The 144,179-nt window shown below is 39.4% G+C and overlaps 3 protein-coding genes and 1 pseudogene across 3 annotated transcripts in view; all 4 read left to right on the top strand.

The window, feature by feature from the left end:
• The first annotated feature begins 33,310 nt into the window (after positions 1–33,310).
• On the top strand, positions 33,311–101,770 carry cntnap5a (contactin associated protein family member 5a). Its single transcript, XM_059500006.1, has 24 exons — positions 33,311–33,554; positions 55,592–55,702; positions 56,891–57,084; positions 65,103–65,250; positions 68,647–68,850; positions 69,074–69,258; positions 73,584–73,727; positions 75,156–75,429; positions 75,770–75,913; positions 76,714–76,885; positions 81,417–81,523; positions 81,921–82,040; positions 83,110–83,310; positions 86,494–86,650; positions 87,469–87,596; positions 92,332–92,502; positions 93,786–94,004; positions 94,138–94,377; positions 96,555–96,779; positions 98,135–98,268; positions 98,491–98,575; positions 99,102–99,305; positions 100,062–100,136; positions 100,739–101,770. Exons 1-24 carry the CDS (start codon positions 33,473–33,475, stop codon positions 100,933–100,935), a joined length of 3,921 nt encoding a protein of 1,306 aa, XP_059355989.1. The 5' UTR covers positions 33,311–33,472; the 3' UTR covers positions 100,936–101,770.
• Positions 101,771–104,903: 3,133 nt separating this feature from the next.
• Positions 104,904–105,625, top strand: LOC132095659 (taste receptor type 2 member 8-like). The gene is given in 2 exon segments (XM_059500791.1): positions 104,904–105,249; positions 105,252–105,625. Coding segments are annotated over 2 exon segments (720 nt in total).
• Positions 105,626–106,047: 422 nt separating this feature from the next.
• LOC132095202 (taste receptor type 2 member 60-like) lies at positions 106,048–107,115 on the top strand (annotated as a pseudogene).
• Positions 107,116–126,401: 19,286 nt separating this feature from the next.
• Positions 126,402–144,179, top strand: part of gypc (glycophorin C (Gerbich blood group)) — a 21,773-nt gene continuing 3,995 nt past the window's right edge. Inside the window, exons 1-2 of the mRNA XM_059500007.1 lie at positions 126,402–126,737; positions 141,208–141,237. Of these exons, the coding sequence (XP_059355990.1) occupies positions 126,668–126,737; positions 141,208–141,237 (100 nt within the window). The 5' untranslated portion in view covers positions 126,402–126,667. The remainder of the gene's footprint in view (positions 126,738–141,207; positions 141,238–144,179) is intronic.

Here is a 144,179-nt window from a genome sequence, read left to right as displayed (position 1 = left end):
TTGTGGTGGTCTTCTGCTCCGCCCTGGGGGGCTTCATGTTGTTTTTTTCCTTTGGTTTTTGTGTTAATGTCTGTCCCTGTTCCTTTCTGTTAGTCTGGCCCTCCGTCCCTCCCCCTGAACCTCCTCCTGTCCTCCTCCCTCCTGGTCTTTCTGTGTTGTGTTTACATTCTAGTGCCTGTTCCCCATGTTTTTCTTTTCTGGCCCTCCGTCCCTCCCCCTGAGCCTCCACCTGTCCGCCTCCCTCCTGGTCTCTGTTTTGTGTCTGTCTTGGAGCGTCTGGGAGCCACTCCGTAGAAGGGGGGTACTGTCACAGTGTCTGGGTTGTGTTCCCTGGGTTCCCACTAGGTGTCCTCAGTTCCCACGGTGTTTATCATATTATCACTTCCTGTCTCCTTATTTGGTCACCTTCCTCCTTGTTTAGTTAATTGATTGTTTCCCCACCTGTCTCCTGTTTCCCCATAATCCTTTTGTGTATTTATACCTGGTCTGTCTGAGTCTTAGTCACGGAGTCCTTGTTTAATGTTGAACATTAATTCATGTCTGTCAGTTCTTGCCCTTGCCTTGTCTTCGTTTGGTTTATGTTTGGATGGATGTTTTTGGTGACGACTCATGCCTGGACTGTGTATTCTCTTTGGATTACCCCTTATTAAAGACGTACTCGCAATTGGTTCTCTCTCCTGTGTTTTCCGTAACACCGATCGTGACACAATCAGGGTGGTGACGAGTCTGCTTACAGACAGGAGGTTAAAGAGCTGACTGTCTGGTGCACTCTCAACAACCTGGAGTTTAACATGCTCAAAACAGTGGAGATGAGAAAGTTTACTACACTTCAGGAGAAACCCCCCTGCTCTCCCCCCACTCACCATCATGAACAGCACTGTGACTGTAGTGGAGTCATTCAGGTTCCTGGGCACCACTATCTCTCAGGACCTGAAGTGGGACATTTACATGACTCCATTGTGAAAAAGGCCCAGCAGAGGTTGTACTTCCTTCGCCAGCTGAGGAAGTTTAACCTACCACAAGAGCTTCTGAAACAGCTCTACTCCACCTTCATTGAATCCGTCCTCTGCACTTCAGTAACTGTCTGGTTCAGCTCAGCTACCAAATCTGACCTCAGAAGACTACAGAGGGTAGTCCAGGCTGCTGAGCGAATCATTGGTACAACCCTCCCTTCTCTTCAAGAACAGTACTTATCCAGAGTGAAAAAAAGGGCTGGCAAAATCACTCTGGACCCTTCACATCCAGCACACTCCCTCTTTGAACTGTTGCCATCTGGTCAATGCTACAGAGCTTTGAGCACCAGAACAACCAGACACAGGAACAGTTTCTTCCCCCTGGCTGTGTTGATAATAACTGTGGAACACACAACACTATTTTTACACACATACACTTATTTATCTATCACACATACTTAGTCTACACTTCAAATTTGCACATAATATAATTGCAATGTACATAAAAAACTGCCTTTTGTAATATACCTGCACATACAATTGTCAATTTGTATATTGTTATTCCTATCCTATACTTATTTGTATTTTTTTATTCTTTTATTATGTGTTTTTGTTCGGTTGCTGTCATTCTGTTGCACTGTGGAAGCTTCTGTCATGAAAACAAATTCCTTGTATGTGTAAACATACCTGGCAATAAAGCTCATTCTGATTCTGATTCAGTGAGTGGTAAAATCAACATTATTCTCAGGGTCAGACCAAAATATAATTTACAGTGTTAGTTAAAGGCTATGCTAACAACAGTGGATGTTAATGGGACACTGTGCCGGATTCACATTCCCTGTCAATAATCCTGCCCTTCTTTTCTTCCCCCAACTGGAAATGGAGCCCAAGGATGAATGGTAATGTTTAAATGGCATTTATGAATATGGTTGCTGGTGGGTCTTGAAGCTAAAGACAAATTATGAAGTATGGATAGGATCTTAGTCAGTTCTTTTCTGGGCAAAATTGCGGCTAATGAGCAATGATTCTGATTAATGTACTGTATAATGATTATTTTGTTAATTGTAAACTGTAATTGCCTTGCATTTTCCATCACAAATCTATTTCACCCAATCAAGTCTGAGTGAAGAGTCATGCAGGATTCAGAGAGATAACACTTATTGGCTCATTTGTTGGCTGGTGTTGAATTCTGAATAACTTTAGAATTTTTCTTTTAGAATGAATATGTTTTTTTATTATTATTATGTATTCACTCTCTGGACTGTCAAGATAATCGTGGTAATTAGATAAGAAATCATTCGCACAAGGCCTGTGAGACCCAGAGGGGGAAGTTCAATCATATTAATCATATTGCAGATCCTGATTAAGAGGCTGGTGAACTGTGGGTTGTGGGAAGCAAGATAATTTTATAATACAACCTCTAGGTCATACAAAACAACAATAAATTCCGCTGCTGCTTCTGCTGCTCTTTTGGATAATGACAATTTTTGTTTATGTGTTTTTCAATTAGACTTAATAGTTTAATAATCTCAAAAACACATGGATACAGTGCATCCTTTTGCAAGCACACATGAAAGTGACTGTCACTCATGACTTCATAGTCATGTCTGACTGTAATTAATACAGAGTGACATCTTGCTGATCTTTCTCAGAGGACAATGAAGTCTGAGAACACTAATGAAACACTAACATCCTGCATGATCCTATGGTTGGCTCTTGCGCTGGTCTCTTCCTCAGTATGCATTTAAAACTGATCTAATAGATTTCTTTTCAGTTTTGCATATAAATAAAGCCATTTGTCACATTGCCGACACTGAGAGCCCTTCACGTTCAAAGGGGAGCCCTCTCTCTGAGGTGTTTAGATTTTCCATCTGGCTCCTCTGGGTGATGGCTGTGTACTGCCGGAACAGCTGGCGGCCCACCTGTCCCCCTGCCCCCAACTCAACTTCTGTGAGAGATGAGAATAGTGAAATGAACAGTACTTTGACTCATAAAAGGTTGTTGTCACACCCCATTGGACTTATGTTCTGTTTTCATCCCTCATGTGCTCTGTGTGACCTAGTTTGCCTCATATTTGATTGTGTCTTTTTGTCCTTTTTGCTCCCTTATTTAATCTATAGTCTGTCCTGTCTTCATTTGTCCAGTATTGTTGATCTTACCCTCTGTGTTAGACCCTCTTTTTTGTGTGGATTACCATTAAAAGGATTTGTTGTTATAATCTTTGCCGTGCCTTTGATTCCCTAACAGGAGTATCGTGATGGATTACTGGATCAACACATAAAGTAACGCAACGTGTTTCCCTTTTATTTGTTTTATTTTATTTTTTGTAAGTGTTTTTTGTTTGGGTTTCTGTATCCATGGATATCGCTGCCCTTTTCACCTCACCTGCCCGTAGTCCTGTGGAGTAGGCTGTTGAGTTCAGCCAGTTCACCACTGTAACAGCTTTTGATATCACGACACTGAACTTACTGTTCTGGATCGGGGCAAATTTCCATCACCCTGTCGACCTCCCAGACACCACCAGACCGTGCTGGAGGAAAGCAATCATCCTGTATCTGGAAAGCATCTACTCTCGATCCAGAACACAGCCAGAACCAGAGCCCAGCCCACCATCACCCCACTGTGAGGAGTAAAAGCCTGAGCCCACCGATGATAGAGAGCCAAAGCCTGCTGCAACCAACGAGCCATCACCAGAGAGAGCGACAGAGTTGAGGATCGCCTTGGAGCCAGAGCCTCAATCTATGTCAGACCGGGTGCGAAGGTCGGCTACACCGTCTACCTGTCCGGATTTATTCTGTCTGCTTTCTCCTCTCATCCCTATCATCTCTGCTGCTTCAGCTCCACCACCATTGCTTCCTGGCAACCCCTCTGCTCATGCTCATTCCACCACCTGTTTGGTGGGATCGCCGTAGGTCTGCCAGTCTCCATCGGCATCGTGGTTGGAGGATCCCTTGTCTCAGCCTCTAGCCTCTGAGTCCTGGACTCCACCTTGGCCCTTCGACCCAGCGGCTCCACCATGGCTCCTAGCTCCCTTCTCTCCACCATGGCCCTTCAGTCCACCAGCTCCGCCTTGTTGCCTCGTCCCTCTGGCTTCGCCTTGGTCTGTTGTCAACCATCTGCCACCTTGGGATTCCACTCATCTGGCATCCCTCTGTCCCTCTGTCTCTGTCATGCTCCTCCTTCCCCCCGGCTCTACCTTGGTCCTCTGTTGCACCGGCTTCACCGCGGCAGTCCTTCCTCCACCATAGCTCCTCCCTTCATCGGCTCCACCATGGGTCTCCATCCTTCTGCCTTGCTTGCATCTTTGTTGTGTCTTAATTTCCCTAACAGTAGTATCGTGACAGAACATCACCTAAAACCTTCCTTTGAGGACATCCTCATTTGTAAAACCTTGTGTTTTGCTATTTGTGAACATACAGCAGAACCAGGGCAGGACTTAGGGGGTACGAGGGCCCCTGGGCTTGAGGTTATGTTTGGGCCCTATACGTACACTAATGCCCTAAAAAAATAGAACATCATTATGGAGTAACACAAAACACACAAACATATGCTTTGAGGTTCATAAATAATACAATTTAGCCTACAACATGTCTAGGCTAAAGTCAGTTTAAATGTAATATTAAATATTAATTATAATATAATAAACAGGATGTTTTCTCAAAGTTGAGAGATCCAAACCCTGAAATAACTTTGAGTAAAAAAAAGGAAAAAAAACCAGAGATGTTGGTTTATTAATATTATGAAAGTTATTTTCATATCTGTGTCCTCTTACAGTATGTCAGGTTCTTATTTAATCAAATTCATTCAAATAAAAAGACATGCTGGCTATTAAAGGCAGGGTAGGTAATAAATTTATAAACAACTTTCTTCCAAATTTGTTTAAACTTTCTATATATATATCAATGCATAATTAAAATGTATGTACTCTGATAAAAAGAGTATAAAAATCGAGTGACTCTAGACCGTTTAATCTGTATTAAACACAGCTCATTATTTCCAATCGGGACGAAACATAGGATTGGCTTAGGCGACTGTCACTCTCTCGCAACCATGGCAACCACCCTTTTGCCACACATGACCTGCCCACTTGCGCGCGCACGTTTGATTTGAGGAATTCAACAGGCACGGATCCTAGGAATACCAAAACAATGGCAGAGAAACAGCAAGCAAAATTCACAGTACCGGCCTATGCAGTTAGTGAAGGCAAACCAGGCAAAAAAAGGAAGACAGTAACAGTACAAGAAAAGGCAATGAACAAAAAGTCTTTGGATAAACAAAGAAATAAAACGTGAGTTAATATCGGCGTGGTTTTCCAGCGATGGCGAGAACTGAGGGAACTCAAGGGGCTGAAAAGTGACTCCTTGATGGCTTTATTTCTGCTGGACAGGTAAATCTTTCTTTTTGTATTTTGATCATACATATTTTTTTGTTTATTTTTTCATGAAGCATGTGTCATTAGCACACGTAGCTGCGTAATATAGCTAACATAACATTACTTAGCGAGCCGTAGTAGAGACGATAAATAATCTATAGGAGCCCAGAAGGGAGGGGATGGAGTGAATGGAAATAATGAGCTGTCTTTAAAACAGTCGTGAGAGGTCTACAGACACTCGATTTTTATACTTTCTTTTTCAGAGTACTTACATTTTAATTATGTATTGATATATAAATAAAGTTTAAACAAATTTGGAAAAAAGTTTTTTATACATTTTTTACCTACCCTGCCTTTAAAGGGGCCATATGATGCGATTTCAAATTTTCCTTTCTCTTTGGAGTGTTACAAGCTCTTGGTGAATAAAGAAGTTCTGTGAAGTTGCAAAGAGTAAAATCTCAAATCCAAAGAGTTATTCTTTGTAAAAGTTAACACTCATCCATGCCTCCCTGAAACGGCTTGTTCTAACACATCCCCACATATCTACGTCAAAATGTGGGAAGATTTGCATAACGTCAACCAGATGTTCATACAAAGAAAGAAGGCATACCTTTTATTCTCGTTGTAGTATTGTTGTTGCTGCCTCTGCCATGTCGTATAGACACAGTTTGTTTCACTGTGAAAGTGAAACTACTCTGTTTGGCCTTCCAAATGACGACGATATAGCTTCGTCATGCCTATATTCTTGTATTTTTTTGTATAAAGAATGAATAAACTATTAAGTTAAAAATACTATGGGCTACTATTTTTTTTCTTTTTTTCAGTCTTTATAGGGTCAAATGCTAACTTTTTATAATAATTGCATATGAACATATATAACAACAAGAGAAATACAGCGCTGCAAATAAACGCCATCAGTACAGAAGATTACAAGTAAAATAAAAATTAGCCAGAGGAATAAAGAAAACATAAAAGAAAAGAAAACATAAAAGAAAATTATGAAGATGGTACAGTTTACTTGTCTATTTCAAATTTTCAGATAATATTAGAAGTCCTGAGACCGTTTTTTGTTTGTTTTACATCTATATACCATATTGCAGTATCAAATGCTCACTTAAGTGAAAATGTTCAGTAATCTTTCTGCAGGTTACATCGTTACGCCATTAGGCGGCGACTGTCGTTTGTTTATTATGAACGAGCTATTGCATTTCATTGCATTCAACCGATTCGTTCAAAAACACTGATTCATTCTAGACCGATCAAACGCCATTGATTGGAGTGTGATCTTTTGCTTTCGATTTTCGTTGGCAGAACAAAAACCTTAAAAGTAAGTGCCAGTATTATGTCTAAAGTGTAAGTGACTCAATGTTAACTTCTTGTTCGAACTGTTAACAGTATGTTAACATTTCCACTGGTTTCTTGTTTGTTGAACTGTTGGTGTTCCGAATATCAGCATAGTGATTACATGGTTACCTTGAGTGTTTGGCTTTCATATGTATTTGGACGGTGGCATTATGTTGAATGCATGTTCTCTTACGAGAGTTCTCTCGTACTGCGTCTTAGCTAAGACGCTACGGGAAAAGTCTCTTTTCACGAAATACTGAGGCAAAAAATTATCCTTAATTTTGAATTTTTGTAAACTGCATTTGCAGCAGTACACAGCCATAGGCGAGACGGCTCGCTCGCTCATTGGCTGCTCTGCGGCAAGTGCACAGCCTATCGAGCGCAGGCTGATGCAATATCAGACCAATAAGGGTGCTTCGCGCCCTTTATGCCACTTCCCGCCGAAACGGGTGTGGCCCAACCCTATAAAAGGAGCTCGAAAAGGCTGACTCACCTGATTTTTCATCTCTTCAGCGAAGCTCACGCATCGCTGGATCACGAAGGAATCAAGCGCCGTCTGATAGGTATCTCAGCGGGACGAGCCACTTCTGAAGCTGCTGGCCTTCGCCGCCTTCCACTGCCGTTCCTGCTGCGCTCTCCGGCGCCTATATCCTTTTTATATCCTTGTGTGTGTTCGCCCTGCGACGCACACTCGTAAAAGAAGGGTCTTTTTAAAGGTGCGGCTCGTGCAGAGCCCCGCTCAGCGAAGGAGACCGTCACGTCAGGCTGCGTCTGCGCTACACACCATGGCCACGCTGCAGATTTTCCAGGGCAATCTCCTCCGCAAGCTGGATGAGATGGGACCTGAAGCGATCAGTCTCGCGGATCTGAGGAGTGCTTCGGATCTCTCCCTCCGCGCTACTAAGTCCGCTGCACAGGCATGGGACGGGTTATGGCTTCCGCTACGGTGGCTGAGAGGCATTTGTGGCTAATGCTTTCGGACATCGCAGAGTCTGAGCGCGCTGCGTTCCTCGACGCACCGCTGACTCCTGCTGGCCTCTTCGGATCGTCTGTCAACGAGTTTGTCGAGAGATTCGTCGAGGATCAGAAAGCGTCACAGGCGTTTAAGCACTTCCTGCCAAAGCGCTCCGGTTCGGCAGCGAGCCGCGCTAGACAGGCCCCACAAAGCTCTCAGTCATGCCCACCGCCTCCAGCTGCTTCATCGCGACAGCGTCAGCAATGCAGCTCGGGACCCCGTTCTCGCTCGTCCAGTCTGGTGTTCCGGCCACGGCCGATGGTGCTATAAATGTAGTGACGATGCCCACTCCTCAGTGCCCATCTCCACATGTAAGCACAGCCCTGCACACAGGGCTCGCGCCCATAACATTGACTCAGGTTGGTCGCGCGCACCACATAGTAAAAGTGCCCACTCCTCAGTGCCAACAAACTCTCCCCGCTTCACCGGCCTCCCCTGCATCGCTTCCCGATGGTCAGCGCCCGCTGTCTGCTGCCGCGTCCTCCGAGGAAGTCGATCTCAGGCCCGCGTCGGAGGAAGAGGACACGTGCTCTCTGCTAGCTTCGGGCAGTGAGGGTTGGGCGAGCTCCGCGGATCTCGTGCCTTCTGCTCAGAGGCCCAGCAGACGAGCTGATATCAACAAGGAGCTGATGCGAGTGCTCAAGCTGGCCGCGGCGAGCCTCGGCCTCGAGTGGTCTGCACCAGCGCCCCCTTCTCGTTCCCGGCTGGATGCCCACTCCTCAGTGCCCATCTCCACATGTAAGCACAGCCCTGCACACATAACATTGACTCAGGTCGGTCGCGCGCACCACATAGTAAACGTGCCCACTCCTCAGTGCCAACAAACACTATGTCACACACGGCGCATGGTTTCTGTAAAAACGAAACCCGTGCACGTACGCTCTGCCCAGGCAGACAGCGAGTCGAAAGCGGTAAATGTGCACACTTGCAGCCCACAGTTACTCGCAGACATCATGAGTCCCACGGGACCCGCTCAGCCCTCCCTCAATCGGTTAAGCGCCGGGACGGGGTCGAGGAGGAGCGATCTGCCCGCTGTGATCAGTGCGCTCCCCGCCTCAAATGCCACAGGCATAACGCCCATGGTGCAGCGCACTCAAGCGCCGCCGTTGCCCAGTCAACAAAGCGCGCTTCGCATCCAACCCTTAGCCATTCATGCAGGTGCATGGTCAGCGCTTCCAGGGGTTTCGGATTGGGTGCTAGGCATTATAAAGAGAGGCTACTCGCTACAGTTTTTTCGACGCCCTCCGTGCTTTGTAGCGCGCGTCGAAACTACGGTCAAAACAGAAGTAGCACACATACTTCGGGCCGAAATATCAAAACTGTTGAGCAAAAGGGCTGTAGAGCCTGTGTCTCGAGCTCAAAGCGAGGGGGGGCTGTACAGCAGATACTTTCTAGTGCCCAAGAAAGACGGGGGTCTCAGGCCCATACTGGATCTAAGACAGCTGAACAAGGCATTGGTGAATCGCAGTTTCAGAATGCTTACGACCAGGAAGCTCCTCGCGCATATTCGCAGAGGAGACTGGTTCATGTCAATAGATCTGAAGGACGCGTATTTTCAAATACAGATAGCGTCAAGTCACAGGCGATATTTGAGATTCGCCTTCGAGGGCCAGGCATGCCAGTATACAGTCCTGCCGTTCGGCTTGTCCGTAGCTCCTCGTACGTTTATGAGGTGCATGGACGCAGCGCTCGCTCCTCTCAGACTCAGAGGCATGCGAGTGCTGAACTATTTGGACGACTGGCTGATTCTGGCTCAATCACGAGCGGAGCTCGTGGAGCACAGGGCCGTTTTACTCGATCACCTCGAGAAACTCGGTCTCGGTGTCAACTGGACGAAGAGTTCGCTGAGCCCCAGTCAGACGATACTGTTTTTGGGTATAGCTCTGGACTCGCATTCCACTGCGGCGCGACCGTTTCGCTCAGAGAATGTCAGAAGATGCTGGGTCTCATGGCCTCAGCATCTCCAGTTCTGCAGTTGGGCCTGCTCCGCATGCGCCCCCTGCAGTTCTGGCTGAAAGCGCGGGTACCGCGCGGACCGTGGGTATCTGGTCGACTGCGTCTCAAGGTCGATCAGGGCTGCGTTACAGCCCTGAAACCCTGGACAGCAAACGACTGGTACCAATCAGGTGTAAGCCTGGGGACTTCCTCGAAAGTGAAGATGGTGTCGACGGACGCCTCCACTTCGGGATGGGGAGCGCTGCTCGAGGGCAGACCCTCCTTTGGCCTGTGGTCAGAACGGGGAAAGCTCCAACATATCAACTGTCTGGAAATGCTGGCAGTGGAGAATGCGCTGACGCGCTTTTGTCCCCGAATCAAGGGCCGCCACGTCTTAGTCCGTTCGCACAACATGTCTGTGGTGTCCTACATAAATCGCCAGGGCGGTCTCGGGTCCCGAAACCTGTACAGGCTGACGGAACGCCTCCTGGTTTGGGCTCAGCGCAACTTGCACTCGCTGAGGGCAGTTCATGTGCCTGGGCTACAGAATCTGTAGCAACATTCCCACGGGCGAATGGTCTCTACACACGCAAACAGTCCGGCTGTTGTGGGAGAGATTTGGCAGGGCGGAGGTGGACCTCTTCGCGTCCCAAAAAAACACTAACTGCCCCGCGTTCTTTTCCAAGAACGAAAGCGCGCTGTCACAGAGATAGCCGTGCTGCCCGCTTTATGCTTTCCCTCCCGTCTCCCTCCTTCCGCAGGTGATAGAACGGGTGAGAGAAACGAGATGTTCAATACTGCTTGTAGCACCTTTTTGGAAGAACCAACCATGGTTCCCAGATTTGATGCAGTTAGCAGACATCGCCCTGTGGCCAGTGCCGTTGAGGAGGGACATCCTCTCGCAGGCCAGGGGCTCGATTTGGCACCCTCAACCGGAGTTGTGGTCCCTCCATGTGTGGGCGCTCAACGGTTACCCGCTGATCTCTCAGTGGGAGTGCTAAATACCATCACTCAGGCTAGAGCTCCGTCGACACGACGGCTCTATGCCTCGAAGTGGTCGGTGTTCTCCTGCTGGTGCACAGCTCGGGGATGTTCACCCCTTAGTTGTGAGGTGACGGAGGTTCTCTCCTTCCTACAGGAGCTGTTGGATAAGGGCAGAGCCCCATAGTTTATGTGGCGGCCATCGCAGCGTTTTCTGAAACAGCGCTCGGTCAGTCAATAGGAAGGAACGATTTGGTCATCCGCTTCCTTAGAGAAGCTAGGAGGCTGAATCCTCCCAGACCTCCGTCAGTCCCTATATGGGACCTCGCGGCGGTTTTGGAGGCCATGAAGGGTCCCCCTTTTAAGCCTATCCAATCGATTAGCCTCCAGCATCTGTCGTTCAAGACAGTATTCTTGTTGGCTCTCGCTTCAGTGAAGCGTGTGGGTGACCTGCACGCGCTCTCGGTGAGCCAGTCGTGCTTGGAGTTTGGGCCTAATGACTCAAGGGTCATACTCAAACCTGGGCACGGTTATGTGCCGAGGTCCCTCAACACGCCGTTTCGGGCTCAGGTTATTGCCCTGTCTGCCCTGTCGGTGTCAGGAGAGGATGGAGACTCGAGTCTTCTTTGCCCTGTTAGGGTTTTAAGAGCTTATGTGTCTCGCTCCGCTGTCTTTCGACAGACAAGGGAATGGCTGTTTCGAGACAGACTCTATCCAGATGGATAGTTTATGCCATAGCGTTAGCTTACGCTTCCAGGGGCCTTCAGTGCCCACTGGGCGTCAGAGCACACTCCACAAGGGGCGTTGCCTCGTCGTGGGCGTGGTCTACTGGGATCTCCTTGCAGGATATATGTATGGCGGCAGGTTGGGCCTCGCCATCTACATTTATCAGGTTCTATAACCTGGAGGTTCCCGCCTTGCAAGCAAGGCTGCTGTCGGTATAGCCGAATCAGGGCTCTGATGGGAATTCTGAGTTCGTGAGCGTTATGCGCTGCCGACTGTTATATGGGCAGTATTGCGTAAGACCCGCATTGCCACATTGGTCAGGCCTTGCCTCGACTGTGTGATGTTATATTGCCGCATCTACGGGTGCTGCTAGATATGGGATGGAGGGCTCCCCCCCTCTCCTGTCCTGGACTCTCTGTGAGTCCCTCGGTTGACTGTGCACTGTAAATCCTTGGCGTTGCTTCAGGTTTATTGGTGTGTGATCCCTGCGCGCACGGCGTTTTACATGGGGTTCCCGTAGCGTCTTAGCTAAGACGCAGTACGAGAGAACTCTCGTAAGAGAACGTACTCGGTTACTAACGTAACCTCGGTTCCCCTTCGAGTGAACATCGAACTGCGTCGAACGACACTTTGGGGAAAGCCCCTCAGCGTAGCGCCTCTGAAGTATGAATGAAACTGAGCCAATCTTGATTGGTGTTGCGTCATGACGTAATGTGTGACGGCATACGCGGAAGCTATAAAAAGGACACCGGCACACAACAGAGATAGCTTTCTGTTCTTCAGCAAGCGCTCTCTGTCTTGTGTGTCTTATTTGGTGTTGTATTGTCCCTAGTCACAAGCATTATTATGGCGAGCAGTTTCACGAGGTGTGTGCATCCCTGCCCACGTTATATGAATGTGTGTGCACTGTTTGGGAGTGCAGCATGCGCCGGCAGCTCTCGAGGGGGCTGCTTGCGAGGATTGTGAGAGATTGCCAATCCGTGTGCTGCGCTCCCGCCTGGCCGTTTTCACTGGGGATGGCCAGACTCGCGAGCCATCTTCATGGGGCTCGCAGATGGATCTGGCAGCGGATCTGGCAGTGGGGGGCAAGAGAACGGTTATGGGATGATGCCTCGGGTGGAACAGCCGCTGGCCACTTATTTAGCTCCCAAGTCTGCATCATCCCTAAAAACCCCGGTGCTGCCCACTAAACCGTGCTGTGATACATCTGCGTTAGTGGGCAGGGCTTATATGGCTGCGGGTCGGGCTGGCGCTAGTCTGCATACAATGGCAGTACTGCAGGCGTACCAGGCCGACCTTCTTAAGGATATTGATGAGGGCGAGGGTCCAACTCCGGAAATTGTTGCAGAGTTGAGGAGGGCCGCAGATTTGTCTCTCCGAGTCACCAAGGAAACAGCCCGTGCTATCGGCCGTTCCATGGCGGCAATGGTGGTCTCCGAGAGACACTTATGGCTAAATTTGTCAGGCATTAAGGAGAAGGACAGGGCTTTCCTCCTTGATGCCCCGATTTCGCCCTCTGGCCTGTTCGGCGACTCAGTTAATATCGTCGTCGAAAGGTTCCAGGAGGCAAAGAAACAGTCTGCAGCCTTTAAACAATACCTCCCTCGCCGCTCGAGATCTAAGAAGCCTGCCCCAGGCGGGCAGCCGCAGCCATCCGCCAGCCCCTCCGCCTATAGACAGGCGCAAAAGGAGAACGTCGCTTCTAGAGCCCCCCCTCAGGCAGCCTGGGGGCATAGACGACGCTCTCAGCCGAAGCCTCAGCCTAAGCCGGGTGACCTGAGGGCCGTCCTACAGGCGAAGAAGGCTTCAACAAAGAGGTCCTAGCCAGCCTAGGCCCTCTGCAGGTGGCCCCACCCGTGGGGGAGTGATCGAGGTAACCTCCTCTGCGGAGCCCGCAGGAAATCGATGTCGACTTCCCGCCGTTAAGTACGCTTCTGGACGCATCGGTCTCCAGCAAACGCGCCCTGCACTGTCCGCCCCACAGGCTTGCGGCCAGGCAGCATTCGCGTCCGCACATCGAGAGTCGTTTTTGGTCGAACCCTGCCAGAGATCCGCTTCGGGGGGCCAAGAACGAATCCCAATTAATGCCCGAGGCCAGCCTTGAGAGGCTGGTCCCCTTAGTAGAGTATTTCGATGCATGGGAAAATCTCACAAATATTTCTCCTTGGGCTCTGCGCACCATTCAAAGAGGGTACAGACTACAGTTCGGTTCCCGCCCACCAAAGTTCAATGGGGTGGTCTGGACTGTAGTCAACCCAGAGCAGAGTCGGGTGTTGGAACAAGAAGTAAACTCTCTGCTGCTAAAGGAGGCTATAGAACGTATTCCTCCTCCAGACAGGGACTCCGGGCTTTACAGCCGCTACTTCTTAGTTCCCAAGAAGGATGGGAGGTTGCGTCCAATAATAGATCTCAGGCACTTGAATCGGTCTCTGAGGAGGTTCAGGTTCAAGATGCTCACTATTCCCATCATCGTGAACCAAATTCAATCCGAGGATTGGTTTGTCACGATAGATCTGAAGGACGCATACTTCCACATTTCCATCCTTCCGTCTCACAGGAAGTTCCTGAGGTTCACCTTCGGGGGCGAGACTTACCAATATCGGGTTCTTCCGTTTGGCCTAGCTCTCTCCCCTCGCACATTTACAAAATGTATGGATGCAGCTCTAGCACCACTGAGGCTTCAGGGTCTCAGGGTTCTCAATTATATCGACGACTGGCTGATTCTAGCCCAGTCACAAGAGCTGGCAGTTCGCCATCGAGATGTTGTCCTTGCCCACATCCAGAGCCTGGGATTGAGACTCAACACGAAAAAGAGCGTGTTGGCACCAGCCCAGAGAACCACGTTCCTGGGAGTGGTGTGGGATTCGGTCTCGATGCGAGCACAATTGTCTCCTGCACGGATCGAATCCATCCTGGCCACGGTGACCAGGATAAAGCTAGGCCAGGCCATCACTGTAAAACATTTCCAGAGAGTGTTAGGTCTCATGGCAGCAGCATCCAATATCATTCCATTCGGTCTCCTGCACATGAGGCCCTTGCAGTGGTGGTTGAAAACCAAGGGGTTCTCCCCGAGGGGAAACCCATTTCGCATGATCAGGGTCACGCGCAGATGCCTTCGTTCCCTATCTATGTGGAAGAAAGCTTGGTTTCTGTCCCAAGGTCCCGTGTTGGGAGCGTCATGTCGCCGGAAAACCGTCTCGACGGACGCCTCCCTCACGGGCTGTGGCGCGGTCATGGACGGCCGCTTTTGAGAGGTCCATGGCAGGACCATCATTCCTCCTGGCATATAAACTGCCTGGAAATGTTGGTGGTGTTCCGAGCTCTGAGGAGCTTCCTGCCGGATCTCAAGGGTCATCACATCCTTGTGAGGATGGACAATATGTCTGTGGTGGCTTACATAAACCATCAAGGGGGTCTGAGATCTCGCCCTCTATGCAGACTGGCGCATCGGATCCTATTGTGGTCCCAGGGGAAATTGTTGTCTCTCAGAGCAACATACATCCCAGGGAATCAGAATCAGGGAGCAGACATCCTGTCGAGACAGGGGCTGAGGCCCGGGGAATGGAGACTCCATCCCGAGGTGGTGGAGTCCATATGTCAGAGGTTCGGCCCAGTGGAAGTGGATTTATTCGCGTCTCAAGAGACGACTCACTGTCCACTGTGGTTCTCTCTCACACATCCAGCCCCACTGGGGTTGGATGCCATGGTACACACATGGCCGAGGCTGCGTCTGTATGCCTTTCCCCCGATCGCTCTGCTCCCGGGAGTTCTAGAGAGGGTTCGTCGCAACGGCATCAGTTTATTATTGGTAGGCCCATTGTGGCCGGCCCGAGTATGGCTCTCAGACATAATATTACTCCTGGACGGCCCTCCGTGGGAGCTTCCCATCAGGAGGGACCTGCTGTCACAGGCAGAGGGCTCAATTCTTCACCCTCGGCCCGAACTATGGAAACTATGGGTCTGGCCCCTGAGGGGGCACAGTACCGAGAAGCCGGCCTGTCAGCAGGAGTAGTGGAGACCATACTCAACTCTAGAGCTCCCTCCACGAGGAAATTGTACGGCCTAAAATGGAATGTTTTCACCGTTTGGTGCAGAGAGCGGGAGGTGGACCCAGTTAACTGCCCGGTGGCTTCAGTGCTGGAGTTCCTCCAAGATCGCTTCTCAGTTGGTCTTACCCCGTCCACTCTCAAGGTGTACGTGGCTGCCATTTCGGCTTTCCACGCTCCTCTGAGTGATGGGCCTCTGGGGAGACAGCAGTTGGTCGTACGTTTCCTCTGTGGGGCTTGGAGGATGAGACCTGCGGCTCGTAACAGGGTTCCCACTTGGGACCTAGCGGTGGTTCTCGGAGGGTTGGTTGAGGCCCCCTTCGAACCGCTGGAGTCGGCTGAGGCCAAGGACCTTTCCCTTAAGGTGGCTTTCTTGTTGGCCATTACTTCTCTGAGGAGGGTAGGAAATCTCCAGGCGCTCCCTATATCTCATGGGTGCCTGGAGTTTGCTCCAGGCGACATCAGGGCCATCCTACTTCCTAGGCCAGGCTATTTGCCCAAGGTGCCGTCTAATGTGGCACGGCCTACGGTTCTGCAGGCTTTTCATCCTCCACCTCACGTGACGGTGGATGAGGAGAGACTTCACTTGCTCTGCCCTGTCAGAGCTTTGAAAATATATATCCAGAGGTCCTCCTCATGGTGGAAGTCAGACCAGTTGTTAGTCTGTTTCGGGTCGCCCAAGAAGGGGCTTCCTGCTTCCAAACAGACCATTAGCAACTGGATTGTCCAAGCTATATCTATGGCCTACCAGGTGCGCAATTTGCCTTCACCTCTGGCCGTGAGGGCTCATTCTACTAGAGGCATGGCGTCCTCTAGAGCCCTCCTCTCAGGGGCCCCCATCCAGGAGGTCTGCAATGCAGCAGGATGGGCCACCCCTCACACTTTTATTAGATTTTACAGCCTGGACATTCCATCGACTCCTGGCACCCTTGTGCTCTCGTCCTAAGTGTGCCTGTGCGCAGCTTCACACTGGGACAGGCAGGGCTCGTTGTGGCATAGTGGGTACTCGTTCCCCCAAAGTGTCGTTCGATGCAGTTCGATGTTCCCTCGAAGGGGAACGTCTCGGGTTACGACTGTAACCCTTGTTCCCTGAGAAGGGGAACGAGAACTGCGTCTCGTCGCCACACCTCCCCCTGCCTGGGAGCGCTTCCTTCATCACATAAGCTATCTCTGTTGTGTGCCGGTGTCCTTTTTATAGCTTCCGCGTATGCCGTCACACATTACGTCATGACGCAACACCAATCAAGATTGGCTCAGTTTCATTCATACTTCAGAGGCGCTACGCTGATGGGCTTCCCCCAAAGTGTCGTTCGACGCAGTTCTCGTTCCCCTTCTCGGGGAACAAGGGTTACAGTCGTAACCCGAGACGTTCTTTCTAGAAGAGGGAACGAGTACTGCGTTCTCTGCCGTGCGTACGATTCACTCTGGTTCGCTTCGGTGATGAAATAAATCAGGTGAGTCAGCCTTTTCGAGCTCCTTTTATAGGGTTGGGCCACACCCGTTTCGGCGGGAAGTGGCATGAAGGGCGCGAAGCTGATATTGCATCAGCCTGCGCTCGATAGGCTGTGCACTTGCCGCAGAGCAGCCAATGAGCGAGCGAGCCGTCTCACCTATGGCTGTGTACTGCTGCAAATGCGCTTTACAAAAATTCAAAATTAAGGATAATTTTTGGCTTCAGTATTTCTTTTCCCGTAGCATCTTAGCTAAGACGCAGTACTCGTTCCCTCTTCTAGAGAGAACCGAGGTTACGTTAGTAACCGAGTACGTTTTAAGAGGGAAAATGTAGGGTGAAATCACTTAGGCCTACCTTTAAACAGTAGACTTGTATGAACTATTCTCTAGGCAGGGATTATTCTCTGTATTCAAGAATTAAAGAATGAAGATCACTAAAACAGTGTTTTAATATAGTTAGCCTACAGTATGTCTGCAGTTATGCCCATTAGCCTACTGTTGTTGTATTTTTTAGAATATATATATATATATTTTTACTCAATCCAGTTTTTCTTTTCTTCTTTTTCCTTTTTTTTTAATTTGAAAAGAAATCATTTTGAGAAACGTTTTTTTCTGTCTTTCACAGCTATCAGTTATTCCTCTCTGACTTGAGGGAGTAGTAAACCCCAAAATTCAGTCATTGTTTGTCCAAAACTCCCTGTAATGAATAAACCTTCCTAAGCATCGGGAAGAAGGAGGCGGGAACCGGCGGACAATCAACTGAAACTTAATAATGACAAAAGACATACAAAACAGATAACACACAAATAAAAAGCAAAACACAAACTAAAATCCAGGCCTGGTCCTCTCTCGTCCATCGCTGTCATCGCTCCGGTTTTATATCCCTCCATCTCCTCCGTGGGACTCGAGACCAGCGAGTGTCGCAGGTGTCACTCATCTCCAATCACTCCACCAGCCTCGCTCCTGTTCCCACGTCCCTCGGCCCCGTCCCACTCGTCACACTCCCATGCTGTTATGTTTCTTTGGAAAACAAGCATATAGCCTTTATTTTAAAATTTGTTATGGAGCTCTTGCCACACAATAACCTTTAAATGGATATATATAAAATCTAGAAAATGTCGGGTCTCGGGGCTAATCACCTGTCTTTTTGGTGTGGGTGTGTGTGTGTGTTGGGATGGTGACAGCTCACCACGTCTGCCTGTTTGTGTTTTCCCCGCCTCCCTTGTTCCCCGTTGTTTACCATAATTGCTCGCCACCTGTTCTCTATGTCCTTCTAATTTTTTCCCCTTTATTATTCCCTGTGTTTCTCTGTCTATTGTCAGACTGTTGTTATTCGTTCCAATAGCTCCGATCATCTAGCAGCTCTTTGTACTCACCCTGTCGTGTCTTGTCCTCAGGCTCCAGTGTGTTTGGCTTATTTCTCTGCTCTAGTTCTTACAAGCCCAGAGCTCCTAGTAGCTTCAGCTGTTCATCCTGTCACTACGAGTGAATCCTGTGAAACGTGACTCATCTGCTGTTCATCCTGTCACTACGAGTGAATCCTGTAAAACGTGACTCATCTGCTGTTCATCCTGTCACTGCGAGTGAAACCTGTGGAGCGTGACTCTTTCTTCTCTGTCTCCGCTTTGTGAATAAAGCCTTGAGTTTACCCGCACCTGAATCCAGCCTGCTTTCTCCTGACAGAACAGTCTGACCATATTATGGATTCAGCGGGATCTGGTCCGCTTCGCGCGGCTCTCGCTCAACAGGGAGTGTTGATCGGGCAGCATGCCACTCAGCTCAACACCACCGCGCTGGATGTGGAAGTTCTCAGTGCCCGAGTCTCCGAACTCCTCACACGGGTGGACGATCTTCAGCAAGAGGCAACGAGCCGGGGTCCCGTTCCTCACACCGGTATGTCACACGAGTCCGAACCCCATGCCAACAATCCGCCGGTCTACGATGGCGATCCTAACGCCTGTCAAGCGTTTCTCTCCCAATGCTCGCTGGTGTTTTCTCTGCAGCCCCGGCGTTACGCTAATGAAGAGACCAAGGTGGCTTACGTCCTTACACTCCTCTCGGGTCGTGCCCGCGAATGGGGTATCGCCGTTTGGAGATCGCGGGCTCCCTGTTGTGCCACTTTCGCGGTTTTCAGTCAAGAGATGGCCAAATTGTTTTATCGCTCTGCTCAGGGTGACGAGGCGGCGGCCCAGTTATCACGACTGTCTCAGGGGAGGAGCTCCGTGACTGACTATGCTATCCAGTTCCAGACTTTAGCTGCGGCATGCGGCTGGAATGAGAGCGCGCTGCGCGCTCGTTTTCTTGAGGGGTTGGATTTCGCCATTTCGGATGAACTCGCGGCCATAGAGCTCCCGCGGGAATTGGATAGGCTCATTAGTCTCGCGCTCCGCATTGAGGGTCGTCTCAGCCGGCGCCGCAAACAACGGCAAACACCCGCCCCGTGGCGCCACCTAGAGTTCTCTTCAGCCAGTTTAGCCAGCCGACAGCCCTCGGAGGAGGAGCCCATGCAGTTGGGTCGTCTACGGCTTACACCACGGCAGAAGCAGGAGCGTCTGTTGTCGGGGGCGTGTCTATACTGCGGCAAGGGAGGCCACTTCGCCCTTCAGTGCCCATTAAAGGGCCAGGGTCCACCAGTGAGGCGGAGCGTCCTGGTGGGCACGGTTCTCAGCTCAAGCTCTCCTGCAACACGCACTCAGCTGCCGTTCCAACTCTCCTTCCAGAGTCATTCACACACTGGACTCGCCCTTGTGGACTCAGGGGCTGAGGGGAACTTCCTTGATGCTGCCTCTGCTCAACGTTGGAAGATCCCGCTTGTTCCTTTGGCTAGCCCCGTTTCAGCATGGTCATTAGCTGGCCGTCCCCTTACCACCATCACCCACGTCACTCCCAAGATAGACCTCCATATTGCTGGCAGTCATCATGAGCGGATTGAACTGTTTATTATTGATTCCCCTAAGGCTCCTTTAGTTCTGGGACACCCATGGTTGCACAAGCACAATCCCCACATTGATTGGGTCTATAATTCTGTTTTAGCCTGGAGTCAGTCTTGTCACGTGTCATGTTTGGGTGCTGCTTTTTGTCCTGTCTCTGTGTCTTGTGTTCCTCAGGAGGATCCCTCTGACCTGACTGGTGTTCCGGCGGAGTACCATGATCTTCGGGCGGTCTTCAGTAGGGCCCGGGCCACCTCGCTACCTCCGCATCGCCCCTATGACTGTGCCATTGATCTCCTCCCGGGCTCTTCTCCGCCTAAGGGTCGTTTATATTCCCTTTCAGGTCCAGAGAGAGAGGCCATGGACAAGTACATACGTGAGTCACTTCAGGCTGGGCTCATCCGCCATTCCTCCTCTCCCGCTGGTGCAGGGTTTTTCTTTGTTCAGAAGAAGGACGGCTCCCTGCGCCCTTGTATTGATTACAGAGGTTTGAATGACATTACTATCAAGAACAGGTACCCCCTACCTTTAATGTCTTCTGCTTTTGAATTATTACAGGGAGCTCGGGTCTTCACCAAGTTAGACCTGCGCAACGCCTACCACTTGGTGCGCATTCGGGAGGGGGATGAGTGGAAGACGGCATTTAACACCCCTTCGGGACACTACGAGTACTTGGTTCTTCCGTTTGGTCTGACCAATGCTCCAGCCATTTTCCAGGGACTCGTCAACAGCGTGTTGGGTGACATGATTAATCAATTTGTCTTTGTGTATTTGGATGATATTTTGATTTTTTCTTCTTCTCTCCAATTACACACCCAGCATGTCAGACGGGTTCTCCAGCGGTTACTAGAGAACCAGTTGTTTGTCAAGGCGGAGAAGTGCGAATTCCACGCTGAGTCTGTTACGTTCCTTGGCCATATTATTTCTACGGAGGGGATCAAGCCTGATCCCGCTAAGATTGAAGCTGTTGCCCAGTGGCCGGTCCCTGACTCCCGGAAGGCTCTGCAGCGTTTCCTGGGTTTTGCCAACTTCTACCGGCGTTACATCCGGAATTTTGGTCAGATCGCTGCACCGCTAACAGCCTTAACCTCCACTAAGGTGTCTTTCAGGTGGAACCGGGAAGCGCAGGTAGCCTTTGACATTTTAAAGTCCTGTTTTGTCTCTGCACCTATTCTGATGGTTCCAGATCCGGAGGCCCAGTTCATTGTCGAGGTTGATGCTTCTGACGTTGGGGTTGGCGCAGTTCTATCTCAGCGTTCCCTCCATGATGGGAAGGTTCATCCTTGTGCATTCTTCTCTCGTCGTCTCAGCCCTGCAGAACGTAACTATGACATCGGCAACAGAGAGCTGCTGGCGGTACGATTGGCCTTGGGTGAGTGGCGTCATTGGTTGGAGGGGTCAGCGCAGCCCTTCTTGGTCTGGACGGATCACAAGAACCTAGAATACATCCGTTCGGCCAAGAGGCTGAGCTCGCGTCAGGCCCGCTGGGCGCTCTTCTTTGCCAGATTCAATTTCACCCTCTCGTACCGGCCGGGATCAAAGAACACCAAGCCTGATGCCCTCTCCCGCCTGTTCGGTGCTCCGGGGGGGGAGTTTGCGGCCGAGGCCATCCTTCCTGAGGGGGTGGTGGTCGCGGCTCTTTCGTGGGGTATCGAGCAGCGTGTTGAGGAGGCCGGTCGAGGGGTGCAGGTGACGGGAGAGTGTCCGGCGGGCAGGTTGCTGGTGCCGGCTGCGCTGCGCTCTGAGGTCCTTGAGTGGGGTCACTCATCCAGGTTAGTCTGCCATCCAGGTATTTGGAGAACGTTGTCTGCCATCCGACAGCGTTTTTGGTGGCCTACTATGGCCGCAGATGTTAGACAGTTTGTGTTGGCCTGCCCCACATGTGCCCAAAGTAAGCCTGTCAATCGCCCTCCTGATGGTCTACTGCATCCTCTCCCTATCCCTTCCCGTCCTTGGTCACACATTGCCCTTGATTTCGTCTCTGGGCTTCCTCCGTCGAAGGGAAACACTGTAATTCTCACGGTGGTGGATCGCTTTTCCAAAGCGGTTCATTTTATTCCCCTGCCCAAGCTACCCTCCGCCCGGGAGACCGCCCAACTGGTGGTGGATCACGTCTTCCGTCTCCACGGGTTACCGGTGGATGTGGTTTCTGATAGGGGTCCCCAGTTCGTCTCCCGGTTCTGGAGGGAATTTTGTAGACAGATTGGGGCCTCTGCTAGTCTGTCATCTGGTTTTCATCCTCAGACCAATGGGCAGTGTGAGCGGGCCAACCAGGATCTAGGAAGAATGCTCCGTTGTCTAGCATCCAACAATCCGAGTTCCTGGTGTCAGCAGCTCTCCTGGGCAGAATACGCCCATAACACCCTTCCTGCGGCCGCGTCAGGTATGTCCCCTTTTGAGTGTGCTGTTGGTTATAATCCACCTCTGTTCCCATTACAGGAACCCGACGCAGCGGTTCCATCCGCCCTGGCTTTCGTCCAGCGCTGCCGTCGCACCTGGGAGAGAGTCAGGAGGATTTTGGTCCAAGCCTCTGACAGAACCAAGGCTGCAGCTGATCGTCGCCGGTCCTCTCCTCCTACCTATGTGTGTGGTCAACGGGTTTGGCTCTCTACCAAGGATCTGCCTCTCCGGGCGCCTTCTCGTAAGCTGGCACCCAGATTCATTGGGCCTTTCCGCATCACCAAGGTGGTTAGTCCGGTGGCGATCAGGCTCAAGCTCCCTCCTACTCTTGGTCGGGTTCACCCGGTGTTTCATGTTTCCAGGGTCAAGCCTGTGTTCTCTTCCCCCCTTAATCCTGCTTGCAGTCGCCCCACCCCCCCACCCCCTCGTCTTGTGGATGGATCTCCTACCTATATGGTTAAGAGATTACTCGATGAGCGGCGCCGCGGCAGGGGGTTTCAGTATCTTGTGGACTGGGAGGGGTATGGTCCAGAGGAGAGGTGTTGGGTGCCGTCCCGGGACATTCTGGACCGCTCGTTGATTGAGGACTTCCGGCGGCATCGAGGTAGGCCCCTTCCTAGAGCACCAGGTGACGCTCCTGGGAGGGGGGGTACTGTCGGGTCTCGGGGCTAATCACCTGTCTTTTTGGTGTGGGTGTGTGTGTGTGTTGGGATGGTGACAGCTCACCACGTCTGCCTGTTTGTGTTTTCCCCGCCTCCCTTGTTCCCCGTTGTTTACCATAATTGCTCGCCACCTGTTCTCTATGTCCTTCTAATTTTTTCCCCTTTATTATTCCCTGTGTTTCTCTGTCTATTGTCAGACTGTTGTTATTCGTTCCAATAGCTCCGATCATCTAGCAGCTCTTTGTACTCACCCTGTCGTGTCTTGTCCTCAGGCTCCAGTGTGTTTGGCTTATTTCTCTGCTCTAGTTCTTACAAGCCCAGAGCTCCTAGTAGCTTCAGCTGTTCATCCTGTCACTACGAGTGAATCCTGTGAAACGTGACTCATCTGCTGTTCATCCTGTCACTACGAGTGAATCCTGTGAAACGTGACTCATCTGCTGTTCATCCTGTCACTGCGAGTGAAACCTGTGGAGCGTGACTCTTTCTTCTCTGTCTCCGCTTTGTGAATAAAGCCTTGAGTTTACCCGCACCTGAATCCAGCCTGCTTTCTCCTGACAGAAAATTCATACAGGTTTGGAACAATATGAGGATGAGTAAAATGACAGTACTGTATTTTCAACACCGTGGAATATGTCATGAAATACATCATTTACTGAACTGTTTCATTTCATCCAGAAATGAAATATGGCTGCAATGTTACTCAAGTAGTGTGATAGTCTAATTTTGATCTACAAATAGTCTCTGTTAACTAAGTAACTGGTTATTTCGTTAAATATTTTGCCTGATTACTGGCCTTACTGTGGCTGTATAACAGTCGTGATGATATTTGAGATAACGACATTCTTTCTCATGTCATATTTGTGCAATTGCTCAATTACCATATCATTTACTTTTCCTGCAGTGTAATGTGGATGTTTAATTTCATCTAAACTTTGTGGTAGATTTGTCATTTAATGGCAACATTAGTCAGCACAAATTACCCAGGGTCATTCTTTTCTACAGATATAATTACATTAGAAAAGCAATAAGACAGTGATGATTGTGGATGCCAGGTTTCCATGGAGTCTTTCTTTTGTTGGGGCAGACAAAGATTTATTATTTTCTTTAATGTGAGGACAGCGGGAGGGAAAGAGACAAATCAAAGACATCTCTTTTGTTAGCTTATTCCAACTAATCACTTATTTCTGCAATGATATTAAATAGCACATGAAACTCTTTAAATAATGATGATGATTATAGATGACAAAAAATAATGACTCATACATGAGAAATAGACTTGTATAGACACTAAATTAGTATTAACTATTTCAAAAGCCAATCTGAATGAATTTTCTTGCTGTGGTTTCATTACCAAAGCATAGCATTGATGATTCCGTGTTTTCTGTCACTTTTAGTTTAATGTTAGTTGTTTATTGTTCAGGAGAGCAAAACATGACATCTAATATTCTGTGGTTAAAGGTGCTTTTGTTTTGGTAAAAATCTAGAAAAAGAAATAAACTGCATGTTTAGAAGTAGTATTAATATAACGCACACTTAAATAAGATAAGAAAAAAGCTGTTTTATTCATGTGGTGGTTGCATATACTGTATGGAAATGACATTTTAATGAGGGAAAATCAGTGTTAAATAAAATGACCACAAAAATGTTCCTGATAATTCACAAATTCAAAGTGAACTTTCCACCAGAGGTATCAGTGAGTATCTCTGAAAAACCCTGAGAATGCAACAATCTCCAGCGTGACCATTTATAATATTTTGTGTCAGTCTGTAACAAATGTGTCTCCACTCTGAAATAGCAAATGTATTTCAGCATTGTTTGAGCATTGCTTCTTTCTCACCGTGACAACGGCCGTCTCGTGTGATGCTATCTGTCAGTAACTGCTATTACAGAAATGATGGGTGTCACCGGAGTTGCTATAAATCAAACTGATGAGTCCTTCCCTGAATTTTGCCAGTTAGAGTTTGATTTCTCTTCTCTTTTTTAACCTAGAGCCACAAGTGAAGAATGAGTGGATTACATTAGTCAACAAACTCATGGTTTCATACCAATGGATTCAGTTTGTTTAGTGTATAGTGTGAATATATGTCCAGTAGTGCAACAAACGCACAGTACCAGATGGACTTCAATCTAGTGCACAAGAGCCTGCAGGTGACTTGTGATGAAGGTAATTACAGGCAAAAGATCTGTTGTTGTTTTTTTATCATTAACATATGGAAATATGGCTGCAATACTACATTAAATTCAACAACAACAACAACAACAGTGATAATAATAATAAAAACTTAAAACATTTAAAAATGGTTTGGCTTAAATGTTTAAATCAGTGTTTTAGTATTATTAAATAGTATTTATTAATATTTAGAATTTGCTTTATTTTCATACTTTAAGCTTTCATTTTATTTCCAAACACATTAACTGGTCAGTGGGGTTCCTCAGGGATCAGTTCTTGGACCCCTCCTCTTCTCTATATACACTACATCATTGTATCCCATCATACAGGTACATGGTTTCTCCTACCATTGCTGTGCCAATGACACACAGCTCTATCTTTCATTTCAACCAGATGATCCAATGGTGGCTGCATGGACTTCAGGCTGCCTGGCAGACATCTCTGCAATGGTGAAAGAACACCACCTACAGCTCAACCTGGCAAAGACTGAGCTTCTTGTCTTCCCTGCCGCTCCAACTCTGCAGTATGATTTCACCATCCAGATAGGCTCTACTACAGTTACCCCGTCAACTTCGGTTAGAAATTTTGGTGTAATCTTTGATGACCAGCAGACCTTCAAAGAGCACATTGCAAAGACTCTTCGATCTTGCATGTTTGCATTGCACAACATCAGAAAGATCAGGTCCTTTCTAACGGAGCATGCTGCACAACTTCTTGTCCAGGCCCTTGTCATTTCTAGGCTGCAATGCTCTTCTGGCTGGACTTCCATCAAGCACAATCAGACTTTACAAATGATTCAGAATGCAGTGACACGACTGGTCTTTAAATGAGCCCAAAAGAGCCCATATTACACCTCTCTTTATCTCCTTGCACTGGCTACCAGTTGCGGCAAAGAGTATAGAAGCCCAAGAGGCGAAACTCTGTTGTGTTATGGGTAACAGTCTGTAGATGGCGCTGCGGAGGCCCGGTCGCCATTATGGACTGAAAGCTGCTGAAATCGTTAGCGCCAGTTTGAGTTTAGAGGTTTTGCTGTTCGTTTTTAGAAATCTATACAAAACTTGAACTGGCTAGTAGCTGGCTAGCAAGTAGCGGGCTAGTATTACACTAGTTTCCGAAAGATGGTCAGAGTTCTTTTTTGTTCATGTGTGCATTTGCTAGATTATACACCTTTTTGACTAATGCTTCCATTCTATGTCAATGCCTCTTCTCTCACAAAAAGAAAAAAAATACAAACAAACTTCTCATACACAAATGCACACATAATAGATGGTGGTGTCTGATTAATTACTGAGATCTTATGGCACCACTTCCATTTTAGTACTGTTTATAGTTCATGTGTGCACTTGCTAGATTGCACATCTTTTTTTTGTACCTTTCCGCCTGTAATAGGACATTCACAGATTGTTTTTGTTCTTGCCATTGAAACGTTCACTGTGTGCACTTTCACTGAAGATGTTGAAAAACAAGTTGTTAATATTTTTGTGATATTCTTGTTAAAGGTGAACTGTCTTTAGAAATGCTCATTTATAATTGTATTTATTTATTTATTTTTCCAAATCATATATATGGTGATAAAATCAACATTTGAATAAATCTTATTACTGTGTGTCTGCCTATATATATTATTTCATGAATTTCTGTTATTCATATAACAAGGAAAATGCATAATAGAACATAAAAATTGATAGATTAAAGGTTTGCAATAATTTTATAATTGTATCTTTGCAAACCGTAAGTGGTAGGCTAATGAAGCCGATTCGGTGGGGGACATACCCTTACAAAAAACTGCTATAGGAATCTTATATTATATAGGAATCAAAATATTATAGTAATCTTATAGGAATACTAGGCCTATAGTAATCTGCGACATACTACAGAAGTACGATAAGACTACTATAGAAATACTATAGCAGCTTTAAAATATTATAGAAGTATTACAGAACATCACAGAAGTATGTTATGTTCTGTAATACCTCTATAATATCCTAGAGCCGCTATAGTATTTCTATAGTAGTCTTATAGTACTTCCATAGTAATATTTTGTCCCAAAATACTATTTTCCTAAGGGTAATTAGGCCATGCATAACCAACACATAGACGTATATTTTCTGCCATTTAACGTCATTTAACGTCGGTCATCCTCATTAATGTATTTTAAATTGTTTTCATATTTAGATATGATGGCCAGAAAAAATTAAGTTCTGTGGAGCGTTCTATTGAGTTTCGCCTCTTGGGCTTCTATACTCTTTGGTTGCGGTTCACATCAAGTTCAAGATATTGATGCTTGCATTTAGAACAGCCACAGCAACCCCTATCCGGAATGATGAATTCCTGACGATTTTCCAGCAACAGCTGAAAACGCTACTTGACTTCATCCTAAAAAAAAACAAAACAAAAAAATCTTTCACTTTATTTATTCCTTCCCTTTCTAGCTTGTACTAGAACATTGCCTGAAGCTTGGTATTACGAGCACTTCCTGTGTCTGTTTTCCTCTTTAAGAAATTTCGCTTTATGTATTCCCCAATTATATATAAGCAGGAGAGGACACTTTTTAAGGTGTGTGGGATGTTTCAGATCGTGGTGCCCAAAATAAATGTATCTAACTTTAGGTCCTCTAATGGTGGAAATATAAAGATACCAATTTTTTTTTTTTTTTTAAGAACAAATTCTTTTACATGTACAACCCGAATTCCGGAAAAGTTGGGACGTTTTTTAAATTTTAATAAAATGAAAACTAAAAGACTTTCAAATCACATGAGCCAATATTTTATTCACAATAGAACATAGATAACATAGCAAATGTTTAAACTGAGAAAGTTTACAACTTTATGCACAAAATGAGCTCATTTCAATTTTGATTTCTGCTACAGGTCTCAAAATAGTTGGGACGCAGGCATGTTTACCATGGTGTAGAATCTCCTTTTCTTTTCAAAACAGTTTGAAGACGTCTGGGCATTGAGGCTATGAGTTGCTGGAGTTTTGCTGTTGGAATTTGGTCCCATTCTTGCCTTATATAGATTTCCAGCTGCTGAAGAGTTCGTGGTCGTCTTTGACGTATTTTTCGTTTAATGATGCGCCAAATGTTCTCTATAGGTGAAAGATCTGGACTGCAGGCAGGCCAGGTTAGCACCCGGACTCTTCTACGACGAAGCCATGCTGTTGTTATAGCTGCAGTATGTGGTTTTGCATTGTCCTGCTGAAATAAACAAGGCCTTCCCTGAAATAGACGTTGTTTGGAGGGAAGCATATGTTGCTCTAAAACCTTTATATACCTTTCAGCATTCACAGAGCCTTCCAAAACATGCAAGCTACCCATACCGTATGCACTTATGCACCCCCATACCATCAGAGATGCTGGCTTTTGAACTGAACGCTGATAACATGCTGGAAGGTCTCCCTCCTCTTTAGCCCGGAGGACACGGCGTCCGTGATTTCCAACAAGAATGTCAAATTTGGACTCGTCTGACCATAAAACACTATTCCACTTTGAAATAGTCCATTTTAAATGAGCCTTGGCCCACAGGACACGACGGCGCTTCTGGACCATGTTCACATATGGCTTCCTTTTTGCATGATAGAGCTTTAGTTGGCATCTGCTGATGGCACGGCGGATTGTGTTTACCGACAGTGGTTTCTGAAAGTATTCCTGGGCCCATTTAGTAATGTCATTGACACAATCATGCCGATGAGTGATGCAGTGTCGTCTGAGAGCCCGAAGACCACGGGCATCCAATAAAGGTCTCCGGCCTTGTCCCTTACGCACAGAGATTTCTCCAGTTTCTCTGAATCTTTTGATGATGTTATGCACTGTAGATGATGAGATTTGCAAAGCCTTTGCAATTTGACGTTGAGGAACATTGTTTTTAAAGTTTTCCACAATTTTTTTACGCAGTCTTTCACAGATTGGAGAGCCTCTGCCCATCTTTACTTCTGAGAGACTCTGCTTCTCTAAGACAAAGCTTTTATAGCTAATCATGTTACAGACCTGATATCAATTAACTAGATGTTCTCCCAGCTGAATCTTTTCAAAACTGCTTGCTTTTTTAGCCATTTGTTGCCCCCGTGCCAACTTTTTTGAGACCTGTAGCAGGCATTAAATTTTAAATGAGCTAATTAAGTGGATAAAAGTGTAAAATTTCTCAGTTTAAACATTTGCTACGTTATCTATGTTCTATTGTGAATAAAATATTGGCTCATGTGATTTGAAATTCCTTTAGTTTTAATTTTATTAAAATTTAAAAAACGTCCCAACTTTTCCGGAATTCGGGTTGTAAATTTCTACATAAAACAGATTCTAAGACCTTAAAGACTCAATTAAAAATGCTCACCCTTTAAAAGCAGATAGACACAGACAGCTGTCTCATGAAGGAAATGTTCTCTTTGGAGTAATGTCTGTAGTTCGGAGGCTCACACATACCTGACGCAGTACTGACAGGGCCAGTGAAGGTGAAGACTCGTCTGGAGAGGCGTGAGTAATGAAGCAGCTCATGTCTGACATTGTGCTGAGAATGAAGGAGACCAGAGCAGACAAAATCCGTCCCTTGCAACGGTTCCCAGAGAGGATTTTTCCATTTCACTACATATCTGTTTACAAGAAGAACTTTGTGGTCTAGTGGTAACTCAACACCTCAGAGTTTGACTTTGACAAATAAAAGAGTATATGATTCAAATGTTGATTTGACAATGTCGCTAAGTGCTCTGAATGATCGGTAAATGTATATATAGTTGACACTGTAGAATTTATTCTGTTTCGTGCAGAAAAAGACGTTTTTTAATGTATAATTCTGAGCCATAGTACACCATTTGAATGACATCTATCAAACCAGAATCTCAACCTCTGCTGAATTTTGTATTTCCACGAATAAAAACCATATGGAAAGTACCCAAGAGCTCAAGATCATTTGACATTGGATAGGATCAGTATACAACCTTAAGCAGTCATATTCTTCATTGTGGTGAGATTGTATCTGTTTCTGAGAGCGATATAAGAGATCTTGAAATATTTAACATCCTGCAACCTTTGAGACTTTACAATAAATAATACATTTTTCATAGTTCTCCATCTTTAGGAAAGGCGATGTTTAACCAGAATCGGATTTGTATGGCTGAAAGAAAGTGTCAAAAATGGCCTTGTAATTTAATAGCGATTCAGTACAGGCTCATAACTTGACATCCGACAAGAAAAGGCTCAGGGTAAGACCTTAAGGGAGAGTCTATTGAGCTGCTAGATAAATGAGAACTGAATGCATTTATGCAGATGGTGGAAATAGTGCCGTCAGTAGAAGGCATGGCACATGAATCATTTATATATATATATATATATATATATATATATATATATATATATATATATATATAATGCACATGAATAAATACCTTGAAGCTCAATAAAACATACTTGCTAAAGTGGTTTTGCACATAGGTTATTTTTATTAAATATTAATTAAATAGTGTATAATGATTCTATAATTGGACAGTCTATCACACAATAACTTCAGCAATGCATTCTCTAAAAACTCTTGTCACATTGAAAAACTATTTCCATCACAAACACTGCAGAAGAAAACAGGAACTAGCATGCACGTTTGAAAAGTCCTCATATGGTGATCAGATATAAAGTGCGTAATTCTAGCATCTTTGTGGTAGTGAGATCGTGAATCTTTTTGCACTAATTAGACCACAAGCATATTTATTGCACACAATTGATGCTTGACAAAGCATTTAGTATTGATCCATGTAACATGAAGTAGTGCAAATATACAAAAACAAAAAAAAAGCGTTACAGCTCATGAATAAGATCAATTCATTGCAAACTGCAAGGGAAAAAAACATTAGTGGTCATGCATTTGCTTAAACCGCTTCATGAGTAATACATTCTATACTCATTATCTGATATCATCAAGCATAGTGTTTGGTTAATGAATAATTGTTAAGGAGATAGTGAAGTGGTGGTGACTTCACTTCTTCCTGAATGCTTTACAGTGCAGATCTTTCATATTTTGACCCATGAGAAAATGGACATCTGAACTGAGAGGGTCAAACTTTAAATATTAATGTCATTGTCACTGCATTCTTTCCCTTGTGAAGCCTGTTTATACTCTCTTATTCGATAACATGCTTATCACTCTTCCCAGTGGGAGATGAGTCCTGACCACAACATTAAGCCATCTGACTGTTGCACAAACACTTATCATCCAACTGTCTACCACCAGCTTTCAACTTCCATTGCAATGCCTTTGTGTTTTCATCAACCTGTCCACATTTTTTTTTCTCATGAGTACTCACTAGAGCCTAGGTATATGAGATGACACTGTATTGAACAAGAGGCTTGCACACCTGTGGTCATTTACTCTCGTTCACTGGGTTAGTTTAATGTTGTTTAACCCACCTGCTGTTGGTCTGGCCAGTGATGCAGTTAGCATGATTTGAGCAGGTGGGACTAAAAATGAAATAAATATTAAAAAGTTGACGTGGAAGTGATTTAATTTAAATGTATGCATTTAGCAGACACCAAACAGGTACTAAACAAAAGCTTCTATGTATTGATTCACTGGATTTGAATGTAATTAATATATTGTTTCACCACTTTCTGTTCATTATTTCCACGTAAATCATTTTGTCCTCACTAAGGGAATTGGAGCAGCAGTTTACTCAGTCAGTGGGCAGGTGTTGTCATCCCATTTCAAGCATATGGGTGTCACCAGCTGTCTAGTAAAGTAAGATGGATGAGACCCAAAAGTGTTTACAACAACCAGCTTAAGTTAAAAATATTAATAAATAAATGGTCCGCCTTCACTAACTGAAGAGATAGGAGCACAGGACAGCAAACAGTGGGTAAAAAATGCAGAACATCCATCTCTATTTAGAGTTATGAGTGGTCAGTGATGCTGATGGCCAACTTCATCTCAGTTTAAGACTGCCCTTCCATTCTGGAAATCAGGGTTTGTGTTTGACAGATTGTTACGATGACCATTCCTATAATTACACAGACAACTGAGAAAGGTCATTAAATATTAACTGTATTTAAAACATTAAAATGTCCAGCACACAGCCTTTAGCAGTCTTTCCGTAATGCCTTATAAACCACCTGGAAAAATGTCAACTGGAAAGTAATGGTACATTAACTAAGCTTAATTAACTAGTTGTTTGGTTTTCTGTTTCAATCAGAATTCATTAAAGGAACACTCCACTTTTTTTGAAACTCCCCTAGAGTTAAACAGTTGAGTTTACTTTTTTCGAAACCATTCATCCGATCTCCATGTCTGGCAGTAGCACTTTTAGCTTAGCTTAGCATAGATCATTGAATCTGATTAGGCCGTTAGCATCTCACTCAAAAATGTTATTACGCAGATAAATGACATTACACAACACCTGAAAATAGGCTTTTTGGAAGTTACCTAGCTGGGACTATTTACAGGTGCTGCATAATATCATTGTCCCTGCTGCACCCATTGAGTGGCATCAGAGTTCCTTGATTATTACACCGGAATGAGAGTATAGTTGCTAGCCATATGGTCCTAGAAAATCCCAACTTTTTTTTCCGTCGGACTTAGTTCACGATGTAACTACAGAAGAGTCAAGTTTTAAATAGGAACAATATAGAAACTCTTTGGTCATTTTTGAGCGAGATGCTAATGGTCTAATTAGATTTAATGATCTATGATGAGCTAAGCTAAAAGTGCTACCACTAGACCCAGAGATCGGCTGAATGGATTCAAAAATGTTTTTGTATTTTCAAAAAAAGTGGAATGTCCCTTTAAGTTGGTAGCATTGTGTTGGAACTTGGAACATTGTTTATAGCTGGTCTAAGATGTTAATTGGATAAAAGCATCTGCTGAATAAATAAGTCCAAATGTGGATGTCTAGCCATGTTGTTAGCTGGTCCTTTGTACAATCTCAACTAGCTGTTTAATATCAGCTTAAGATGTTAAAGCGGGAACATGATTGCTTGTCAGCCAGCTAATGGCACCAACTAATGGCCAGCTTTGACCATCTTAGACCAGCTGGAAACTAGCTACCATGTTCTTAAACATCTTCAACAGGCAGAGTCCTGGTGGAGCTGTCCATGGTGCTGAAAGCATTTCGGCTCACAATCCACTGATGAAATCATTATGCCCTGATGAATATGCCACATACAGTTTTCCACATCGTTCGCCTCTATTCCTCCAAAACAAATGTATATGTCATATGGGACTGGCTTCTGATGCATTTGGAGCCTAACCAGTGTTTGTTTTGGAAAATGAGGGACGCGTGGTAAAGGAGGGAGCGCCGTGTGTAAGTGTATGCGTGTTATGGGCGGACGATGACGGCGTTTGGGGAGCTGTGGGTGTCTTTAAGAGCTTCTTTCTGCTGCTTGCTGGTGTCAGGATAGAGAAGCACGAGCCACTGAAATACTCACGAGAACAGAGAGACGCGCGAATCGTATTGGAAATACATTAATTTTCATTCGCATTTAGGATATACTGACATCGGGAAACCTGGACAACATGCAGTTGCCAAAATCACGGGCTTTTGCTGCCAGTTTGATGCTGCTCTCCGTTCTCAGCTCGGCATTGTGCGCCAGTCACTGTAAGTACCTGCAGTGTCGTTTAACGTTGTATTAAAAGTTGACTTGTGTTTTCTTTAGATGCGCTTTTATTAGATCCGTTGGTTTCAAACTGATTCTAAACACTCTTAATTCAATTTAGTTATTGAAAGAGTGCAGGGGATTTAAAGACGAATGCTAATGTAAACTTAATGTAACTTAGGCATCTGATGAGCCCGTATCAATGTACAATAAATGACTGGTGCATATCGGGTATCACGATGCGACTTCTCACAAGCATTTTCCGAATGTTAGTGGAGCAGGTGTGAGAGATTTAGCATTTCATATTCAATCGCTGTATCATGGAAATTGAGGCGTAATAAGCAGTTATTGAGGCTAATATGCTTTTTCGACTTAATGTGTAGAGGAGACAGGCGATGTTGTAACATACTGTGTGTGTGTGTGTGTGTGTGTGTGTGTGTGTGTATGTGTGTCTTTAAACTTTAATATAATAGTCGCACAAGTATCCAATACAAAATAGTTTATAGATCTAGGCTACTAGACTACTTATCACTTAACTGTCTAAAATAATAGCAGGTACACGAATAGTTGTAAAAAACTATGCACAGGAATGCTGGACTGGTTGTAGCATTATAATGGAAGGAAATTAAGTTACTTGTTCAAAATTATGTCACTCCCCATTATTAGCCTAATTTTATTGTAACCATTTTATAGGAAAAGTTTTAAATCACAAAGCGCAAGTAAAATCGTAAACATATAAGAATGTCTAATTGAGTGTGTTTATCACAAATGCTCATATACTGTCCCATTTTTATTTATTTATTTATTTATTTATTTATTGATGTTTGTGTTTCAGGTAAAAGTTCATCAAAAAGTGTTACAATATTCCCCATTTGCTCAGAAATATTTCTGGTTATTTTATGTATGTGTGTCAATTAAATGTAAAAAAAAAAAAAAAAAAAAAAAGATAGAGAGAGAAAACCTGCTGATTCAAATGACATTGTTCCTGTCATTTTACATTCATATGCAATGACATGATCTTGCATTAAAATACATACCTTCCATGAAATTGTTTTTTCTTACCTTAAAATTGTTTTAAAGAGAGTGGTGCTCTTATGATCTGTAGCACATTTCTAATCAGTTAAAGTGATGGCGTTGGCCTTTCTCTGGTCTCCTCAATGTTATTTTAATGTTGTCTTTATAGTTATGTGTGCCAAAAAGTCTGATTTAAGATTTTAATTTCTGTCGTCATCCCAACACACTTTTCTTTACTGCCATTGATTGTCATTTCTCTGTATGAAGCTTGTGTGTCTAAAACATTCTTAGTTGGTGACTTCTCAGCTATACTTGTGTGAATCAGTGGATCACAGTACATTTTCCCCTGCATTTTCTCTATTATTGAGATGAGAAACACTAAGCAGTGGATAGTATCTGTAAGTTTCATTGGACATCTTTCATTTTTATGTTTTCAGAGTCAGTTTGAATTGTTACATGATAGGAAGCAAAAACTTCCTTAGTCATTGATGGTTGTGCTCTGCATGAGATGTGCTTTGTGGATCGGGACCAGATGAAGTGAATCCTCAATGAGGACATGTAAAAAGATATTCTCATATTTACCACAGGGGTACCAGAATAAAGCTGGAGATCCATCATGCCCTTGTCATCTGTGTCAGGTAACAGAGATAATGGTTGCTGCTGTCTCTCTCAGGAGCCTCTGGCTCTGCTCTCAAAGAGGGATAACAAGGGGATGTCCTTTCAGATCTGGTGTCCCTGGAAGAACAACTACATCCCTTTTACTGTGACCACTGGGACAGTGGAGGGTCCCAACATGACACAAGATGAAAGCCTTGTTTCCACTGGCTAGGGCAAACAGTGAGTCAGGACCCAGGGGCGCAGTGTTTTCTGACATCGTCTGGTAACTTGATTGTAATAAAAATGTTCAGCACACTTTACTCTAAAAATAAAAAAAAATAGAGATGTGGAATGATTGATCCAAGTCATAGCGAATTGTTGATTTACTAGAGAGTGTGTTTCTGAATATGTGAGTGACCTGCATGCATGTTTAAGATATCTCAGCATCTCTAGAATGCACTGTGCTGAATTTCACAGCACCTGGACAGTTAGTGAGAAGAATAGTCAAATATCCCCTTCAAGGACAGCGAAACCAGACATTGACATTGCAGCACTGGCTGCCATGTATTGGCTTTTACGCTCTTAAAAATAAGTGGACGATGAAGAATCTTTGATTGGTGGCTTATAATCTTTTCTTGGTTCTCAAAAGATCCTTTCCAGAAAGGGTCTATAAAAATCTTAATGTGGCAGACCTTTTCCCCTTTTCACTTTAATTCAATAGAAATCTTACATACACTAAAAATATCCCCAGTCAGTTCAGTAAACTGTTCTTAAAGAACATTGTGTGAAGAACACTTTGTAGCCATGGAAAGGTTCCATGGATGTTCTTTGGAGCCATAGATGTCAAGCCTGTATTTTTAAGATTTTTAACTTCTTCATCTAGCTACACTATACACCCTATCAAATAATAAATTCAAGGCATATTCTGGGTTGAAATGTATTAAATCTATAATATTTCATTAAAGTCTCAATGACATAGTGACATATTTATTTTTCTGTATTTTGATTATCAAGTGAAATAGATGATTGAAATAGAAAAATTTAAGCTGGTGACTTGGTTCTATTCATCCGTTGTTGATTGGATGGAGGCCGAAGGGGCGGAGTTTAAAGGCAGTCAGTGACTGGAGAAGTCTGCCATACATCACCATAAAGAAGATCTAGTTATGGCATTTTGATTACAGATTTATGTACACACACACACACACACACACACACACACACAAATATATATATATATATATATATATATATATATATATATATATATATATATATATAAAATTATATGCATAGATCAATTGTTCACAATTAGATTTTAGAAAATTAATGCCGAGATAATGTGTATGCTGATGTTTTTGTAAGAAGGAATGTAGACTGAATCATACTGCTTTGTCAATCAATTCATCTATAATAGCCTGAAGCTGAAAGTTCTTTTCAGATTTCTGTCTTTGAAGTTTAACTTTAAGTTTGAAGTGCAAACCGTGTGCATTGACCCAAACAGGACACCAATATTTATTCAGTTTGAACGCATGTCAGAGTGCTGTTGTGGTACAGGAGGACTGATTTAACATTCTAAATACAACTCTCCTCTCAGTGGGGGAGAGCGGAGCCTTGTCGGGCATTAGCATGATAGAGTCATTTATTTCAACTTTCTTATGAGGTCAAACGCAGGAGGCTTTTTAAGGGAGCTCTCCTGCGGAGCTGACCAGATTTCCTGTGGGCATCGAGGGGGAAGGAGTCTTTAGACATTTTTTTCCCCCTTTTTTGCAGTATAATAGTTTGGCACTAATGATACAGTAGATGACGAGACATGACCAATTCATATTTTCTTTCAGATATTAATGGACAACCAAAATGCTTCTGTTTTAATGTACATGAAAAATTAATAATTGGCACTGAAACACTTTGGAAAGTGATAAAAGGGAAAACGGAGAGAATGCCATTAAGACTATGGTGCATAATATAAATCACCTTGAAAGGCTAGAGGCGCAGAAGAGCATTGACAGTGTTGTCCATATTGTTAACATCTCCATGCTGATTTATGCTGTGTGGGCATCAGAGCATGAAAATATTGATTAATCAAGGCTTTATTCAGCCTAAATCACTGCATCCCCTGCCTCACATCTGCAGAGGGAGATACACGGAACAGAATGAAACAGATTTTGCTGAATTACTGATGGTGACAAACTAGGTCTGACAGATTTTTTGTACTGCAAGTTAGTGGATAGTCAGCAGATTCTGTGGATATTCTGTTTACAGTCTTATGAAGACACGTTTTCATTAACCTGGGTTTGTCCTGAAATGCTGACATTGACACACATGTGCTCTGTCTGCAATTATTCTCTGATCTTAGACAATGACAAAAGCCTTATTTGTTCTCCAACGCCTAAACCGCCTTATTGTTGATCATGCATCTGTTATCTATCACTGATCTGAGATACAGTAAGCTGTATCCGGTGGAGCTATGACCTCTTAGGCGGCTTGTGGCCAGTTATATAAGAGTCGTTGTAAAATGTATGCTGTCTCATTCACTCATTTGTTATGATTAGAAGAGCAACCTTTTTGGATCATGAATCTTTTCAATACGTGTGGCTTTTTTGGTACAAGAATGAATTGCTCTTGCAGATATTACAATTCAGTTGCAGTTACTAGCACACATATGGCTCTACTTTTGTTCTCTGTGTAATAATCCATCATGCTGTTCCTCTACCTCTTCTTCCCTCAGTGTAAACACGCATAAATATATTTGTTTAAAAACGTGTTGTTTTTAAAGTATGGCTCATTATAGAGAAAAACTTTTTTTTCCCCTCAAATGTTTACTGCATTAGTAAGCTAAACAATGTGTTTAAATAAATTTGAATGCATGCCAGGAAAGAAAAAGAAGGTCAGATGTTATTTTATATATTTTTTAATCCATTTAAATTAATTGAGGCCATAGTGCAATCTTACTTAAGGGTAAAGTTTGAAATAACTTTAATATGATATAAACACTTTTAGAGTGATGGTTTGAAAATTGTGTGAATTGTCAATTTGAGATGAGCACAAACAAGGAACTAGAACACCAGTGTGGCCTTTCATTACTTGTTTGCTTTCATCTGATACCTTTTGTTGATAGAATCTGGAAAATGATCAGTCATGAATGAGGCTTTTGTACACATGCTTTAATCGAGCTATTGGCAGGATGACACTGTTGCTGGTCTAGTATCATTTATTTAAAAAAAATAATTTATGAGGAATGCACATTAAATGGTGGATTGCATTGCTTTACATCTTGCATTCTCTATTCTTTCATCCATTATTTGTCTCTAGTGAGCACTCAGTATTAATTATGTATCTCAAAACTTCATGCAGTCTCCGCTCTAGTAAATGTTCTTGGATTATATCAGCCATGATAATGCATGCAATCAACCTTCCTTCATATGCATTCAATATTCCTCTCCAATTAAAATATAATTCATATGCAGATAAAACATGTAGACATGAGTATGTACTATAACTTGTCAGAGTAAAGTTAGATAGTATTTCCTTAGATTTTTTTGTTATAATTATTATTTTATTTATTGTAGTGCCTCTGCAGCACAGGAAGAATATAACAGAAATGTAATACAAGAGTGGGTCCATCTGAATGTTAATCCTGAAGCTTTCCTCTGAATATTTTAAACTCCCAAAAATCCCCAAAATAGGGTTGTTTTTCACCAACCACATACCAGGTTTAATGATGTTCTTTCTTAAAGCTTAAACTGGTGCGCCCATGTTCCTTTCCATTACATTTTAGTCCATCTGAATGCATGTTATACAATTATATTTGTGTGTTTGAATAATTAAAGGTATGCACACCAACATATACATGGAAGCACTACAACAGTACACGTTTTTTATGTCTCTGATGTCTTGATAAATATTTTATATACTACCGTAAATATAATTTCTTTCTGTGATGGCAAAGCTGAATTTTCAGCAGTCATTACTCCAGTCTTACGTACCACATGGTCCTTCAGAAATTAATCATATTGGCTGATTTGGTGATTCAGAAACATTTCCTATGTTTAAAACATGTGTATTGCCTTGTGTGTGTGAAAACCATAATACCTTTTTTTCAGGACTCTATGATATATAGAAAGTTCAAAAGAACAGCATTTAGGTAGAAACCTTTTGAATTTTAATGAATGCCTTTTATTGACACAAAATGTAATACATTGTTGCAGAATATAAGTATTCAGAAAAAATAAAAATAAAAAAACATACCTCAAATTTTTGAACAACAGTTAATGTAATTATATTTATATATTATTATACCGGTATTCACTTTAAGTGATTGTTTTGAAGTGTGATATAAATACATGTGTTGTAACTCCACGTGGGTGTTTGGAGGGAGAGATGCTGTTGTTTTATGCTTATGCAATATCTAAAGTATTTAGCACATGCCGCTTCAGTGGTGCTATCTCTTGATCTTTTTCACTGCACCAAATGCCCAGTGGGATGATTTTCAAAATACTTTTTTTGTTGTTGCAAGTATTACTTCAGGAACCTGTTGAGGGTGTTAAAAAATAACTAAAAGATTGTTTTATCCTAACACCACATCAAAGAACGTTCTCCTTAGTGTTAAGATTACCAAAACATCTTTTGAAACTTTTGAACATTTTTTAAAAAGAAGAGCATCCCGTGTCCCATTCCAAATTATTTAACCTCTCCCTGTTAAAACATCACTCCATCCTGGAATCCACAGTATGTTACTCTGAAGTTCTTCAACTGTGATATGGTAACATTAGCATGTCCCTTGAGGTTTCTCACTGAAACACAGTGATTGAAAGCAAAGCATCAGCAAAATTAAAACATACTTTCTTGCATTTCTTATCCCATCATGAACCAAATGCTGGCCATCCTTGTGACATTTCCATGAGCCAGCTGGGGGGCAAAGCGTGTGCCCCACCATCTGGGCTGATGGGATGGAAGCGGCCCAACTGTCATTGTCCTGTAACAGCAGACATGTTTCCCCTGATGTAATATTAACCAGAAGCTCACAGGACAATAACCTCAGGCATTTCCTCACTCTGTCCAACATAACAGGTTAACGATGTTCTAGCCCTGGGACTGTTGTCAAGACTCACTATTTCAGACTAAAAAATGTAGGAATCAGTGGCAGATGTGGAATTAGGTCACTTAGCCATTGACCAACACTGTCTAAATAACATTCAAATAAAAATATGATAGATAGGTCGATCAACCACTTGTTCAAAAATGGTCGGGTTGGCATTGTATTACATTGAGGACATTTTTACTACAGATATTTAGTGTCATGATCTTTGGTCAGTGGTTCATGTCTCTTCTACATGCTGCTATGTATCTTTTCCTTTTCTTCCTTGCGCTATGATGCTTGATGTTACTGTCTAGCTGTTATTTTCATTGCTAGGTTTTCATGCTCAGTGTTTATTGAAGAAAAAGGCTGATCTTGCCATCAAAAAAGGTTCATGCTTCATATCAGAAGACCATATTGAAATCTGCCCCGTATCCTTGAGCTACTTGATCTTTCTGTGTTGCAAGGCTCCTCGTTCCATTCATTTCTCTTCAGCGCATCTTCATAGCATGTCAGTATCCTCATTTAATCTTATATGCCAACTTCATCAGCTACATTTCAAAAATCCATCTTTTCAGCATACTTTTTCATCATGCTCTGCATTATAACAGAGTTATGATTTCTAATCATCTTTTGTCTTAGATTCCAAACACAGCACACCTGATCTGAGACATCTGATTTTGTTCTGTCACAGGTAGAGGTAAGAAGCAGAAGTCTTTTTGCTGGGAGACAGAAAGCAATTTGTTGGCATTATTGAGTCGGATCTCTTTGTAGAGCAATGTTTGTTTTGGTGAAGTGCAGGCTGCCTAATTAGGGACTGAGTGATGCCAATCTCCCTTACAGCACTGCGCATGCAGAGGCCACAAAATAACAGCTGTTCAAAAGCTGTTAGGAGGAAATGCTGACCAATATTGCTGAAAAAGGATAGCTGGCAGAGTAGCCGACACGAAACATGTCTCACAGCCGTGGAAAGTGGGGAAAATGACAAGAAACATTCATCAAAATCTATTCAAGTTACAAAAAATACCATGTTTTAATCTTTTTAGCAATGTTGGACATTATGTTCATCTACAACAAAAAAAAATAAAAATATGGGCCATCTGGCAAGCAGAGAAAGTCCAATCGAAGACATTTCATTTAGTAATGAATTATCCTGAGATTTTCACAGTAAGGCCAGGCATATTCAGAGGTATCAGGCCTATTCAAACGGATGCACCCCTACAGATTTTTGATCCAAATGGATTTCAAAAGCAACTTCTGGAATAAAAAAAAAAAAATTACAGTGTGTAATTTGATAATTAAGTTCCACAATTATTGTAGGTGCAAAATTAATAGTGACCCAAAGATGCTGCCTTTTGGTGAATTTTGCAGTTTTGAAGCCAAAATTTGTAATTTAGCTTATGTGATTCATGCAGAGGTTGTGTGTGTGGGTAGCTGGGGGAATCTATCCAAAATGTTACAAAACGTAACATAATCTGACAAGATAACTGAATATTTTTAGCATTTAAATATTGAAATATGAATTATTTATCAATTTAAATGTCACACTCTCACTTGGGAATCTGTGCTGCAGGTGAGGTACATTAAAGACTACAGAGAACGCTCTCTAATTTACAAAATGTGTTTCCAAATGTAGAGATAAGGTGCACTGGTGCAGTTTAGCCTTGCAATGTCAAATGCTAAGGGCTTAAAATCATTTGTTTTTATAAGCTATTAAGTATATCAAAGACTGAACTGGTGCAGGACCTTATGCTCTTTATAAACTGATGCATGTTCTTTATATCTGGAATAGAAGCAATCAATTTGGTAATGTATGTTCTTAATTAAGTTTATAATTCAGAAGTATATAATTGGATCTGAAGACGTTGCAGTAAGTATTACGATAAAAGTTTAGGTTACTTAATTTTAAGGCGTCATGTCATTGTTACAGTGTAATTATACATTTAAGTACTGAGTATTATTAATTAGCTACATGTACTCACTAAATGGATAAGGTTAGGATTGCGGTTTGGCTTAGGGTTACTTGAAATTATGCATAATTTATTGTTATAATAATAGTAAGTACATGTAACAAGGACAGAGTAAAATAAAGTGTTACCAGAAGGTAAAATAGTTCTATTCATTTGGGGTTGGGTTTTTCTCATGAATCACAAAAAAAAGTCATCTTGCATCTATGCATTCCTAGATGAAAATGCAGGAAGATCACTAACAGTCAAGTTCAGTTCATTATGAAAATGTATGTTATATCAGGATTTGAATCCAACCCCCATGCACACTTTAGAATTACAGTTCTAGACTGTCATGACTCATAGTCTCAGGCAGAAGTGCCAGATCTGTCACTGGAGCCCCCTCAAAAAACTGTAGGTGCATGATGCCCCTGGGCACATTCCATAGAGTACAATTATTCATTGTCTTATGAAGTTCACTTTATATCCAATTACAGATGAAATATAGCAAAAAAAGATGTTAAAAAGCTTTTATATGATATTTTTGTAATATATTGTAATGTACAGGCGGGTTTGGAGAGCATTCAACCTATCCATGTATGTAAAAAAAATCCTCTCATGTGTAAAATACTGGGTCGGTCTGGCTGCCTTTAATTATGAGCAGTGGTGCACTCAGGGTGTAACATGCTGTTTTACATCCTTTGCTTGAGTCTCATCAACAGCTTGGGTGATGCTAAAAATTAACTTGGCTAGGTTTCCTGGTGGGTGACCTTCTCTCGATCAATTTAGCAGTTGTCTTGGCAATGGGGTCCCTCTAGTTTTCTGGCAAATATGCACAGAATTAGCATGAACCTCTTTTATTTTAAGTGGAGATGTCTGTATGACTGGCTGCCAGGGCTTCTCACATAATATGCAGTGCATTGAGCTCTTTGGGCTGTGCTGTGTCAGTGTCTTGCTGATATGATTTTTTTTTTCTTTTAGCTGTATATTAAAAGGAAGATTAAAGGAAAAAGCTGAAGAGCATAATGGGTAGCAGTTATCATTGACTTTGAAATAAGGGTAAATGTTTCATAGGCCTGGGTACACTTTCTTCTTAAATCATTGGAGAGAATAATGTATCAAGGCATTGAGTGATGTTCCTATTAGGCTTCATGATGCATATCTGTCACAGAAAGAATTCTTTCTCAATCTGCATGAGAAGGTCAAGTTCTCATATGGTTTGTTGAACAGTATTCTCACGCTAAGTGCTGGGCCAGCAAATCCTGCCTGCATGCAGAGCTATTGCTTTAGGACATTACTCACGTTTTCAAAGAGTGACCACACACTGCTAATGACAGTCTCCACACTACTGCTGAAAACAAAAACATCTTAGAGGAGTTTGGGCCTGTTTTAGATGGGCGACACTGTTATCTTTCTGGCACAAGCTTGCACAAGCCGTTACTGGAATAAGACAATGTCTATTACTGGCCCTGTCTGGTTAGGCTGGCTATTGCTGCAGGTAGACCATCTCAAACTGTGTAGCCATGCCAAAACCAGCATGAAAGTGGCCAAAACATAAGGCCCCTTAAGGCCTTTTCACTTCCACAATGACTTGTTATAAAATAGACATCCAATAAAAAAGTAAAAATAAATCAAATAAATCTGACTAACCAATGAGATTTTTTGGTCACATTTCCCAAGCCACTGCCATTGCATAATCCACCTTGTTGGTGACACTAAACTATTTGCTGACACCAGCAGTGGAGTCCTTCCCTGGTCAATTTGGAAAGTCTGCTAATAATATATGCGCATATATATATGTACTGATGTGTGTGTGTGCATATAAAATTGATCCTTATGAAGATATTCCTGCAGTGGTACTCTTTTACTTGTATAATGCGCACACACACTCATACACACAACTGTTTCTCAAAATGCAAACATACTTTTCCCTGCATTTTATGGACAAAATTTCCAAGCTATTACAAAATTCATTTTGAATTATCTTTGCAGTATGCTGATATACCTCCTGTATTGTATGTGATTCTACTTGGTGTTTTTTTTTTTTTCTATATTCATTATTTATGTATATGACTATATAATGGGATCTCAGTTATATTTGACAGTTCATTTCGACTACACTTGAAAAATGTACACCACTGTTCAAAAGTTTAAGATTTTGAAAATAATAGTTCCCTTTCAAGGGAACTTCGAACTGCGTCCTCTGAGGGGACACTATGGGGAACACCTCGTCGTGACCCGTGTCTGAAGCATACTTTGAAAAACGCCAACGTGTTGGCCGGCGACAGCCTCTGACGTCACTACCAGCGCGACTATAAATACACGCCCGTAGGACCCGTCACTATCTTCTTCGTCTTCAGTTGACTGTTTTGTTTGAAGCGTGCATCTGAGAAACGACCAAAACGGTAAGAGCGATCTATTACTGTTTTCATCATGGCTTCCACTAGCAAGGCGTTTAGACAGTGTGTGCATCCGTGTCAGCGTTATCTGACACCCGATGACACACACACTCTTTGCGTCTCTTGTTTGGGCGAAGAGCACGCGCGCGATGTCCTTGAGGGGGCGGTCTGCGTGCACTGCGAGCGTTTCTCTCTGAGAAAGCTCCACTCTCGTTTGTCTCTCTTTTCGAGGAAAGAGGGACAGCCATCTGGATCCCGCGGCTCAGGTCCCGCCGTTGCCGAGGCACGGAGGAGAATGAGCTCGTGGGGATCACAAATGGATCTCGCTGAGGAGTGTAGAGAGGGACATTTCCTTTCACACTCTCCGGCGGCGAACGAGAGCGAACTTCGAGAGGCAGATGTGGTATCATTAACCCATTCTGACACTGAAGTTAGTGCTCTGCTGGGTTCTACCCAGGAAGAGCAGGAGATGTCTGAGAGTGGTGAAGAAGCTGAGGCTGAGCCTTCTCAATCCTCCTGTCCCGCGTATGAGGAGCTGTTAGAGGTTATGGATCGCGCCACGGCAAAATTAGATTTGCCATGGAAGCGTGCCAGTAAGGTGGCGCCACGAGGTCGCCTCGCTGAGCGGTACTTGTCTGACCATAGCCCTCCAGCCCAGGTGAGCCTTCCATTTTTGCCTGACTTACATGCAGAAGTCGAAAAGGAATGGAAGAGGCCGTTTTCCTCTCGCATCCACCGGTTTCAGCATACGAGCTATGCTAATATCGAGGGCTTGCATGAGAACGGCTATGAGAGGATGCCCCCTGTAGAAGAGACGCTGGCTTGCTATCTCTCTGTGGGGCAAACGTCCTCTCTTAAATCTCCCGCTTTGCCATCTAAGCCCCTCCAAGATACATCCCGCTTAAATGGCAGGTCATACGCGGCAGCTGGTCAGGCCGTGGCTTCACTGCACACGATGGCGGTGCTCCAGGCCTACCAGGCTGACCTGCTGAAGGACCTGGATACAGGTGAGGGCCTTTCACCTGACCAGGTAGCCGAGCTGCGCCGCACCACAGACCTCTCTCTCCGAGCTACCAAGCAGGCCGCCTCCGCCATGGGCAGGTCTATGGCGGCCATGGTGGTGACGGAGAGACATCTGTGGGTGAACCTGGCTGACATCGGGAAGGAAGAAAGGGGGTTTCTTCTCGATGCTCCGGTCTCGCCTTCTGAGCTTTTTGGTACCTCCGTCGAGATGGTGGTCGGGAAGTTCAGGGAGGCAAGGGCGCGCTCAGCGGCCTTTAAATCCTTCATTCCACGAAGGTCCAGGTCCAAGCCCGAGCAACTCAGGGGTCCTGGCCCATCTCGATCTGAGGGTCGTAGAGGGGCGCAGAAGGCTAGTGTTGCGGCTCACGCTCCTCCCCCGCTTAAGGGCAGGGGCAAGAGGAACCGCGGGTCATGGAGCGGTAAGCAGGGTCTGAGGGACGTGATTCAGACGAGGCAGCGTCCTCGCCCGGGTCAGAGCGGTAGGATGACCTAGTAGCTCCGGATGTTTTTAACCTCTGTTTTTAACCTCTGTTTTTTGTCCTCCCCTGCCTAATTCCCCTGTAGCCACCAGCTTTCCACCTGATCGAGGTTAGGTGGACGGTCTCTCACATAACAGTCTCCTTCCTGGACCTATGATGTTCTGGTTGGTTCTATGTTCATAGCAACCGCCTTACTGACGGTCCGGACCAGAAGGGGGCGCCCCGCAGTGGGACTCCAGTACAGGAGGGTGGGCGAGTACGTAACCCTTGCTCTACCTGTTTATGGACGTTATGTTGCTGGTGGTTATATGTCTACTAACAATCTCTGTGAGTTTCCTTTACAGTAGCTAGGTGGCCAAAGAATTGGCACAGCACTGCAGGGAATTCCATAGATGTCCGGCCAGGTCACCCTGAGGGGCCGCCTGGCCGCCTGGCGCATCCGGGGAGGTGGTGGTTACGGCAAGAAGCTCTGTATTTACTGCCTCAGGTGATGCTCCCCTCGCCTAGAAAAGAGGGTTGGAGCTCACCGCTCCCGTGCGATCCAGCGCCTCTGCGATGCTTGGGAACCTCTCTGTACACACGCTTGCCTGTGTACTTTCTTAAAACCACATAGTGGTCAGTCTGAAATCCACGTAAAGTGGTAAGTGTGCACGCAAGACTCTGTGCACTTTCTGAAATCCACGTAAAGTGGTAAGTGTGCACGCATGACTTTGCGCACTTTCTAAAATTCTGTATGGTAGGGGTACGCGCTTCGCTTCGTTCCCTTTCTTATGATGATTAGCCCTGGGTTCCATGGGCTTCATTCAAACAGTGTGTATTTGTTATACACCTCAAGCATCGCTTCCCTCAACATGAGGGGCTGGGTGGACTCCCACATATTGTGGTTATCAGGTGGTAGGCTTCATCAGGCCTCCCTGATGGTGAGCTCCCACATACGGTGGTTGCCAGGTAGTAGGCCTCACCAGGCCTCCCTGGAGATTTAGCTCCCACATACTGTGCGTCTCCACTAAATAGCATATTGTGGTCCTTTCAGATAGTAGGCTTCACCAGGTCTCTCTGAAGGTGAGCTCCCACGTTCTGTGGTTGCCAGGTAGTAGGCCTCACCAGGCCTCCCTGGAGATTTAGCTCCCACATACTATGCGTTTCCACGGGGTAGCATATTGTGTTTTTTTCAGATAGTAGGCTTCATCAGGTCTCTCTGAAGATGAGCTCCCACTTACTGTGGTTGCCAGGTAGTAGGCCTCACCAGGCCTCCCTGGAGATTTAGCTCCCACATACTGTGCGTCTCCTCTCTATAGCATATTGTGGTTTTCAGATAGTAGGCTTCACCAGGTCTTTCTGAAGGTGAGCTCCCACGTTCGGTGGTCGCCAGGTAGTAGGCCTCACCATGCCTCCCTGGAGATTTAGCTCCCACATACTATGCGTTTCCACGGAATAGCATATTGTGGTTTTTTCAGATAGTAGGCTTCACCAGGTCTCTCTGGAGACGAGCTCCCACATACTGTGGTTGCCAGGTAGTAGGCCTCACCAGGCCTCCCTGGAGATTTAGCTCCCACATACTATGCGTTTCCACGGAATAACGTATTGTGGTTTTTTCAGATAGTAGGCTTCATCAGGTCTCTCTGAAGGCGAGCTCCCACATACTGTGGTTGCCAGGTAGTAGGCCTCACCAGGCCTCCCTGGAGATTTAGCTCCCACATTTTGTGCGTTCCACTAAATAGTACATTGTGTTTTTCAGATAGTAGGCTTCATCAGGTCTCTCTGAAGACGAGCTCCCACATACTGTGGTCGCCAGGTAGTAGGCCTCACCAGGCCTCCCTGGAGATTTAGCTCCCACATACTGTGCGTTTCCTAAAAAGCGAGCTCCCGCGATTTGTGGTTGTCAGGTAGTAGGCCTCACCAGGCCTCCCTGGAGTCGAGCGCTTTCAGTTTCCACTGAAGTGGTTATCTGGTAACAGATAGTAGGCCTCTCTAGGCCTCTCTGAATGTGAGCTCCCACATACTGTGGTTGTCAGGTAACCTTTCAGTACACAAGCTTGCCTGTGTACTTTCTCAAATCCACATGGTGGTCAGTGTGCACGTTAGCGCTTTGCGCACTGTCTGAAATCCACGTAAAGTGGTAAGTGTGCACGCAAGACTCTGCGCACTTTCTGAAATCCACGTAAAGTGGTAAGTGTGCACGCAAGACTCTGCGCACTTTCTAAAATCCTGTATGGTAAGGGTTACGCGCTCCGCTTCTTTCCCTTTCTTGGGATGATTCACCCCGGTGTTCCTTGGGCTTCATCCAACCGGTGTGTACTTATTGTACACCCCAAGCCCCCTCAACTTGGGGGGGCTGTGTGGGCAATTCTCGGGTAGTTCAGCAGCGCTCCCCTTTTCTGAAGGGGTCACCTATGAGCATGCTGCTCGGAGCTCGGAGTCTTCCTCTCTTGGGAGACTGATTCCCGGTTCTTCAGAGCGCTCCAGTACCACATACTGTTTGAGACGCTCTGTGAGAGCAGGCATCCTGCTGAGGCAGGGGCTGAGGCCTCCAATTGCTCTGCTCCCGGGCCACTCTTCTGCGAGCTGCTCTGACAGAGTTCCACGAGAGCCCCTCCTTAGAACAGTATTTGTAAATCCATGTTATGGTAAGTGTGCACGTGAGTCTTTGCGCACTTTCTGAAATCCACATTGTGGTAAGTTCGCACGCTAGTCTCTGCGTTCTTTCTAAAAACCCTAGATGGTAAGGGCTTCGCGCTGCTGCTTCATGCCCTTTCTTGAGTTGGTTTAAGCCCCGTTCATCTTGGGCACCACTCCACCTAGGTATCCTCGGATACCTATCTAGAACAGGTCGCCGCTACTAGAGTGCTGTGGGGACAGCCCTTTCGGCAAGTTTTGCAAAAGCTAACAGTAGCCCCTGTGTGACAGGCAAGGACTTGGTAGAGGAAAGTGCCAAGCTCTTAGCCGTATCCCTTTAAAGGAATCTCTGTGATTCCAAGCCTTTAGCTCTACCCCGGGCCAGGGCCCTACAGGATAAGTTGGGTATGTAGCTTAGGCCTTTGGCCGTAAGGGATAATGTCATAAGACAGCCGTCAGACCGTCCCAGGGGCGACTCCCGGTGAAGAGAAAAGCGATAGAGTTGGTACTTAGTGTTTGCCATGATTCTGGTCTGCCCTCCCCTCAGCATGGGCGGCGTGGGTATACTGTTCCCCATAGTGTCCCCTCAGAGGACGCAGTTCGAAGTTCCCTTGAGAGGGAACGTCTCAGGTTACGAATGTAACCATGGTTCCCTGAGAGGGAATGAGACACTGCGTCCTCTAAGCTCCCTGCCATGCTTCGGACGCAAGCTTCACGAAGAAGATAGTGACGGGTCCTACGGGCGCGTATTTATAGTCGCGCTGGTAGTGACGTCAGAGGCTGTCGCCGGCCAACACGTTGGCGTTTTTCAAAGTATGCTTCAGACACGGGTCATGACGAGGTGTTCCCCATAGTGTCCCCTCAGAGGACGCAGTGTCTCGTTCCCTCTCAGGGAACCATGGTTACATTCGTAACCTGAGACGTTTTCTATAGAAAAAAATAGTTTTCTATTTTAATATATTTAAAAATGTAATGTATGTCTGTGATGGAAAGCTGAATTTTCAGCAGTAATTACTCCAGTCTTCAGTGTCACATGATCCTTCAGAAATCATTCTAATATGTTGATTTGGTGGAAATTTCTTCTTCTTATTGTTAAAACATTGTGCTGCTTATTTTTGATTACTTTTTCAGGATTCTTTGATGAAAACAAAGTTTAAAAGAACAGTATTTTTTTAAATGAGACATCGTTTGTAACATTATGATTTAACTGTCACGTTTGATCAATTTAATCCATACTTGCTAAAGAAAAATATACATTTCTTAAAAATAAATAAATAAATCTTATTGACCCTAAACCATTGAACTGCAGTAGCTACTAGTAATCAGCAAACTGGTTTGTAAAAGATTTAGCTGATCTGTTCTGTATTTTTCAACAGTCCACTCTTCTAATGTACTTTTCTTTTCTTTTCTTTTCTTTTCTGCTGTTTGATAGTATAGGTAGATTTGGCTCATATAATCTCAGTGATAGCATTGGCTCTGAGACAGTACTGGAGCTGATAGCTTTGTATTGTTCATCCTACATTTCAACCTGCTGAGATTGTAGAAAAAAATACTGAGCTCAGATAGCCTGTCAGTGTAGCTTTCTCTAATCAGCTCACCTGACCGCAGTGTAAGTCTCAGATGTAGGCTACCCTAGAAATATTCAGTATTATCGGGAACCAAATACTGTCTTACATAAGTTTTTAAAGCCTCAACAAACTTGCATTTTTAGCCTTAGCGTTTTGCGCTGACCTCTTATATCCACTAAAGGTCAAAAGACATTTAGATGCAGTCAGACACTTTATGACATGCTGGCAACCACAAGTGTCCTCGTTAATCTGCTGACAATTGTGAAATATAATTAATGCAGCCAGCATCTGTGTGAGTCAGTGATGTAAAAGATGGATGGCTCGCTCTAGACCAATGCTGATAGAATTAGATATTGAGAGCTTTCATTTCCCAGCAAGTGTAGGAGTGAGAAAGCTATTTATGCTTATCATTGAGAGCAGGATAATACAATTACATTGATACCAAACAGATATTTTTATTAATGGCCTGTTTTTGAAAATTAATCTTTTGCTAACCCTACGACACAGACTGCAGAACAAAAACAAAAGCCACTTGATCTAAATGAAATTTGGTTATTCTATGAGAAGAGAAATGAGAGCAAAGTTTAGAAGAGACGCTGAATTACCGGCCAACATGTAAATCTAAGCAAAACTACTAACTGAAAGAGCTTGATTTGAATTACAGTGTGTGCAATTCACTTGTACCATGTTCATGTTTTTTTTTTTTTTTTTCGGTTTTAACATAAACACACAAGCATTCAAGACATCCACACGTGTAAAATGGTAAATTCTTGGAGTAAACTATGATTAGCATACAGATTTTGCCCATATTGCACACAGCGTCTAAACACCTTTGCTGCCGTTCTGGTGGTATATTTAATGTATTCATGTCTGTTTGCATTCAGAAGTCAAAAACAAAAAGAAACCACAAAGAGATCTTTCTAAAAACAATCTACGATAGAGCACTCACCTCACTGGTGAGCTTTTTTCTCTGTCTCTCTCATATGTTAAGTTAGAAAGTCTGAGTCATTCTATTGAACAAGTACATTTGTACGGTTTGAGGAAATAAACAGATACACAAACTGATTCACTGATTTGACCCACTGTACTACCGTTTGGTTTTGGTTATATAAATTAGGGTGTTTTGTTTTCTTTGGAAGCGTGTAAAATTACCTTATTTGAACGCATGCTCAAACAAAGTGTGGTGGTGTAATATGAATTACATTTCTCACAGCTAATGAGACTTTTTAATTATGATGTAGATAGAAATGAGAGGGATAGAGATCATAGTCAGGAAGAATGAATGGGTTAAATCATAAAGGGCTTGAATAGCGCTGTTAGAGCGTGTGACAGTGTGATCATCATAATCCCTGAGGAGCTCTGATGTATTACGGCTGATATGTAATAGACACACCAGGAGAATAAGACACTCAGATGTATGAAAACAGCTTGATCCTCTTCATTTGGCTGTTAAATCGGTATTACAGGCATCTGTTCACATACATGATATGAGTGCAGTCAAGTCAGGTCACGCAGAGGGTTTTTGCAGCAATATGGAATGATATTTTACCTCATCTGCACTCAACCCTTGTTTCTTCATTGAGCTGGAAACATTGTTCAGCTCCTTCCAGCCTGCCGTGGACACCGTTAAAACCGAATGGATTCCCTAAATTCCCTAAATTCTCAACTCACAGATGGCTGGAATGCAGTGATTATTGTAATCGCTTGGTGGCCAGTTTTCACTGTGTCCTCGCTTGCTCTACAGCAGATTAGAGTTTCTTGCTGTGCACTGGCGTGGAGACGTGGAACAATGGGGAGAGAGTCGGAGTCCAAGCAGATCCGCTCCCCAGCCTTACCCGGATCAGTGGCCTGTGAGTGCTGACATGCTCAGATCGCTGTACTCGTAATCTGCCACTCCACGCTGGAGGCACAGTAATCCTAAACGCAGCTCAACGAGCACACAGGGAGAGCCGGCGCTGCCACAGGCTTTTTCTGAAAGATCTTGTAAGTTTGTGCACTTTTGATTATTTTCCTTTCATCAATAGATTCCAGATCGACATGGATCAGCACGAGGGTCTCTGAGTTTTATGTAAATGATTCTGATACTAGCTAGAGTTTTAGAGAGCGCTCTCAACACGTTAATGAATCCCCTTACGTGTCAAGCAAAAAAAGAAGCAACTTTGGCATTACTACGCAGGATTTTTTTTGTCATCAAATCTCTCCATTTTGTTTATGCCATATCGATGTTTACACCCATTTTTGTCTCTGTCGGTCTTCTGGCTTTTAACCTTTGACTTCTTCGGTTGTACAGGTACTGATTCTGGTATTGTCTCCTCTGGTAAAGCATGAGATCAAGTTCCATTGATTCATTTCTTGTTTTTTTTTTGCATCATCAAATGGCACAAACACTACTGTATCTGCAGACCCTATGGAAAAAGAAGTAGGCCTACGATTTAAAGGGATAGTTCACCCAATTTGTTTATTTTCATTAATTACTCAGAGGATCTTTTTATAGTACACTGACCAACAATTTGACTCATGCATGTGTTGCTGTTGACGTAAAACATGTTGAACATGCTGCGCATTGTTTACAAGCAGAAGAATGCATATGCATGCATCATGGTACTCTCATGAATGGTGGTGGATGGGGACGTGAAGGAGAAGAATTTTTGAATAAAATAGTAATTTTTGTTTTCTTTGCACACACAAAAGTATCCTTGTAGGTTCGTAAAATTACTGTTATTCAACTGATGTCACCTGGACAATTTTAACAATGTCCTTACTATATTTTTGGCCCTTGGAACATTTCAGTTGTGTTGCTGTCGAATTTCATTAAAAATATCTTAATTTGTGTTCTGAAAATGAACAACAACACGAGTGTGAGTGATGACAGAATTAATGACAGAATTTTCATTTTGGGTGAACCCTTTAAGCATACTTTTAAAAAGAGTACTGTATAATATACAGTAATATACAGAAATAATATACTTAAGTGGAATTAAGTAAAAACACCTTGAATATAAGTGCTTCCTTAAAGCATAACAAAAGATTACTAATTACATTTAAAGCTATTTAAGTACATTTTAAGTAATTTAAAGTAAAAGTTTTCATTTGGCTTTTAAAAAGTGTATGGGAGTGTTTATTCTTTTCAGGTACACTTAAGTGGCTGTTTATTTCATTAATATATTATTTGCAACCACAGTTTTTAAGTACACTACAATTAAACATTCAAAACAGTTAAGAGCAGAGGTGTGAAGATGTTCTCTGATGTTTAGTCTAACACAACAGCTCACTGCATTTTAACATGGCGAAACACATCGAGGGGGGTGACCTGCACCATACAAAATTAAAACCCTTCTCATAGAAAACTGTTATAAGTCTTTCTCATGTGAGTGTACACCATTCTGATCACTCTTCACAATAGAAAACATTATTTCTTAATGTGTAAAACCTTTTTAAACAGCACCAAATTATAACTGAATGCACCTTTATTGCTTCCTGTGTACAGAGATTATAATAGCTATATTTCTAATAGATGCCAGATTAATTTTTCTCCTGTTAAATGTCAGTGTCGTGCCAGCATCATCTGGCAAATTTACTCAAAAACCCAAATTCCCATAAATGGATGAACATTCATTACTTTCATCTGAGGAATTCATGCAAATTCTGATTTGAAGGGTCTAATTACGAATTTCCTAATTATTAACGTTTCATGGCAGCCTTCATGAAAGTGGTTTTGTTGTCATCTTTTGTTGGTCTCATCACTGCGAATCTTCAAAGGTCAAGAGAGCTTGAATTTAAATTTATGACAAAAGGATTCAGACACTGCAGTGACTTCACATATGTATGAAGGTCAAAAGTGGTTAGCGCTTAGCAGGAGGCTAATAGCTGAACATATGTCAAATAAATTTAAAAGGAGGGGTTATCTGGAGCATGCAGCATTTATCTTATGCTTGCAGTGATGGAAATTTGTCATATCATTCATATACAGAATATATAGATCAGCCCCTATAAACTTACAACAACTGATGACTATAATTTTATGATGTTCATAACTATCAATTTATTTAAGTGCCCTTTTAAGCTTTTGACTCTGACTTGTAACATAGGACGGCAAGCATAAAGTACGCCAGAATTTAAAAAAATGGAAATGTCTTTGTGGAATGCACCACTGGTAGGGAGCTGACCGAGATATCCCATGTATAATTATTGATATTCACTTACCCTTTCATATCTCTTTCTTCCTGCCTCAAGGCCTTTGCTTGCAGTGCAAAGTCATTCACATCATTTGGGGAGCTGTAATGAAAACTGAGCATCTCTAGCAGACAACCAAGAGAAGGTTCAAGAAGATTTTGGCGACATGCTAATTCAATTCATTCAGATTTTAACTCATTGATTTAAAACATGCGGTTGTCTTTAGCTCAGAATGTCCATGTGGTGTTTAATAGTAGGTTTTAAAGTAATTATGCCCTGAAGCTATTGGAGGTCTTATTGAGGACACTTCATGTGGGACAAACAGCGACAAATTTTATTTAAAGTGGATTTGTATGGGTAAGATTTTTTATTAAATGTTTTTTGGAAATTTCTAGATTAATGTGTATTTGTGATGAATTGTGTAAAATAGAATTTGTTTCACAGTATATAAATAGGTGATTTATTGTCTCATCTGTGAACTTTACATAATAATATAGCAAATAACCTTTTCCTTCAAACAGTAAAGTCAAGACCCCTACTGAGTTTTAACCCTAATTATGACACTTTTACCAAAGTACAGCGGTATATTTTGCTGTTACCATAGAGATAACCTTCAGCAGTTGCTTTTTTGACCCAGAAACCTGTTTTTCTCTCCATCTCATTTTTAAGCTTCTGACCATGAAGCCATCTTTTTTTTTCTTTTCTTTTTTTTTGTGTAATTACAAAGATTATACAAGCTCTAAAACATGTCAATGCCAAGCCTTTATGTGCGTATTTGTTTAATTACTTATTTCAGCTTGGATCTGTTGATTTTTTTATTTGTATTTTTTCAGGTTGTCCTTCAAATCTACAGGTAATATAATGTTGCAATTTCTGAATTTATTAAGGAGAAAGTTCACTTAATTATTAAAACTCTCAAAATGTTGCATTGGATATGAACAAAAGGGGTGCATAAAGATGGATTTGGCACACAGTTCCACGATCTCAGGATTATTTGAAAGTATCAGTATTTGTGAAGTGATCCATCTCACCTGTCTGATGGAAGATTATCTGAACGGAAAAGGATTCGTCTGAAGAAAATCTGTAAGTAAAGGGGTTTATTTTCACATGAACTAAAATGTGTCTGTTTTATATTTGTTGTGTTATTCAGACAGCTGTGATGGATCTCTGGCATCTCTTCTGCCTGCAACCTCCTTTCAGAGTTCTTCACATTTCTCAGACAGTTGGGCTGCGTACTTTGCCAAATTAAACAAAAAAGATGGTAAGTTTAAGTTCTCATTTGCATGTTAATTCACTCATATGTGTCAATTAAGAAGACAATGTAAATTACGCTTGGGAAAAGTAAGCCTTCTTAGTGTTTTTTTTATGAACCTTTGAGTACAGCAACCATTCCTTGCCTTGCCTATACTCACTATTTATTAATGTATTTGGGTTAATCATTCTTTGATATAAAAATGCTGGTGAGAATAAAAGACTTATTTAAAAATCATAAAAGAAACATAACTCTTTAACAGTAGCATGCATGTTGATGTTTTACGTTTTTTTTAATTTATTTATATTTATACAACTGTTATACAATATTATATACAATTACACTATGTTTAATGTTATAATATTTTTTTATCCAATATTATCAAGGTAATGTATCAAGATTATTTTCATAATAATGCATAATCATCAATATAAACCCTGTGTCTAAACGTTTGGTTTAAAACCATATAAATAAATCATGGGGCAAAGATAAACTTACAAGATTCAAATCATTAAATATTTACTGCATTCATGTGAATTTAATTCATGACCAAAATGACAAGAAAGAAAACCATAACTCCAGAAAATTGCAGGTTTGAGACATTATTGAACTTTCACTCTTGCCCTATGTGTGCATGAGTTATTTATAGATGTGACCAACCTCTACCGCCTGCATCTGTAACAAACTAAATGATTCCTCTCTCCAGGGGGTCTGTGTAAATGCTGCTTCTTTCAAGTCAGAGGTCCCCCGTTTAAAATTCTGCTCTGATCTGCTCCCGTGGTGTTTGCAGTGCTTGAGTAATGAACCTCTCTGCCTGAATCAGACCAATTTCTCCACACAGTGAGCTTGAGGATTGTTGAGACAGAAACGCATCTTTATATGGAGCACATGTGCTGGCAGCCCTCTCTGATCCAAAGTGAACGCTGTACATGTTAAGTGAGGTCAAGAGGTCAATGCTTCTTGGCTTGTTTTGGAGTGGAAGCTGTCTACTGATTGACAGCAGCTCACCCCCTGAATGCAAAACCAACTGAAAGCCAAATTAAAATGCACTTTTGATAGTTTCGTATAGCAGCGCGAATAAAAGCCAGAGCCAATTTCTTCTCCCATACATCTTGCTTTTCAGCAAGGACATTGTATGGCACTCAGAATCGAATAATATTTTGATAAACGTTGACAGAGGTCTTATGGGTTCTCTAGGAGGAGGTGGCTGGAGCCCAGAGTCGACGGACAGGTCGCCCTGGCTACAAGTTGACCTCCAGGACCGAATGGAGGTGACAGCGGTGGCCACACAAGGCCGTCACGGCAGCAGGGATTGGGTCAGCGCCTACATGCTCCTGTATAGTGACACTGGACGGATGTGGAAGCAGTACATGTTGGAGGACAATGTTGGGGTAGGTGTGCGTATTTTGGTACCATTTCACTCGGCTCATTTTGAAAAAATAATTGTCTGTGCATTATCCCAATTATTACATGGCAGCTTATCTTATAAATAATGAAATGCAAATGAAATATTGGTTTTAGTCTAAGTTATTGTATTATGTGAGAGGAAATAGAGTATTATGAGATACAGCAAACCAGTGAAAGGAAATCGACTGTCTGGGGCAATGGTAAATTATACAGTTTAACGGTCGGTGCACTGGAATGCTCAATTCTGATTGGTTAGTCATGGCATTCTGCCGGTGAATATTTTTTTGTGTAATGATTGTTAAACTGTATATTTCACCATTGTTCCTGACAACCAATTTCCTACAATGTGCTATTTAAATGCTTCTGGTATCACTCTGCAGTCTGTTTCTTCTCACATAATTGGGTCATTTCAGCTCAAATCAGTATTTCATGTCAATTTTATTTATTTATTTGGAAAGTAATAAGTGGGATAAAGTACATTCACCCATCATTAGTTCAAAATAAACCCCTTTAAGGGTGATACAAGAGCCTTTTGCTTTGTGTCGGAGTTCTGATCACCCTGTTTGGATTCAATTTCCAAAGAGCATATGAAAGTACTGTAAGGTAATTATCCTTTTGACAGTCTTCTTTTGTGGCTGAATATTTACTGATTTAATTGATTACGCCTCGACTATTCTGCTGCAGGGGAAAATGATTGTCTTGTTTTCAACATCTTTAGTGCAGCTTATTTCCATGCGCTGAAAAGTTCTGATCCCATTAACCGAACTCTAAATTCAGTTACTAATATACAAATTTCTGCTAGCAGTTCCTGAGATTCCTGAAATAGATCGTTCTAATGATGTTGCACCTGCCACAGCCTCTCAATCATCGCAGGTGTTTGAAGAGAGCTGGATGCTGAGCCACCAACGCATCTATTGTCTTTGTCCTCAGGCTTGGCCTCTACACTTATAATGTGTGTAAATGACAGAATTTTCATCGCCCTATATCGCTGCTTTGTAATTATATTCAAACGACGAGACCGCCGCTTTATTAAAGATATAATGACATTTTCAAAGTGTGTTTAATGAAAGGAGAAGATTACAGTTGAGTAAGATGTAATTAGCTTGTAATGTGGTGGAAATGTAGAATAAAGTTGATCAGAAGTGTAAAGGTAACACGTTCAGCAGTGTGAAGCAATGTGGTAATAATCTCTGCATTTTTCAGGTCTGATTTGCTTGGTTTAGTTGAACTACAGACTCATAGTTTTTCTTTTTTTTTTTTGAACATGAATAATGTCAGGAGTCTCTCAGTTTTATTAATATTCCACCAGCACTTTTATTTGATACACAATAGGCTCATTATAAAGCTCTGAATGTTTGACACGATATACAATAAGAAATGGTTTATATTCACTGTCATTCATGCTGTGCTGCAATGCATAAAGGATTGATTTAGTAATCTGTTTATAAATGCTTCTGAGGTACCAGTCGATTGGATTTATTTATATTCTGTTTACAAGAAAGTGTCTTTTCACCAGGTTTAGAAGATTGATCCTTGCCCTTTTACATAAGTATACATCGATTCATCATAGAAAGGAAATTCCCACAATGTAATATAAATGTCATATATATTCCCATGCGAGGTATTGGAAAATATACAGACATTTTGAACAATTGTAATTAAGATTATGTACATTTAGACATGCTTGTAGTAGTGAGTTGCAACACCAGCATTTATGACATCACAATGATTAGGTTTCAGTCTTATATATTAAGTGAAATCTACATATTTTCATTCCAAATTAAATAAATGCGCTTCTTTTGAACTTTCTTTTCGATAAAAATCTTGAGGGAACATTATCACATATAAAAGTAGGAAATGTTTCTTGAGCAGCTTATTAGCATTATTATGAATTCTGAAGAATCGTGTAAAATGAAGGAATGGAGTAATGGCTGCTGAAAATTCAGCTTTGCTGTTATTTCAAAATGTATAAACAGTACTGTAGTAATACTGTATTTTTGATCAAACGTATGCAACACCGGTGACCATTTTGGAAGAAGAGACTTCTTTTAAAACCATAAAAAAAGACTCTTAACTTTTGAACATGTTTGATATTCCCGCTGCCTCAGCTTCATTTTTTTGACATAAGTGTGATGACATAATATTCCCATAGTTTTTAGCATTATTGTGAAAACCCATTATGCAAAGATGGTACATTAGGCAACATTTAAAGGCAGAGCGAACAAATGTTTTCAGTCATCAGATCCTCTGCACTCCTGTATTAGCATTCTTTAATGCATATTTGAAATGCAATGTAAGCCGCTTTGGATAAAATTTATAAATATAATGTAAACATAAAACTGCATGTCTGAATCCTCTGCTTTTTCTTTCTTTCTCTACTGACTAACTTCTTTTTCAAGCTGTGACAAGCCAACAGTAAAAAATAAAAGAGTATTAGACGGCCTCCCTGCTTCACAAGAGTGTCACGTTCACAGTGTTAAGATGAAAAGGACTGGAAAAGAAGGTGTCTGCTAAATGAAAATAATGGCTTGTCAATAAAAAAGAATAAGACGAAAAACACTCTCAATTTTTTGTCAAGAGGGTGCTTTGTTTTAATGAGTGTTGCATCTGTATCTGCTGAGGAAAGCTGCCAAATGTTTTGGCCAAAGAGGACAGTCCATCCGCAGAGCTTGTTTGCCTCCGCAGTATGTCAGAGAAGGTCTTCCTGTAGGAAGGTGTGAATGGGCTTCCCAAAGTGGCAGATAATTGCTCTCTCTAGTCTGCACTGCTGCTGTTGCTGAGTGTGTTGATGTGTAATGGTGCTGTGAGACAGAGGAAATAGAAAGGAAGAAACAAGCATGTTTTAAAAAAAAAAAAAAACATTTATTATTTTTAATTGACAACCAGCCAGTAACAGTGAATTTTATGCTGCAATTTTTGGTTAAAAGTTTGAGATCCGATCAGCTCATGTCACGTAACGTCTTAATATTGTGGCCCTTGTGAATTGAAGACAGGCTAGCACTTCAAAAGCTGAAATAGCTGTTGACATGTAACTTGCTGGAGTTTCCCTGACACATTTCATTCTTTGTCTTCATCTTGTATTGCGGTCATCTCCTGGATTCGCCTACGTTGACGGAAAATTGCTGACTGCCGAAGCTTTGTGGGGGCCTCACCATGGTCATTTCTTTCGTCTTATAGCCTGTGGGGCTTCGAGCTGTTGAGCTGTGTTCATGCCGTCCTTTGTAATTTTCTTTTCAGATAAAGTCTGTGTGAGAGAAGTGTGCTAGTGTCTCTGGGATGTGAGAAGGGTAGCCAGATAGTTTTTCTAACAGGGAGGATCTGATCTCTAGAAACACAGGAATCAAACCGGAAAATGTTAACAGCATGACAGATGTTAAAACGGACTGTTATGTAGTCATGACATCCAGGTTACCCCTCTATGACTGATCATTTTGCTTTCAAGCAGCTCTGTCTTTTTTTCTTTTTCCTTTTTCTTTCCCTTTCCATTTTTCACAACATTTCTTCTTTTTTTCTTTGTCCCTTTTTCTTTTGTTCTCTTTTTTCCCTTTATTTTCTCCCTTTTTGTCTAACATAAGAAATGTCAAGCTTTCATTCTCACCATGAATGTATAAAGCCTCCTTCACACAGCACACAATGTTTTTATTTTGGTGGTCATATTAACAGGTTACAGTATTCACACTGTGAGCATGAGTGGAGCAATGTGAATACTGTAACATGTTAATATGGAGCCTAGCTGAAGTAGGTGTAAGTTAAGTGTTAGGACTGAACCTATTTTTACCACACATGTATTTTGAACTACTGTATTGTGAAAACAATATGGCTTTCCTCATTGCTTCGAATGAAATTTCACAACAATCAAATGTTATAATCATAGGGCCAGTTTTACTAAACAGGGCAAATTAGTGCGCGAGGGCAATTTCAAAACTGTGCACATGAGTGTGGAAATATCGGTGGTTGATTTACTAACACTTTGCAAATTAAAGAACACATATGCAACATCTCATTTACACATTAACCAACACAATATAGCATACCAAGCGCAGCACAAATTAGTGTAGTCGCAAGTAAAAAAAATACGGAAAAAAAAAGAAATAAAGAAGCCACAGTACACTGAAAAGAACTGGAGGCCAAAAAAATAAAGGGTTGCAGGAAGTTTTAATAGACCTGGTTTTGTGTGACTCCTAGTTGAGAGTTCCAAGTTTATTTCCTGAAGCAAATTAAAAATAGCATGGCAAAATATGTTCATATAACATGTTCTTCTAGCATTCCAAATAAATGTGGAAAAACCTCTCCCTTCTACCTAAGCTCTCTGTTCTATGTGATGCCTTCACTAGCAACAACCATTCCAGCCATATCAAGCGCAAACATTTTTAAGACATGCTTTTTTGGGGCGTTAAATAATGACGCAGACCAGTAATTTGATGTTAGTAAATTAATTTGAATAATCTCCTCCAATAAATTGTGCATCTGAAAGGGAAACTCTTACAAACGCATATTTAATAAGGTCAGGTGCAAAAATAACTGTCCACGCTTTTTCAGAGCCGATTCTTCACTGCGCGTCTTTAGTAAATCCTGACAGTACTATTTTCACGCCAGAAGATGGCTGTTAGTAAAAATGGCGCTTAATGTCCAAGTTCTAGTTATTATTATTAGTTATTTATTTTTATTTATGTGAATTTTTTAACAGAATATGTAGTAAAATAGTCCTTAATAGGGACACACAACCTTTTTTAAACTGATAACACTGATAACACAGTATTTCTTTTTTTTTTTTTTAAGGATGTACTCTGCTCAAGAGGGCAGATTTTGTGAAATCCTGGCAGTACTTTCAAGCAAATCATAGGATCAATACCACAAAGGTTTCACCTTACGACAGCAAAACTGTTGTTGTGCTTGAATAACTAGAAGGTTCAAAAGTGGCAGACTATGAAGTCTTTGAACTCATTAAGCTTTTATTATTGACACAGTTCTGCTTTTGAACTTGTTAGTTCCATTGCACTGAAATATCAAAAGCTGCATAAAACAAACTATTGAGCTATTCTTTTATAAGCTATTCTTATAAGTGAGTGCATTATATTTATAAAAAAAGTCTGAAAAAATTGCTCTTAATCATTCCCCCTTCCATGTGTAAATTCTGTAATACAAACAATATACTGACTTTCAAAGTCGCTTGTAAAATTTGCTCAATGCTTTTGTATGCAGCAATAAAATAATGTCTTATTATCATAATTTCAGACCTTTCTCAGCAAAGATATGCTAATAAAAGTGAAAATTTGTTTAATTAATCAGCATTTTATTTAATTATTTAGATTGTATTTTTAGTTGATTGATTGTCATTTTTGCTTTTCAGTTCATCTTTATTCATATGTCATTGATAATGGGTAGCTAAATCAACTCATTTCTTTCTATGTCCCTATTTCTCTGCCTCCATCTCTCATCCATACCTCTGAGGTCTCACATTACATGGAGGCTTGAGCAGCCCCGTAGGCAATCAATAGGAGGGCCCAAGGTTTCGTTAGATTAGCTCGCTTAAAGCATGAACCTGGCAGCCCATTTGGGTCCCATAAAGTATAATTGATGTTAAAGTCTGCGACTCGTTCAGCCATAGCGGGCCAAAATCAGAATCGCTGAAGAAGTGTGCTAAAAATCAGATTGTGCGTGTGTTCTCACTTGGCTCACAGTACACATGCTAGCGACAGCCCTACAGCTCTCAGACACTGATGAATTTGTAACTTGCCATGCCTTCGGATGCTTTATATACTTTATCCTTTTTCTGCTTCACTGAATGACTGTAAATTAATCATTTATGATGTTTCCTAGTGCAGGCAATGCACATTGGAGACCGAGAGAGAGGGAAGGAAGGAAGAGACTCCTTGTCTATTGTCTGGGGACAGTTTTGCTGTCTTAGCTCTCGTTTAAACATGGTCACAGAGGCCCTGAGGTGCTGTCTATTTCTGACACTCACAGGCCCTTGCTTCTCTGGGGACAGAATGTAATCTTTGCTTAGTGTAGGTCAGTGGAAGCTCTATTCGACACTTGGGCAGCTCAGAAACCGCTTTCAGCTGATAAAAAGTTGTAAAACATTGATTTTAGAATGATAATATATATATATATATATATATATGTATTTTTTTTTTCATCTAAATTGTTTTTGTTTTACATTTTAGTTTCAGTTAACAATACTGTAATAACCCTGGTTTGCTATTTGAATGAACTGTCTCCAGTCTTTTATTAGAGACATAACAAGCACCGACAAGCATTTTCCTGTCAGATAACAAATACAAAACCCACCCCAGTTGAGCTCATCTTGTGTTGGTTCTTCTTTCTGGTGTGAATTCACACTGGTTTCAGGGAAGCGAGGATTGGTGAATCACAGGAGGATGTAAGAGTTGCAGACGTAACAGGGCTGATGAAACGGTCCATGGAGAGTCCATGATAACGCCAGCAGTGCATGGGGGCTTAATGAAGGAGGAGGAGGTCTAGCAGGAGTCGATACAGGAATAGAGTTAATGAAGTGTAGAGAGGAGCTGTTTACGTGGGCAGCCTGTAACCGGGCATCTCCCCGGATCCGATGGGAGCTCCGCTGTGCCCTTAGGCTAAGGTGAGCGGATAGGTAATTGGATGTGTGTTTTGTTGTTTTCTTTTTTTCACTCTCAGAGGTGGAAAAAGAGAGAGGAAGAAGCAGTCAGGGACAGGATGTAGTCGTCACTGAGTGCTCAAAAGAGAGTGTTGGTGATGTAATGACAAATGTGCTCATGTTGATATTGATGTTTAACAATGGAAAAAAACACCTAAACCTCTTTAGAAAAGGATAAAAAATATAATGAAGTATAGAAATGTTTGAAAATAATTATCAGTGGCAAAAAAATATTTAAAATGCATAAATGGGATTAAACAACTTTTTTTGAGTATAAGTCACAATTCATCCCCATAAAATGAACATTTTGATCATTTTTGAAAAGCATTGCATTTTACAAAAATGCATTTTTACAATGGAAGCAAATACAAAATAGATGAAATATTATTCAAAATATATTTGTGTGCACAGAAGAAAGTCATAAAGACAGAAATCTCATCTTTGGCTGGACTGTTCCTTTAAGAATGGAATCTTTAAAGCAGATCTTCCACTAACTCAAATGCACCAAGCTTGCTTATCTACAAATGTGCTATCCTTAATACTTTTGGCTAGCGCAGTATTTCTTCTTCCAAGTGTGTCTGCAAGCAAAACAAAACAGGGCCTTGAAAGTCACTAATGTCATGCTGTTTTTGCTTGCATCATAACAGAGTTTGTGGGCTGCGAGTGGCTCACCAGGGGAGGTGATGATAATGTTGATGTTATTTATCTCAAAGGGACATGGAATAGTCTATCTTTGAAAAAAGTTGACGTTTTCTTTTTGTGATTCATCCATAACCATGTGGTGTTTCGGTCATCGCTTCTCATGTTCCATGCAAGTCTCAACTCTGAAGTGACTCAGACACAAATTACTGTCAAATTATGAGTGCTAGCAGATGAAAAAGAGTTGACATTTACATAAACTGTTGCGACCTTCAAAACAAATACTGTTCTTTGCATTCAACTAGGTTGGCGTATTCATAAATAGCATTTAGTCTGTGGAACATTTTTGATAAACCAGCATGTTATAAAATATTATAAGGCCATTGCCAATAATATGGTATAAAACAGGACTTGAAAATTTTATTTTTGTTGTTTGTTTGTTTTAAACCCCTGGTTTGTGTGATTTTTTTTATTCTAGCAAGAATCAAAATAAAATAAATGGACTGATAATTAAAACTGATATTTTTTTAATTAGTTTTAAAAAGCATTATTTTTATACTAATTAGCACTATTACCTTTATTAATCACATATGACCTGAAATACTAATACACACACACACACACACACACACACAAACATATTTCTGCCTCTAATGCTTCAGAAAACTACTGGGACAACAAATTGTACCATACTGATGAAAATTAAAAACTTTTGTCTGTTGACAGAGGATCGTGGGTAATGTGAATCCAGACAGTGTGGTCCACCACAAACTCAGCCAGTCTATCAGAACCCGGTTCCTCCGCTTCGTTCCTCTGGAGTGGAGCCCCAGTGGTCGGGTGGGCCTCAGGGTGGCTGTGTACGGCTGTGCTTACCGTAAGTCAGAGTATTTAATGTTTTAAGCAATAATACAAATGACTAGCAGGCTTTTTACTTTCTGAGACATAACAGTTACATGTCTTGCATTTATTTTTTGTGATAAGCAGTATTTCTGTGATTTAGCTTTACAGTTGGAGTTCAGATGTACACAAAAAAGGGGGTGTGGATTTTCACTTTGAAATTGCTAGTTAATTTGGTAACACTTTAGTATAGAGACTTATTCTCACTATTTACTAGTTGCTTATTACCATGCGTATTACTAGCATATTGGTTGTGTATTAACACTTATAAAGCACATATGTCACCCTGGACCACAAAACCAGTCAGTCGCTGGGGAATATTTTAAGCAATAGCCAAAAAAACATTGTATGGATCAAAATTATCGATTTTTCTTTCATTCCAAAAATCATTAGGATATTAAGTAAAGATTCAGCTTTCAGATGAATACATTTTTATAATAATTTAAATAAAAAAAAACTGACACTTAAGACGTTTTTTTTGGTCCAGGGTCACATATTGAAACCTTATTCTGCATGACCATATGTTACCTCAACCTACCCAATACCTAAACTCAACAACTACCTTATTAACTGTTAATAAGCAGTAACTAAGAGTTTATTGAGAGAAAAGGTAATAGTTAATAGTGAGACCTTAAAATAAAGTTTGATCATCTGTTTTATTTTTACGTTTGAAAAATCCTTTTTACAGTGCAGATTTCCATATAAGCCAGTTAATATATTATATCATTCCATGAGAGCTGTAAAAAGAAAAGAAAAGACAAGAGTTGCATAAGAAGGATTACTGAAGCATCCTAGATCCGATAGCAGTTCACACAGCACATTTCTTGGTAACGGGACAATAAAACAGGTGTGACACATTCTATAAGGTGATAACATTACTCATAATTCTTGCTGCAGATCTTCGCATGCCCTCTGTCCTTTGTCCTTTTCTAGTCACACAGTATTTTTTCCAGGTGCTGAATTAAGGTGATACTGATAATTCATTGCATGACAGTGGCAGTTGTCACTCCGCTTTCTTTTAAATGAAGGTCGTTATTTCACTTTCTTTGATGATACTTTTCCAAAACTGAACAAAGACGTCCAAATATCAGACACTTATCAGTCTGTTTTAGCTAGATAAATAAAAAAATGTCCCTTTAATGATACCGAGATCCTTAAAATGGATCAATTGTTGAATTACACAGGCATTTATAAAAAGGTCCTACAGTTAACGCCTTCATTATTCTGTGGCATGATCCATGTATTAAACTCAAATTAATGTGTGCTTTGCTGATAAATGCTGCATGAAGAGTCTCAGTTCAGCTGTTTGTGCTAATCAACCATGGACACTTAAAGAATTCACATGCAAATCCCATGACAAATCTGAACCATAGAGGCCAATATACACTAGATCTTGAGTGCTGAGTATAACCTTGAAAGAAGAGCATAAATGATCTTTTAATTATACATGATTTGACGGCTAGTGCTCACTGGTAGTGCAGTGATTGCACCTAACAGCTCAGATTAACATGAGCTGCATATCACATAATAGGCAAAATACTAATGCTAATCAGCCAACTGCTGTGACAGTTGTGAACTCAAGCTGAACCTGAGAATGGTGCAATACTAGATAAGTGTCATTATCACGGCTGCAGGATTGCTATGCCCAGACCACGTCCCTCATAGCTCACAGTATCCTTATTTGACCAAATGGAGCAGTTGCTTATTATTATCAGAAATAGGTCAGTATATTCAATGCTGGAGTATATGCGGGCTCTTCTGCTTTGGTTCACTAATCTGAAAAAGGAGGCATTCATTTTCTATTCATTTTTCTGTAGGCTGTAGGGATTACATCATTGTGAGTGCCATTATACAGTAATGAACTGAAGCACTGATAAAGAGATTTCTGCAAAACATCTGTTCTTACCTGCATGAGATTTTGTGTTTTGATCCTAAGAATATTTAGACTGTTTTCATGGACAAAGAAAAATGATTAAATTAAGCCTTGGGACACTGGTTCACATTGGCTGCATTGCTCAAGTGGGTAATTGGGATAAAGTAGACGCTTTCAGGTCAAATGCCAATTTTTGACCATTTAAAGACAAACTTCATTAACTTTTTGAGTCTTGTAAAAGGAGAAATGTGAATTCTTCTCTTTTACTTTAGGAAGCTGAACCTCCAGAAAAAAGCTGGTGACCTTTAAACTTCGTATGGTAATACTTTAATTTAGGGACATATTCTCGCTATTAGCTAGCTGCTTATTAACATGCATTAACATATACTGTAGGCTGTTTATTAGTACTCATAAAGCACATATTCTGCATGATTATATTCTACATCCTTAATTCTACCCATTACCTAAACTTAACAACCCTACTAACTATTATAAGAAACAAATTAGGAGTTTACTGAGGCAGAAGTTGTAGTTAATGATTTGTTAATAGTGAGAATTGGACCTTAAAAAAAAATTAGACCCTTTATTTTTTTATTTGACTGAATAAGTCATGTGAAAATTAACAACACTTCTGTTTTCCAGTATCTAATACAGAATTGAGTTTTGGGCAGCAGCTGATTTCATGGTGTAATGTCATTCAGACACTAGATTTAAACATTAGTGAAACGCTTGATTCGCTGAGTTCATCATCTGTGCTGCGAGCCGTTGAGCCCCATTAACTTGTTCGATTAAAACCTCAATAGATAAAGGTTCTCCTTTAAGAACTGTACTAATATCTTCAGAGATGATCGTCATTTTATGATAGCCTCACATTATCTAAGTAGCTCAATTAGCACTCCAGTTGAAAGCTGAAATATGCTACACAACTTCTAGATTGATTTTTGCACCAATTTGCAGTCTGGACAAGTCGAGACTAGTCGCTGAGAGTCTGTGTTTTTTTTTAAGTCAGAGTTGACAGATTTCTCAGGAAGGTGTGTGATGGGCACAGATTTTTGCTTTAGACTATGATTTTGTCTATTATATGTATCAAACATGTATGGCATTTTGAGCCAATTTTAGAATAGATATTGTTCTTAAATGTCATGCATCTGCTAGCAACGAGGCGCATGTTTCTGCGTGAGTTTGTTGTATTCAAGTTTGTTGTATTGTATTTTTGTAAGAATCTAATAGTATGGGATCCTAATTCATTTTGTGTATAATGTCCATTTTATCTTTTTAACTTCAAAATCGCCTGATATATGATGACTATTATATATAACCACAGCTTTAGAATTTTAGGCAATCTCATTTTCATCTTGATTTTTGTTACAATAACATTTAATGTGAAATGACATGACTCTCTAATTAATCCATTGTTTGACATACTGTTATGTTATTTAAATTTTGAGTGAAATGTAAATATTTTCAGTGTGTGTCTCATACAAAATCTCATGTCAATAGGATCGTATGTGGCTGATTTTGATGGCAGAAGCTCTTTGCTCTACCGATTCAACCAGAAGTCTATGAGCACGGTGAAAGATGTTATATCGCTGCGATTTAAGAGTCGACAGGCAGAAGGTGTTTTACTGCATGGAGAAGGCCAGCGAGGAGATTATATCACTCTGGAGCTTCATCGTGGCAGGCTGGCCTTGCATCTAAACCTGGGTGAGTTACAGTACTGGGCGAAGCTAGCGACTTCAAAGGGTTGAAGTATTCATGTATTCAATATTTAACCATAGTTACTTTGGAGTAGAGACCATTGACTGACAACAGACTATTGATTGAATGCATAAGAATGCATTAGTAAAGCATATATTCATGAATATTCTAAAGAAAATATACCATGTTAGTAGCACATGACTCATGAGAAACTTTTTTTAATTGGCAGATGACAGCAGGGTGAGATCTAGCAGTGCTCGCATGGTGATCACTCTAGGAAGTCTCCTGGATGATCTGCACTGGCACTCTGTTCTGATCGAACGCTTTAACAAGCAGGTCAACTTCACCTTGGACAGACACACTCAACACTTCAGGACCAAGGGCGATGGAGACTCGCTAGAGGTCGACTATGAGGTCAGTCTGTAATTGCTAACTGCTTTTAAATAGTCTGTAAAATAAAATAAAATATAATAAAGTGTCACATGATCCTTCAGAAATTGTGATATGCTGATTTAATACTCATAAAAAATTTTTTTTTTTCTGCCAGCATTTAAAACAGTCACATACACTATTTATTATTTTTTAATCTTTGATGAATAAAACATTTAAAAGAACAGTATTTATTTGATATTGAATATACATTTATAATGTTTATAATATTTATAATATTTATAAATTTATAATAATTTATAATTTATAATCACTTTCGATAAATGTAATACATCCTTGCTGAATATTAGTATTATTATAATTTTTCAATCTTACTCACCCCGAATATTTGATTTGAAATTGAATATAATTAATTCCCACTGTCCAATTAAAATTAATTATTTGAACAAGTAACTGAATAAGTAATTGAACTAATTTGCTAAGCCTTTTAAAGGGGGCAAAAAGGTAAGATGCTGCAACCAACAGAAAAACAAAAAAATCAGGTGTTTGAAGTATTAATATAACTAGCACAGGAAAAAAGATTTTATGTATTACAGTATTCTTTTCATCACACAGTTTTGGTTTTCAGGGGGCCTAGGAAATGGATTTTTAAATACCCATGAGGCGCTAGATTTCAAAACCACAAGAAAATACATTATTGATCATCAAGGGGAACATTGCGAGTTCATTAATCCACTGTGATGGAGTATCTGCCTCCCCTTTATCACAGATTCTCCAGCTCTCCAGTGGCTGTCCCAGAGCCAGACTTACAATAGAAGTCAAAGGCTAACTGGAGCACAGCTGATGAGGTGCACCTGAAGTTAATAGCACTATAAAGGCAGCAATTCACCTCACCTATGTGAGACACCACTGTTCTAAGTATGAGTAGTACAAAGTGTCCTCCAGATCCAGGAATGGCATGACATAGCTTGGCTGCCACTGAGACGATGACCGCCTCGCCACAGACTGACCTTTATTTCCCACAGCAGCAAGGACACTGCAGTTGCCTTGTCATGCTTCCTAATTACTTGATCGTCTTGTTCTGTTATATATTTATTTTTAAACTGTGACGGGGTGAAGAAGCACACGACACAAGGATCAAGGTAAGTGCCCAGAAGGGTGGATTTTATTAAGGCTGATGTAAGGAAAATAGCCAACGTGAGGGGTTTCCGGTGCTCAGTGCTCAGCCTTCTCTTCCTCCTGTGATGTGCAGTGCGGTGTGGGTCCGTGAGGTCCGTGTACTTAGCGGGCTGGTGGTCACACGCTGCTGTCTGGAGGGGAAACACAGAGAATTGTTAGCTGAGTCTTCTGGAGACATCTCTCACCTCTGTGTTCGACGACGCTGCTTATAAAGCCCGCTTTTGATGGGCTGCAGGTGTGCCCGCTCAGCCCGTAATGAGCAGGTGCAGGTGTGTCTGCTCTGTTTCCAGGGCAACGCTGATGAGAGCTCGGGCCACGTGTCACACTAGGGGCGATTGAAGTCGGGGGCCCTGTGCACGGGCTCGGAGGTGAGGGCGGTCTTCACGCGCTGGAATGCGCTCTCCGTTTCCGGGGTCCACGGGACCTTCTCTGGCTGCCCCTTCCTGGTCAGGTCTGTCAGGGGAGAGGCTAAGGAGGAGAAGTTAGGAATAAAACAGCGGTAGTAACCCGCCAACCCCAAGAAGGCCCGTACCTTCGTTTTGGTGGTGGGCCTCCTGGGGTTGAATGAGGCCGCGGCCCACTTGGTAGCCGAGGTACTTGGCTTCGGTGAGGGCCAGGTGACACTTACGGGGGTTGGCGGTCAGCCCAGCCCGGCGGAGTTCCGACAGCACCTTCTGCAGCTGCTCCAGGTGGTCCTCCCAAGTCTCAGAGTGTATGACCACATCATCTAGGTAGGTGGCCGCGTAGGACTGGTGGGGCCGTAGGAGGATGTCCATAAGCCGCTGGAAGGTGGCAGGAGCCCCATGCAGGCCGAAGGGTAGGACCCGGTATTGCCAGTGGCCACTAGGGGTCGAGAACGCTGTCTTCCGCTTGGCCTGCTCCGTTAGGGGGACCTGCCAGTAGCCCTTGGTGAGGTCAAGAGTCGAGATATACCGGGCCCTCCCTAGGCGATCCAGGAGTTCGTCCACCCGCGGCATTGGGTAACCGTCAAACTCCGAGACTTCATTCAGGCAGCGGAAGTCGTTGCAGAACCGGAAGGTGCCATCGGGCTTTGGGACCATCACAATGGGACTGGACCAAGGGCTGCGTGATGGTTCAATGGTTCCTAACCTCAACATCTCCTGTACCTCCTCCTCAATGGCGTGGCGCCGAGCCTCCGGAACACGATAGGTCCGCCCTTGCTGGGGAGAGAACACATCGGTGAACTGACTGATCAGGTGTTGCAGCTCCGACTTTTGGGCGGCCGAGAGGTGGGGGTCCATGTCCACAGCCACGGGAGGTCACTGAGTAAGGGCTGCAAGCTGGGGTCCGGTCCGGCTGCAATATGGTCTCCAGGCTGAAACTCCCGTGGTTGGGCCGCCCTGTTGTAATGTCGTTGCTGGGCCTGCTGGGCTTTGGCAAGGTGCCCCCGGATGATGGGCACGACCCTGTCAATCCTCTCCCGCATCTCCCGGACGTACTCGATGGTGGAGCAGTGGACGGCTGGCTGCTGTTCCCAGGCTTCTCAGGCGACATCAAGCAGGCCACGGGGCTGTCGGCCGAAAAGGAGCTCGAAAGGGGTGAACCCGGTGGATGCCTGGGGTACCTCCCGGATGCCGAAGAGGACATAGGCCAGCATCTTGTCCCAGTCGCGCTTGTCCTCAGCAGCCACCCGCCGCAGCATTTGCTTTAGGGTCTGGTTGAAGCGTTCGACCAGGCCGTCCGTCTGCGGGTGGTATACAGTGGTGCGGAGCTGTTTTATTTGGAGGAGCTTGCAGAGGTCAGCCATCACCCGGGACATGAAGGGGGTGCCCTGGTCAGTCAGTATATGGGATGGTAGGCCGACCCGACTACTCAATAGGAAAAGCTCCTGGGCGATGGCTTTCGCCGTGGCTTTGCGGAGTGGGATGGCCTCAGGGTAGTGGGTGGCGTAGTCCAGGATGACCAGGATGTGTTCGTGTCCCGGGGCAGACTTTGGCAGCGGCCCCACTAGGTCCATTCCGATCTGCTCGAAGGGCACCTCAATGATGAGCAGCGGAATTAGCGGGCTGGGGGGAGGTGTACGTGGAGACGTCCGCTGGCAGGTGGGTCAGGCCTGACAGAAACGTTTCACCTCGGTCTCCAGGCCCGGCCAATGATAACGATTGCGTATGTGTTGGATGGTGTTTTGGGCCCCCAGGTGGCCGGCCATGGGATGGGCATGTGCCAGCTCCAGCACAGCTCCAGTTTTGGTCCGTGGAACCACCAATAAAGTTTTCTCCTCCCCCTCCGCTGGGCAACACAGTACAGCAGGCCGTTTTTGACCACGAAGTGAGGTGTTGGGTGGGGTGCCGGTTGGAGGTCCTTCCCATCGGCGACCCTCGAGACACATCAGGTGTGTCTGCTCTGTTTCCAGGGCGACACTGATGAGAGCTCGGGCCACGCGTCTCAAAACGTAAGCCCCTATGATCCTACTGGTTTTGAATAGGAACTTACTAGTGCCTTCTGTAAAGGCACATCACTGGAATGGATGTTCCCAGTTTCTTTTTAGAGAGAGTATTGTGGACTGCTATGCTTTGTAGTAAGAAATGGAACAGTTTTGCCAAAGAAAAATAAAAATATAAATAAATAAATGTTCCAACTAAGAAAACCTCATCCTAAACATTCAAAATAGTTCGAAACTGCCCGCAGCTGAGCAGCACAGCAGTGAAACAAATTAAATTCTGAACTGTATCCATAAATTTTTTACAAACATGTCAGATTACCCATACATGAGATGGCGCTTAACAGAAAGAGGCTCAAACAGCATAACAATGATCCTTCACAGAATCTTAAACTGAGTAAGAAGAAATTTCATATTTGGAAAAGCCAAGTCATGCCCTGACCTTAAACCCACTGAAATGTTGTGGCATGACCTGAAGCAAATCATGTAAGACAGCCCAAAATACCAAAGACTTCAGGCATTTTGTTTACCACAGCAGAGTGCTAAACTAGTCTCAAGACAATGATTTATTCTATGGCAGCCTGTGAGAAATATATAACATTTCTCTTTATATATCAAATTTTGTATATACGTACAATATATGTAATGGCGTTAATCCATCTGTTCATTTTAGAATAAAGGTAGAAATGGAAAGCAAGCACATTTGATATTTTATCCATGATTATATGTTTTGAAATTAGATATGTGTTTTATTCATTCTCTAAAACAGCTAAGCTTTGGTGGGATCCCACTGCCAGGTAAACCAGGAACCTTCATTCGACGCAACTTTCATGGTTGCATGGAGAACCTCTACTACAATGGAGTGAACGTCATCGACTTGGCAAAACGGAGAAAACCTCAGATATACAGTGTGGTAAGCCTTTGGTTTATAATGAGACATGGGTTCTAAAATAGTGATGTTGTGATCCTCTTAATAAAAATGTATTGCTTCAGTAATGCTGTATGTATTATGATATGTCTAGAGTCCAGACATTACTTCTGCCATTTCAGTATCAGCAGGAATCTTTAAAGGTTTCACACATTAGCTTATTTCCGGCTTCTTTTCTCAGCAATTTCATAAATCATGATTTTCTGTGACATCTCAGTTCCCTCTTCCCGCTAAAAAGCTGCTTGTTAGAAATGATCACATCACATTCCTGTCTATTTCCCTAAATCAAAATGACAAGACAACCACGACTCCATCACTTCCAAGGAGGGATGACTGGTATTCATCTAGCTGTGTAAAATACAAGCACATGTGCACGTTACACAGCTTAAGGCTGTCAGGTTGGAGAAGGTCTGCTGAGGCCTCAGTTCAGAAGTCTGGTGTCTGAACAGCCCTGTGGCACAGGGATCAATGAGGTGTTCACCTCACACTGCAGTAACCTTTTCACGCCTACGTGAGCTTCTGTCCTGCGGATGTGCTCTCTTTGCTTCTGTTACTCTCCATGGAGCTGCGCTGGTGACATTTATCCAGACCGCCTGCTGCCTTTGTGGGTTTAGCCTGTCTGCCTCTCAACCTCTCCAATTCTCTTGTAACCCTTCAGCTTGTTTTCTCTTTTCCTCTTTTTTCTTTGACATAATCTCTTGTGTTACCAGCTTTCTCAGTTGCATCTTATTTTTCACATTTCAGCAATGACATGGCACTTATTTTAGTAAGTTTTACAAGTGCATATATACAATGACTTAAATGCACCTTAAGTGCATAATTACAAAAATGAAAATATTTAAAAACTTGCTTTTGCTGAATATATGAATAGTAAAACCGCAGTTGAATAAGCAGTGGAAGATAGGGAAATACATATCATGATAAGCATTGATATTTATGAATGAATAATTCACGGTATTTCATGAAAAATGCAAATGATTAAGATGTGTACACTAAGATGTATTCAAGATGAAAAACAACATTTTATTTCTTTTTACTTGATAATTACACAAAAATATACTTTTAGGGTCATTAATAAAATGAAACTTTTCTTAAAAATGGAATACATTTCATTAGAAGTATTGAATTTCTATGAATGTAGTATATGTTTTAAACTAGATTTTTAAATGAATTTTTACTTTCTATATTGTGAGCAGTGAATATTTATTGTGAATATATATTTTACTGTCTTTAACGCCATGGTTTTGGCCTCAGCAATGACATCTGACATTGGCATAAATTTACTGATTACCTTGTGTCTGATCAGCTACAGTAGATACGCAATTGGATCATTTGTAATGATTCTGCATTGCCATTTGGTTATTCCCTGCTTGCATGCAAACCGATGCTTTGGTGTTCTCCCTTCTCTCACAGGGCAACGTGACCTTTTCCTGCTTGGAACCACAGCTGGTGGCCGCCACATTTCAGAGTTCCAGCAGCAGCTTTCTGTCACTGCCAGCACCTGCACAGATCCTGGATGGCTTTTCGGTGCGCCTGCAGTTTCGCACCTGGAACCCTGATGGCCTGCTGCTGTCCAGTCCGCTGATCTCTGGTCAGGAGCCCCGTTATCTGATTTTGCAGATCAGCAGTGGGCGTCTCCATCTCACACACCAGACATCAACGCTGAAGATGTCAGAAGTGTCAGCTGGTGAGGAGACCCTTTCTGCTCTGACTGCAGCTTATCTCAAATATATAGTTTAAGTACGTGCATTGGGGGTTCTTGGTGGACTAACCCTGCTGAAAAGGCATTTTAAACCAGCTTAAGTTAGTTTGCTGGTCTTGGTCAGTGTCCAAGACATAGTTAGCAATGGTCACAAGTGCTTCATTAGCAGCATGTTTCAGTGTAGGGATGTACGATAAATTGCATGTGATTTTCATGCGCATCTCTTCAGTAAAGCAGGTTCTGTGATAAGTAGTAAATCTCCATTTTAATGTTCATATATGGTCTCAGTTTTTATTAAACAGTATATGGCATTTTCGATTGACAGGTCAGAGGGTGAATGATGGTTTGTGGCATTCAGTCAGTCTCAACGCTAGAGGTCTGCAGATCATCATGACCCTGGACAGTGAGCCCGCATCCACCATCCAGCTGAAGAGCTACCTGGAACCGAAAAACAAACACTACTTTGGAGGTAAATTGTGAACAAATATTTTGAGAAAGGACAAAAAAGATCATTACAGTTACAGTTGGGGTAATAGATTAGCTATTTGCATTCAAAACTTTGAGTATGCCATTCTGTTCATTTGCTACAATATATATATATATATATATATCTGTGTGTGTGTGTGTGTGTGTGTGGAATTTTTGGAATTGGCTTTTATTTTTATACTTTCAGTTTTGCTTTTAATTTGGGTTTTAGGTTTTAGTAATCTTGTTATGAGCTTTTGCCCCTTACTGTATATTAGTTTTTTTTATATATATATTTCTATTACATCATCGTTTTATTAAATTATTTTGTTTTATTTCATTTCATTTTATTTTTATATATTTTTATTTAAACTAGTTTTATTTTATATTTTTTTTATTCTGTGATATTTATGTTGTATTTATTGTATTTTATTGAATCCTTATCTCAATTAAAACAAAAAATATAATACTTTTACTTTTGGTTAACAATAACAATTAAGTTATTATATATAACATGTATGTTATGTATAAAATATTTAATGCAACATATACAAATCTATAATAGCAATATTTCTATGTTTTTTAAAACTAGTATTTTGTTGATGTTGACTGACAGGTCAATGTCAGTCAAGCCATAGAACATAATGATATGTGGAGGCCTTCAAAGTAAAATTGGAAAAATATAAATTACTTTTTGGTGTGTCTGAGTGTGTGTGTTAGTTTCATTTTTGAAGCTTTTTATTTTTATTTATTGGTTCTAACATCCATACCTACAGTCAGGTATATTTTCATCAATTCTTTCAGGATGTCCTATATCCCAGAACGACTCCAGCTGCTTGAATCCCACAATGGCCTTTCAAGGCTGCGTCCGGCTCATCCTTGTCAACAACCAACCTGTTGATCTTCTGTCAGTCCAGCAAGGTCATCTAGGAAGCTACAATCAGCTACAGTTTGACTTATGTGGCATTCGTGACAGGTGCGGTTTTCCTCAGAGTCGAACATGTGCGTGATAAATATATCTGTTGCTGTTTTATGTTTGTCTACCACAAAATATCCACTGGTTTTCATTTTATTCATAGTACCTCGGAAACTTGAACATGTCAGAGCTGTTGTCATTAAGGCCCATGTCGTGCTGGTTGAGCTGGACTAGTGGCAGAGTCCTAATTAGAACTGGGGGAAGTTCATTTGTACTTTCATTTAGGTTTGTGGCCAGCTAACAAGCTCAGTGCTGCGTTTTGCACTTCTTCTCATTACTGCGTACTGGAATCAGAAGCCTCATCGACCCAGAGCTGCATGACCCCTGCTGTCCCCCAGGTCTACAGTGGTCCTGCTTTAAGGAAGAGAGATTTCTACTCTTGTCTCCTTATTTACTTTCTTTTGAGTAAACAAGATAAATGGCAGCAACAATGGGTAATGATATCCTCAGTTGGAGATCTGTTGGAGACTAAGAGGATGTATACTATTGTTCAAAAGTTTGGGTTTTTGAACGCGATCTCTTATGCTCACCAAGTCTGCATTTATTTCATTAAAAAAACAGTAATACTGTTACAATTTAAAATAATTTAAAATACATTTCCATTATAACGTACGGTATTTTTAAAATGTATTTATAATAAATTATCAGTGTTAATTATTCTTTAAAGAATGGAAAGTATGTATTCACATTTTTGTCATTTTTTAATCAGTTTTATGTGTCCTTCCTGAATAAAGGTATTAAATAAAAAAATAAAAAAAATCGTATACCCCAACTTCTGAAATGTAGTGTCAGATAGTATTATCTACAATATTCAACATAATTATCCTAAAAGATTTTACAGAAAACTTTATTTATTAACTCAAACCTTAGTCATTATTAAAATCAGATTGCTGATTAAAAGAATAGTTCACCTAAAAATCTAAATGCTCACAACACACAACAGAACTTGAATTGGCCTGAGAGGATAAGGAATTTACTGAATTGCATTCTATAGAATTTTCACACAGGTAATGCATTCTTGGAAATGAAGAGTTCTTCCACCATGGGCACAAAAATGAATTTATTAAATATGATCAAATATATCAATTAAATACACATTTCTGCAGTTGGTATTTAAATGTCATATATGCATGTCATTGAATTTCAGTTCATTTTAATTCTACTTCCTTACATTCAAATTGCAGTTCTTCATACTGTTTGCTACCTCAGGTCAAGTTCAGAAACAAGCCTGAAACTATTCTTTAATTCAGACATTATTCAGTTCTAACCTGGGAACAATATTCTCATCTTAAGTATATTTTTGCATTATTCAGAAGCACCGTAATTGCTCCACTTTAACCAGCTCACCATACTGGCTTCTATTCAGTCTCTCAATGTGTTTTTATTTGGCGGCAGGGACATGTCCCACAGGCTTGTCTGTACAGCGGGATTTTATTAATAGTGAACTTGTATGAACATGACAAGACCCCTCCATCAGTGGCAAGTCTAAATCATTCATGAGCAGCTGTCATAGTCTGAGGGCCTCCGCTGTGAGCTATGTGACAGTTTTTGTGAGCCTGCCAGAGGGTGAATGCTCCCGGCTGCTAGACTGAACCTTTCCTCCGTCTCTGTCCCCTCTGTATGCAGCCTCAGACTGCGTCTCTGATAATCAAGTGCCAAAATAGCTGACCCCTGCAGTGCTTTGCCCTCTTTTGGGTTTTGGATATTGTCAAAGAGAGCTTCTCCATGGAGAATTTTTTTTTGTTGTTGTTGGTCTGGCACTTAAATTTTCAAACTTTATGAAGCCTCAGTGAAAGACATCCATTTATTTATTTTAATGATGTAGTCCTTATTTTGTCTGAAGGTGGTGACATGGGAAACGGTTTCAGGTAAGGTATCTCTAAATGAGCTACATGAGCTTATCAGAACTAGTTTGGCTTTCACATAAAAACAGTGTAGAGGAATTATTAATTAAAGTATTAATGTTAAAACTTCTAATTCTATTTCAGTTGTTCATAATACCCCCCACATAACACCTATTGTCTTAGTAATGTGGTTTATATCCGGTATTTATCATGGGAATTATTTTATTCTACTGACAGCAATTTTTAATCTCAGATACGCTGTCAAATTGAGAGTTTAATGAATATGTACACACACACATACACACATAAATATATTAACTCATTAACCTCATTAATTTTGACAGCGTATCTGAGGTTTAAAACTGTTGTCAGTAGAATAAAATAGTTCCCATGGAAAATGAAGTGATTTTATAATATCACTTAATTTCTTACACAGTATAAATAGTATTCTATAATTGTACTGATTTAGTAAGCAATATTTTTTATGTATGAAAGTACAAAATTTGGGGTTGGTAAGAATTATTATTATTTTTTTTTTTGTTTATTTTTATTTATTCTTATGTTCACCAAGTCTGCATTTATTTGTGAATGATTACAAGTAACAGTTTTCTATATGTATATATTTTAAATGTAATTTATAAAACCCTAAAACTTTTTTTAATCACTATATATGGGGAAGTCGTGGCCTAATGGTTAGAGAGTCTCGGGCTGGCAGGAATTGTGGGTGGGGGGAGTGCATGTACAGTTCTCTCTCCACCCTCAATACCATGACTTAGGTGCCCTTGAGCAAGGCATTGAACCCCCAACAGCTCCCCGGGTGCCACAGCATAAATGGCTGCCCACTGCTCTGGGTGTGTGTTCACAGTGTGTGTGTGTGTTCACTGCTCTGTGTGTGTGCACTTCGGATGGGTTAAATGCAGAGCACGAATTCTGAGTATGGGTCACCATACTTGGCTGAATGTCACGTCACTTTCACTTATTCTTTAATTACTAGAAATTTAAAAGAATAGCCAAATAAATTACAATATTTATAATAATTCCCTAAACTTTTGATGGTAAGTGTTATTGAATGGTACTATATAGCTGCCTTTATATTTGAAAAATACAAGAGTATCATCATGTCTGAAAACCCCAAAGTAACTTCTTCAATATTGCGTGTCTCCTTGATGATAAGGTTATTCGTTTTCATATCACAATTATGTTATAATTCCCTTAAATTCTGATGTATGTGTTAGTTCTCCTTTGATTTATGTCTCTATAGCACCATTCTGGATTTATATTGCTAATAATATTAATGCTGTTCTAAATTTTTAATGTTACTGAAGTATTAAAGTGACTGTTTTGTGATTTAATGGGACTTATGTGACCAGTTAAAATCACAAATGGAGATCGGCTGTCCATCACTCACTAAAAACACACACAGTGTGTCCTGCTTTTTTCCACGTCACCAACCTTACAACAAATTTTCAGGTCATTGACTTTTACTTTTGACAATGTCCCCTTACCGGAAATCTCTCTGTAAAATTTCACAGGGTAGTTTATTGCAGCAGAGCAGTTCTGCACATTGGTGGCCATAATTTTATGGTCAAGCAAAACTTTTTTCCAAGCATGACTAGAAATAGCACAGAGGTAATGAAATCATCACCTGAAACAGTATCCAGCCTGCAGTTGACTGCCTGTAGTGGTTAATGGCTGTTTGAATGGCTTTATTGTACAGTACGTGGAGGCCTCATAAAGTGGGCTCTTCAGGGACTAGGCGTGCAAACTGAGCTCTGTGAAATAATATATGCAGGCCTAAAAGGCTGGTAATTGTGAAAGTTAAGCAGACAAATTAATGCGCTATTGATCAACACGTCTCCAGCAAGCATATCAATTTTTGTATGTCTGTATTATCGACAGGCAAGACTTCCCTACTCTGAAGAAAACATAGGCTCATCTAACTCTGTTACTGAGGAAAACAGATGGAAATTGTTTCACTGGAAATTTGCTGAATCAAGTTCTAAATTTGAAATTTTGATCATGTACAGTACATTCATGTACTCTTTACACAGTGTTAAAATTGCATTTCATGATACCCAGGACTACACTGAATATCTCTTTTGTGTAAGCTTTTAGCTTTAGTTTATTTTGTTCTTTCATTTGTAAAAGATTCCCTTTGTTAGAGGTTATGAACCATCATGACGTTGTGCTTTTCATAGAAAAGCAAATAAATTCTTGAAAAGGAAATTAATTTTCTGCAGGCAAGCGACAGTCACATCCACCGTCTCTGATACTCCCCTCACACAAATTCCCATATTCATTTTACCCTTTCTAAATTTGATCCAGCTGCACATGGTATAAAATATTCTGTCAAAAGCACAACGATTCTCTTGATTTACGTAACAGACTGTTTTGTGCCGTCTGAGCAGTGAGGCCACATTAAGGTCTATTTCAATGGCAGCAACAGACAACTTAATTGTATGCTGACATACTCATTCAGTCTCAGAAAATTGATTTTGACTTGAGATGGACATGTAATCAGTTCTCTGTCGTCTTAGGACTTTCATTCAAAATGAGCCTGTTAAAAATAAATGCTGACTGCTTATATTTTGTTTCAAAGTGCATTTTAATCCTTTGTCACACTTGGTTTGTTCTAATCTTTTAGTGTACTTGAACTAAATGTTTACCTATCTCTTTTTATATGACAGGTGTCTGTATAATTTCTGTGAGCATGGCAGCCGGTGTTCCCAGACGTGGTCGTCTTTCTCTTGTGATTGCACTGGTACAGGATACAGTGGAGCTACGTGCCATAACTGTAGGTCTGCGCAATGGATTCCTACATTTTAGACACACTTACTGTTCATTTATTATGTATTGTTCACTGTCAAAATTCCCTTAGGGTTATTTGAATTTGAGTTTGAAAAGCTTTAAAAACATGCACACAGTGCAAAACTAACATGACATACTGTACAGTGCCTGCATTATGAAATACTCAATCAGATTTTTAGGAAGCTTTAATCCTTGATTTGCAGATCTGTGTTTTTTGCTCAAAGTCTGTTTTTAACAGGAATCATCTTTACATAATGTTTGCTAAAATACAGACATCTAGACAGCACTGTTTTATACAGAAGATCCAAACAATGTCCTTGATGTTGTTTATGAAATATTCAGGTAACTTGATGAAATGTTGTATTCTCTTTTTGAATTCTTAGCCGTATATGAAGCTTCATGTGAACACTACAGGCTTGCTGGAAGCACTTCTGGATATTTCTCGATAGATCCTGATGGAAGTGGCCCTCTTGATCCTATTCAGGTCTACTGTAATATTACAGGTTGGTTATTTCTTTCTTCCCCCAGCTCAAATGTTAGATTGGATCAAACTGTTATATCTTTCATATGTGTTTTATTCAGTTCAAAAGTCATTTATTTACAGGGTCTGAAATTAGCGTTATAGATTTATAGCTTATGCCCTCCAACCATGAGCCTCCAACATTAACAAAACTAACTGTAAAGAGAATCACACACTGGACAAGAAGTGTTATGTCTTTAAAATACAAATGAGTTGTATTCAATGACTATGACTCCAGAGGTTGTTCAAAATTCTGCCATAAGTATAAAATGACATGTCCTGTGTCCGAATTGAATGCGTGTCAGCAAAGGAATAGACTTCAAAATGCTGAATTCAATACGTTGACTTTTGTGGAGAAAAAGCGAAACCCATTATGAACTGACAGTATATCTGCTAACCTTGTGTTTGCCATTAAACATTCATTTTGGAGTGAGCAATGGTTGGGAATTACAACAAACATGGTTTTTATAAGAGAAGTCACCAATAATTGTTTTTGTTTCTATTTTATTTTATTTTTATTGTTTCCACAAATAATGATTGACTGAAAGCCATTTAATAATTCAGAATCAGATTAAAAAATTCATATATTTAAATCTAATGAGTGATTTTGATTAAGCAGCAAATCTAGTTAACTTCTGCTATTTTTGTTTTTGGTTGTAGAATAGCCAGTAACTTAATTTATTAGGGAATAAAATAAAAAATAAAAACGGATTATAAAAGAAATACATTTGCAATTTAATTGTGAAACTATAAGCTTTGAGCTTTGGTAAATGCTTGAATAGACATTATAGACAGTTACTTTGGGTGGCAGCATTCTCTGGGGCAGCCCAGGGCACAGCACTGTCATCTCTTTGTCTTGCTCACTGAAAATGTTGTCTTGGTCTGCAACTCCCTGTGTTTTATTTACTTCATCTGTCTGTCCATATGTCTCACTACCTTTTAGAATTTTTCTTATTCTTATTCTTATTAAATGGTAAAAAAGACACACATTTGTTTTGTACCTTTTACGTGTCCTGGAATGTTGGAATAATGCAGAGCATCAAATGTTTCAGGAAGCAAAGTGTGGACAGTGGTTCGTCACAACAGCTCGAATGCAGTCAGGGTACGAGGCTCTACACTGCAGAAGCCATATGTGGGATGGTTTAATTATAGTGCCTCATCTGAACAGCTGAAGGCCCTGGTGTCTCTGTCAGAACACTGTGAGCAGAGAATCGCCTACCACTGCAGAAGGTCACGGCTGTTTAACCCCTGGGGTAAGTACTGGCCTTAGTCTCTCAGAGCTTAGGTATGGATCAATGCTGAAAGATCAATCCATGCTAGATTAACAAGACTGATTTTATTAAGTACTAAATAATAGCAAAAAATATATATTTTCTCTTTTTATTTCTTCTGAATTATGATGAACAATGAAATATATGAAATCAGCATAAATCAGACACTTTTGAAAGAAAATATTACATGCAGAAATTTCGGTCTGTCAAGCATCATGACAGTAAATGTAGACAAACACTTTTCTGAAGTGCGTTACTAGAAAATTTTACCATGCAAAAATATTCGGTTCATTAGCATCTTACCAAACGTATGTGAGAAAGGTCATAATGGTCATCCAGTGTCTGCAGGAAGGAAGAGAGAGAGATTTTAAAAAGCTGTTATTTCAGTTTTGGCAGCTCTTGGAGGGAGTCATGTGCAGTTTTCTTCAGTTTATGAAAAATTGATGTAGCTCTCTTCTCCTGAGGCAGATATCATGTCACTGCAGACTATAAACAAGATTATTATTCCCTACCTATTGTATCATAAAAATGTGTGTGGGGGGTGGGGGGAGTATGGGGTTCTCTGTCTGTCTCTCTCTTCTGGTCCAGCTGGCTTCAAAGAATAGCATAATTATTTGTATTGCTTTATGAAACACTGGTTTCTCTCTGTCCCTCTTGCTATTAAAATGTGTTATATTAGTTATAAGTCAGGTAATATAGGCAAATGTCTTGGTCACTTTAATTAAAGGGGTCACATGTTGTGTTTTCAAGTTTTCCTTTCACTTTGGAGTGTTACAAACTGTTTGTGTATAGATAAGATCCCTAAAGTTGCCAAGACTAAAGTCTCAAACTCAAAGAGATATTCTTTATTAAAGTTAAGACTCGTCCATGCCCCTCCTAAAATGCCTCGTTTAAATATGCTCCTACATATCTATGTCACTGTGTGGAAATATTTGCATAACCCCACCCAAATGTTTACGCAAAGAAAGAAGCCGTAACTTTGATTCTCGCTGTAGTATTGTTGCTGCCGCCATGTTGTGGAGACGCTGTGTGTTTTGTTGTGAAAGCAAAACTACTTTGTTTGGTCTTCCAAAAGAGGACACAACTAGAAATCAGTAGTTAAGTTGTATTTACAACATTGTTTCAGAACAGTTCAATCAAAATGTTCAGATGTGTGCATCGCATTTTACTGAGAACTGTTTACAATGCCAGCTGTTCTGACTCACAGTCTGTCAGTATGTTTTCATGTTTAAAAAATTTGCCACTGATGATTAAAACGTGAGTTTTGAGCAGTGTAGTGTAGCGCTTGTTGTTTGTAATTTCTCAAATGCAGACATGGTTTTATGTTTACGGGGCATGATGCAACACAACACCTAAAAAGACATAGTATAAGTCATTATAAACTGTAATTATGTCCCCACTAGATGCAACAAATGCCTCATTTATTATGGGTTTTATTGGTTTTGTCTCGTCACACCGTGACACAGCATCACAGTATAGTAAGGGGCGTAACATTTCCGTCACACACTTGAGGTATTCAGCCAATCACAACGCAATGGATAGCTGGCCAATCAGAGCATAACTTGCTTTCACAATGTTGAGATTTGTAAAAATTTAGGGCATAGAGAAACAACAGATACAATACACTATGTGGAAAAGAATGTTTTTTTTTTTTACTTAATCCACATAAACACATTTCATAACACCAAATATACAAAATAATGTTATTTTTTTAGCAACGTTATGTGACCCTTTTAAAACAAGGAGTTATCAAGTATTATTATTATAATTATATGAATTGAACATGCCATGTAAACATATTTCTCACCAAATCCAAACAATATTGATTTTTAAGATTTTCTTCTTCTTCTTCTTCTTCTTCTTCTTACAACAATAGTAAGAAAAAAAAAGAAATATTAGATGTTAAAGGCTTAAAAATGCAATTTTTGTTTGTTTTTCAACATTGCTGTTTAACACAATAAATTTACATTTACATTTATCAGTTTACACGGATCATTCACATCATTTACACAGATCAGTTTGTGTTAAATTATTTTTAGGCTGTTGTCTAGTTTGTCAAAGTGCTTTCCTTTCAATTTAGAGGTGAGAGTGAACAAATATTATGGCATCACAAAGTGTAATGTCTCTCACTCACTCAAAGTCAGGAGGCAGGTCTTTATAAACAATATAAATGATTTAATCAGATGTAAATCAAATTTACAAGAGGAATGCCAAATGTAGTTTTAATTTAAGTTGTAAACTTCTTGTAGTTCATCAGCTAGTAGAGAATAAAAAAAAAAAAATTCAGTCTGGCAGTCATCCCATCTAAATCCATAATTACTGCCCAGATTAAATTCCACTTGGCATTAATATGCATTGCAGATTTATTGGAAGTAATTATTAACACACCTTATCACAAGTGTTTTGATTTAGTGTGCTTAATTAAGCTGTCAGTTTAAAGATCTGTCAGTTCTTCGAGGTCTATACTCATCCAAATTCTTCTCTTTCACACAAATCAAAAAAAGTATCATATTTCCCAGGTAGTTGCTGTCATCACTGATCAAGTAATTACAGTCATGGAGAAGTGAAATAGATATTTAATCTGCTATATATATATATATATATATATATATATATATATATATATATATATATATGTATATATATATCTCCATCTATATTAGTCAGTGTGTGTTTCCTTACACTTAATGAATGTGTGTCCATTTGAAATTACTGAAATTTTTACACATTTTCCATGTAAATAAAATGTATAACATAAGTCTTGATGTAAAAAAAGTTTTTGTACTTCAAAATTTCATGTTCAATTAAATATATTACTTTTTAGTGTTTCTTAACTGTAATTTAATTGTAAAAGTTACTAGCAATTTTTGTGAGTGAAAATTATATAGATTTTTTCAGTATGACAGTAAATAAAAAAGCTCTATAATGTCAGTGTGTGGATTTTATGTACACATATCATTATTAGTCAGTTGCAAGTATGCTTATGACTTATGACCCCATTTTATTTAACACTATTTTTTTTTTAGATGTATATATTTGTGTCTATTAACAACAATAGGCAAGAAACTCTATTATGATATCTACTGTAAAGAATTGATTTGTAAAGGTCTTAAATGGAATCCGTGTGTTTCATTTGCATTAACATTAATAAGTCTGGCATTGCAGACAGCTCCCCTTTGTCCTGGTGGGTGGACCGCAGAGGAGAGAAGAGGACCTACTGGGGAGGAATTCAGCCTGGGGTGCAGCAGTGTTCATGCAGTCTGGAAGAGAACTGTGCTGACATGAACTACTTCTGCAACTGTGATGCAGACAGAGTGTCATGGTAACAAGGCAAATGCACCTCATGACGTCTATTAGATTACTGAGATGGACCTTACTTTTACTAACACTGGGCCTAATTCACTGATAATTGCACACAAGTTGTGAAATTATGTGCACAGACAAGGCTCAAAACTAGATGAAACACAGTAAACACCTTTTATATAAGCCTAGACTAGTTTTATGCATAATTTATACCTGATCCATAACAGCTGTTAAAGCACATCATTTTTCATACACTACATATTTTTTATTAAGACTTATTGTAGGGTCACTACAGTCAGTAAAGTATGTTTATAATTTACAATATATGATATTTATTTAAAATTGTATCTGTGTTGTATATAAAATTGTATCTATTGTGTGTGTGTGTGTGTGTGTGTGTGTGTGTGTGTGTGTGTGTGTGTGTGTGTGTGTGTGTGTGTGTGTGTGTGTGTGTGGTATGTGTTTGAAGAAAGTTTTGAAAAAAAAGAGAAGCCTTTTAAGCTTTCCTAAACTGCATTTATTTTATTAAGATAACTTAACTTAGTCTTTAGTGTCACATAATCCTTTGTTAATCATATGCTGATTTGGTGATCAAGAAACATTTCTTATTATCAGCATTGAATAGTATTTTTAAAAGAGCACCATTATTTGAAAGATTTTTCTATTATTTATTTATTTATTTTGAAAATGTAAAACTTTACTGACATGTTTGATCAATTTCATGCATCCTTGCTAAAAAAAAAAAAATCTAATATATAAATTTTTGTTCAAAATAATGCTATGTCTTGTTTCCTTATTCATCTGTTCCTGTTATTCATCTGTATTCATCTGTTACAGGGAGAATGACACTGGTGTCCTCTCATATAAGGAGCACTTGCCAGTGCGGGAAATTGTGGTTGGTGATACTTACAGATTGGGCTCTGAAGCTATGTATGTCGTGGGACCCCTGCAGTGCTTTGGTGACAGTACGTGAACTGATCTTTTCTGCTGTTGTATTTTTTCAGTTGTTCTAAATAAGGCTGCAAATAAGGATTATTTTGATAATCGATTAGTTGGCCGATAATTTTTGTCGATTAATCCATTAATCAGATGAAAACCCCTATTTTCTATATTTAAATTATACTGACAAAAACACACCATTCCACATTCTGCCCAATGTCCTTAAAACAACTGATAATGAGAATCGTTGTTGATTATTTTCATTATCGATAATAATCGATTTTATTGATTAGCTGTGGCAGCCCTAGTTTTACATGGGAGCGTCGCATTTCTTAAAACACCAAGAGCATGCTGAACGTCTTTTTCTCTGCACCGAGAGTTGAAGAAAGTTCAACTTTCAGGAATATGCTGCGTTCATCACTAACACTTTCTAGTCAGCTAACCAATCACAGTGGAGGAAGGGCAGGACTAATACAGACCACCCTGTTTGTACAATGACTGAACGCTAGTAACATATGTAACTGTTGTTCTGTGAATTCCGGATGACTGCCAGAGGCGGTGCTTAAGCACTAGTAGATTATCGCAGCACCAGCTCAACAGGTAGAGATAATATACCAATAAAGTCAAGTGGTTCAGTAGGCACACTAGCTCAGCCTTCGGTCTCAATATGCCTTTCCCACGCATTCCGAGTGACAACTAACTCTGGCGGTCATCCGGAATTCACAGAACCACAGTTGCATATGTAACTAACATTCTTTTTCATTCCTCCTGACCACCAGAGGCGGTGCTTAAGCACTAGTGGATGACTCCTACCAATACAGTCATGAGGAATGCCACTCGCCTGAAAAAAAAGTTCAAGGTTGCTCCTGAAGAACTGCTGAACTGACAGCATGAGGTGCAGGAACGTTGAGCTTGTAGAAGCGGGCAAAAGTATATGGGGAACCCAAAGTCGCTACAGCGTAAATATCTGCCATAGAGACTTCTCTGAAAGCAGCCCAAGTTGTAGACACAACCCTAGTGGAATGACAAGAGATAGCCTCTGGCAAAGGTTTTTGGGCCTTCTTGTATGCCAAAAAGAGAACCTCAACAATCAAATTTGACAATCTCTGCTTTGAAACAGTGGTCCCTTTCCTTGAACCCCCATAACAAACAAAAAGCTGATCTTTGCTCCTAAATGGATGGTACTGTAGCAGTCACATGTCCCTTCAGGGCTAGCACAGGACACTAAGGGTGATCCACTAAATGATCTAACTGTGGTGCTGACTGAAAAGCTGCTAAATTGATTTATAAACAGCAGAAGCAGAACTTTATGTAGAAAATAAGAATTTGTTCTGAGCACAACACCAGAATCATCTGGCAACCAATGCATACATAACTCACTAACATACAATGCACTTAACTCACTTACATGCTTAGCAGATGCAACTGACTCCAAAAAAGCAGTGTTTAAAGATATCCATTTTAGGTCAGCTTTCTGCAAAGGCAAATTGTGGCAGACAGACAAAATCAAGAACAAGTTGCAAATTCCATGCAGGAAAATCTGGTCTCAGCCATCTTGCCCCCTTTAAAAACTGCACAAGAGATTATGAGAACCAAGAGAAGAACCATTAACCTGAGCATAATGTGCAGAAATGGCCACAACCTATACTTTCAGCGTGGAGGCTGCTTTGCCTGAATCCAAAAGATGTTGTATAAAGCTGAGAACTCCAGGAACTTCACAGTGTACAGGTTCTAAACCACACTCCTCGCACCACAACAAGAAAATCCTCCAAAGAGCGGCATAGAGCTGATGTGTGGATGCAGTTCTTGCCCTAATTATGAAAAATGGCAGGCTCACAAGGTGCTACCAGTAACACTCTTTGGTTGCACATAGATATCCTGTGTAAAGTGTCCCACAAAAGTGGAAGAGGAGGAAAGGCATAAAGCAGACAGTTTGGCCACTCGTGAGACAAAGCATCCTGCCCCTAGCGGGCTGGATGTCTCTGTTCTTGCAAACCACAAGCGACCTCACCTCTGTTGCGAAAACATCCACTTCTGCTTTGACAAATTGTTCCCAAATTGTTGGAAGCCTCCATTGCCCTGGGTGCAGAAGATCTGATTTCTCGATCCTGGGAGGTGAACCACCCCCAATGATGCTAGTCAAGGAAGAGACCAAGTGAGTATCTTGTGGGTAGGATGCAGAGACCTTGATTGTTCAGGTGAAAATTTGTCAAGGACCAAATGAGGACATGACAGCCTGAAATAACTGGCAAGAAATGCTGCAGGGCTATGAAAACTGCATGTAATTCCAGGAGGTAGATGTGGTCCCTTGACCAAACTGGAGACCACCGGCCACAAACGCCCCTTTGATTCCATGATGCCCCTCACCCGAAGAGGGAAGCATCAGTCGTGGTGACCTCTCGCCGAGAAGTAATGACTCCTAGAGGAAAACCTGACATAAGAAACTCCTGGTGATTCCGCTGTATCAATGCCTGGACACAACTGCGCGAGACAACAATAAGCCCTTGAAGATGTCTTACAGGGCTCAACCACAAACTGTTGTTCCACCGCTGCAGAGGCTTGAGGTGGAGCAAGCCAAGTGGAATCAACGAAGTGGCAGTCGTTAACATCCCTGAGAGTTGTAACAATGTCTTGTACTGCAAACTTTTGCCCAGGTGGAAACAGACAAGGAGCTGCAGAATACTGCCCACTCAAGCATGTGAGAGGGTGGCGGACATTACACGGGAGTCCAGTGTCATTCCATTGAAAAGTTATTGTTTGCACTGGTTTCAGACAACCCCTTGTCTCGTTGGCTGCAAGACCCAGCTTCTGCACATGCTACAAAAGCAGCTTGGTGTTGCGGGCAGCTTGTTGTTTTGTGGGTGAACACAGCAGCAGGATTCACATTCCTCTGGACCACAGCGTATGTAGAACTGCAGTCATGCACCTAGTGAAAACTCAAGGGGCCAAAGACAGGCTGAACGGTAGAAACCTGAAAGGGTAGGTCTGGTTCTTGAAACTGAATCCAAAAAAAAAAATCCTGTGGTGACATGAATGTAAACATCTTTCACATCGATGCTTGTGAACCAATCTTCATTGCTTAGTGAACGAGGAACGTCTGCTGCACATAACATCTGAAAGGGAAGAGTTTACAGGAACATTTTTAGATGTTTCCAGTCTAGAACTGGAAAAAACCACCATCCCTCTTTGAAATGGGGAAGTAACTGACTTTGACCCACTGGTGCAAAACGATGTCGAGCCTGAATGTCCGGCACCTTGAAAACAGGAGCGCACTGAGTCAATGATGAGTGACCTCAGACAATTTTAACCTCTTTTCCAGAAGCTCTTGGATATTTGGTCCAAACAGATGACCAGGAACATTTGGGAGGTCTCATAGTGTCTTTTTACAATCCTCTGTTAGTTTCACCTGGCCAAGCCACACATGTCGACGAGCTGTCAGAAGCGTGGTTGTAAGACTACCCAGTTCACGGGTGATGTGGACCATAGCCAGGAGTGCAGTTTGATGGAGTTGTGAAACCAAGGGGTCCCGATTTGCAGATTCAAGTGTACCAGTTGTGGCGAAGAGTTATTGACGTATTGTGTTTTCTGCAGTTATATATGCGGTAGACTCATATGCCTTTTTGAGTAACGAGTACTGGGGCAATGCACATTGTCTCACAGGGCCACAAGGGCAGCGACAGGTTGCTCTTTTTCTGGAGCACTTCCAAACCCAATGCTATCTGCATCCACCATACACTAGATGCCAGTGTATGGACGGTCTTTGTCCACCATTTATGTGTACTAGACCCTATTAGGGAGTTTGAAAATTCTGCAACGAAATCCTTGCATGGTGGCATAGCAAAGTTAGACCCAGCTGAAGGTTGCCTAAAAAAGACATTGGACTGGGCTGGCTGCACTGATGAGTTATCCAGTCCTAAACAAGCAACCGCCATCTGGAGCAGAGTTAAGGTATCATCCACGGAGGATGGAATTAGTCCAGAATGAATTAAATCACCACTAGAACCACCTGTGGCTGACAAAACTCTATTCTCCTAAGAGGAAGATTGCGCAGCAACATTCACCATATTGAAGTGATCCTGAAAAAGTGAGTCAGATGCACGTCAAAGTCAGTGCGAGATGGAGAAAAGAAACTGTAAGGTTCGTCATCCATTCTCTTAGAACCCTCTTCATCTGCCTGTGTGATAAGCTTCACTTGACAGCGCGAAAATTGATTGAAAAACGGCCTATCCCAGACAAACGAGAAAGAGAAAGAGACCGAAGGATGAGCTAGTGTATCTATTATACTCGAGGCTCAGTCTACGTCACCACGTGACTTTTTTGATATATTATTTCGACCTTTCTAGCTGGCTTAAACTACTGCTTAAACACCTCCTCTGGTGGTCAAGAGGGATGAAACAGAACAACAATGGAGTTAATATTGAAGTTAATATTGCTTGTCTCTGAGTATTTAGGTCTTTAACAGATTGAATTGCCGGATTACCATAATATTGTTATAAAAAACAATGTTTGGAGAAACATTTCATTCTCTTTGTATTTGCCATTATTTCAGTGGATATACCATATCACAGCATCTCAATGGGAAAAAAAACGCTGCGGTCTCACAGCTGGGAGTTTTCAGCTGAGCGCCAGGTGTTTTTAGCTGGCAAAAAACATTTTGGTAGAGCCTAGAGAGAAGAAAACAAGCAGACAGATAATTCAGTGTATAAAAGGAATATGTAAACTGTCAAATACATGACATTTGTCTTTCTTCTTCTCTGTTAGAGTTCCTGTGGAATGCTGTATCTTTTTACCAAGCGGCTTCATATCTGCAGTTCCCAGCTCTCCAGGTGGAGCTTTCCCTTGATGTCTCCTTCTACTTCAAGACTGCTTCACCCTCTGGGATCTTTGTGGAAAACATGGGCATTCGAGACTTTATCCGGGTTGAGCTGAGCTGTGAGTCCCAGCAAATCTGTAAAGTGCCAATGTTAGATTTCTAATTGAGCAGTATAACAAATAATGTTTATAGAAGAAATAGATTAAAGTTACAAAAACTATCTGTAATGATATAAACCTTCATATTCATCCGGAAGAAGGAGGCGGGAACCGGCGGACAATCAAAAACATTTTAATAACAAAATAAACACAAAACAGCGCACCAGCCCCTCACGGACGACTGGTGCGCATAAAATAAAAACCAAAACACAACTAAAAGCCCAGGCCTGGTCCTCTCTCGTCCTTCACTGTCGTCGCTCCAGTTTTATATCCTTCCATCTCCTCCATGGGCCTCGAGACCGGTGGGACGAACAGGTGTAGTTCATCTCCAATCACTCCCCCGGCCTCGCTCCCATGTCCCTCGGCCCCGCCCCACTCGTCACACTATCTATTTCTTAACAATTAGTTTATGCAATATAATGAATTAACAATGAAAAAATGTATGCATTTAGTGTAATTTATCATTTTGATTTTTCAATGTACTATTGTTCATTGTTCACGTTTATTCGAAACAAATAAAATAATTGTTATTTTATTCAACTTAAATTGTTAAACATTTATTGATATATTCACTACTCTTCAAAGGTGTGAGGTTGGTAAGATTTTAAAAATGTTTTTGAAAGTAGTCTCTTATGCCCACCGAGGCTGAATTTATTTAATCAAAAATACATTTGGAAATAACTGTTTTCTATATTTATATACTTTAAATATTATATAATCCTGTATAAGCAAATCTGAATTTTCTGCAGTCATTACTCCAATCTTCAGTGTCTCATTATTCTTTAGAAATCTTTCTAATATGCAAATTTTCTGCTCCAGAAACATTTATTATTAAAAACAGTTGAGCTGCTTAATATCTTTGTGGAAACCATGATACAACTTATTCCAGGATTATTTGAATTAAAAAAATAAAAGAACATTTATTTGAAACAGTATCATTCTGTATATCATAAAAGTCTTTACTGTCAACTTAATACATCCTTGTTGAATAAAATAAATATTTTCCTTGGAAAAAACAACAACAACTTTTGGATAGTGGTGTATGAATAATTTACACCAAAATAATAAATTTTATAAAATCATTGTTCATAGTTAATGTTAGCTATTGCAATTAACATATAGAACCTAATTTTCAAATGTAACCATAACTTGAATGAACACTATTGTTTATCTATCTAGCACGTTTAGAAGTGTTAGTTTTCACTTAGTTTAGACTTCTCTCCTCATTGTTCCTGTTTACCCAGCTCCCTCAGCTGTGACTTTCTCCTTTAATGTGGGCGACGGGCCAGTTGTCCTGACCGTCAAATCTCCTGTGCCACTGAACGACAGGCAGTGGCATTGGGTTCGAGCCGAGCGCAATGTGAAAGAAGCATGCCTGCAGGTCGACCAGCTGCCCCTGCGGATCATAGAAACCCCACCTGATGGACACCTTCGCCTTCAGCTTGGAAGCCAGCTGTTTGTTGGTAAAATAAACCTTTTGAAAGTGCACCGCAGAGAGAGAGGAGTTGTTAATTCAGTCAAATAGTATGCATCTGCCTTTGAATAGTATTTCTGATTACCTCCCCCGCCCCTATAATTTCCTCTCTTATCTCTCAGGAGGCACAACCACAAGACAAAGAGGCTTTCTTGGATGCATTCGAGCATTTAACACGAATGGAGTGAATCTTGACTTGGAGGAACGAGCCAAAGTGACACCAGGAGTGAGTTCAGGGTGCGCTGGTCACTGCAGCAGCTCAGCTGGGCTCTGCCACAATCGGGGGAAATGCATTGAGAAAAGCAGCGGTTACATGTGCGACTGCACTAATTCTGCTTATGGGGGACCATCTTGCACAGAAGGTAATATTCCAAACTTGTATAAATAAATTAAACCTTTTATAACTGTTTAATCCAAGTAATACACACACAAAAAAAACAAATAATAAAAGAAAAAAAAGCAATAAAAGAAAGCACTTAAAAAGACTATTCATAATAACTAATACAATGTTTAATTTGAGAGAATCCATGAGAGAATCCATGTTTTACTTTACTAGATGAATACAAAATAAACAGAATATAATAAATAAATAATTTGAATGTAAAATGCATTATCTTTTTAATAACAGATTCAGAAAATCCTAAATCTAAAATATAATTATTTTGCAGACAGTTATTAAGCCATAATGAATGCTTCCAACAGCATAATCTTTGTCTTGGACCTGATGAAACTGCCATGTAATATGTGACATGAATTCATGGATGACTAAGTGACGTCTATATATTTGCATAATGTACCTTAAAAATAAGTTACCATATGTCAGTGGGCAAGCGCTGCCAGTCTTTGAATAACTCTGCTCTATCAAAGGCTCTCTGGTGCTGGATTGGAGAGCTTTGATGTTGCCTGTATGAGCACTGGAGGCGCAGAAGTCTCGGAGGCGTATGTGTTGAGTGGGATTTTTGAACATCTTGATGTACGGAATCTGAAACAAAGCTACTTTTTTTGCATAAGTTTCTTCAGTTTACAAAAGCTGCCCTTCCATTATGACAGAACAACCAAGTATTAATGACTTATCTTAACCTTGCTATGTTTGAATTTGCACTTTCCTTGTGTGGGTGTTTTTTTCTAGCATCTTGTTAATGAAAGTTATGCCATACTGGCAGACATGTTTTTTTCTTCTTTTTTTCCAGAAATATAGTGTTATATAATCTGTCCATAAACAAGAAGGGAAAATCTACACATTTGTATTCATGAAGACATCAGAAAGTCCGATGTGCATTAAGCTGCCTTTCTTTAGTTTGATCTGATGAGCTGTGCTGATCAAAGGCACTGAGGATGAGATGAGAAAGTCTGACTGTTCTGTTCTCTTGCCTCTGTCTGTCTGTCTGTCTGATAGTCTGTATCTAATAGAGCCTGCCATTGATGATGCACATTATTCAAATACAGACAGAAGAAAATGTAATTATAATGCCAAAGTACTTGTTCTGATTTTTGCTGCAATAGTCATTGACGTATTATGATACTGGAAATGTTTAATATCTCGATTTTTAATCTTCTCTGTGTGTTCTTTCTGTCTGTTCTTTCTGTCTTGTTGACTTGTTGACCAGCCTGCAAACTTAAAGGATAAAATTTCTAACTCCAAACAGTTAGCAATAACCGGGGTTTTTTTTTTAGCACTAGGGCACATTTCTCAATACTTGGGTCAGTTTTTCAAAACTCTTCACACAGGTCATCTAATCCAATTGGCACATCAGTACATCTCACATTCAAAAAGCACTAAAACTACCAAAACACTTCATACATGTCTGCAATCAAGTCATTCTTTCATAGCACCACCAAAAACACTTAACACTAACAACAGGTAGCAGTCACACTTTATTTTAAGGTCTAATTCTCGCTATTAGCAAACCATTAACAACGATTTATGTCTCAATAACTACTAATTTGCTGCTTATTAATAGTTAGAAAGGTGATTATTTAGTTTAGGCATTGGGTAGGATTAGGGATGTAGAATATGGTCATGCAGAATATGTTCTTTATAAGTACTAAAAACAGCCAATATTTTATTAATAGGCATGCTAATAAGCAAGTAGTTGATAGTATGAATTGGTCCCTATACTAAAGTGTCACCCAGGTAGAATTATAAAAACAATTATTTTGTCAAATATCTTTACAAAACAAGAATGAAAGCTCTCTACTATTCAGAATTCACTTCAGTATATTTTACATGGTTCCTGTTTACATTACAGTACAAATTGTTCTAAAGTTTTGTCCTCTTTTGTACAGATGGGCATAAAATGGATAGACTAACACTTGTGCAGCTGTTCGGCTATATCATTTCTTAGATTTAGAAATATATGTAGAATTGTATTTAGAATATTGTTTACTAAATTATGTATGGCCGTTGCTTGTAGAATCAATTGATATAAATGTATTGTATGCATTGTCAAGAGTCACAAAATTCTAAGTGTTTCAACAAAACTCGTAGGAAATCAGGTGAACTCTGGTAAATATCCATCTGGTCTCTTTATGCCCACAGAGGTGTCCATGTCCTTTGAAAGAGGAGCTTCAGTCACCTACATATTTCAGGAGCCATTCTCTGTTATACAGAACCGGTCGGCCGCAGTGCTGTCTGTCCCTTCTCAGTACAGCAAGACCAGAGACAACATGGCACTGAGTTTCCAGACCACACAGAGTCCTGCCATGCTGCTCACAGTCAACACCCTCAGCCAGCAGTATGTGGCCATCATCTTAGCTCGGAACGGTGAGACGGCTGTGCAAACGTATATCATTTTCAATGCTGGATGACATTAGTTTATGAAAGGTTTATATGTCTATAATAGGGATATTGCAGCACTAAATGAATTACCTACATCCCCTATTGTCTGGAATACTGGACTGCGAGATTAAATTTAAAGAAACATAAAAAGTTATAGTTCTCTGATTGTGTTCTTCTCTAATTAGATTTAGGCCACACTGCCACTGATTAATCCTGCTCATTTGGTTCTTAAACTGTCAGTTTTACAGCCTTGTAGATCACTAGATGTGCTAGAATCATAATAAATCACAATTAACTAGCAAAACATTAACAGTCCAAACTAGATGAGACGTTGTTATATAACCAAAGCTGTTAATTTTATGCTGTTCTGCGGGCTTGCGTTAAAACTCTTAAAAGAACAGTTTACTCAAAAATTAAATGTAATCATACTCATGTCATTCCAAAACCATATGATATATATACTGTATATATATAGCAAACTATAATTTAAATCAAAACTGAAAATATAAAATATATATATTTACATCAGAATATAGTACAGAAAACGTGGACTGCTGATCATTTTTGGTTACCATTTATTTTTATCGCATCAAAACGAGCAGCATGCACCTTGCACTGTAAGGTTTGTGTTCCAAGAAAATCTTACATGTTTGAAACACAAGGCTGAGTAAAGAGCTGTGCTTTTAAGATCAATCATACATTCACCCAGCTTACCAAAATATGGATTTTTATTATGCAACACTCATTCCTACATAATAGTACCACCCACATTCTTGTTGAGCTAAATCTAATCACACAATGCTTTTTAGAAATACTGACAAAAAGTGTTAAGAGATGTCTCAAATATAACTCTAACAACTTTGTGGGGGAATTTCAGCATGACCTACACACTGACCCTTTATCGGCACTATATGTGTGTAGGAGGGACAAATAAATGTGTATTGACAAATTCAATACAGAGTAAAGGCTAGAGGCTGCCAGGGATTTAATATTTATAATTTTTTAGAGCAGCTGCTAAGGTTCTACATAGTCTATATATAAACACGTTGTCTCATAGACTTATGCAAGACTCTTCTTGGCAGCTGGAGCTGTGAAGTCCATCTGCTGTGCTCCGTAAGAATGCTACAGGATGACTCCCAATTATATCGGAACATACATAATTCACCATGACTGGAGTTAAATGGTTTTAATTTTTGCATGACTCATCCAAGTACCACATGGATAATAAAATAGATTTTTACAATGATTTACAACATGCTCCCCAAAAAATCATTCATCCCTGACTACAGCTATAAGTAACTTTTGCCAAATATGTTAATGCATTGATCTGTTCCTCTCAGGGAGTTTACAAATCTGGTACAAACTGCATAAGGAGAAGAGACCGGATGTGTTCATCCCCATCTTGAGCAGCCTGGCAGATGGACGGCTGCATAGAGTTCACATCCAGCGGGAGGGAAAGGACGTGTTTGTACAGGTGTTATATTTCAATACATACATGAAACATGCGTGCTTACACTGGATTTGTTTGAAACACGAGATCAATAATCAAAGCAGTACAGATAGTTCTGAGAAACAGCCTGTTTAGTACATTGATTACTGTATTACCTTAGACAATTCTCATAAGAGCTTATTATAATTGCATCGCATTCTATGCAGTTTCTCATGTATTCATTCAATTGCTCTTGATTTTTCTTAGGTTGACCATGAAAATAAGAAGTACACCCTTTCATATGATGCAGCATTTAACTCTATGAAGTCACTGACCTTGGGAAAGGTCACAGGTAATGAATATAATTGTTTTTGTTTAAAAAGACTCCTTTAAGGGGAGAAAAGTGGCAAAGGAAGCATTTTTGTACATTATCTGTAATATGGATTCAAAATATCTACACTCATACTCTCCTTTATGTTGTTTTGCTCCTGAAGTTTTCCCAGCTACATAGAGCCATGACTTTTCAGAACCTGTCACGATGCTTGATGGGTCTGAAATTTCCCCTTTCCTGACATTAGACAAGGGTGATTCACCAATGAAGGCTGACTGTTAGAAACCTTTTATCTTTTTTCAGTCTCTCAAAGTGTCAAGCAGTCACGAAGCACATGTATTAACGGTGCAAGAGCAGGATTGTGCTTGTGTCTGAAATATTCAGGGGTTTGAAACTAGTGAACTTTTTGGGTTCCTGCCTGTCTGTAATTGTAACTTTTGATATGAATGCTCACAATAGCTGTACACAGTGCTTTTGATGAGTATTTACTATTAATATGTATGACAAAAACAATCTTTGACATATATGCTTTTCTTTTTCCAAACAGGAAGTGATGTCATGGATGATGAGGTAGCTCATGCTGGGTCCAAAGGCTTCATTGGCTGCTTCTCATCTGTCCAGTACAACCACGTTGCTCCACTGAAAGCGGCGTTATTGAACCGAGGTAGCTCTCTAGTCAGCATACGAGGACATTTACTGGAATCAAATTGCGGAGCATTAGCTGACCTTTCAACCTCTGTATCTCGTCTTGGTAAGTTCTTGGAAATTAATGCAAAAATAATTAAGCCGTTTAAGAATAGAAAGCTTTTGCCTTTGAGTGCATTATTTGCATAGCAATTCACAGCTGTACAATTTAAGGAATATTTTTAGGATTGAATGTTGTCAGAATTTACAAAATTTAAATATTGATTTTAAAAGAAGAGACATCACAATATGTGTTTGGTAGGAAATATATCCCAGTTGCCTTATAATTCTCCACAGTAATTGTGATAACAGTGGGTCACAGGTCTGCTTTAATGAAATGACAAATCACCTGGTGTGCTTTTTTATGTTTTGAATGGCTCTTGTGGCTTTATAGTTATTGTAGGCATAATAAAGACGCCCTGTGGCTGGATTAGTTATGAGAAAAATATATGCAATTTATAAAACATACACTTAAGTAATAGTTACTGTGAGCATGGTCCTAGTTTTTATGGGAATGAGGAGATCTGTGTCGAATTTTCAAAACATTTAACATTGAGTTGCCAAGCAACCAGAGCACTAATCTACCTTGTAACTGAAATTAATAGATTTAATAGACAAATAGATTATCTATTAATCTATAAATTTACTTTTCACTTTTGAATGTTAAAAGAAAACATAATGAGTGAAAAGGAAGTATAATCAGCATTGTGAGAAACAAAAGGGTTGGACCCTTAAAATGTAAAACAAGTGCATCTTGCCCATACATCTCTTTACAGTTTAACCCGTGTTAGTTCTGTGTGATGCATGTGTCACCTCTCTGTAGATCATGGAGAGGAGGTGGGAAAAGATAACGAGCATCACGAAGATGACAGCCAGCCTGATTCAGCTGTAATCGGAGGTTTGTTTTACCACCTCAGTCTGCTTCATTGTTTCATTTGTAACAGTCAGTGAAGTATGAAATGAGCTTTCACTATCACACATATTGTTTATGTTCATCTTTCCTTTTTGCTCTCTTTATTTCGGAAATGGGTAATGACTTTGTATTGGTAATTTGTTGTGCGCAGTAACTCATGGTAATAAAATCTCCATTGAAACTGTCACAAGGGATTGTTCACTGTTAGTTATTTGTTGGCAGCATAAATTTTCCATTAAATGAGAAATATAGTTGTGAGATGTGAGACTGTGGGAGTGTTGCATTCATTGGCATTTTATATTTTTATTTCATTTTATTTTCAAATCCTTTCAAGCTGAACCTGTTTTGAAGATATGTCTTTCACACTAGATGCAACCATTTTAATCATTTTCTAAATTGTAGTCGATGCAAACCTGAATCGGGTTTTTGTTTTTTTAGCTAAATAAGACTTCAACTTTTTTTTTAATTGCCTTGTCAAATTTTGGTTTGACTTTTGTGCTTTTTATAAATGCAAGAACACTCTGTGTGAACGGCTCCATTTCCAATTCAAAACACCTTGTAAGTTGAGTGTCCATTCTGATTCGCAGGTGTGGTGACAGCTGCGGTCTTCAGTTCCCTCTGTGTGCTAGCAGTGATGACTCGTTTCCTTTACCAACATCGTCAAGCTCAAAGAACTGCAAGACTCCAAGAAAAGGAACACCAACGTAGCCTTGAAGCTGCTTACAGGGCAGAGTTTCACCTTCACAACTCCATGAGAGACAGCATGCAAGAGTACTACATCTGATGGACAGTCTTGTAGCTTTCGGTTCAGTTCCTCCTGTGTCTCCTTCAGCAAACATGTCATGAGGCCCTTACTATCCGGTAAGGACAGTTAGTTGGAGATTTCCTCACTTTGGGAACAGTGGAATCTTCTGATCTGTGTAAGTAGTAGCTTGTAGTTTTCACAGTGCTTGCCCCAAGTGTTGGATTAATCAACATTAGGTTATTTATGGGATGTGAGTGGTGTGTTAGGAGGTATTTGTATTAATTCAGTAATATGCCCTCTGGATAGAAACTGAAATGGAGAGTGTCATCTTTATTGCATGAATGCAGATGAAGACTCTGGAGTGTTAATTATTCTGTTAACAAAGCAAACTAAACACACATATTTTAAGCCTGTGAATTTTTTTTGGTTACCAGAAACATCTTCAAAGTGGCAACATTGTGAGAGGAAGTCCTGGTACATTATTTAAATAATATAATGCTTCAGGTCGAGGACAGTAGCCTGTCCCAACTTGATTTATAATTTTACGTTACTCTGCCTCATAGCTAAGAATAAAATGTGTCCATGTGTAAACATGCAGGACAAGTTTAAATGATTTTAGTTTCACAAAGAAGCTGCTAACAGAGACCAAACTCATTCAGTAAAGTAACTTGATTAAAAACATTTGCAGAAATATTGTAGAGTTGAACATGACGCTTCCTAATGTAACATTACCTGTCTGTGTTATGTGAAATATCTGCCATATTGATATTGAACATATGTTAAGAGGTCAGTAAGAATTTTTTTTTAATGAATGCTTTTATTCCTGAAGGGTGCATTAAATTGATCAAAAGTGACAGTAAAGATATTTGTACTTTTATTTCAAATAAATACTGTTTTTTTATCGTTTATTTATCACAGAATGACAGTTTCCAAAAACATATTAAGAAGCATGACTGTTTTTAACATTGATAGTAATATAATTGTTTCCTGAGCAGCAAATCAGCATTTTTTTTTTATGAAATATCATGGGACACTGAAGACTGGCTGTGAAGTAATGGCATCTGAAAATTCAGCTTTGCCATCAAAGAAAAAAAAAAAGATAAATATAAAATATATTCAAATAATAAAAAGTAACATTTTATTACAATACTGATTTTTGCTGTATTTCTGATCAAATAAATGCAGCCTTGGTGAGCATAGAAGAAAAAAAAAAAAAAAAAAAAAATATATATATATATATATATATATATATATATATATATATATATATATATATATATATATATGTATTAGAAGAAAAAAAAATTCATACCGACCCCAATCTTTTGAACAGTAGTGTGGGTGTAGATTGACTGTGTTGTTCTAGTTACCTGGATATGTGTCTATTTTGACACGAGTTGTAAACAGATGATGGAAATGTCCCGCTGTTTGACCTTGCTGTGTTACACTAACGGTGTGAATCACGATCACAGAAACAGTTAAGCTGGTGTCATAGGCTGTCCTGCCCTCCCTGAGACAGTTTGACAATCCGTTAACATCTGCTATTATCTTCTGTTTCTGGAGACTCAACAATAACATGCAGTGACACAGAATTGCATGTAAAGTTTGACTAAAATACATTGCACATTCCACTAGAAATCAGATGCCATTCCTTTGAAATCCAATCATCATCAAGATCAGAGATCAGATCCCCCGAGACGGATGATAATATCAGGTGTCTTCGTCATCTCTGTCTAAAATGGTGAATGCCACTGAATCTCCACCATCAGTTCACAGCATCTGAATGGCAAGAATAACACTAGACATTCTTCAATGAGCTGGATAACTGAAAATCTTCACAGACAGTTCTGAGTACTTTAGGTCATAACTGTAGCAGGTAGTCATTTAATATTTGCCTGTAATACAAAATCAGTATTGACTCTGAACAAAAGATTTGGTTGCACTTTATTTTACAGTATCTGTACTTGCAATGTACTTACCTAAGGTAGTACTGGGTAATAAAATGTAACTACATGAATTAAGGTTATGTTTAGGGGTAAGTCCAGGGTTAGTAGCTACTGTAGTTCTTACCCAGTTATTGTAATTACTATAAAAACTACATAGCATCTACATGTGGAACAGGACTCTAAAATAAAGAGCTACCAAGGATTTTGTCATGCATATACATTTATACCTGTGGTAAAAAAAAAAAAAAAAACACTTCCTTGAAAGTCTATCAAATTAACACAAAAATTGTTAACTGTTCTTTACTCCAATACACAAGATAATCTTCGTACAGTAAGTGGCATTGTATTATTTATTATTTTCCCAGATGATCTTTCATTCTTTTCCCCAGCGAACACAGAGATACAGTAGTTGTATTATGTAGGACTGGACTGACAGATCTTTCTCTTTCTCTTTGGAAATTGAAGTGTCCTTTGATATATTTCTCTCTCAAACTATTTTGTACCTCTATTGATATTAATTATTTAGGGGCTGTTTTGTATGAATGTAAATGTACAGCTATATTGTAAATACATGTTTAATAAAAAACAAGACTTTTTTCATTATTGTGCCCCTTTTTTTAGTAAGTTTAATCTGTAGATTTTTTTTCAATAGATTTCTGTACTGTACATTTACAGTACAGAAGCAAGGTTATTTAAGAGCATTAAATGGGACAGTTAATGTGACAATGACTGTGTGCACTTTATCTTTATAGCACAGTAACATGTCTTTAAAACCTCTAGCCTGTAAAATAATTTACTCTCGTTTCACATTACAGTTGCTGTCACAATATAATTGCTTTAACTGATTTATTAATTTCCTTCATTCACATAAGGAACGATAATATGTGTTTCTCCTTTTTTTTACAGAATAAATTAAATAGTTTATGAAAAAGATTTGCCATTTTTTTCCAGGAGTAATTTGAATAATCATTGTGCGTGCATAGACCTTTTATTCAACCAAATGCAATTGTCTTTTACATACTGTATGAAGATGACACTCAAAAACAATATACAGCATCATTACCAATGCAAATATCACAAAAAGGTTTGCATAATCTTGGTTAATGGCTAATTAAGCATTTTAATAAAAGAGCCCAGCTGCATCATCCATATGCAAAACTGAACAATGAGAAATGATGAAAATTGTCTTAAGGTTTTAGTGATGAGCATGGTCATTCCCAAGGTATTACAGTCTCTGAAAAAAATAAAATAACATGAAAATAATATTAATAATGAAGTGCTTACTTGTGTAAAGCTCACCACTATGCTGCAGTATTGTGGGTGGCTTGGCTTTTAGTATACAGTATATTGCTTGGGTCCCTTTTTCAATAAAGTGATGTTTTTGTTGTTGTCCACCAAGCAGAGATCATAAGTATACTGAGCTAGTATTTCATACTTAGAGACTTGTTCAATTCCCCTTTGTCTAATGTTTTTTTATTTTTTAATATTATTATTACAAACACGCAGCTTCTCACATCACAAGGTGTTAGTTGTGTTGATTATTGTCATGCTTTTATCAGTTGTTTGGACTGGTGGCACCCATCCAGCATCCGCTGCCGAGCAAGTGATATACTACCAAAGTTTTACAAATATGTTCTGATGAAGAAACAACTCATCTTGGATGGCCTGAGCGTGAGTATGTTTTCGTCAAATTTCCATTTTAGGGTGAACGATTCCTTTAAGAAATGAAGTCTTGAGAAAGTACAAACATAAAACTCTATAGGTTTACAGTCAATAAGGTAAAGCTGTTTATAAATAAAGTATTGTTTTAGAATATTATTCAAATAATGTTTGCAGTTGTACTGATTACGTAACACTTGAAGATGAGCATGTGGATAGTTCTGTTTTAATCCATGTAAGAATGTGTGTCATTTGCTTATGGTTGGCCGTCAAGCCACATTTAATTTACCAAACTATTTTACTTTGACCTTATATCATTTATTTGTTGTAATAAAAGGCAGGGTGTATCAGGAACAGCAGGACATTTGCAGGAAGGTCAGCAACTGATTCGAGGCAGTGAAGATGGAGCCATGGCTATATGCTTTGCTCTCCAGTCCCCTTTGCCTCACAGCAAACTTTTTCAATGTTGTCTTCTCTTTTTGTCTAATGAGACCAGTCGCTGGAGTAATGCTTCGCAATCCACTGCGCTTCTTGTTAATTGTTGTGTTATTCAATTCAACGTTTCAACAACTGGTGACTGTGCTGACCATTGTTATGTTGCTTTTTGATGCACCTTTCTGGCTTCAAACGCTTACCAGAGCTTTGATATATCAGTTTTTTTGTGCCAACTTCTCATGCAATGCCTGGATCAGCATTTTCTACTACATTTCAATTGTTCCTCAGCAACATCCCATCTTTATCTGGATTAAGAAAATATGAATGCCATATTATACATCGGCTTCGGTCTGAATCAAATAGTGCTTCTAATTTCTTTGTCTATGGGAGCAGTAACATATTCTTTGCTCGGGCCTGTCCCAAGCAATTTCACTTCACCTGAACTAAACAAAACAACACTAGCAGAAAGCTTAGAGACAGACCTGTATTTATTTCATGTGGCTAATTTTACATATTTGCTATATTGCACCTGTCCGCTGTTCACGTTATTATTCTCTTGGGGCAAAACCTTTGTTTATCTTCGCGAACATATGAAAAAGATGGGCCAGAGCAGTGAATCTTTTTCCCAGCCCCAGCAGAAGAGCCATATGCGGGTGATATACTACCAAAGTTTTACAAATATGTTCTGATGAAGAAACAACTCATCTTGGATGGCCTGAGCGTGAGTATGTTTTCGTCAAATTTCCATTTTAGGGTGAACGATTCCTTTAAGAAATGGAGTCTTGAGAAAGTACAAACATAAAACTCTATAGGTTTACAGTCAATAAGGTAAAGCTGTTTATAAATAAAGTATTGTTTTAGAATATTATTCAAATAATGTTTGCAGTTGTACTGATTACGTAACACTTGAAGATGAGCATGTGGATAGTTCTGTTTTAATCCATGTAAGAATGTGTGTCATTTGCTTATGGTTGGCCGTCAAGCCACATTTAATTTACCAAACTATTTTACTTTGACCTTATATCATTTATTTGTTGTAATAAAAGGCAGGGTGTATCAGGAACAGCAGGATATTTGCAGGAAGGTCAGCAACTGATTCGAGGCAGTGAAGATGGAGCCATGGCTATATGCTTTGCTCTCCAGTCCCCTTTGCCTCACAGCAAACTTTTTCAATGTTGTCTTCTCTTTTTGTCTAATGAGACCAGTCGCTGGAGTAATGCTTCGCAATCCACTGCGCTTCTTGTTAATTGTTGTGTTATTCAATTCAACGTTTCAACAACTGGCGACTGTGCTGACCATTGTTATGTTGCTTTTTGATGCACCTTTCTGGCTTCAAACGCTTACCAGAGCTTTGATATATCAGTTTTTTTGTGCCAACTTCTCATGCAATGCCTGGATCAGCATTTTCTACTACATTTCAATTGTTCCTCAGCAACATCCCATCTTTATCTGGATTAAGAAAATATGAATGCCATATTATACATCGGCTTCGGTCTGAATCAAATAGTGCTTCTAATTTCTTTGTCTATGGGAGCAGTAACATATTCTTTGCTCGGGCCTGTCCCAAGCAATTTCACTTCACCTGAACTAAACAAAACAACACTAGCAGAAAGCTTAGAGACAGACCTGTATTTATTTCATGTGGCTAATTTTACATATTTGCTATATTGCACCTGTCCGCTGTTCACGTTATTATTCTTTTGGGGCAAAACCTTTGTTTATCTTTGCGAACATATGAAAAAGATGGGCCAGAGCAGTGAATCTTTTTCCCAGCCCCAGCAGAAGAGCCATATGCGGGTCACAGTAACAGGCATGGTACAGGCAGCCCTGTTTCTGCCCAGCAGCCTGTGGACTATTGCAGTTGCTTTCCTCTACATAACGGACCTCTTCGAAATGGTTGATCCCAATAGATTTGTCACAATGACATTCTGCTCAATGTCCAGTTTGGGAAATTTACTGTGTTTTGGATTCTCCCAGTCTGTGTTTCGCCATGGAATTGTAAGTGTCATTAACAAACTAAAGAGACACAAATAAGATCTTAGGAATCTCACCATTTATTATGCATTTTCATTATATCTGATGTAAGCAAACATATGTTTACAACTTGTAGGCTCTAACCTATATTTTCACATATTAGTAAAATTGAAATAGGAAATGTATGGAAATTAACCATAATATTTTTAAGGGAAGACCAGGGAATGCTGAAACATGTTTTGTTTAAATGTCTGTAACTGGTTTTTGTGCTACATGTGAAGTTTTGCTATAATATTCCCATATTTCTCTGCTTTGAATTACAAATCTACAATTTATCAATAAGCTGTGCAAATTAATGTCAAGAGTAAGAGCTGTCATTAACTCACAGCTATAACTATGAGCCTTAATAATTGTAATATTACACTGAAACAATTTTCACTCAGAAATACTCCATCGAATTAAACAGGAAATTTTAAGTTAGAAAGACTGATATAGTATTTTCTTGTAAAACACATATTTACACAGTTTAGAAAAATTGGTCAGATTTTATTTTAAGGTCCAGTTCTCACTATTAACAAACCATTAATTATGACTTTTGCCTGAGTAAACTCCTAATTGGCTGTTAATTAATAGGTATTAAGGTGGATGTTAAGTTTAGGTATTAGGATTAGTGCTGTAGAATATGGTAATGATGAATATGTGCTATATATGTAGTAATAAACAGACAATATGTTATTAGTATGCATGCTAATAAGCAACTAGTTAAAAGTGAGAATTGGTCCCTATACTAAAGTGCTACCAATAAATCCAGTTGCTTAGATGTAAGTAACCTTATTTGATTCCAATTTAATGAAATTTGAAACATTTTTATTGAACAGCAAGCCAAACTGTGAGCAAAATAGCATACAAATCCAGGCAATGTACAGTATGTGGTGTGTCAAAATCATGGCTTATGTTTACATTGTCCTATTTTGGCAAATAATAGTGTGCATCGCTCTGATTGGCCAGGACTGTCAGTAAAGGGCTGACGTCCCTTTATTTGCATCTGAAAAATCTCCTTTATGGTACATTAACTGTGTAGCAAATCCTGCACATGACCTGGACCTCTGGATTTAATTGAACCATTCGATTTTATTGAAATGTATAGTCAAATCCATGCCTTTCCCTTCAGAGTGGGGAGAATTTGCCTTCACTACACCTGCTGTATGCCTCATTAACTGTGATGGGGGTGTGTATAGCACGTTTTGCTGAGCAGCCCATGATATTTCAGTCAGTGAATAAAATACAGTCAGCTGAATATCTTTCTTTAAACTGATGAAGACAATTTAGGGTTAAATTAACCATTATAATGCTCCATAACACTGCATGTGTGTATAGATGCATGGTGTACTATAGCATGACCAAATGTTTGAAGTCTCTTTTCCAGGCTATTTCAAACAAATCGTCATGTGTGAAGATTTATATTCAAATTATTTTGCATTGGAACATCATACATTTTTCTGTACTCTACCTTGTTAAGTATGCTTCACCAATTTTCCCAGGAGTTTGTCACAATAGTGTGCAGCCACAACTTTATCTGTGCACTCATGCAGAGTGTATTAATTTGGTTTTAGGTTTTAGGTGTGAGATATGCAGTTGTGACTGACATTATATAACACACAATATTTGATTGTTTTACCACAGACTAGGCTGCTGCAGATTTGAACGTGCCATTGAATGAAGAAAAATAAACTTGAACTTTTCATGTTCTTATTTGAAATGTATTCTTTGCACTTGACTGGGCACGTTGTTTTGTGTTTTTAAGGTTGATGGCTTCAGATTATTGAATAATTTCCCATAAGATAATATTCTTTCATCAAAAAAAAAAAGAGTAATTAAAAGTCCAAAAGCATTTTAGGATACTCATAAATCCCTGTGCTGTCGTTTTTGTTTTATATTTCAAAGGAACACACAGTGAGTGATCCAATTTTTTCAAATTCAGGAATTGTACCTTCTCTAAAAATTGTCTAACATTTGAACTTCTCAGTTAAATTAGTGCCAGGGTGACCAACATTTCTCTTTATATTTGAAGTTAATTATGCAGTGATGGCTGATGAAGATGTCTCCATCTTAGAAACCTCTGGTTATTTAATAAATACTGTAGCTTGAAGGACAATTTTGGCTTTTTATCTCATTATCTGCCTTATCCCTTCCCATTGACAATCCAATAAAACTCTGTAATTATTCCCTCTGGGTGCTAACACTCAGTAAATCATTTAAATACCAAATATAACTTCATGAACAGGAAACACTGCAGTCTCTCATTCAGTCTGCATGCTCTAGATTGCTTGAAGTTTTAAAGGAATATGAAGGGTTCTTCTTAGCTGCTTTTCACTGTTGGTTATTGGTACATATAAAATAAAATAAATCTATATTTATATAAAATGTTGCTGAACAGTGAACTTGTTGAAATGGATAATATTTTATGAAAAAAAATAAGGATGTGCATACCTAATATGAAACAGCTGAAGAGCACATTTGGCTTTATCACGATCTGTCCTTTGAGACCAATAATGTAGTGCAGCCAAGCACTCCACAGCAAAACTGTCAGTGATCCCAATGATTACTGTTCTCCCTCCTGAAGAATATCTTTATCTAATTTAACATGAGTCCGTGGCCACTAAGCAATGAACAACCACATCAGATAATTAACTCTGAATGTAGATCAAGGGGAGATGTGGATGGTTTGGCTCAATCCATGCCAGATCAGCAGTGTTTGGATTTTTTCATGTATGCACCGATGGCTTGTTCACAATAAGATATGCATTTTAGAAAATAGAATGGATGAGTTTTCATTTCATACAGATGTTTAAAAAGCTCCGAAGTGTGTGAAAAAGCCTTTAGGCTGGGTATTCACGAAGAAGTCGCTGAGACAAAACATTATTTGTACGGTATCATACAGCAAACAGAGCCGTGAAGCCATTTCCAGCCAATATGATGGAAAATATAACAAATGATTCCACACAAAAACCGGTCAATTGTGAAATATGACGATACACTAAACTGAATATTTGCATCCCAGGTAAACGATCTCCTGAATAGTAATTCTAGTTTTGTGTCTCTCATAACACTGAGATATCCATTAATGTGTCAGATGGCGAAAGCTCAATAAATGTGAGCTTTCAGCTTATTATAAATCATTGAAAATAAATATATCCCCGAAACAAGCACCACACATTAGGGATTGTGCTTCAGATTGAATCCGCCCATAAATTTAGGTGTTCAGTGATCAAAACATCCACAGGACTCAATAAATGGATTAAGAGACAGACTGGCAGAAAATGGCTCAGTGGTATGATGCATATGCTATCATTTGTTCTGCTACCTGGAGAGAAAAATGGTGGGGATAAACTGATTTCCCCCCACATCAGAAAATCGTTATTGCCAAAGCTGGTGGTGAATATAGAAATGGCAGGCATTTTTCACATAATAGCAGAAGCAAAACGTTTCATATAAAGCAGATACCAAATTATTTTATACATTCTCCATATGCAATTTAAACTGCAGGACTCTAGTCTAGATCTGCAAATTGATGGAAGAATTATAAGAATAATTACAAAAAGGAACATGTATCGTTAAAGTTTCATTTGCCTCATGTGGTGTAATTTCCAGCTGGCTTACAGCAAAGTGTTTCTGCAGTAGACAAATTACAAGAGGAACAACTCTTTCTTTGATTTTCTAGACTATAAAGGCAGCCTCATAAAAGTGTTGTCTGCAGCTGTGTGGTCTCACATAACAAGAACTTTGGCTAAATGTCTGTGGATACTGCACCTTACTCAATCCCACTTACAGGAAGAGCAATATGAATGTTATTTAAGGTAATCAATCATATAGTTTGTTTTTCTCATAAATGCTGTTTAGGGATGGAGTTTTCTGAGTGATATATGCAGTATAATTATTAACTTGATATTTGTTTAGTTAATATTTTAATTAATTTTGTATATACACTACCATACAAAAGATTGTGGTTGGTATATTTTTAAAAGAAATCTCCTTTTCTGACCAAAGCTGCATTTTTTTGATTAAAAATACAATACAAACTGTTACATTTGGGAATATTACCATTTAAAATAATAAATTGTAATGTATTCCTGTGAAGAAAAGAAGTCTTCAGTGTCACACAATAAATGTCTTTACTGTCACTTTTGATCAATTTAATCCATCCTTCCTGAATAAATGTATTAATTGCTTAAATAGGAAATAAAACCTTACTGACCCAAACTTTTGAGTGGTATACTGTATGTGTAATATTAATAACACATTATACTTTAGCTATTGAAAATTATCATCAACATCATCATTGGATTATTATCTGCCGACTGTATATATCTAGAGAAAATGTTACACCAGTTTTTGATGCATATACTCACTCAGCGAATGTTGGCAAACTTGTTTTAATTGTTACTGTGCATTAAGCCTTGACATTATTGGATTATTAAGTAAAGCCCTACTACATCTTTAAGACAGGGGAATTTTAATACATCTGCTCTCAGGAATTCACATGAGGGCTAAATGCAAGCATGTGATGAGTCTGTGACTGACAGTCAATCAGTCTTTAATCAGTGATGGTCCACCGAGTGTCAAGGCTTTGAAATGACCACCTCTTACCGGGGTTTATCAAGCATGACTCTCACGCTGTAGTCCTAATGCTGCTCAGATCTCATGTAGAGAGATGTCCTCATCTGTCACTAAAGCAGAGAGTAGCAGCGGCTCCACACACAGAATCCAGATGAAATGAACCAGAGGTTCTCAACACAGAGAGCACAGTCGACATGGAAAATAATGGACATGTAAATAAATGATATGTAATTATATATATATTGTCAAAGATATATAACTGATTTTCCTCAGTTTTCTAACTTCCAGAAATCATCCTTCACCTGCACCACCTTTTCAGTCCATGTGTGCTCATGTTGATTCCCTTTCCACTGCAAACCATTTCAGACAGGCCACCTGGAATCTCTAATGGCAGTTTTCCTATTATCTAGAGGTATGCTTATATGGAAATTTGCTGACCCATATAATCAGACAACACACTCCAAGCAAAGTGCACCCCAATGGTCAGCACTAGCATTAAAGAGCTTTCTGTCAGCAAAAAATGAAGGAAAATAAAGGTGAACAGAAAAAGGTCATCTGTTTTTCAGCATGAACTTCCATCTGGGAGTCCATATAGAATGCACAAAAAGCCCCCTTGCGCACACAAGTGTTTTGATGAGGAGCATCTTAACAGCTATTATTAAAAATAAAAAGAAGGATATTGTAGCTTTTGCTATGACCATCAGCCTCACATAGTGGTTAATGAGTAGTTTTCACAGTTTCAGATATTTTTTAAGACATTTCAGTGTAGCCAGACATTAAAGGGGTCATATGATGCGATTTCTATTTTTCCTCTCTCTTTGGAGTGTTACAAGCTCTTGGTGCATAACGAAGATCTGCAAAGTTGCAAAGACTTGAAGTCTCAAATCCAAAGAAATATTCTTTATCAAAGTTAAGAGTCAACCACTCCCTCCTAAAACGGTTTGTTCAAACACGCCCCCACATGTCTACGTCACGATGTGGGAAGATTTGCAAAATGCTGTCCAAATGTTCACGCAAAGAAAGAAGGTGTAACTTTTATTCTCACATTTCCACATGCTTGAGGCTTTCAGCCAATCACAATGCACTGGATAGCTTGCCAATCAGAGCACACCTCACTTTTCAGAACAATGTGCTTTGTGAAAATCGACGCGTTTCAGAAAGATGGGGCTTAGAGGAGCAACAGTATGTGAACACATTGCATTACACCAAATACAATGAATAATGTTCTTTTTAGCAGAGTCGTATGACCCCTTTGACATTGATTTGATCTGCGAAATAACATTAAAAGGTTAATACTGTATATTAACATGGGTAGGTTAATAATAATGATAAGAAATATTTTATAAATTATACCTTTTCTGTCTATTGCTTTAAGAATTTGCTACATTTCATATATTTTTCACTGAAATTCTTGCTCTAAAGACACTGCACAATAAACATTATCAATTAGGCTAGACTAAATACAGTGAATTCATTACATGCCTAAAAATGGAAATGAAGGCATAGGAAAAGTCAAAGTCTTTCATGTTTTGACATAGCTCTTTAATATTTATCACCCTAGCAGACTTACAAAGTATTTTCTCGAGGCTTGTACTGAGAGATCATTTATTGAGTATTTGGAGGTATTTCTTAAGTGTTCTGAAAAATATAGAGTTCTGTTGTTGTGCAAGTTCTGAGAGATAATAACAGGAGGACATTCACTCAGGGATGTAATAAACCTCATAGATGTGTGCCTGCACTTCACATCAGTTCAGCCAGAGGGACTGAGAGAATTCCTCCCTATGATGTGCTGCAGTTACAGATTTCATAGAAGAGCAGGGGAATCATTTGCTTACATTTAGTCTTTTTCAAAGGACTATAAGGACAGGGTTGACACTAGAATTCCTGAGGCTTAGAACAAACATTTGTATGGCTCTTCCCTGAAACATAGCTCATATAAAGACATTAAGTGGGCTTCAGCACCTCCATCACAGAGCCAGGGACAATGTTACGTGAGTGTAAACATCACAGCAGCAGGCTTTGATATCGTTGGAAGAAATGACAGCTGTCTAATAGAGTTTTCATCTGTTGTTTCACTGCAAACAGATGAGGTTGGATAAATCTGCTCCCAGTACAGAGCTGAAGAGTACAGGAAAATATCTCACCGCAGCACTGAATTTATCATTTATAGGCATCTTTTAAGCTAGGCAAAATATTCAACATACAGTAATCTTGCCTCTCTTTTTATGTTTACTTAATAATCCCAGAAAATGAGGGAGAGTAAATTATCTGCAAGGCATTCACAGTCAGTTAAACCTTAAACAGCAAAATGTACCTGAATACATAGCTGTGCTTGGATTAAACAAGCCCCAAAGTCATTAAATAATCACTTTGTGTTTACAACATGAGATCTGCAGCACTTTCTCTCTAGTGTTTTCCTCTGACTCATTCTCCACCTCATTTTAAACTGTCTAATGGGAGATACTGAAATATATTATTTTTAGAAGCTTGCTGCCTGCTTAAAAAAATAAAAAAATAAAAAATGGAAAACCGCCTACAACTTCTGTTTTAAACATCATTAGATTAAAATAATTGTAATTACATTTGTAATACTTTTGCATTTAAAAGTGAACGATTGTTGTTACGGTGATATTTATTTTTAGGTGAATCATCTTGCAATATTAATGCAAAAAATCTGAGCAATCAGTGGTTCATATACCACTGACAATGGACAATGGACCTTCTTTGTCTGCTAGCTTTTGTCAGTCTTACCTCTCCTTTAGTTCTGTCCATGTGAGCAGAGAAAAATGGTGCCATAAGAAGTGCACAAGAATATGCCCCACTACAACCCTCAAAGATTTTACTGGAGTCCACCACCTGACAGTTCTCAAATTACAGCTCACCTTCCTCCCCCGTGCAGAAATATTACATTGCGATTATTAGAGTCCCCATGTGGCCAATAACAGGCAGTGACCATTCAGGTTCCATCGAAAGGGCTGACAATGCACTGATATGAGCATTCATTGGGGAAAATGGCCCACAGAGGGGAGAGAGCGAGAAAAGGAGAGACTACTATTTAAAAAAGACAGTTGGCTACACTGGAGCCAAAACAAGCACAAAAGGTTTTAAAGCTCCAAGAGCAAAATAGAAAGTGTTGCTTTTACTTCTCAAAAAATAAGATTTACGATGTAAAGCTGTTTCACTTCTTCAACATTTTTTTGGAATGTATCAATGCAATGGATTTTGTTCTCTATATACAATGTTTATCATTATTTAAAAAAAAAACATATTAGGCTTAGTTAGCTGAAGAATATTTGCAACTACAGTATATCCCCACTAGATACTTTTTTTAAAAAGACTAAAAGTAGTTACAGTTGAAGTCAATAGTTTACATACACTTTGCAAAATCTGCAAAATGTTAATTATTTTACCAAAATAAGAGGGATCTTAAAAAATGCATGTTATTGTTTATTTAGTACTCATCTGAATAAGATATTTCACATAAAAGGTTTAGACCACAAAAGAAAATAATCGTTGAATTAAAATTAAGGGAGAAGTGGAAATGTGGAAAAAAACTAAAATGCTGGAAACCAAAACATTTATGGGACCTGAAGGATTTTTTGAAAAACACTAGGGAATTTAACTGTTGGGGACAAACAAGGAAACAACTATCACAAATAAAAATTAAATTAAATTAAATTAATGACAATTTTGCACAATCTACAAGGTGTGTGTAAAGTTTTGAATTTAACTGTACAGTATATTGCAAAATAATAAAAAAAAAGTAATTTTCAGTATCATTCGATATTGAAAATGAACTGTACATACAAAGGTTTTTAAAAATCCTTGATCCTTTATTAGTTAAAAATAGACAGTAAATTGAAGTGCCATCTTTTGGCAGAAACTTTCAATCATATTGTGTCTGACACACTGTCCAATTTTATAATGGCACATGTTTTAGCCAAAAAAGCATAACATTTTTGGGCTGCAGCTGAAATACTGAGTGCTCATCTCACAGAGCATCAGGTAATAGTAAAAAAGGTTTTTAAGGAAGGAGGACTACATATCAGCCCATTTCATACACATTAGTAAGCGGAATAAGGTTTTTCTTGCTCTGCACTGGCAATTTTAAGTACCATTCTGGAAAATGCATTAGTAAGCTTCACAACACGTTTTTTTTTTTCTGAGATATCTGCATATTAGCTGTTGTCAGGGCTTATTTGTGTTAGTTCTGGCATTCTGTTCTAACACAGACATTCTAAAACCATTTAAAGCGAAGCTGATTTGTCTCCTATTTCTAAAAGTGTTGTAAAGTATCTTCCTCCTTCCTTTTAACAAAGCCGTTACAGAGACAATGTTTAGCTGAAAGTGCAAGCATGTCTGTAACAGTTATAACAGTTGTACAGTATCTGTTGACTGATGTGAGAAATCAAAAGAAATCAGATTGGATCAGCTCCTTAAATCCGTTCAATAGAGTCACTAAAAGGTCACTTTTAAGGGGGTAATTATTCAAATACATTCCTGGACAGTTTTAAGTTTATCTTGGCTAATGTTCTTGCCAATGGCAAATACTGACTTTGTCTATGCAAAGTGCTTAAATTGGCAATAAGAAATGGTATTGAGTTACACAGATTTAAAACATATATATATAATATATAACATATATAAACAAATTAGCCTACCTTAAGTGTTCATTTTATATACTGTTCATTTTATATACTTTATATACAAGTAAAATTGCTCCTTATAGTCCTTATGTTCTATAATTCCTTATACCAGGTACAAGTATCATATTTTAGGCGCTGAACACAAACGGCTCACTGTTGCAGCTGAGAAGATCTCTCTTAGGTGAGTTTATTCATTGGTAAATGGATTTCAAAGGAACTGCAAAGTGCTGTAGAGTACATCATACAATTGTGACCTAATTGGTAATCAATGTAAAAGCTTTTACACGCTTTTCAATTAATTCCCAAACCAAAGTTCAGCTGAATAGTCAATATATCATTCTGGATGTCACATGTGGATTCAGTGTGCTCTAGTGCAGTGATTTTGCACTGCACCTCAAGAGGGAAATTACTTTGTCAGTGAAAGGAAGCTGAGGTCAGGATGTCACCCACGAAGTTAAACAGCTCCAGAGACCCTGTGCAGTACTAATGAAAGGTTTCACCCTCCCTTCATTCTGCAGAACATGCTCAATAGTATTTGTCCCCCTGAGTGAGCACAGAAAGGATTTATAAACCATATTGGGTGCAGTCTAGTGTGCAAAACAATCAGAACCTTAGTCTGGAAAAAAGATGACTTGTACAATAAGGAATAACTATGCATTTCTTCTGCACTGATAATCCAAGGAGTTTGCATTTATAAGACTTAGTTCCAGCCACTAGGTGGTCTTTGGTGTCAACCGAAGAGAGCAGTTTGCCCCAGTTTTTACACACTGTTGGGAGGAAATTTCCATTTAAATGATTACTGATCCCCACAGATAGAGGCGAAGAACAGAGGGTATCTCTGCAAGGTCACAGCTATTCAGCCATGCCGTGTCAGAGAGAACAAACACATGCTGTAATTGATTTCACTGCCTCCCGTGTGGCTAGCTCACAGGTCTGAAGATTTATAACCCAGTGTGTTTGTCACTCACTGACTAATTGAGTTTGATAGTAAATGATCAGAAAGATTTGGAGATGATAACCCACATGTGGCGAATCTGAACAGTCACATGGACACAAGACTCTGTGGCAACTAACATGACTGTATTCCCAAAAGAAATATTATTAGTCAGGTAGAAGTTAATAATGGGTCTAGATAAATGGAATGATGCAGTATATGGTAAATTAATAAGTTTTTTTAAGAGTCATTGATTCATTCACTCAACCGATTCATTCAAAACACGGGTTCGCTCAAACAATTCATTCAAAAACACTGATTCAGTCAGGAACAAAAACACCATGAATTCATGTTGCACAGAAAGACACGATGGCTGAACGTGATTGTGGTTTCTATGCATTTTTAAAGGCAGAGTAGACAGTTTTATTCAAGAAACTTTTTTTTTTTACTGACTGAAAGTCTCTTCACATTCTTATAGCAAATAAATAAATAAACAAAAAAGACAAAGAAAAGAAAAGAAGCTGTCTAAATATTAAAAAATAAAGAAAAAAATAAAACAGAAAAAAATGGAATCCAGAAAAATTCAAACGGGAAAACGGAATTTGGAAAAAATTCCCTAATAAATTTTAAAAAGTAAAGTAAAGTAATAAGTAGTGAAGTTACTTTTCAAATGCAGTAACTAGTAAAGTAATCTAATTACAATTTACAGATGTAACTAACTAATTACATTTTTTGTGACATGTGGGCAGTTTGCAAAGGTTGCTTTATTTTTTTAGTTAAACTAGGTGACACCAATAGCGCAAAAACTGACTACACTTCCTTCAACTGTTTGTTCATTTGTGTTTTTAAGGATTTCCTTGTAGTTGTTGGATGTATCATAATAATAGTATTTGATTCAAATGTGTTTTCTGTAACTGTTAAAAAAGGCTTTTTGTTAAGATGTATCTTTACAGTACATCTTTCAGAACAGAAAAGGAAACAGAACAGCAAACAGTGCACACAACCTTATATATTTATATCTTTATGGAGACATCTCTTCTGAATCTTTTCATTTTGTGGGGACACGTTCAGTTAACTAGTTTTCTACATTTTCCAGGATCATTTTAGTTTATTAACCACACCCACAGAGTCATACACGGCCCTGGAACAGGCAGATTTCATTTTCATTCCAGCAGCCAGTGTCTGGAGTGTGTGCTGGCACTCATGTGTTGGCTGCTGTTGTCCATTACTGAGCCAAAACAAACATCATAGATTTCCAGTCATCTGCCTTTAGCCCTTTGACTCCGTGTCCTCATCGCGTATTTACATTCCCTTTTTGTTCCAATGTTCCAGCATTCAGAGATTAAGGAATCTTTGTGAGTGTGAGAAGGAAACTATTAAATTCAATTGATTGAATTTACTGAAAAAGGGGTTTTGAGTGAAGTAACCCATACATTAATATTGTTCATTTGCAGAATTTTCTATTTTAGTGATTTATAAGGCTGCCTGTATTTTAGAGTTAGCTAAAATAGTTGCAAGCACCTCAAGGTTCTTGGATGAGAAAACAGTGCACCCCCTACTGGGGGAATCATCACAGTAAAGTGTTGCTTTGTTGCTGTTTGTGGTGTTTTTAGGGATGTATATTGATCATCCAGATTCTATCAGTGCTGGGAGACAGAAAAGCTGTGCGTAAAGGTGAAATCCTGTACTGGAGTCTTAAGTTGGTATTTCATTATAGTCCTGGATTGTTATCACTGATGAATTGACTTGCTCTAGTAGACAGTGCACATCTCTTTGTTATTTTTACTCATGTCTGTCAGTAATTTAATGGTTTCTTGAGTCTCTTCTTGTGTTACCTGGACAGACTTTATATTGTCAGCAATGCATGTATATTATATTTTGTCTTGGCTGCTATTTTTATGTTCATATTTTGATTATGGTACACATACCCTCAAGTGTGCTCTGATGCAGTTTAAACAGAAGGAGTTTCACTGTCCTTGATTGAAACCATCAAACCAATGTCAAGAGAGGAAGTTTGTCTACACAACCAATTAAAATTGATCTTCCTCTCAAGGTTGTTTGTTGTGAGGGGTCGTAGTGATTGTGTGAAATGGTGTGATGAGAAATTCCACCCAGATAATGGAAATGTAAAAAGTAGATTAAAATTAATTAAAAATGCTTCATTTGCTGAAATGCTATTTTTTTATTGCATTCTAAATGTATATGCTGATTAAGTTCAATTTCATAATTAAAATACATCACATAATGTGTATCAACAATTTCTGTGAAAATCCCTTTACCCCTTTTGTTACTGAATTGAAAAATGTTATTTAAATGTCTGTGTGGAAAGCAATTTCTAAGATGTCAAGATTTCCCCATTTAAATACATTGGAGATGATCTTGGATGCCCAAAATAGCTTTCTGGAGGTGTTGCAATTATGGCCAATGAGTGAACAGACATTTCTTGAAAAGGAACTTTGCTGTTGCTGTAATATAGCACCTAGTCCCATGCATATTTTAAGAAGATTCAGTTAAAAGTGCTGTGTGTATCTTTTTTTTTGTTTTGTTTTTTTACTGTACTAAATCATAAAAATATCATATGTTTGCAGAAACATGCCAAGTTCGCATTCTTGTTTCTTTATAAAAAAAAAAAAAAGAAAAAGCTAAACCCAGTTATTCTACTTTGAAATGTGCATTCCATTTCAGAATGTCTATTTTTGTCTGTGCGATTCCGCCCACTTCCAATCTACCCAATAGTATTTTACACCCCGTGTTGCCAGTTGGCGGGTAACACAGCGTATTGCAGTCAGGGGAGCCAGCAAACAAAATTGTTCAGAGATTCCATATTCTGTCCAACCTAAAAAGCCTCTGCATCCAGCTAAAAAAAAAAAAGCTTTATGACCAGAGTCATATTCCTGTTGCATGTCCTCAATCTGGCAACCCGCCTGACCATCAAGTCTGAAGAGGAGGGACGGGAGAAACAATGTTCTCCAATGTTTTGAAATTTTACAAATTCTGCTGAAGACATCAGACCATTTGCTCCTAAAATATGAACACTTTAAGCTTAATTATTTACAGTAAAAGTACACTGCTAGCACGTTTGCCATTTAAAATAATCAACACTGTTGCAAATCGACATGCTAGTGTAATTTATTGTACAATTTCTCTCTGTTTATGTGTCAGGAGGCTGTAATGTTCTCACTGGCAGCCAATCAGAGGTCTGTCTAAACCATCTTGCCTTAGAGAATGAGGGATCTTGTTCTCTGTAATTACTGTAAACACCCATCTCACTAATGGAAGACAGTGAGTGTTGCAAAAGCAGAGCAAAAGCCAGGAGACACCCAAGGATTAGTGGGGAGTTTTGTAGGGACATATCAATGAAAATTTTTTTTGTAATTAGTGTTTTAGGTAAAACGCAAAGAAACCCACAAGGCTGGATTAATTATCCAAACAACTGAGCACTTGCTTAGAGAAGTTTTAAATATGTACTCATTATGGGTGTCATATTGACTGATTTTAATTAGCACAGTAAACTGACTGAATCTATTAACACATTTGTTATCTGTGTAAAATTGTAAACTGTCACACAGATGTCAAACAGGTTAATGTATTTTTATTACAAATAAAATGTTTATTTTGCTTACTCTTATGTTCTGCCGTAACTTTTATTTGTTCATTATTTCTTCTCTTTTCCTTATGTTGAACGCTTGTATCACATATGCGGCTTTTCTGATGTAGTAAACTTGCTCTGTAGCTCACCTAGTATACATCATTGCACTAGCCCTGCTTTATGAGTCCCATGAAACACCAGTCAGGATAAAAGAGCTCAAAGATTTTTCAAGCAAGTTAAAATGTCACAGTTGCATCAGCTAATTTTTTTTTTTTTTTGTCTCAGGTTTGCTTGTTTTTACCCTGATGTTTAAATTTAGGGTGCCAGATTCACATTTATCTGTTCAACTTAACACCCTTTTTAGTGGCACTTTTAGTGAAATTTCAGCATAATGTAATTTTACATAAATGTTGACAAAGGCAGGTTTTCCCAATGAGCCTAGGTTGGTTAAATAATGCAGCTTTTGTAACAACATGACAGTTAGTACACGATGGCATTGAATTTCTTTTTGTGTGTGTGTGAGTGTATGTGATATATCATCAAAGGGGCCCAGTTTTCAGTTCATCCTTGAAATATCTCAACAATGACATAACCTTTTGTTTGTTTGTTGTGAGCTATACTTTCATATAGCTTGTGTCAGGAAGTTTTCACAGTCAGGCTAATTTATTCTGTGTCAGATGTTCTGTGCTAATGAAGGATATCATTAATTAAGAAGTCTTTAAACAGACATGGCACCCCTCAAGATAGCACCATATGCAGAAATAATGTTCTCAAGTCATTGATGGAGTTCAGGGAGAGAATGGGACAGCATCTGGTCCATGCAAAGCAGAAATGAAAAACAGTTTGCACAGCATATGTGCTATCCAGCAGTCACAAGTCACCCCTCATTTTTTAGGGAAGAAAATGACAGCAATTAAAATCCCAGTCTCTTCTGACGTAACCAAGTTGAATTCATATAATAGTCTCAAAGTCAATCAAAATGCCACTGAGACTCTTGAGTTCACATATTGAAGAGGATGCATTGGAAACCAATCAAGATGATACAGTATATCCATCCATTTTCAAACCACTTTATCCTCTTTAGGGTCACCAGGGGCCTAGATCCTATCCCAGCATCTCAGGCCAGGGGCAAGGGATTGATGGCCAGTAGGATATTTTATACTGAAGTTAATAATATTAAATTAAACATACTCATTGGCATGTCCTAGGTGTTGCAATTTGCTGAATAATTATGTATATTATGTATTTTCATGCAGTGCTTAACTAGCAGAAATAATCACAATTAAAATTAATTGCTTCATTCAAAGTACATTAAGTTGGAGTCTGATGTTCACACCATCATTAAAAATAAAGACTTCTCTAACATGAAAAAGCTAAACGAAGCACAGATGAAAGGACTAAATCATTCCTGTGAAACAGGTGGCGGTGATCCATAGACACACGTGATGCAGGGTCAAGGTTTGGCTGGGTAGATGTTGCAACACAAATCTGTTCAAAAGTTGCAAGTATTCTGACAAAATTATTTTCATAAGCAAAATACAAACTGCAAGTACTTACTTAAATTATATTTTGTATTGAGAAGTTGGGGACGTGTTCTTATGGTGCCATTAGCAAAACAGTGTTTCTGATGATTTCCTTTTCCAGTAATGTGCATTTTTTTGTGTGTGTTTTTTGGTGTGTGTGGACCTGCAGCAAAAACATGTTCTGTAGTTTATCTGTGAGATTAAGTGTGGGGACAGTTGTTGTATTGCATTATTATGGATTTGCACACTTCAGTGTTTACCCATATATATTTTACTATAAAATAAATGCTGCACTTAGGAGCTTTTTGAAGAAAAATTTAATTGTAGAGAGAAACATGGTCATCTATTTTAAATGGCTGTGCAAGATAACACACCTGAAAGCACACATACCTGTAATGTAGATCCAGGGACAGATGGCAAGTGCTACAGTCACTGTCTGATGAGCTGTAGCTTATTTTTCTAGGTGTGAGATTGCAGTTGGCTGGCTTGAACATGAGCAGGTGTGACTGGATGCATTCGTAAAGTCTAGTCCTTAATCCACTGCTTTTGTTTTCCTGCTTTTCTTAGAGCTGATGCAATAGACAACCAAAACTGCATTTGCTCCATGTAGACAAATGTATTTAATCAGTGTCTAATATTACAATATTCGGGCATACATAAGGAAACTCCTAATTTGCTGTTTATTAATAGTTAGTAAGTTGTTAAATTCAGGTATTGGGTAAAATTATTGATGTAGAATATGGTCATGCAGTATATAATAAGTGCTAATAAACAGCCAGTATGTTAATAGCATGCTAACAAGCAACTAGTTAATAGTGAGAACTGGTCCCTATTCTAAAGTGTTTTAATTGATTGACAGTAATAGACAAAAAAAAATATCACTAAACTGAATTATTAATATTTTGTTTAGTATTAAATATTTGTAAATATAAAAAAATCTATATTTCACAGCTGCATATTTCACAATTGCACATTTCCCTTGCATAACTATTGCTGTCTACCTCTGTCTTTCCTCTTAGCCAAGCTGTCTTCCCCCTTCCCTGAGCTCAGTCTGCCAACAGCTGTGTGTTATTCCAGAGGAGGAGTCTGTGAGGTTGTGCTTTACAACCAGCCATTGGTTGGACACAAGAAACTATTAGTAAAGCATTATGTTAAGGGTGGAGTGGGCAGAAAGGGGAAGTTCACGTGCTATACATTTAAACTTAACGGATCTAAAAACAGACCTCTGATATGATTCATGATAATATTTCCATCCTGTTAGAAAGTGAAAGAACAACTGAGCAGAGGAAGTATTTCTGTTCCTAGAAAAAGGACAGGAGAACTTGTTGCAAAACTGTTGAAGTTGGTGAGTTAGATTTCACTTTAGTATTTAAAATAAAGCCTGCTGTCATTAAATGTGCTGCTCTGTAGATTTAAATGTATTACATATAAAGCATGGTACATTATTGTTAAAATATTTTTTAAGTGGAAAAACAAGTACTATTCTTTAACTGTCTTTAACTTTCAGTTTTTCTACTATTAACATCTGCCCAACTTTTCTCCAGTCAGAACAAATTTTAACTTTATATCTAAATCTGTGGCTTTCGTTCTTATCTGAAAGAGTGTCTGGTCCTCGAGAGGGTTGTGTGTAGTTTAAAAGTGTTGAGTGACAGAGAAGAAACATGCCAGGTCAGCAAATAACCACAAACACTTGTAAGCGACATCTGCCCTGCTATATTAAGCTGCACATGTATACCCCAAACACACAGAAATCTATATTTCACAATACTGAAACCATCTCTCTAAATCATTGGTAGTAAACTCTTTGACAACTCTTTAAACTATATTTATTTCATCATTTACTAAACCTCCTGTCATTCCAAACCTGTATACATAAAAAAAAAAACATTAGAATATGTTTTCAAAAAATGCCATTGACTGTGATAGTATGGACCAAAAAATTTATCGATAAATAAATAAACATTCATCAGACATTTACTTTCTTTTATGTTCCTCAGAAAAAAAAAAAGGATTTTTGTATGAATAATTTTGTATTATTACACAAAATTAAAACTTTTTTATATATTAGCTTCTTCAAAGTTACCACCTTTTGCCTTGCACACTCTGGTCCTTCTGTTAACCAGTTACATGATGTGCAGTCTGGGATGTTTTTAAATTGTCTTGACTCCTCCACATTTATATCGGGCACTTGTTAGTTGCTTTTTCCTCACCATCATTATTGCTTTGCTACCCATGCAGGGACTATGACCTGTTGCCTGAGGCTTTTATAAAAGCTACAAGTGTAAATATTAGAGTAAAAGCCAGTCATGCTGCTACACAAAGCTTATATTTGAACACAGACGACATTAACGGTGCTGTTTTTAAATAACAGAGAGCTAAACTTAAAACCAGCTAAAATTGCCTTTTTCTAGCACTGAGTCATGAAGTGGGAAGTTTCCATCATCACATATAACATTTATGAGAGCTCCTCCCTCAGCTGCAGGCATAAACATTGACACATCTTCATAGAGTCGAACAAGTTTATAAATTAGTAGCCTTGTCAAACCCATCTTTTTAAAATGACAGCGTTCAAACTGAAGTTTGCAATACTACAAACTAAAAACAAGGGAATGTCAGTTTATGATACTTTTGATATATGTTAATAAAAGAAATCCATCGCTGGATTTCAGGAAGGAAGTACAGGGTGTGGACACTGTGTGCTGATGTGAGCATGAAATACTGTGAATGTTTCCTTTGTTTCACAGTGAGTGATAAGGCCCAGGGTCTTTAAAGGCCTCTTCCTTTGTTTAGTCACTGCCAGAAAATTCAGCAAAGGTTAAATAAGGCCAATGGAGTTTAATCGAACGAGTCACATGGCACTATATTGTGTACACATCAACATATCAGATGAACAGAGTACAGCACCTAAACATATCGTTTAGAGCAGACCAACTGGTTAAAAGCAATGACTTCCTAATTTGATTTGATTCTGATTCATAAGCTCTCAATTCAGTTGAATTCTGAATATTTCATTTGCTATATCAACAAACCTGTCACCTGATGGTACACTATTGTTCAAAAGTTAGTTAAACAAATTAGAAGCTCAGCAAGGCTAAATTTATTTGATCAAAAACATTTTATAATTTATAAATTTTATAACATTTCATAATGTGACATTTTATTTCAATTTAAGGTAGACATGGGAAAGCTGAATTTTCAGTAGCCATTACTTCAGTCTTCAGTGTCACATGAGATCATTCTAATATGCTGATTTGCTGCTCAATAAACATTTCTTATTATTATCAATGTTAAACAGAGTTTTGCTGTTTAATATTTTTGTGGACACTGTGACCTTCACTGTAAAAAAAGGGAAAACTTAAAAGTTTAAGTTTAACTTATATACTTGTAAACTAAAAACGAGTTGATAACTCAAAAGTCTGCTGAAGCTGGTTGCCTTAAACTTTTAAGCTTTCTCAACTTTTGATTTTTTTTTAAGTGTTGTAACATTCTTTTTATTATTATAAATGCATTTACTGTCACTTTTTATCAGTCTATGACCTTGCTCAAAAAACTTTAGATTTTGATGTTAGTGTGTAAAATGCATTTTGACTCCCACACCACCCAGATTAGGTTGCCAGGACCCAATTTATTTTCAGTGAGAGCTGTGAATGGTCATATAGTGTAGAGCAAGTGCAGTCACATTAAACCATTAAGCAATAGAGAAGTGGACTGCACACTGTGTGGGGGCGGTGAGCCAGTATCCACCACTGACACCTGTAAGACGGTTGAATCCTCTTTAAAAAGCACAGATTAACTCAACAGTGAGGTACATGTAAAATAATAATTGCAGCTTTAGAATTAGCCTCTGATTTGTCCCTTCAAATTATCAACCCCGCTGTGTTGTGTCACAAACAGAGCCTTTTTCCAGCAATTTAAAGGAACTTTATAACATATATTCATAAAATAGCTAGAAAGCCACACAAGCCTCAGATGAACATTGCTGGCTAGAGATGTGGCATCTTGCTGCCTTTTTGTCACATTCTCTTTATGCAGTCTAAATGGGAAAAACATTGTGTTTGGGAGTCAGGTTTTGTTTACATTATAGAGATCTTTGACCTATCGGTATCAGCCAAGGTAAAAAACTTAATAAACAAACATGCTTAACAATTTCTTAATGATATCTAAACATGTAGTGCAGCTAATGTAAATAATGGATAACATTAGAAAACCAAGTGCAAATATTATTCAGTATTCACATTGGGATTTGGATGAAGTAATCTGTTATGTGCTTTATCTTGGAAGATAAACAGCACCCTCCTGCTATTTCCTCGCTCTGTTTCCCTGAGAGCACATTGGAGTGAAGCAATTGTTCTCTCTTTCTTTCTACAGACATCTCATCATCCCTGAGAAGACTGTCCCACAGCTGTCCCCCTCAATCTCACTGCCAAATATTCCTTCACACATCTGTGATGGCCAACTCCACAGAACGTAGCGTAACCCCCACTGAAAGCAATTCTGACACATCACCCACATCTATTCGTAAGTATTTTGTAGTTCTGTGCACTAAACTGAATGAGTGTCAGCACAAGCTGCGACGACAAAGTGCAGTGTTATCAAATGGTTGTGTTTGGATGTGGATTGGTGACATTTAGAAGAGCAGACTGCTCTGAATTAATATGTGTGGAATCAGATGTGTACTTTATGTGTGTGTGATATTTTTGTAAGGTATGATATATGATTGTAGTTAACATTATTCACTGCTATGTGTATATATATATATATATATATATATATATATATATATATATATATATATATATATATATATTTGAAAACAACTGTCTTCTATTTCTATTTTAATATATTTAAAACTTTCTTTACTTCAGTTTTCAGTGCCACATGATCCTTCAGAAATCATTCTAATATGCTGATTTGGTGCTCATGAAAGATTTAGTATTATCAGTGTAGAAAAGAGTTGTGCAGTTTAATATTTTTGTCAAACTGTAAAACGTTTTTAAAGATTCTGAATAGAAAGTCTGAAAAAAAAATGGAGATCTATGATGACCTTCTGTCCTTAATGTCTGACTTTTGGTCAATTTAATGCATTGCTGAATGAAAGATTGTCATGATTTCGTAAAAAAGAAAAGAAAAATGAAACATCAAACCATTTTGTGGACCTTTTGTTGTTCGCTAACTGCTGCGTTGTACTAGCTTTGGAACTGCTGGTGTACCAGACAGAGGGTGACGGTGGTGAGGTACAGCTCTGAATATGAGATATGGAATATGTTTACTAGATCAGGAACAACCAGCTGTGTAAACATAGCCGACAGCATAACAAGCCCATAAGAGTCAAAATACAGCAAAGCTCTTAATAATCAACAGAAATCAGTATTATTACAGTTTGAGAATAATTCTCCATGAATGAATTGTACCAGCTGATAACGTCCTTTGTTTACACATGTTGTTTACACATGTTATTTACATTGTTTTAGCACTGGAGATAATTATGCAAATTAGAAAGCAATGAAAACACGCCCCCCAAAAATAGTGCTGAGTTTACTGTGCATGGTGAAATTTCTGAAACAGACCGATTCTGGGTTGTGGGGGCTGCTAAAGGCTACTGTGATCTGGCAAGTTTTGGGAATAAGCTTTTGAGGCTAATTTACATGGAAAGGACGTGTGTTAGTGTCTAGAAATACTTGATGCTAAAAAAGGGATGAGATAAAACATGCAAAAAGCCAAATTCCAAATTTAAATGTAACATCCCTTTTAATAAATGAGTTTGAATTTGAATTGCATTGTCCACACCCACAGGATGTTAAATGACAGGAAGAAAAAAAAACTATGTTTTTGAAACTATGGCATTTTCATAATTGAGGTTAAATAATTATGCCTGTTTATTACCTGTTAAAACAATTAAATAACCTTCAGAACAGATTAAAGTGTATTAGAAAATGCTATAGTCCATTAAAAGTTACATAATGGTAACCTTATACTTACATTTTAACATATTAAATAATATTTAATGTAATTATGTCTAATAATACACAGCAAACTAAATTAAGGACCTGAAATCTTTACATTAAATGAACAACTTCCAGACCAAGGCGCCAAGATTTGGGGCTGGCATTTCCTGGCATTAATTATACCCCATTAATCTTTACAAATTTCTGTTGGTGGCATTTCAAAAATTTTATATTCATGCATTCTGATGTTTTTTAGAAATACCCAGTACATTGTGGTATTTTAATAGATATTTTATACTGTAGAAAGTTGTAAAGCACTTGAAATTCACTTTCACTCTGCATCTTTCTTTCGTTTGATTTGCTGTCTCTTAAAATAATGAAAACTGAGACTCAAAAGAGCATTAAAAAAAACATAATGGAAGAAATACCGATTTTTTTCTTCTATTTATTGTACTCCAACATGTGACTTTTAGAAATGGATTCATGAAATCTTCATGGAAAATCACTATCCCTATACTTTTCTGTAATTCTAAAAAGATGCTGTCTGCATTGTGAAGTCACGGCACAGATCTGTGATCAGTTTCAAGTTTGTATTTTAGATCACAGGCTTAGGATCAGTTTTCAAAGAAGCCAGCAGGTCATCACCTGTTGTGTGTTGGCATAGTGGTGAGTTTAAATAAGCATTAAAAAGGGGGCATAAGCTGTGCCTGTGGAGACGGATGAGGGTAGTACAATGCTATCTGATGACTCAATGTGACAGGTTAGGTTTTTACATTTATTTAGAGATAAATAAAATAGATCTCAAACAAGTAAGAAGATGGATCAAACATTAGAGGTAGAAGCTAGGAGAAGAGAGAAAACAAATAAGAGAAACAGGACAAGACTTTGCTTTGTTCTTGGTGGAGGATGAAACAAAGTTAGAACCAGAGGGGTTGTAGATGTTTCTTAGCTACAGGACAAACACTGAGTGTGTGTATGTATGTGTTCCTCACAGCAACAAAACAGCAAGCCAAAATGTTGATTTATCTTCTGCTCTGAAAGTCCTCACATCCAAGTCCCCCAGTATGTGATGGAAAACAAAACGCTTGTTGGTCTGTATCCTGCTGCAGGCCAACAGCTGCATGCACATTCACCTTGCATTGACACTTACGCCATGACATTGTTTTAAATTGGGAACTGTTAAATGAAGGGCAGTCTGCACATCTGTGTTTGTAGCTGTAATGGACCAAAGAGGTTACTAAACTAGTAATGTTTTATCTTACCTCATGCCAAGTTCAAGGATGGTTATGTTTTACAAACTTTCAAAAATAATGATGAAAATAATAATTCAATATTTTAATAATATTAATTTGAGTTATTGCTTTTATAAACACTGAAACTTTGTAACTATTTGAAAAATATATATATATTTTTTACATCATTATTACAGAAATTATCTATTTAAAATACTTTAACAAAACAAAAAACACTGATAACACTTATAAAAAATACTGAAATATGAAATCTCTAACTGCACTACAAAACTAAGGTATTGGCTATAAGATGTATTTTGTATGTATGTCTTTGTATTATAAATGACAATTTTGCTAAACACCATCTAAAATCTGCTTATACCATTTACTCTCTGAATAAAAAGAAATGAGAAAAAAAGTTAAAATCTTTTATTTTTGTTTAAATAAAACACTGATGCAATGCAGTAAGTTAATTATTCAGCTTTCTTCAGTTTTATTATAAGTCTTTAGAACCAGCATGATATCATTAGAAATAAAATCCAGCTTTAAAACAGTTTATCTCCCTCTATGTGTATGTCCGTCCACAGGAATGTTGGAGAATCAACAGCAGGCTCTTTATATTATTACTGACGGAAACAGGCACTGTTCTGAACCAGCTGTCCAAAATCAACCTCAGTGGGCCTGCAGTCACTTGACTGGCTCATGAGAGCACATGCCCATTAGTAACTCATTGAAAAGGCCTTTTCTCTCAGAGAATCACTGACTTTCAGCTTGAATGAGGGAATCTGAGAGTGTGGTGAAGAGCAGAGAGGGAGAGGTATTCTTTCGAGGCGAGATGCGTGACATATGGCTGGGTGAGATAGGAACGGTTACCACTTGAGCTTCAAATCCCAGGCAGATGTGACCTCAGGCCATGAAGGAAAGAGAGAGATGGAGAGAAACACCAGATTGTTTGAGGAAATCAGTTGCAGAAAAGCAGAGAAAGAGGGATTGTGAAGCGCTCTTTAACTGAGACTCCCACAGGACTGTGTGTGTGTGTGTGTGTGTGTGTGTGTGTGTGTGTGTGTGTGTGTGTGTGTGTGTGTGTGTGTGTGTGTGTGTGTGTGTGTCATTTTCAGAATCTTATAACTAGCTGACTAGCCCCACATACAAGTGAGCTTGAACTCTGTGCTGAACTCATGATGAGCCTCACAGCAGCACCAGAAGGAAGTTAGTAGCTTTTAATAGACTTACGGTTTCTGTTTAGAGATTGTATTTGGGGACAGATGCAATGACCCATATGGTCATCCATTAATATGTTTTAAATTTGACCAAAAAAAAATAAAAAATTTTCAAGATGTGTTGGAACTGACAGAATTTTTTGGAGAGGATATAGGTGTCATGAGCAGACAAGGAAATTCGATTGAGGAAAACAACATTTTTTAACATCCCTCAAAGCATAAGCCTAATAAAACTTTACCTTAAAGTTAACATGACATAAAAATTAATGCAATATATTTTCTAAATTCAGTTGTTGTGAACGATTCATCTTTAAATTTTATTTTATTTATAAATTTTACCTTTTGGCAAAACACCAATAAGTACATATCACTGCAGTTTCCAAAAGCAATGAACACTAGAAGCTGTAAAACAGAGAGCACTAATTGTTTTCTTACACAGTTATGATTACAGCTACATAAGTTTCATTTTCTGGACATAACAGGCTTTTACGTCACATTCGCTTGTTTCATACTATCTGGTAGGTAAAGGTGTAGTGCAAATAGTACATTATTTTAAAACGTATTACAGTTATAGCACCACTCATCTGACATTTCAAGTCAGAAAAGTGGTGACATATAAAACCAACACCACATAAAATTTACAATATGTATGTGCATCAGTTTCAGCGGGAAAAAAATTAACACTCTTTCCGTGCCACTCAGTGGACATTACACTTCGAATATGTCACAAAATGTACACAGCACTACATATTATTTTGCATATTGCTAAAAAGTTACCACAAGTACGTTTTCATCATGAGTTCAGGTTTGATCCAGTCCATGCCATACATCTTTTTCAAAAATTCACTTCAATGTACAACACAATATGAAAAAAAAAAAATATGTCACTTTTTCCATTTCATTGCAACTTTAACACTAAGGTCACATAAGCAGCATGTATTAATAACATTACCCTTCTTAAAATTTGTGGTGCGCCCCCTAGGGGTTTGTTTAGAGCGACATGAATTTGAGTAAATGATGGGGAAACTTTTCCTTTCACATTGCTACACAGAAAGTATACAAATGACATAAATATAAATAAAATAACATAAACGGTGTAGATCTACCTACAACATTTCAAAAGAATAGTTCACTTCCAGAATAAAAATGTGATAATTTACTCACCCTCATGTCATCCAACATGTCTTTCTTTCTTCAGTCGAAACGAAATTAAGGTTTTTGAGGAAAACATTGCAGAATTTTTCTCGATATAGTGGAATTCAGTGCTGGCCAATGGGTTAAAGGTCCAAACTGCAGTTTTAATGCAGCTTTAAAAGGCTCTACACGATCCCGTAAGTGTCTTATCCAGTGAAACAACAATAACAGCCAATTTTGAAGTTTAAGGAGAAAATTACATGGAGTTCTTCACCCTACCCTACAGATGAAGAACTAACCACTCGTGACCTTTCCAACGCCATTATGTTACGTCATGGACGCACATCAAAGAATTAGGGCAAGATGAGCATTTGTGGATAAAAAGGATATAAATGTGTATTTTTTTTTTAGAAAATGATGGACCATTTCACTTATTCTTCGTCTGGGATTGTGTAGAGCCCTTTGAAGCTGCACTGAAACTGACCAGGGGGTGAATAAATTATCAGGATTTTTTTTTTTTTTTTAATTCTGGAAGTGAACTAATCTTTTAATTCACGTTCACATATGGAAACTGAAAGAACTTATTTTTTAGGTTAATAAAAAGTTTCTCATCATATCATATATTTAAATCTGTACAAAAATGTGAATAATTAAGCCTGTATATTGTTCATTTTTCTTCATCTTCTTCTCTGTCTTATACCCAAATAGGCATATCAAAATATACTCTATTAACCATGAGCTGGACACGTTTAGTGTACATGCACAATCTAGTGGACCTTTGGATTTTGAGGGTTCAGATCACTCGAAAATCATCTGAAAATGACATCATGTGGATGGTCTGTAAGCTGACCGAGAACAAAATGTGTTTGCTTGTTTTTTTTTCAAACAAAGGGTTTCATTATTGCATATAAGAGGAGGAGAGGTACAAAAGTTATTTTGTTGCAGCTACGCTGCTGCTTCACATCCGCTCTGCTGATGCTTGTGGTGTTAAACGGCTAATCCTTTACCTGCAGGACAGGCGGATGAAGATGGTAATGTCATGTCTGTACTTATAAACTTGCAATGGAAAGTCTGAAAACTTTAAAACCCTTTCTGTACACTCAGGTTTAGGTCCCTTCGGATATTTCCACATTCCTCTTATCTTCATAGACGTGCACTCTGTCGCCTCCAGTCCTCTTTCTCAATTTGATTTTTCCTCCCCCTCAGCACCACAATCTGATTTCTGGGCCACTGAATAACTGTATCTGTGGCCAAGTGACCTCGGGGTCATTTGCAATTTCCTTCTCTTACATATTTTCCTGCAATTCTCAATCTATTTCTCACACTTTCGCCGCTCGCAAAGATTAGATGTTCTAGTCCCAAAGATGATAGACTGACCTTCTCAAGGGCAAGTGCCATCTATAGAAATGAATATCATAATAATAATTATGCTGCTTTGATTATGGCACATGGCATTGTGAGGCATATCCAGATGATGAATGAAGCCATCTAGGCAGCAGAGGCCATTCGGAGCCATTGTGTCGCCGCTCAAAGGAATATGGTGGATTCGCTCTTTGAAGTGCATACGGCTTCTCAAGGGTGATTCACACCAGCTTATGTAAGGGTTAAAAAAAGGCAATAGTTTTTGGACGCTGACAAAGCCAAGTGACCTGTTATGACCGGAGTCAAAATACAGAAAAACTGCAACTGACATTTCTCATCTCTAGATGTCAATGTACAATATAAGTGACTGTTACTGGCCACTTACTGACGAGTCTGTGTAAAGATTATGAATAGGAAGTGAGGGTGTTATAAAAGTAAAGAGAGATGTGTGGCTGTGTAATGGTGTGGAAGAGTGAGCTGCTTGTGTTTTTAGTTGGACAGCTGTTGGGGTGGATCCACTTTCAAACCAGCACTCTTTCATAAAGCTAGTGAACACTGTACCACCAAACACTAAAACCAAACTGTTTTTGTGTTTTGATGGTTTGGTTTGTTAGCACTTAATTGTAGCTGTCATTACAGGATATGCTATTAGGGGTAACACTTTATTTTAAGATGTGCTTGTTACACGTTACATGTAGCCTACTTACTATTATAACAAAAATAAATGATGCATAATTACATGCAAGTAACCTCAAACCAAACCCTAATCCTAACCCTAAACGTACAGTTAGTACATGTGGTTAAATAATATTATTCAGTACTTGTAAAACAAGGACACCTTAAAATGAAGTGTAAGCCTATTTAGTTTTATTTGAAAAAAAAAACCTTAGACTTCAAAACTGTGCCATCACAGGAATCAATTACATTTTATAATGTATTTTTAAATTGAAATAATATTTAAAATATTTCCGTTTTTACTGTATTTTAATCAAATCAAAGCTGCCCTGATGAGCTAAAGAGACTTAAAAAAAGCATAAATTTTACAGAGCCCAAATGTTTTTAGCTTGAGCGAGATGAAGCAGGATGAAAACAGCAGGATGATTTTCTGCTTAATGACACTATAAACTAGGTCATGGCTCAGAAAATGAGGGCATAATTCAGTGTTTTTACACTTGTAGCAAAATGTTCTACCATTTGGCAGTTTTTTTGTGCCAGTTTGAATTTGCCTATGAGAAAATGCTCCACTATTAATATTGTGTCATATTCAACTGGCTTTCAGATATCACTCTCCTGCTGTGTTCATCCTGTTGGTCATTTCAATATCCTTATGAGATTCTTTATTCAGTGGAAAGCACATCAAGCTTTTTGCAGCTATTTTTTGCAATGAACAATGAAACCTTTAGGTCATTATTCTCTGAAAATCTTTCCCTTTAATGGTAGCTCTCAAATCTTGTTCATACTCATTGAAGCATTTGAAAGTGGCTGCATGACAGGTTTGATGTCAGCAGTGTCAATGGCTCTTGTGTGTCTTGTGTCTGATTATGACACGTTTGAATAAATTTGCGAACTGCAGTGGAGATTTTCAGTGAAGAACTTTTCCTAACCCAAATCATATTGCTTCAGAAGACTTGGAATATGTTTGAATGTGCCACATAGACAACTTTGATATTCGTTTTTTTGTTGTTGTTTTTTATATACTAAAGCCTGTTCACACCAAGGACTATAATAATCATATCTGTGTAGTTTTAATAGTCATTCCAGTACTATAAGATTAGGGGAGTCCCACAACCACTGTAACAATATTTATGGAATCAGTTAAAAAAAAAATCCAGCTGATGTCCGATAAAACTTTGACAGCCATAATAAGAATAATCAGAATAACTTTAAAGAGCTTGAGCATTTAAAGCAGATGACAAAAGTGCAGTACACATTTATAATTACAGAGCAATGGATGGGTTCTAATAAAGTCATCATTATTGTTATCTTTATAGTCATTGTTCTTGGTGTGAACAGGTCTTATGCAATATGGTTAAGGAGTGGGGTTAACAGGGTTAAAAATAACAATGTTATATATTTGTATTATAACGTTTGCTGTTATATAATCCTCAACAGAATTAAAATTTCAGTAGATTTATGTTGAGGTTGGGCAGGATGAAATTTTCTACAGCGTCGGTTCCCTTATGAGACTGCCCAGCTCAATAACAGAAATCTGTCCTTCTCTCCCCTCCTCAGTGTAACAGCACAAGCTTTCAGCACGCTTTCCACCCTCTCTCCTCCTCCAAGACATGCTGAAATCTCACTCCATTAGTCACATCTATTACTCCTGTTTCCTTCCCTGTCTTCTGTACTCGGCTCATTTTTCATTTAGGAATGGAAGGAGACTAGCATGTGGTTTCCTCATTCTGTCTCCTCCATCTCAGCCCAGTACGGTTATGAATTTAGGGTTATAATCACCATTGAGCTCTTGAGTAATATATGCTTGCACCTGTGCTGTCCCGGTGGCTGCCCTGTCTGTGCTCAGTGAGCTGTATGTGTGTTGCATGATGCAAATCGATGCAATAGCTTGATGTGATTAACCTTCTTATGCTACTTCAGCTCTGGTCTACTGACTCAATGAATAACTCACTTACTTCTAACCCAGAATTAAATTAGTTAATGTACTATACATGAACATAAGCGGCCAGTTGCCTAAACATACATGTGGTAATCAGTCTTACTTTTGGATTCAGATTAGATCGATCTACATTTTCATGTGACTGACTTCAAAAAGTTAGGACCAAAATAAAAAATTAGATGATTTACTTTTAACACTAGTCTAAGCAGTTTATGCATCTGACCACAGGTGTAATATTACTGCACAACTTTCAATTTTCAATAATGAATAATAATTTCAGCTGAATAATTTTAAAAAAGTAGATTTTCTTCTAATTTGCATTAGAGAAAATAGTAAGAAAAATTGTAAGAAAAAATATTTTGCTTGTTTTCTTGTAGAAACGTTTTAAAAATAAGATACATTTACTTTGAAGAATGAATTTATCTAGAATTTTTAATTAAAAAATCTTGCAATAAGGCATAATAAAAAAAATATTATGTCTACAAACATCTCTCTTATGCAATTTTGCTTCTTTTGTTTCTCAAGCAAGTATATGTACAAAATGTTCTTTTTTTGTGTGTTTTCTTTTGTTATGCCGTCTTGTCTTGTCTTGTCTTCTTTTCTTTTTTGTTTTTTGTTTTGTCAGGCACCCAACATGTTAAGTCACTGCCAAGTAATGTTTAAAAATGTGTTTCTCTATATATATGGCTTCACATTTAAAGTAGTTAGGCACATTTTTGGGGGCAAAAAAACAACAACTTATTTTAATTAGAATCCATGCAATCAGGAATTTTGCATGATGGTGGACATTTTCCCTATGCAGATTTTGCAGTGGGTTAAAGTTGATTATGCAAACAGAAAACTGCTTGGTTTAAAGTGCCTTCTGTGTGAGCTGTGCTTTATACATCACTACGTACATTGACAGCAGACAACAGACCTTTTGCAAATGTGACTGCACCTTAAAGGTGTAAAAAAGTGTAAGACAGTGATTTCTGGTTCGAGAGGACAATTCTTCATTACATGGGAAGGCTGATGAGCATCCTTTGGCCTTGACACAAGCTTCCTCAATCATCAATTTTCTGATATGATCTTACAGGGCAGTCACAATACCGACAATACAGTGTAGAAATACAGTGACTGGTCCTCTCAAGTCTGATAGAAATGACTATCGTAAAACCTGTTTAAGAGGAGGATTTAAAGGTCTGAATAGCCTTGGTGGCACGTAGAAATCTGAGAAGAGCTCCTGACCAGTAAATGAGAGATTTATTGATGGGCTTACATGCTTTCACTCAAGGCTGTTTTGAGGCCTTTTTGATGTGGATCTGTGCATTGCAGTAAATAACGTGATGATCAATATTTCCTTTTTACAATCTCAAGTCTGATAAGGGTTTAGAAGTCAGTCTGAGCTTGATACATAAAACATATTACTGTGAAGAGAGTAGGTCAGTTGTACTTTAAACCTTCAAACTTTTTAATTCCATAGTGTTTTGAAAAGGCATTAATGAGGAGATCATGGGATCACGACATATAGGCACCAAAATATGATTTATCCCAAAATATAAAGACAATTACATTTCTTATTTATCATGTAGCCTATACAGATTTATTACTGTAAAGATGTACTGTTTATTTATATATATATATATATATATATATATGTGTGTGTGTGTGTGTGTGTGTGTGTGTGTGTGTGTGTGTGTGTATATATATGACACTTGCCATGCTTTCATCTTTAAATATCTTTTTTTTTTTTTTTTTTTTTTTTTTTTTTTTTTACTTTTGACTAAACTTTTACAAGGTCTCACCAACATTCCCATCGGACTCTGTTGAACAACCTTGCACTAAAGGACTGTGGGAATGAATTCTTATTCTTACCTCCTCTGAAGAGCAGAAAATATGTAAAACAGTGTGAAATCCATTAGGAATTTTTGGAGGATTTGACATAGACTTTCGACTATGTGGTGGCCTTATTCTTCCTCACTGTGACTGCTGCACCATGGAGATGTATGTATCTAATTAAAATATGTTGATTAACTAGGACTGAGCATTTGTATGGTTTGTTAGAGGTTCATTATAAGCAGAGGCTTCTCTGCAGCTCCCTCAGGTTATCATCTATTGTCAATGTCCTTACTGGCAATGGGCTATTTAAAGGGATGCTGCTTAGCTTTGAATGAAGGCTTCTTCACATTGTAGGATTTGGACCTGCATTTTAAAACCAGCTGGTTTAAAGCTGAAGTGTGTAATTTGTTCAATTTTTAAATATATTTATATATAATACATTATAACATTCAGTGGAAACTAAAAGAGATCCACTGGGTTGATTTTCACTGAAAACAAACTTCTCTGTGATATCTTTTGGTATGTACAGTATGTGTATGTATATCAGAGATTGCCTAAGTGAGGTGGACTTTCAGTTTTCAAGTTCACCTGTGCATTTTTAAGCTGCTCTTTTAAAAGGATGATGAATAATAAACAACAGCCAATCATCTGAGAAGTGTGAGAGAGAGAGAAAGAGAATGAGAGGAAAGGAATGTCTAAGAGCGAGTTTAGCGAGGCGTTTAGTGGCTGTTTTCACTGTTAGTTTGGCACAGGCAGTTGGCCACAGTCGAGTGCTTTCCTGACAGACATCGGAGCTGTTAATTCTCTACATGAAACATGAAGGCCTGCCCTGAAACTTCATCACCTCAGAGATGAGACAAGGACCTCTATTCCTGCAGTTTTGAAAATGTACTATAGAGCCTGCCTAGGGAGGTGATGGGCTTTCTGTGGTACATTTAATGAAACCAAAGAGAGCAGCAGAATCTGCATGCAAATTTATAGATTCTGGGCTACAAGAGGAAGCAATATTTTTGGTGTCTTCTTCAAGAACCGATTAAGTTCTTTGGGAATAAATCAATTTCTAGTAGATGTCTAAAAGTAGACTATTTAGGGCTACTTATAACCTAGTCGTCCAATGTGTGTGAGGCTAACGGATGACAGCCAGATCATTGGTTGTCCCCATGAATAAAATTTTCAGATCAGAGCTAAATGCCATTGCTTTGGTAGTTCTCCAATTTGCTGAAATTTGGACAGATTTAGAGTTTGGGCACTGGGCAAAGCAACAATGAGAAATGTCCATTAATTCAAGCTGGAAAATTATCAGCTTAATGCATTTCCCACCCAAGAACTGAAGGGACTGGAATTCATTCTGGCTCCTGGTTTTGCTGCCCATCCTATCGGGAGACAATTACCAGTGCGCTTCAAAAGCCGGCTTTGGGCAAGATTAGCTCCACTTCTGGGAAGGTGATGAAAGCAAATGTCTTGCTGCTGGGTTTGCTCTGCCCTGGGTCTGTGTGGCAGAAGTGAGAGAGGGTGGAATGCCTTTGGCCCTCATCATCTTTTAGGTCCAACCCGTCGGCTTTCATGGCAGGCTGTGAAAAAAAAAGAAGCTGTTCTTCAGATCTGGCCATGCAGCACAGATGTCCTCCTCCATGTCACAGCGGCTGGTGGATTTCACTAACGAGGCTAACGAGGGGACGCCTCCAGGCGAGACAGGCTCCCTCGTGTTTGCATGGCAAATTTAGCAGAGATTTAATCCGTCCTGGGGTGCTGTGGCTCTACGCTGAGTATGACTTAGAAAGATCTTTTATAACGGGCTTAACATCAACTATATAGAGAATTTCTGCTCTAAAATAAGAAATATATCCATTATTCATCATATATTTTAGCCTGAAATTGCTGGTCTCCCTGTGCCACACATCTTCTTGTCATAGATTTAAAGCTGAAGAGTATAATTAAAAATCTACTATCTTAATTTAAAATGCAAAAAAGGCTAACAGTAAGCCATTTATGCTGTGGCGCTATCAAAACAGTGCTTCGTTTGTTTCAGCCTCCGATAGAGTAGCATCGGTCAGCCAGTGGTGAGTCTGTGGCAGGATTGTTTGAAAGCGACCATTATTTTAGCAATTTGGTTCGGTGAAGCCAGTGGTGCAGAAATTCCACACTTCAGCTTCAAGTCCTAAATAGATTTCAACAGTTTGCTTCTCTATTCACTCTATAGAAATAAAAACGTGACCTGTGAGATATGAAAACAACAGTGTCCTTCATGCCCCTTTTGAACGATTCAACTTTCCAAACTTTCCTACCAGCTAAAGCACATGTTAGCATTTTTAAAGGTGCACTAGGTCATTTTTTTGTTTGTGTTGTGGTCCCTGGTCTTGTGGTGTGCATTACAGACGCAAAGGTTTTCGATTGCCAATATTAATGTAGAAATTTGCAGTCACCCGTAATTAATTACTTTATTTATATATATTTTTTTTTTTTTTGCTTCATTAGATGTCACTACTGACTTCACTGCTCTCTAAAGAAAGCTAACAGAGGTTTTATGGACAGTTTTGAGGTTACCATGTCACACATCTGCATGATATAATGATGACAACTCAAAGTAAAATCATCATTACTTTGCAAAACAAACCAGACTCTCTTTTAGACACATTTAATTCATAGTTTTAATAAAGTTTTGATGAAAGATGCTGCAGCGAGAACCATGATGGAGCTGGAAGTACTTGATTGATTTATAAATAATTCACTGGCTGAGAGCCTCTGTGAGGTTGACATTTATTTTATTTCTTTCTTTTTCATATCACTACACCTTTTAAAGGACAACTAATTATTGAACTCATAAAGAGACATTAAAGATCACATGAGCGGTTGTTATACCTTCAAACACACCTTCATGCCCTTCACTTTACCCAAATGTGAATGTTCTGCGTCTCCTTAATTACTCCAAATATAATCAGGCTGTAAACACCATATCACAATGAGCTTTTAATCACAATGTAACAGGTTATTAGACACTAATGAGGGAGCTTAATTGTTCATGTTTGGGGGGCATCTGCTTGGTCAAGCCTGCATTATCCTTTCTGTTTAAAAATAGTTTTGGGGTCTCACTAGATCTATCTCCATTTTGAAAGCAACATGTTTGATTTGCCTGTCCTTCAGTGAAAGTCAAGTCAAGGCAGCAGATGTTGCCTTTGCAATAATTCATGATTACCTTCAATCACTTTCTTTAACGAGCTTTTTGTCCCCATGGTGACGGAAAGAATGAGTCTCGCTGCAATACAACGGGGGAGACAGCTGTCTATAAAAACAAAGCATCATGAAAGATGCATGTGTGTTTTTATAACACAGGAGGAAAGTCAACAGTATGTGTTTTGTGAGGGATTATTGAGGCAGGAAGGATCTCGTCGTAGAGTTGCATTGCTGCACTGCTGCACAAAAAAAAAATCACTTATATTCAAATATTTTCAAAACTCTAGCCATTTAGAAAGGATTGAATAGAGCTAACTTTTATAACATGTTAACTTTGATCAAATGTAGAGACATTTATGCTTAATAGGTTAATAGTAGAACTATATTACAATATGGACAAAAAATTGCAATATGAGCATTCCCATTCAAAAAATAAATTCAGTTTGACATATACAATTCTTCTTCATCAGAATATTTTCTTCTTGTCTTTAGAGGGACCATACTTTGAAGCCATAGTTGGAGGTAAGTAGCAGCTCACAGACTTTCACACATCTAACATTCCTTAATCTCACTGTGCATCTTTTACCTTAAGTCAATATTTCTACCTAATAATGGGCATTTAGGTCTGGAGACAGTTGTTTTTTTTTAAGCCTATCACCTCAGGAGGCACAGAAAGAAATGATGTGGTAGATGACAAAACAGGAACACGGACTGTCCAAAAAACTATTCTAAAGAGCGATGTAAATGGCAGCAGACAGAGGATTATATCCATTTCTAAATATCCAGTCCATTTCACAATTTTTCCAGAGCAAAACTGGGCACTGGTAAAATATCTTCTATATGATAATGACATATTAGCAATATGTTACTTATTCAAAGTCACTGGAAAAAGATGCTTTCTGCCTCCAGTGTGTAGTTACAAGAACATTTTGAGAACAGCACTTTGATGATGGTCAGAGAGGCTTGGAAGATTTCTGTACAAATGAGAGGTAATTTGTACACAAGATGTTTCCTGGCCTCAGAAGATCCCTGGCTGAGCAAAAAAAAAAAAAAAAGAAAGAGAAAGAAAGGCAAAAAAAAGTACCAGTACCACAGTGGTCTCACTTTAGCTCATTTACACATGAATAATCAGTGTGTGGGTTTGTTCTCAACACTGAAGAAATTGGAATCAGTAAACCTCAACAGGATTCTAATGATACATGCCCTCAAAACCTTTTTCAGGAGACTGGTCTGGCATATAAGGAGAAAATTTGTGTATTTTATTGTGCATAGTTTGTTAGGGCTGTGTGGTTTACTGCTGTTCTCTTCAGACAGGGCACTCTAAAGATTAGCTTTCATTGCTTAAGTCTGTCAGTTTTTCATTAGCTCAATCTACATCTGAATCTAACATTCTGTTATTGCATTTCCCCAACTTCTCACTTTAATATAATGATGTCAAACATGGTTTATGTTAAATTCCCACTTGAATATAGCTAAAGACAAGTTGAGTTGAAAATAAAAGTACAAAAACTAGTTATAGACCAGTTATAGACCATAGGCTAAGAAATCAGCCAATATTTATTTCAACATAATCGGCCAACCAGGCAAATGCAGATATTGATCAACAGAACTGGTCTTTTGCTATTTCATTATCATAGCTTTTATTAATTTTTGAAGTACTTTTAACTTTTATATTTTCTGCTTACATTTTTATTTTAATTAGAGTTTTAGTAATTTTGTTGTTTTGATGTTTGTTAGTTTTAAAAAATATATTTTTTTTTATTCTTTTTTTTTTACTTTTTTACTTTTTCCAGTTTAGTTATAGTTATTATAGTTATTATTTCTTTCCTTTTTTTGTGGTTTTAGTTATCTAATAAAAAACACAATTAAAAATTATTTCAAGTTTTTTTTTTTTTTTTTTTTTTTGAAATATTATGTAAAATGTGTATATCTTATTTAATGAAAAAAATATTATCATGAATTTGTACTATTAAGTACTTGTGACCATCAACCACCATTAGATATTGGTATCGGCATATTGGTAACAATAGCGTTTGTGATATGTTGTTGACTTACACCATAAAAAAAAAAAAAAACGAATTTCCTGATTATCTACCTTTCTTCCTGTATTAATCAACATTTACAGTTTTTTACAATCGCTATGACAGATTTTTCAATACATTTAACAAATTTCCTAAACTCTTAACACACCAACACACCTAAAACACACAATTGGCAAAACGGTTAATTTCATGCTCAAAATCACACATTGTAAACTAAACTCCAAATCTAATTTTCAAAATACAATAATACACTAACACAATACACGATGTCTACCAAAACACTGCAAACATGTTTCAAAATCAAATAATTATTCAAAACACTAACACATGTTCTCTTCCAACAGGAACATTTAGTCAATCATACAACCCGAATTCCGGAAAAGTTGGGACGTTTTTTAAATTTTAATAAAATGAAAACTAAAAGACTTTCAAATCACATGAGCCAATATTTTATTCACAATAGAACATAGATAACATAGCAAATGTTTAAACTGAGAAAGTTTAAAATTTTATGCACAAAATGAGCTCATTTCAATTTTGATTTCTGCTACAGGTCTCAAAATAGTTGGGACGGGGCATGTTTACCATGGTGTAGCATCTCCTTTTCTTTTCAAAACAGTTTGAAGACGTCTGGGCATTGAGGCTATGAGTTGCTGGAGTTTTGCTGTTGGAATTTGATCCCATTCTTGCCTTATATAGATTTCCAGCTGCTGAAGAGTTTGTGGTCGTCTTTGACGTATTTTTCGTTTAATGATGCGCCAAATGTTCTCTATAGGTGAAAGATCTGGACTGCAGGCAGGCCAGGTTAGCACCCGGACTCTTCTACGACGAAGCCATGCTGTTGTTATAGCTGCAGTATGTGGTTTTGCATTGTCCTGCTGAAATAAACAAGGCCTTCCCTGAAATAGACGTTGTTTGGAGGGAAACATATGTTGCTCTAAAACCTTTATATACCTTTCAGCATTCACAGAGCCTTCCAAAACATGCAAGTTGCCCATACCGTATGCACTTATGCACCCCCATACCATCAGAGATGCTGGCTTTTGAACTGAACGCTGATAACATGCTGGAAGGTCTCCCTCCTCTTTAGCCCGAAGGACACGGCGTCCGTGATTTCCAACAAGAATGTCAAATTTGGACTCGTCTGACCATAAAACACTATTCCACTTTGAAATAGTCCATTTTAAATGAGCCTTGGCCCACAGGACACGACGGCGCTTCTGGACCATGTTCACATATGGCTTCCTTTTTGCATGATAGAGCTTTAGTTGGCATCTGCTGATGGCACGGCGGATTGTGTTTACCGACAGTGGTTTCTGAAAGTATTCCTGGGCCCATTTACAGTTTTTTACAATCGCTATGACAGATTTTTCAATACATTTAACAAATTTCCTAAACTCTTAACACACCAACACACCTAAA

This window comes from Carassius carassius, chromosome 19 (genome assembly GCF_963082965.1).
Source record: "Carassius carassius chromosome 19, fCarCar2.1, whole genome shotgun sequence".
NCBI lineage: Eukaryota > Metazoa > Chordata > Actinopteri > Cypriniformes > Cyprinidae > Carassius > Carassius carassius.
The sequence above is the reverse complement of the archived record's forward strand: the minus strand, read 5'-3'. Positions and strand labels throughout refer to the sequence as shown.

Excerpts from the sequence above, each read along its gene's own strand:
- cntnap5a (XM_059500006.1), top strand. The coding sequence starts at position 33,473 with ATGCAGTTGCCAAAATCACGGGCTTTTGCTGCCAGTTTGATGCTGCTC. Across the intron at positions 65,251-68,646 it reads TGTGTACGGCTGTGCTTACC|GATCGTATGTGGCTGATTTT; the intron begins GTAAGTCAGAGT and ends TCATGTCAATAG. Across the intron at positions 96,780-98,134 it reads CATCATCTTAGCTCGGAACG|GGAGTTTACAAATCTGGTAC; the intron begins GTGAGACGGCTG and ends TGTTCCTCTCAG.